Raw genomic sequence first — 100,972 nt, forward strand, 5'->3', positions numbered from 1 at the left:
CACATCAGGGCTGATTCTTACCAGTCAGATTCACAAGAGATTAAGATATAATTTGCTTTGCTAATTTATTTTTTTATACTAGGGACTATTCCAGAGTTGCAAACTCAGTTTCCTGTGGGATCAGGCAGTTAATGTAAACAATATAAAGCAGATGAACAGAAAAACAATAAGGGTGGTAGAAACTAGCTGTGAAGAAGACAGAGGAAACCCATCTAAAAGCTTTCAAATTAAAAAATAATAATTTTAAAAGATTTTAAACTGTGCAGATATTAAACCATCTGCACGTCCCGATAGGATGCCTAATTTGTGATTGCTGGTCTATTCATTCTTACTGACTAGAAAGTGCTCATGTTTTCTTCTCAAGAACCACCTCTCTTGATAAACACTATACCCAGGGCAGCCCCGGTGGCACAGCGGCTTAGCGCCGCCTGCAGCCAGGGGTGTGATCCTGGAGACCCTGGATTGAGTCCCATGTCAGGCTCTCTGCATGGAGCCTGCTTCTCCCTCTGCCTGTGTCTCTGCCTCTCTCTCTCTCTCTGCATCTCTATGAATAAATAAATAAAATCTTAAAAAAAAAAAACACCGTACCTAGAAAACCAGCAGGGAGGAGTCATAAGGCAGCATAGTGAGGGTGGAATCAGAATATGAAGCCAATAGTTTTAGGAATGTCTATTCCAGGCCAGCGTGAGACCTGATGAAGCATCTGTTCCCCACAATATGTATATATTTCTGGAAAGTCCCTACCTTGCAGATACAGAGTCTCTCAGAAATACCTCCCAATCTTGTGCTTACTGACCTTTCTTCTACGCCTTCTGCTGCCAACCCTGGGGTACCGAAAGCCCCAGTAGGGTATAATAAGTTTCCGTTTACTAACATAAAATCCCATTCCAGTCCTGCTTCCACGAGAGTACAACCAGGTCACTTAGTTTTGAATTTTGGTCATCCCCACCTTCTCTAGTGATCCAGGCTATAGATGGTCTCTTTGTACAAACGAATCACAGATTGAACCATACCATTTTACTTAACATTTAGGGTTAATTTATAAAAGCTTGGAGGAGGGTGGCCCAGTGGCTCAGCGGTTTAGTGCTGCCTTTGGCCCAGGGCCTGATCCTGGGGACCCAGGATCGAGTCCCACGTCGGGCTCCCTGCATGGAGCCTGCTTCTCCCTCTGCCTGTGTCTCTGCCTGCACCCCCCCACCCTGCCCCGTGTGTTTCTCATGAATAAATAAATAAAATAAAAGCTTGGAGGAGAGACCTCACTGTTGCCTTCCTGTGCCATAAACACAAAGTATTATTGAAGCATTTTTTATTCTGGGGAGAAATTTCTTACCTGATTTGGTAAACATAGTAACTATTTGGAGGCCTGAGATCCTGAGAAAAAGAGGAAGGGATTATGAATGAAGAACAGAGAAAAGCTTTGTTAAAGGATCAAAGTTCTCAACATGCCCTGCCCCAGTCCAATTAATCACTAAATCCTGTTGATTTTTCCTTTGAAATATTTGTTGATTCTACTCCTTTTTTCTTTTTCATTTTCACTGCTATCAGCTTAGGCTAGGACTTTATTATTTCCTGTCTGGACCCCTGCACTAATTTTTAGCTCAGCAGTCAATATCTTGTGTCGTTCCAAGGCAAGTCCAGGGAAAAATAAAAATAATTAATCCTGCTTTTTTTTCAAAACAAAATAAAATCTATGTAAAACATGTATATTCATACCACTTAGATTATGTCATTGACTAAGAGGAACTCAATGAAAAAAAATAGCACCGATTTTTAGCCAGCCTAAAGATATTATCTGAGCATATTTGAAAAACAATTACAGAAGCAGTTTGCCAAACCTTCATGCCTTACATGTGTTTGGTGCTTTAGAGTTCACAAAGTCTATTCAAAGCATTTTTTATCCAGGGAAAACAATCCTATCTTCACTCTACTACTAGGGAAACCAATTTTCTCTGAGGTTGTAAAATGTCCCCTCTGGGTAGGCCTGGGAAGTGCTGGTCAAAGCAGATAACTAATCAACTTAGAGACACTGCCTCCCTAAATCCGATTTCCATTTGGAAGGTGATTCTGGAAATTTTTTTTTTGTCCTGATACCACTGCTTTGTTTGGATAGAGAGGCTACATTTTACATAAAGTTTCATGCTGTGTATATATACTCTGTACTTGCCGTTTTTCTCCACCTCTATTGTCTAATTTATCTGCATCCTTTCTAATACACTGATTTATTTAAAGATTTTATGTATTTATTGACGAGAGATACAGAGAGACTGAGGCAGAGACATAGGCAGAGAGAGAAGCAGGCTCCCTGCAGGGAGCCCGATGTGGGACTTGATCCCAGACCCCAGGATCACACCCTGAGTCGAAGGCAGATGCTCAACCGCTGAGCCACCCAGGCGTCCCTCTAATACACTGATTTAATCACGCTATTCTATCACTCAAATTCTTTCCATTCTCTTTGTATAGTATAACTATAATGTATAACTCATTTTGAGTTAATATTTGAAAGTTCTTAAAGTAGTGCCTGGCACATATTAGGTGATATGTAACTGCCTAAGAAATGAAAATTCAGTTGAATGAAAATTGAGCACCTACTATATGCCAGGCAATGTGGTAAAGGTGGGAGATACAGTAGTAAATACAACAGACGTGGCCCCTACCCTTAGAGGTTCACAGTGACTGTGTATGGCTTAGTCATGAAAATTTATTGCTGACAGGATGTTAGGTCATCTAATCCCAAATTTTCATTTATAAATGAGGAAACTGAAATCTAAGAGGCAAATGACATCCAAAGTCATAAAGCTGGTAGGAACACAGTCAGTGGTGTGCAGGAACCAGCTTAAACTGTTTCAAAATAGCCCATTGTTAAATACTCAGGAATCTTTTTGAGACAGTTGTTTAAAACATTGGTACCTTGAAATCACATACGGTGGGAATATTTACACCATAGAAATCAGTAAATAGTACAAATCAAGCCCTTTTCTTCCCCAGGAGAACCAGTTTACCAGGACATTACAGATTTAACCAAATTGAAACCAAGGTTGCTAAAACTCCCTGCCTACTGCTTTTCACTCCCATCTACACCTCCTTTGGTAAGGTTCTGTGTCCCATAGACACAGAATTTTTTGTGGTTGGTTCATTACCTATAAATCAAGTTCAAGGGTTACCTCTTTAGGAAGCTTTTCTCTAAGAACCTCTTCCCCCACCCTTCCCATTTATTACCACCTCCAGGTAGAATGATAGCTTACTCATTTACAAGTACAAGGAGACATCAGCTTCCCAAAGGCAAGACATTTTTAAAATGTGTTTTTGAATTTCTAGTTAACAGAAAGTGTAGCATGTATAGCTACACAATATATGCTTGATGAATAAATATAGAAATAAAGAATAGACACTTTTAGTGGGTTCTACTTGTTGAATAAATGAAAAAACCAGAACATTAAAAAAAATTGGGGCCCAAATGACCAGAGTTGGTTTTTTTTTTCTGATCTTCCCTTGCATGAAATATACTCAGCAAATATCTATCCCACTCCCACTCATTTTCTACCTACTCTTCTGTTTTTTTTTCCATGATAAGTACATTCTTTATCTACCTACTATTATAGTCAACAATGTGAATAAAATTGTGATAGTCTAGCCAGGCAGGGCAGGTTTATCTTTGCACCATGATAAAGAACAGTGCTAAAACTACTGACAACTTTTTTTTTAAAACTTCTAATTTTCTTCAGGGCAGTTAAGAAAAGCTTCTTTTAAGAAAAGTTTTTTGCTGGGGCGCCTTGCTGGCTCAGTTGGTAGAGCATGCAATTCTTAAACAGGGTGGTGAGTTCAAACCCCATGTTGTGTGTAGAGATTATTTTTTTTAATATTTTATTTATTAATGAGAGGAACAGAGAGAGAGAGGCAGAGACACAGGCAGAGGGAGAAGCAGGCTCCATGCAGGGAGCCTGATGTGGGACTCGATCACGGGTGTCCAGGATCAGGCCCTGGGCTGAAGGCGGCGCTAAACCGCTGAGCCACCTGGGCTGCAGTAGAGATTACTTTAAAAAACAAACTTGTCTTGCTAAAATTAAACAAAATGTACTCCAAATCTAGAATAAGCAATTCTGCACTTGGCAGAGGAAAGAGTTAAGCGTGTATGTGTGAAGGTTTGAGGGGGAGGTAGACATTAGAAAGGAGATGGAGTGAGAGGGAAGGGGAAGGGAGGGAGGAAAGTGGAAAATGTAAGAGAAGGAACATCTCTTGGTCTGTGGGAGGCCCCAGGGGGACCAAGGGTAAGGGGTGACGGGGAAAGGAAATGGTACATCTGAACTTGTTGAGGGTGGACTACAGGAGAGGGTCTTTCTGTAACCCTGCATTAGGGAGTGGGCTTGGCTCAGCCTGTTGTCAGTCAGTGACTCACATCATCAGATGCTGGGAATGATTCTTCATCTAGGAGACTAAAGGGAGGGGGTAAGAGAAGGGGAAGAAATTGCCCTAGTCTTATCAATTTAAAAGGGTGTCATTTAAGTTTGAAACTAGTTTCCAAAGTCTTTGATTCTGCAGTACAGATAGAAGGCTTAAAATCCCAATGACTAGTTGTCACAGTTGGTTGAAACTCTTTTGGACTGAGTTTTTATGAAGTCATATATTCAACTTCACAGTATAACAACTGGTATTTATGTTTTTGATTTAAGTAATCTCTATGTCCAGCATGGGGCTTGGGCTCACTACCTGATGATCAAGAGTTGCGTGCTTTTCCGAATGAGCCAGCCAGACACCCCCGATTGGTATTTATATTAGCTCTTTGTAGATTTACAGAGGACTCAACCGGCATAATCTGAGTCTACTAAAGCCACATTAATATAATCAGCCAATCACTCAACAAGTGAAGGCTGCCAAAGGATTATTTGAAATGATGGCAATAAGACACAATATACTGCAAGGATTTTGTGAACTCAAATCCCAAGTTGTAACGGAAAAGCTGGCTAATTTTCAATGTTTTCTACATTGTGGTTTGAGAGTCCTCTAATTCAGTTTTTGTAAATCTCCTCTGGCGTTCACATTTGCAGAAACTCAACATTTAACACCATGTACCACTTTCCGGATCACACTTTATCTGGACCATGCCAGGAGCCAACTGCATACCAGAACAGAAATCTGTGGCAGAAGCGAGTCTTTTGCACTTTTCCACGGGGAGGGGGCGGTTGGGTGAGGAGTTAGAGGAGAGGCCGGGTCTTTCCTAGTGAGCAGGGCACTAGTCAGTGGTCTGCTAGGTGGAATTCATGCCAATCCTGTGCTTTTTGTTTCTGGCTTCTGTGCCTTTAGTAGGACTGTAGCAAGGGCACATCCCAAAGGAGCAGACGTATTAATTGCCTTACACCAACCAACCAACCAAAGATCTTGCCTCTATCGCTCTTCTCCAAAGCACTTTCATCTCACACTTCTAAAGCTTTAGGATCTACCTAGAGGGTTCTTGCGCTTTGATTCCACAGCAAGGATGCATTTCCAGGAATACTGTCAACGAGAAACTGGAAGGAGACGTCTCCTCTTTAAAAACAAAAGATCGAAAAAAAAAAAAAAAAGGTTGAAATGTCCATCGTGAGAACGAAGAGGGATGGTTCTAGGGGAACAAGGAGCCTTATTATCACCATACAAAAACCTCAGGTGGGTGGCTTGGCGGTTTAGCGCCTGCCTTTGGCCCAGGGCGTGGTCCTGGAGTCCCGGGATCGGTCCCGCGTCGGCCTCCCTGCGTGGAGCCTGCTTCTCTCTCTGCCTGTGTCTCTGTCTCGAATGAATGAATGAATGAATGAATGAATGAATGAATGAATGAATGAATAAGTCTTAAAACAAAAACAAAAACAAAACCACCTCAGGCGCTGCCGGCACCCGACACCTGGCCTTTTTTCCCCCACACTTGGCGCCTCTCAGACCTCTAGGTATGACCAAGGACTACAAAGCAGAGAATTCTGGGGGAAGGAAGTGACGTTGTGGCGCAAAGCACGCTGGGCTCAGGTGGGCGGGGCTCAGGTGGGCGGGGCTAGAGTGCCTCCTTCCTCTCCGCGTGGTTGCTGCGTGTTCGGCGCTGCTGGGAGTTCTACCTGGTATTTCTCTCGTTTGTGGGTTTAAACCATTAAGTAGCACCAGGTTTGAGCACCGTTCTAAGCGTCATGCAGCTGCAAGCGGGGCTACGGAATGTGCCTCGCTCTAGAGCCTTTGCTGCTGCCCCCGGGTTGGTGCATCCTCCGGACTACTAGGAAATGGTCAAATCCAGCGGAGAAACAGCTGGAGAGCGCTAGTGGGTGGGTGTCAACGTTTTCTTTCTCAGTTGTGGCTGACGGTGATGGGTGAGCTCCTTTGATCGCAGGAGAGCAGAGTTAAATTGTTTGAGCCCCTGCCGACCGGAGTTCGAAGCCGGGGTGAAGGCGATCGCGCATGGTAGTGGGGGATGGGCCAGAACGAGGAAGCCAGATGAGTTACCCGAGGCTGGGCCCCGTGGCAACCCGGGGTCTCCTTAGTTTTCAGACTGAGTTGTGAAATAGCTGATAAGCTATTTTCCTGTTAGGGACCGTGAGGCAAATCACAGATGCGCTCTATCTCTCGGATGGAGATTAGGGGTAAGGCATTGCTTGAGTGGAACATCTATGTTAACCCGAACTGGTGATGGTTTTAGATCAGCCATGAATGAATGGATGAAGAAAGGCCCCTTAGAATGGCAAGATTACACGTACAAAGAAGTCAGAGTGACAGCCAGTGAGAAGGAGTATAAAGGATGGGTTTTAACCACAGACCCCGTTTCTGCCAAGTGAGTATGGGTCCTCCTTCCCTGAAATCCTGATGACACCCCTCTGTGCGGCCGATATGTCATGTCCAATTTAAGGAAGTCGATAAATGAAAGGCTAGTTATTCACACCTAAGAACTGTATTGCCTTTGAATCCAAGTGTTGTTCTAACAATGGATTACCTTGGCAGACCAGCCAGGTTTGTAGAAGGGAAACACTTATTACTACATTTTTATTAGAAAATCTCAAACATCCATGAATGTAGAGGGAATAGTTTAACAGACACTAGCCTTACTTTCCCCTTCTAAATATCTTTAAGCCAGTTGCAGATGCATACTTCTGTTCACAAATACCTTTTTATCTTTTAGCAGATAAGGACTTTTTAACGACCACAACAACATAATACCAAGCAAAAGTAATAATAACTTTATTATTAACAGTCTGTTTTTAGGTTTGCCTGGTTGTCTCAAAATATCTCTTTAATTGGTTTATTTATTTATTTATATATTTTTTTAATTTTTATTTATTTATGATAGTCACACACACAGAGAGAGAGAGAGAGAGAGAGAGAGAGAGAGGCAGAGACATAAGCAGAGGGAGAAGCAGGCTCTATGCACCGGGAGCCCGACGTGGGATTCGATCCCGGGTCTCCAGGATTGCGCCCTGGGCCAAAGGCAGGCGCTAAACCGCTGCGCCACCCAGGGTTCCCTTATTGGTTTATTAATGCGGTTGATATGTCTAAGTATCTTAAGCTAGGACTTTGCACTTTCTCTTTTTTTAGTTTTCCGTGTCATTTATTTGTTGAAGAAATGGAATCATTTGTCTTACAGAATTGAACACATTCTGGATTTAGCTTATTGTATTATCATGGTGTAGTTTAACATGGTCTCTTAGCCTCCATATTTCCTATAAACTGGTATTCATATCTAGAGGTTTGATTAGGACCAGATTTGTTTTTTGCATGACAACTTTAAGGGTGGTGATACACAGACAACACGCTTTATTTTGGAATGATTTTAGATTTACAGAAAAGAGTGCAGAGAGGACCCATCTACCCAGCCTCCCCTAATTGTTGGCATCTTACCCAACCATGGTACATTCCTCAGAACTAAAATTACATTAACTAAACTGCAATCATTTGGCTTTTAACAGTTTTTCCACTAATTGTTTGCCTTTTTCTGTTCCAGGATCCAATGTAGGATCCCATATAACATTTAATAATTGTGTCCTTAGTCTCCTCTGAACTGTGACAATTTCTCAGTTATTCCATGTTTTTCATGACGTTGACACTTTGAAGAGTTCTGGTGAGGTATTTCGTAGAACATCTCTCAACTTGGATTTGTGTGATGCTTTCTCATAAATAGCCTGGGATTATAGACTTTGGGAAGAGGACCACACAAGTGAAATTCACATCACATCACATCATATATTTTGTTTAGTTAGGAGTTTTGCATTTGTATTGAGTGAGATTAGCTTGTAGTTTTTATATTTTAATCATCTTCTCTGCTTTTGGTATCAAGATTATATTAGCCTTATTAAACGAGTTAAGGTACAGTCCTTTTAAAGTGTCTAGAAGAATTTGGTCAGGTCAGAAATGTTTGAACCTTGGGGTGCCTGGCTGGCTTAGTCGGTGGAGCATGCAACTCTTGATTTTGGGATTGTGGGTTCTAGCTCCGATTGGGTGTGGAGATTAATTAAAAATAAAATCTTAGAAAAAATGTTTAAACTTTGAAAATTGTATATAATTTGTTGGTAAAATTGGGCCTTTTTTCCCCCCTCCACGGGAAGCAGAAATTTATATTTTCTAGGAAGTTTTCTGTTTTAGTTTTCGAGACTATTGGCATAAATTTGTTCCTGATACTTTAAACTGCCAATCTTTGCTGCCTTCTTTCTAACGTTATTTGTATGTGTCTTTTTTTTCCTATTCTAATTAATCTTGCCTGAGTTTTGTGAATTTTGCCTGTTTTAAGAACCAACATTTGGCTTTGATGATCATGTTATTAACTCTTTTGTTTTCTATTCCATCAATTTTGTGCTTTGTTATTTTCTTTGGTCTGCTTTGAAGGCGAGTTCTTCAGTTGTTAACTCTAAAACTAAGTCTGTACCCTTTCTTTCTTTGTGATACACATTTAAGACATTTATAATTCTTCAGTGCTTTAACTGTATCCCCCAATGATTGGCTTTAGGCTAGACAAAAAAGTCTAGATATGTAGGACTCTCAGTGAATACTTTTTTTTTTTTTTTAAGATTTTATTTATTTATTCATGAGAGACACAGGGAGAGAGAAAGTCAGAGATACAGGCAGAGGGAGAAGCAGGCTCCATGCAGGGAGTCTGATGTGGGACTTGATCCCAGGTCTCCAGGATCACGCCCTGGTTTGAAGGCGGCTCTAAACCACTGAGCCACCCAGGCTGCCCAGTGAATACTTATTGAATGAGTATTTATAAACGTTTGGCAGTAAGGGGATTAATTTTAAACAGGGAAGTTCTTATTTCCTATTTGTAATTGCCTGTTGGGGCTGGTGATGCCTCTCATTCCATTGCTTCTTCCATAGTTTTATGGGCCTTTGGGTTTTTCTTTTAAAAATCTGCTCTGAACTTAACTTTCCCTCTGAAGTATTGTCCTGGTGAACTTCCTGGAAGATGGCAGCATGTCTGTGACTGGAATTATGGGCCATGCTGTGCAGACTGTTGAAACTGTGAACGAAGGGGACCATGGAGTGAGAGAGAAGCTGAAACATTTGTTCATGTCTGGAGACTGCAAGGCCTACAGCCCTGAGGATCTGGAGAAGAGAAAGAACAGCCTAAAGAAATGGCTCGAGAAGAACCACATCCCCATCACTGAGCAGGGAGATTCACGAAGGACTTTGTGTGTGGCTGGGGTTCTGACTATAGAACCACCCTATGGTCCAGAAAATTGCAGCAGTCCTAATGAGATTATTCTGTCCCGTGTTCAGGATCTTATTCAAGGACATCTTGCAGCTTCCCAATGAGAGGCCAAGACCTATGGATACATCGATTGAAATAACACTTAGTTTTTATTCCTTCATAAAATGTTTTGAATGTTAAATCCATGATATTACAAGATTTCAGAGGCACACAAGTGTGTTTGTGTGTGTGTGTGTTCCATTGTTTTGGTAAAATCAAAGATGTGGATTATGAGTGCTAATAAATAAGGGAATTATGGCAGGGATAGCATCACATGAAACAATAGCACAAGAACATTAGAATTGCAAGACCCTGCACAGGTGGTAGCACACCTCGGGTTCTGTTAGGCAAGAAATGTATTTGAAAGAAATGCAACACGTTAGATTCAATATAAGATGTCTTGTTAAGTCCCTTGCACTAACTGGATGTGTCCATTTTAAAATATTATTTATTGTGTAAGGATGAAATAGCTTTTGAATCAGAATATAGCGGAATATGTGCTTTTTTGTTTGAAGCTTGAAAGTTTCAACTACTTGTAAAATCTTAACACATAAGCTATATAACTTTTAAAGCCTTTCAAAGTGAGCACTGGCTGATACCTCTAAAAAAAAAAAAAAGGTAAGTGTCACGAGTATTTTGCACTGAACTGAAACGTGGTTCCTGTGCTTGGTGGATTTGACCAAGGCTTTCGGCCCATGCTGCTTTCTGCCTGTACCGCATTCCCGGGTCAGGCTTCCCTGGAGGGAGAGATGCAGGAACACGCTTCACTACAGCTGGCCCTACCCAGTGGAAGCCAGGCAGGGGCCAGGGCTCGATATGGAGGTTTCTGGCCTAGAAACCTAGGGCGGTATCTCAGATTGTCATTTGAGGGTGTTCTCAGGGGCAGGTCTAGAGTGACCTCGGGGTTCTGACATCAGATTAGAACCCCAGGCCTCTGATTCCCGAGGACATGGGTCAGCAGACTTGGAGACCTTGGGGCGAATGCAGCCTGCTGCCTCCATTTGGTAGGCTTTACTGGCACACAGCGTACCCACCAGTTTACGTATCTTCCGTGCCTGTTTTTGAGTCATGATGGCAGATTTGAATATTGTGACAAACTATATGGCTTGTATTTACAGAAAAATAGAGCCCTTTACAGAAAGTCTGCCCTAGGAAATCCTTGAAGCAGCCTGATGTGCCAGAGCTTGGAGCAGACTTCCAAGGCAGTTTGGAACTGGATAGGCCATGTGCGCTGCTACAGGGCAGCCTCACTCGCTGCTCCCTGGTCTGTCCTCAGGGATCATCTGTGCACACAGCCCTTGAGTTCCCACGTATGCCCCTTATTCAAAAGAAAAGAGAAGCGGTACCTTTTGGAAGAAAGACTTCAAGATATTCAGGTTTTAGGGATGCCTGGGTGGCTCAGTGGTTGAGTGTCTGCCTTCCACTCAGGTTGTGATCCTGGAGTCCTGGGATCAAGTCCCACATCAGACTCTGCATGAGCCTGTTTCTCCTCCCTCTTCCGATGTCTCTCATGAGTAAATAGAATCTTAAAAAAATATATTCAGGTTTTAGGGGGTCTTTGAATGCAGCTCAGTAACAGCTATTTCTCTGCCTGGTTGTCTAATGACAGGATGTAGCCTCACACTCCTCACACTTGAGCAAGCACCAGAATCAGCCAGAGAGCTTGTTAAAACATTGCAGGGCCCTACCCCCAGCAGACTCTGGCTCAGTAGGTCCAGGTTGGGGCCCAGGCATTTGCATTTCTAACAAACTCCCAGATAATGGTGATGCTACCTGTCTTGGGCCACAATTGCAAAAGTAATTCAGGAACTTTGGGGGAAACAAAGTCCTTCCTTCACAACTTTGAAGTTCCCATGATCCTAAAGGGATTTAGTGCGTAGCCTTTCTCCTTGTGACTAAGACCTCGTTCAAGTCTTGGAATATCTTTGAAAAGCAAATAGGAGATGCAGAATAAGAAATTTAGTGTGGAAATGATTTTGGCAAAATACGGGGAGACCTCGAGATGAGGGAAGCCAAGTAGGAAATTGCGCCTTGGTCCAAGGACAGGTGCATTGGTATTGGTAGATTTGTTTGCTGTCAGGCTAGTGAGCTGGGAGAGAGACTGTTTCTTGGCAACTGAGTCCTCCGATTGTTTAAACAATGCACCTGTGAACAAAACCTGAGTGCCCAAGAGGGTAAATGATCTGGCTCTGCCATGGAAACCTCATATTCTTATCATTTTGTCAAATCTATTTGTATTTCTAATATTTACTCCCATGCAATTACACACTAATTATGTAACTACAGCATACATGCACTGCTTTTAGCTTGTTTTAATGTAATTTCAGATTTATAGGAACTTTGCAAGAACAGAACAAACAAATCTCATATATCCTTTTCTCAGCAGATGTTAACATTTTACCACATTTGTATTTTCTATGTGTGTGTGTTCATTTTATCCCCCTGAACTGTTTGAGAGTAAATCATGGACATGATGGAAAAATGACATTCTCTTAAATAACCACAGTACAGCCATCAAAATCAGAATAGTAACATTGATACAGTGCTGTGATTTAATACACACCTTATCCATATAATCTCAACGTCCTGTATTGCAAAAAAACAAAAAAAACCCACAAAATGAGTTTTAAAATTTGGACAATGTATCATGTTCAGTCATGTCCCTTCCTTTAATCTGGAATAGTTCCTTAGTCTTTCTTTGATTTAATGGGACATTGATATTTATTTTGTGGAATGATCCTCAATTTGAGTTTGTCTGATGTTTCCTTTTGTTATAATTTGGTATGATGTTTTTGGTAGGAATACCCTGGAAATGATAGTGTATTTTCAATAAATCATATTGGGAGGCACATAAAACTGGTTTGTCCCATTTCTGGTGATGTTAACTGATCATTTGGTGAAGGTGGTGTTTGTCAAGTTTCTCCACGGTGAAGTTACTATTTTTCTAAGTTTTTTTTTTTTTTTTAACTCCTTTCTACATCCAGTGTGGGGCTTGAACTCATGACCTTGAGATCAAGAGTCACATGCTCTTCTGACTGAGACAGCCAGGTGCCCCACTATATTTTTTTTAATAAAGGGATCTTAACAACAAATTTTTATTTAATTTTTATTTTTTTATTTTTTTAAATAATTATTTTTATTGGTGTTCAATTTACCAACATACAGAATAACACCCAGTGCTCATCCCGTCAAGTGTCCCCCTCAGTGCCCGTCACCCATTCACCCCCACCCCCCGCCCTCCTCCCCTTCCACCACCCCTAGTTCGTTTCCCAGAGTTAGGAGTCTTTATGTTCTGTCTCCCTTTCTGATATTTCCTACCCATTTCTTCTCCCTTCCCTTATATTCCCTTTCACTATTACTTATATTCCCCAAATGAATGAGAACATACACTGTTTGTCCTTCTCCGATTGACTTACTTCACTCAGCATAATACCCTCCAGTTCCATCCACGTTGAAGCAAATGGTGGGTATTTGTCGTTTCTAATGGCTGAGGAATATTCCATTGTATACATAAACCACATCTTCTTTATCCATTCATCTTTCGATGGACACCGAGGCTCCTTCCACAGTTTGGCTATTGTGGACATTGCTGCTAGAAACATCGGGGTGCAGGTGTCCCGGCGTTTCATTGCATCTGAATCTTTGGGGTAAATCCCCAACAGTGCAATTGCTGGGTTATTTATTTATTTTTAAAGATTTTGTGTTTAAGTACTCTACACCCAACATGGGGCTCGAATTCAACAACCTTGAGATCAAGAGTTGTGTGCTTGATTGAGCCAGCCAGGCACCACATTTTTTTTTTTTTTTAATTTTTAGAGAGAGCACATTTTATGTGCCATCAGTAATGGGGGGCAGAGGAGAGAATCTTAGGCAGGCTCTACATCCAGCACAGAGCCCTATGTCGGGCTCAATCTCACCACCCTCAGACCATGATTTGAGCTGAAACCAAGAGTCAGAGGCTTAACTGACTGAGCCACCCAGGCACCACAGGCACCCAATATATTTTTAAAAAGAACTTTATTGAGAGGTATTATTAACATACCATAAAATTCATCCACTTGAAGTATAGATATCAGTGATCTTTACTACATTTAGAGTTGTGCAGTCATCACCACAATCCTTTATTTTTTTTTTTTTAAACATTTCCATCCTCACAAGAGTCTGTATCTCATTTGCAATGAATTCCCATTCCCACTCTCAGTCCCAGGCAACCACTAATTTTTTGTATCTGTAGCTTTTACATTTCTGTACATTTCATATAAATGGAATCATACCATATGTGGTCTTGGTGTCTAGCTTCTCTCACTTAGCATTATGTTTTTGAAATTCATGCATGTTGTAGCATGTGTCACAGGTTCCTTTTTATGACTGGATAATATCCTATTGTGAATATACTCCTTTTTGTTTATTCAGTCACCATGGATATTTGGATTGTTCCCAGTTTGGAGCTATTGTGAATAATGCTGCTGTGAATATTTGTGAAAAACCTTTGTGTGGACATATATTTTCATTTCTCTTGTGAAATAACCTAGGAGTGGAGTCACTGGATTATATGATAAATTATGTTTAACTTTTTAAGAAACTCAAGCTATGTTCTAATATAGCCACACCATTTTATGTGCCATCAGTAATGTAATGAGGGCTCCAGTTTCTCTGCACCCTTATCAGTACCTGTTATGTGTGATTCTAGAGGTTATGAAGTAGTATCTCCCTGTGGTTTTCATTTGAATTTCTCTAAAGACTAATGAGGTTGAGCATCTTTTCATGTGCTTATTAACTCATTTGTATATCCTTGGTGAAATGTTTACTCAAGTATTTTGCCCATTTTAAAAACTGAGTTTTCTACTTGAGTTGTAAGAGGTCTTAAACATATATTTCTAGATATACAATTCTAGATACAAGTGCTTTATCAAAATATAATTTACCAATATTTCCTCCCAGTCTGTGGCTTGTCTTATATTTTCTCGATGTTTTTGAACTGCAGAAGTTTAAGAAATTGACTAAGTATGATTTATAATTTGTTTTATGTTACCTATCATGCTTTTTGTGTTTGTAGCTAAGAATTCTTTGCCTAACTTAAGGTCGCATAGACTTTTTAAAAAATATTTTATTTATTCATGAGAGACAGAGACAGAGAGAGAGAGAGAGAGGCAGAGACACAGGGAGAGGGAGAAGAAGGCTCCATGCAGGGAGCCCGACGTGGGACTCGATCCGGGGTCTCCAGGATCACACCCTCGGCTGAAGGCGGTGCTAAACCGCTGAGCCACCCGGGCTGCCCTCACATAGACTTTCTTTTTTTTTTTTTTTTTTTCTAATTTTAAACATTTGTTTATTTTAGAGGGAGAGCGCATATGATTGGCGGGAGGGGCAGAGGGAGAGAATCTCAAGCAGATTCCTCCCTGAGCACAGAGCCTGAGGTGGGGCTTTATCTAACAACCCATGAGATCATGACCTGAGCCAAAACCAAGAGTCAGGTGCTTAACCAAATTATTCACCCAGGCACCCTCAAATACATTTTCAAGAGGACGTAAACCATACATTTATTCCCTACAGCTACTTCTTTGGTGATATACAGAAGTTTCCTCACAATGTGTTTTTTTTTTTTTTCTCCCCTTTCTCCTTCCACCTATTTCCCCTTACAGTGTTTAAAGAAGCACACCTAGGGGTGCCTGGGTGGCTTAGTCGATTAAGCATTGCTTTAGGTCATGATCCTGGGGTCAGTCCTGGGATCAAGCCCCACAGCAGGCTCTCTGCTCAGCAGGGAGTCTGTCTCTCTCCCAATCCCACTGCTCATGCTTTCTCTCCCTCTCTCACTTGCACACTCTCTCTCAATAAATAAAATCTTAAAAAAAAAAAAAGCACACGTAATTGCTGAATGAGATGAGATCTTTCAAAAGCAGAATAAAAGACTTAAAGCCATTAGTATCCTTCCTTTAATGTCAACAAATAGGCCATCTAGTTTCTTTAGAACCTTCAAAGGCTCTTGCAGGGGGTAAATTATGCTCCTGATTGAATTTATTCAAGGAAACTTTATTTCTCCATTGTCCTATTTCTCCTTTGTTCCTGTTTATATCCTGACTTCCTAGGGTGGCTGGCACATAGCACCTGCTTAAAATGTTGGTTATATTGAAATTACGAGCATAAATGTCGGATGAATGTCTGCAACCCCAGTATGGGTCTCAAACTAGCCATGTAGTACACATTAGTTATAAACTGGACCATCAGCCTCCCTCTTAACTAATCAGATTGCATGCTTCAATTAATCTTCGCCATGCTTACTATGGAAAAGGGTGGTATAAAGATTTATGGGCCAGAAATAATGGGGACAGCTGGAGTTTAAAGGGGAAAGTGCACAGGTGAATTTCAGAGACAGAAGGGTAGCATTAACAGCAACGTCTATGATTACAGATTGTTTTGTTTTGCGTCTATAGTCAATGGATTAGTTTCCTCCTCATATGGGATAGTTCCTTGGTGCCCATGATATAGCATGGCCCCTGATTTGTAAGGACATCTGTCTTCTAAAGAGCATAATGTATCTTTGATTTTCAGTCTGGTAATCTTGCTAATAATCAAGTCCTAAAACAAACTGATTTTTTTTTTCCAGCTCAAACTGTAGAAGGGTTACTGAGCCTAGAAATTACAGTTCCCAATGAGACTTCATGTTAGATTTCAACATTTTACAGTTATCTACCTAGAGAGCTATATACTCCCATCCCCCTTCTTAAAACCCTATTTGTGTTATACCATATTGGCCAAAGTCTACTAAGTTGGACTCTGTTCAAATAACAGAAAGATAAAGTAAGGGTGTGCACATTTCAGACATCTTAATGTGGGCCTACACGGGAGAATTTCAGTTTTGCAGTGAAAAACATTAGCAATATGAGTGTCATATACAAATTGTATTTTCAAAAACCATGTTTTAACTTTTCACATTTTCAAAATAAGTGATATTTATAAAAACTAAATTTAATGGTAGAACATGTTTTTAAAATAAACATATCCCAGGGCACCTGGGTGACTCAGTTGGTTGAGCATCTCCCTTTGGCTCAGGTCATGATCCCAGGGTCCTGGGATGGAGCCTCACATCAGGCTTCCTGCTCAGCAGGGAGCCTGCTTCTCCCTTTCCCCCACTTGTGCTCTCTCTCGCTGCTCTCTCAAATAAATAAACTCAAAATATATATATATATATATATATATATATATATATCCCTACCCATCTGGGTGTGCATGGTTTTTCCCATTTGTACATATAATTTCCTCAAATTATTAAGCACTGTATTTTGGTAACAACATGATGGATTCATAAGCTCTTATGCACACAGTACATGTTTATTAGAGTTGATTTGGGCATAATTTTCAGAGACAACTATGGGCATAATTTGTATCTAATTAATAGACTTTTTAAGTAGTTACCTATCTCATTTTGTTTAGATTTTCTCCACCTTGGCACTACTGATGATTTGAACCGAATAATTTTTTGTTGAGGGGGGTGGCGGATCCTGTGCCTTGTAGGATATTTAGCAGCATCTCTGGCTTCTAACCACTAGATGCTGGGAGTATACCCCAATCCCCCATTCAGCGGTGACATCTCCAAGATACTGCCAAATGTCCCCTGGTGGGCAAAATTGCTTCCAGTTGAGAACCACTGGTTTAAAACAAGTAAAATATACATTTTCTCTTATGAGAAAACTTCTTTATAGTCTTTGTACATGATAAGATCCTGTATTGTAGTTATCAACCTCTGGACAAATACAGTCTTACTTGAAAGGTTAACACAACTTTTGTTTTAATACATTTGAAAGTTAAGGATGGAATGAGGCAAAACTTACCACAAGGGGACTCTCAGGAAGTAAATGAGTCTTTTTGGCTATGTTATCCTGTCTTGAATCATTGTAGAAGAAAATTGGCCATGGATAATCTCCCTTTCATAAAATAAGTTCATTCAACATGGAAGGAAAATAAACTCCTTTAGGCCATTTTCAGTAAAACCCAGGTTGGAGGTAGCAGTAACTGTGTTATAAGGATTATGCAGGAATCTGCATAAGGAATAATAATTTTAAAAACCTGTTTGAAATGCTTCTGTTGAAAATATTTATTAAATATATAATTGCACCATATTTAGGAATATCGTTATTTATAATGTCAGGATCATCATCCTAAACACTGATTTTCATTGTTGGTATTTATGGGAAGTTGCCCCCTACTTTTTAAAAGATTATTTGTTGAGAGAGAGAGAGAACCCATGATTGGGAGGAGGGGCAGAGGGAGAGAGAGAGAGACAATCTCAAGTGAACTTCACACTGAGCATGGAGCCCGACACGGGGCTCCATCTCCTCATCCCAAGATCATGACTAGAGCCACCCAGGCACCCCTGGGGAAATTGCCTTTTCAAACAAATCCCTCATACTGTCTTTGTTGCAATTTGTTTTTTTCCTAAAAAGTTGAAATATAGGTAGGAAATCCAGTGAATGAATCTAAGCCATTCTCCTGTAGCTATCTCACTGGGGCACTATGTCCTAGCTTATATACTCAATCAGCTGGGTTGGAACCGACTCAGGAGTAGACTCGGGGATGGCCCCACGGGCAAAGATGGGGCAGAGGCTGAACTGTCTGTGGGGACAAGTTCATGTTTAGGCTGCTGTCCTGTATCTTTCCTAAAGAGTATCAAGCGAGTGATTCTCCAACAGAACTCCTTGTCTCTGCTCTTTGACAGAACAAATTATTAAGACATCTAAGATTTTAAAGCACTTTGAAGATTAATGATTGGCTATAAATCCTATTTAAGACCAATCTCTTTGATAAATCACTTTAGGGATAATAACTTATAAATGGCAAGAAAAAGGTCTCTTCTGTTAATGACTCACTGTGGTTAATGGTTTACACAGTCATTACATAGCTTTACATGCATAAGACTAAAAAGACACGAAGAAGCCTGTCACTCTGGAACAGTCTGAAACGACTGCTGTGGCAATAGACTGAGCTGTTTCTACAGTGTTTCCACCTGAGGCACTGTCCTGTGAATACTCAAATACTGACAGTTTCAGGATCAAGATCTAACTTCTGAAAACAACAGCTCACTCTGTATTTATTAACTGGCTAAATATTTTAAGCAAGTTCTCCCCCCCCCCCCACGCCCCACTTTGGGAGAAAATAAACCCTGGGAATTATGCCTAATTCTAGCAGGACTTAGGAGGAAACCACCAGAATATACATAGGCTTACGTACAATGGCACCATGAACATAATATAATTCTGCTGCCCCCAGGGATCTTTATTTATGTGGCAATTAGGTGACACACAAAGGACAATGTCAAGAATGTGACGCCTGAGCTCCCCAGCTCAGCCCAGCAATTGAGAGAACAAGACAGAATGCAGTTTTCAAAAAGCCAGCCTGGGCTGCATCTGAAAACCACACCCTTGGTCCCAATTTGCTTACATTTGCTACATTTTAATTTTACAAAGTACTTTCACAAGGTCTTATTTTATGATAACCTCTTAGGGATATATTAAAACCATTGCCCAGAAAGGAAAAAGAACATTTACCATATATGCCTACAGATCCACAGGCTGTGTGCTTTGGCATATTATTTAAACTGCTCACTAACAGAATGGGAGGATAAAGACCAAAGTTCACTACTTGTCAGAGAGTTTGAATTGTAATATTCAGATATGGAACTCAAGTAGGAAGAAGACCAACCTAATGCTTTGCCAACCTATGACCACCTCTGCAAGAATGTTTACCTTGTTTTCATCTCCTGAGAACTCCCCACTGACACAGACTGCAACACGAGGGGACTACTTCTGTAGCAAGTACTTTACCAATATTGTTTCCTAGCTAGATTCCAGTAAAGGTAAAACAAATATGTAAGAAACATTTACAGAATTCTCCATACAATTAACATGAAGTGCTTACCATCTTTCTGGGGTTTAGACATCTGGTTTCACCTTGAAATGCTATACTACATTCTGATCTTCAATTGCGAAGAAGTAATCCCGTTTCACTTATTTCATAATTTTAATGAGGGGGCTTACGAAGTTCAGTTTTGGGGGTGGGGGAGGATTTTCTTATTCAGTGTCTTCAATCAAGGCTTCCCAATCTTTTCCAATCTTTCTGGCACATCTGTGAAATGACTTGTGCGTTTGTATGTGGCTGCAAGTAACAAGCCCAAGAATAACTTCCTCGAGGGGAACGATTTCGCAGCACTTTGAATGGAAAGTTCTGTTGTTTATCGCCCCGCTGTACGCTCTGCTGCAAACTTGTGTTGAAGCTGCAGGTCCACTTGGGCAGATGGCTCCAGCTAGGGCAGCCAGCACGAGCTCCACTATAGCACCAAGAGTCAAAACTGGTTTAAGAAATGTTTTAGAGGGTTAGTGCGGTTTTCTCCTTCATTTCTCCTGAGCGGTTCTGTAACATGAGCCTTGTTTCAATAGCAAGTCAGAACTTGAATACTGCGGGTGCTATGCATATCCATGTTTTTTTACTTAAAGTGAGGACATGAGTTAATGCCTCTTAAAAATACTACTTAGAGTCTAAACATTTCAAGCATGCCAAAGCTTCAACACACTTGACACTGGCCATTTGGGACAGTCTGAGAGGTTTTCTGAAAACTTAAACATTTGAAGTAATATGCTGAAAAGGGAACAGCCTTCACTGAATTGGTTTTGCTGACTAATTTGGATTGTATCCATAATATGAAATCTGTAGTGACTCTACCTGGGCGCCAGAGAAACACAAGAATATTTTTTCTATGCAGCTCTTCGGGATTCTTCCAGCCACACTGATAAATGTCCAGAGAAAATGTAAATGTATTCATAGTTTTCAAAAATGCTAGCTCCCCATTCTCCTAAGTGGCAGCTGAAAATAAGCAGTCTCATGGAAGATATTTTTATGGCTGTAAATCTGACACTAGTGTGGCAACCTTTTCTACTTCGACTATGCCAAGTTGGATGAGAATACCATCAAAATTCCCCTTTGGGTATCGTGAAATGTGGCCATTAGATCTGAGCATGTTCCTAAGAGAGAGCAAAGATTCCTAATTGGAAAACTGAAAACAGAACAAAGACACCTGGATTGTTCTGCTTTTCTGAACAAGAATGGTAAGTATAAAACCAGCTTGCATTTAATAACAAGAGCTCTTCAAGGTTGTTTTTTTTAGGCCGACTTTTAATGAGTAAAAATAAAAATCCCTCAGAAATTAGGTTTAAGTTTACTTTGTAGCCTAGCCTTAAAATGAAATCTTAATTTTTCTTGTTCACATGATTTTTTTTTTTTGTCCTCTGTTCTAACTTCTTTCAGATGAGCCTTTATGATAGATAAAACATTCAGTATTTCTCCCCATGCTCCTATCTTACCCCAGGAAAAAGCAAGAGAAAACAAATACGTACATTAAAACAGAATTGTATTAAACATTCACTTTTGTATTAGGAGGGGAATTTCATTTATCCCAGAATAGTCACAGAGAAAAAGACAGCAAGCTGGTTTTGAGACTGCCTCACATCGACACTCCAAATTGTGCTGGGAGTGCCCCTGAGCTGTTAACAACACTGTCTGGGAAACTCCTCTAAGGGAATGTGGTGTCTCAGCTGAGTGGGCAGTGCCTGGGCCCCTCCAGGGCAGCCCCAGCACAGAGCTTGGTTGGAGGTAGAGGTGCTGCTATTATTTCCCAGGTAAGCAAGAAGCAGGGGAGTAGCAAGCACTCTCCTAAGACTGGTCTTTATTGTGTGGTGACAAGTTTCACAATTGTGCTGATGATCCGAGATCCTCGCGGACATGTACACAGATCTATGCTTGGGTTTTTAATCTTATCCTGGAGGAGCTGGTCAAGTTCGCAACGCAGTTCCTTTACTAATTCAGCCACCTAAAATGAAAGTTGCAATGTAAGCCGTGATTGGGTCAATGAGGGAGGAAAGGTTCCTAAGGGAAACATCTCACGGATGACTGTCATTATTTTAGATTTCTGGTAGTAATTTTAACTCCATGGTGGGGGGAGGGGAGAAACTAACACATTTTTATTCTAGAAGTACTTCTAAAATTTCTTGATGCAGCTCTAAGAACGTTCACTCAATGTCAGCTCTGCAATATAATAAATGGGGTCCATTATAAAAAGTCTCCTCTATCACATCTCATTTAAAGAGAAGATTAAATCTGGAAGAATGGCTTCTATGTAGCGTTCTACATATTAAGGCTTGGTCAACTTTTACAATTTGCTCCAAGAGAAGCAGGAAAATGGAGAATTAAAAATGCTAGATATTAAAGCCAAAAAATCTGTAGCTTTGGGATACATTTGATGCTTTCATGGGAAGAAACAACTCCACCTTTTTTATGGCATTTTCTTAATGCTGATGTACAGCGGGCACTGGAGATGTCTTCCCAAAATGGTTGCTGCTCCCCCATTATTTGGTAACCATGCAGTTTGCACCTGGCCTAACTCAAAAAGGCTCATGCTATGAGCTCTGCCAGAGTGGCTCAGATCATCACGGCCTTAGAGTTTATGACATTCCTTTGGTCATTGAAGTTGGTTTAAGAGAAGAAGTTTCTTGTCTCCCTGCTGGACAGTGTGCTGCTGCACAGATGTGAGGCCTGGAGCTATGGCAGCCATCCTGCTATCATGAGGTCAACCAGGCTTTTGTTGTCCCTGGGCTGCTGAATTAAACCAACCCTTTCTGGCTTTCTTGACCTGTACTGTGCAATACAACAGCCATCTGTCACATGTGGCTAATCTAATGGCCAGTTCAAACAGATGTGCTGGTGTATGTATGTAAAATACATCCCAGATTTTAAAGATTTAATATAAAAAAAGAGTATAAAATATCTAATAAATTCTTATATTGATTACATGTTGAATATAAAACTTTTTAGGTGTATTAGGTTAAATAAAATTAAGATTAATTTCACTTATTTGTATTTTTTACACGTGACTACTAGAAAAATTGAAATACAGCCCTTAGGGGGGCTCCTTCAGAGACGGAACTGCTAGCCTTTACCTGATGGGAAGCAGCCGCAAAACGGATCCAACCATCATCCAAGGACACAACAAACTCCCCTCTCTGAAGCTGCACACTCACTTGGCCTCCTCCGAACAAGACCAGCGGGTACACGGACACCATACTGCAGTCTCGGATGAACACCCGACTGGTTTTGATCTTTTCATGGTACACCAGGTAGGGGCTGTCAAAGTGTCTGACCTGGAACAGGAAACCTCAGATGAGGGCACTGGCAGCCTGAGGGGAACTCCACCCACTCCATGGATTTAAGTACCACCTGTCCATTGACAATTCCCCAAATTATCTCCAGCCTGTACCTTTCCCTTGAGGACAGACTTCTACATGCATCGACCTCAGGACGTCTCACTTTGGATATCTAATAATCATCTCAAACTCATGTTCAAAAAGAATTCTTGATTTTCCCCAACTTACAGTACTCCCCTCCTGCTCAGTAAGTGATATTCCCGTTCACCTAGCTGCTCACGTCCCAAACTGAGAAATTTTTCTCATGTTGTCGAAATGATCACTAGGTCCTGTCAGTTCTATTTTCAAAATACATAATGAACGGACATATTCCCCGCAATGTGACAGCTACCACCTCAGTTCAGAGCATCACTGCCTCCCACAGACCACTGCCACAGCCTCCTAAGCATCTGCTTGGCTTCTGTTTTACATCTCAGTCTCCCACCTAGCAGCCACGGTTACCTTTTATTTATTTATTTTTAAAAATATTTTATTTATTTATTTGACAGAGACAGAGAACATAAGCAGGGGGAACAGTAGGCAGAGGAAGAAGCAGGCTCCCCACTGTACAGGGAGCCCAAAGTGGGGCTCTATCCTAGGACCCAGAGATCATGACCTGAGCTGAAGGCAGACACTTAACCCACTGAGCCACCCAGATACCCCTGCAATGATCTTTTAAAAACATAAATCCAATTAGGCTCAAAACCTTCCAGTGACTTCCTAAGAATAAAATCTCAGATCTATGGCCCACACAGTCCCACACAACCTGACCCTGCCCACTTGTCCCGACACATCTGCTCCTCTGGCACCTCATCATCCCATTCCACCTCTCCCAACCACTGGTCTGCATCTCCGGAAGCACACCAATATGCTTCTGTCTCATGGTCTTTGCACTTATTTCCTCTGCTGGAATGCTCTCTCCCTAGATATCTTTATGGCTCGCCCTGTACTTCATTTAGGATATGCTCAGTTGCTTTCTCCTCAGCAAGTTTTTCCCCGACCATATTTGGCAAAATGGCCTGTCTCTTATCACTCTCAATCTCTTATTCTGTTTTATTTTCCTTGATTGCATTTGTCACTAACCTGAGATGATTTGTTTACTTATTTCTTTCCTGTCTTGCTCAGCAGAACTTAAGCTCCCTGAGGGCAGAGACCTTGTCTGTCTAGTTCATCCACTGTCCTCCATGGATCAGAGTAGTGCCTGGCACAGAGAAACTGCTAGGAGATACTGAATTGGATGCCTGAATAGTTTGGAATCATTGCATGAATGTCATGGTAAACTCAGAAGAGGAGGTAGAACTAACTGTGACCGCTGGCTCCTAAGTACGTATGTAGCTGAAAGACCAGATGGCCATCTGGTCCTCAAAGTCTTCTGGGCTGAGGAGACCCTTTTAGTGCTTGGCTGACACGTTACTCAGTAGTTCCAGGGGTTGGCCAGCCCTCACACTTCAAATTCTCTTCCTCCATCCCCCTGTCCTCTTTTTCTCCATCTCCCCTCAAAGTTTTATTGAGTGTCTGCTTTCAGGGAGGCGCCCTGCTACATGTCAAGAACATAAAAATGAAAACCATACAATTCCTGTCTTTAGAAATTTCATACTTCCATGAAGATGATGTACCACAAACCATGAAATAACATGGTAAGCACAACTGTGGATAAAATGCACACCTGATGGTGGACCAAGAAACAAAGCAACTTTGAGGGAGAGTTGCTTAAATGGAAGCTCAAATTAGAGGAGCCTGCTGGGAATGAGAATGTATTCCAGGTTCCAAGAAAGCATGTTACATGTCATGGCACACAGAATGATCAAGGGAGGAGCAGTGGGAGACATGGTAAAAGAGGGGCCTGGCCTGAAAAGTCATGGGAGAGTTTGCAGGAGACTCCATATATGAAGAGTTTCAAGCAAGGGGATGATGTGACCCAATGTATGTTTTGTAAAGTTAATTCTGGCAGCAGTACTGTAAAAGGCTGGAGAGAAAGGACCAGAAGTCAGATCATTATAGCACTTTAGAGAAGAGACAGATGTTGGGGTTTGAAATGAGGAAGGGACAGTGGGAAGAAGAGGAACAAGCACATCTGAGAGTGTCAGAAGGCGGAACTGCTGGGACCTGGTGTCCACAAGGACTGGGGTAAAGAGAAAAGTGGCAGGGTCTCTACGAGCGCAGGGTTCTAGTTTGGGTGGTGCTATTCACCAAGACGGAATACAAGAAGAAAAGAATGAAGTGGAAAATACGGAATTTGAATCTTCATTATCTGGCTGATGATTTCTGGCAGGAGAGCTCAGAAAGAGCCCAGGCCCAGAGAGAGAGGAGCAGGGGCTCAGTGACAGCACACAGGCGGCAGTGAGAATCACAGAGCTATGCTCTGATGGTTCAGGAAGAAAAAGTGCACTACGGTGAGAAATGAGAACTCAGGACAGAACCGCTATTTCAGAGCAAAGGAAGAAAAACTCCTAAAAGAGGTGTCAGGGGATGATCAGAGAAAGGGAAGAAAGTGGCATTTCAGAAGCAAAACCACATGAAAGAGAGTTTCAAGAGGACAGGAGGTTAGCGGTGTCAGATACTACACAAGAGTCAAGTCTGATGAGGACCAGGGGGTGTTCACTGGGTAGGACACCAAGGAGGTGATGCATAGCTGGTGGTGAGTTCAGTGGAGCGCTGGGAACAGCCTCAGCAGCAGGCCTGGCCTCGGGAGAAAGCACCGAGGAAGTGCCATCAGCAAGCACAGGTCATTCCCTTTTAAGGCACAGATTTAGTGATCTCATTACATCCTTCTTTTTTTTTTTTTTTTTTTTTTTTTACATCCTGACTTCTTAAATCCCCACTGCAAAGAAACATCTGAAAGCAGGTTTGAACATTTTTTTTGGTATCCAGTAGAATTTTCTTGAAATGGAAATAGTCTTTCCCCAAACTGCCCAATTTCTAGTCTGTTCATACTTATTCAACCTCCCCCAAGACAGTGGTGCTGCTGGGGATGGCGAAGGATAGAAGGAGGTCTGGCTCACTTGAAGGGACTATGCTGCTCCCCACAAGACCTGCCGTATGTAAATAGAGGTGTCTCCCACCATTCCTACCTGGTAGTTCACTGAAGAAGGGTGAATGTGCACGTATCCATCATTCTTGGTGACAAACTTCAACTCATCTGATTTTGGTTGCATTCTGACTGCTCCGGTACTGGTCTTCTGAAATTTCCCTTCTGGGCTTTTCACCTAAACAACAGGTTTTTGGAAAAAAATATAATAATAAATGTATGTATGTATGTATGTATGTATTTATTTCTATGACCAGAAGCATCCCTTGGCACAAAACCAGTCTTGTCTGAATGCTTTGGCTGTTTCTTCCCTGCTTCCTTTTGAAGGTAGTATAAGCATACTTTCCCCCTTTTATTTCTTTTTTCTGACCACCAAGAAGTGTGGATGTAGGTGCAGTAGCCCTGGGAGACTCTACGGCACACCAGCCATATGGGGGTAGATGGATGTTGCTAATTGGAGGTCTGAAACCGATTCTCAGCTGCATCTAGCTGGCAGCAGTGGAGGACGAATCTGCTACTTTTGGAAGTAATCCTACTTTTCCAAATGCCTTTCTTTCCAAATGAGGGGGAAAAAATGAATAAACACATTATCTCATTTAAAAAGAAAAATTTTAGGGACGTACCTGGGTGGCTCAGCGGTTGAGCGCCTGCCTTCGGCCCAGGGCAAGATCCTAGAGTCCCGGGATCGAGTCCCACATGGGGCTCCATGCTTCTCCCTCTTCCTATGTCTCTGCCTCTCTCTCTCTCTCTGTCTCTCATGAATAAATAAACTAAAAATCTTTAAAAAAATTTAAATATATGTGCACATATATTTATATATGTATAAATGTATATGTACATACACATATATATGAATTATATATATATATGTTTTGCAAAAATAATACATGTTTACTATAGAAAATAATATATTAGGAAAAAATAAGAAAATAAAGATATCTTGTAATCACATGATTAAGAGATAACTTAATTGTATCTGATAAATATTTTCATTTTTGGTGTTAGATTTGTTTTTATACAGAAACAAATCTATAAACATAAATAAAAGTACACAGGTACTGAAATTAACATAGGATCATTTTCTATAATCTTTTTAAGCTTAATATTTTGAGAACATTTTTCCATGTTATTTTCTTAAAACATAATTCTAAATGGCTATATGGTATCTAGTTGTAAGGATCTATAATCATTTAATAAATTCCCTATTATTGGTACTTTTGATTGTTTGCAATTACAGAACTAGAATGAACATTCTTCTAGCTGTAGCTTTATGCATACATGCAATTAGTTTTTAATAAGTCCTCAGCAATTAAATTTAGAAAGGGTATATCAATTTACACTCCCACTAACAGTAAGAATGTTCATTGTGGGGGGCTTCTGATAGCAGTAGTATTACAATTTTTAAAAACTTGTGGTACATCGTAATCACCCAAAAGCCCATAGTTACCTTTAGGCTCACTCTTGGTGGTGTATATTCTATGGGTTTGGGCAAATGTATAATGACATGTATCCATTACAATGGTATCATGCAGAGTATTTTCATTGCCTTAAAATTTTTTTATTTATTCTCCCCAATCCTTTGGGGTTATTTTGTCTCCATGCTTTTGCTCCAAATGATTTTTTTAAATAAATTTCAAACGGTTTGAAAAGTATTCAAGTACCGAACAGAAAATGTGCCAGAAATTCATCAGATGTCAACTGAGCATTTAACAAAATGATAAACGAGAAACAAGTTTGTACTCTGACAAATTCAGTCTTTCTAAGTTTGACAAGGGCTGGGAAATTAAAACTCAGGTACAACAGCAATGTACAGATAGGGTTTTCCAGAAAGTTGGCCACAGGTGGTCCCATGCCAGAGCCCTAGCTTGTTTGATTTTGTTCTTATCTAACTGTAGTCCAGAGCGGAGGCCATAAGGGAAACTGTGGTAGAATCAAGCTTCTATCTAACATAGAAGGCTAGTTATGCACAAACTACTGACAGGGTCACATTTATGTACATTTAAATTTCTGGAATGTCGTAATCTGTCAGAAGGATTAAAAAGGCACTTCATTTTATACAATAAATGTATTCTTGAATGATGTATTAAACAGATTTGGGGAATTGAAGGATTGGAAATGTGTACAAAGTTTAAAAGGCTCTGTGTTTATTTGCATGCATCTCTTTAAGATAATTAATTTGTATGTCTTAACTTATGTCCCCTGGCTACAAATCAAACAAGAAGTGGTAGGACCCAGAAAAAAATGTTTTGTTACCTGCACCACATTTGGATAAAGAGCAGCACACAGCATTGCTGATATCAGCTTGGGGTTCTCAGCATTTGAGTTTGCCTATGAGAGAAAGCAAGCATTGATCTTATAAGTAATGTGGCTACTTCTGTCTGTACCCTAGAATTTATCATTAGATTACATATGATTTCTTTCTTAAAACAAAACTAAAATACCTAATTTCTATGTTTTTGCTAGAGAAATTCTTTCCTTCTAAGTAAAAAATAAGTCTACTAGACCATATGCACACAGGACCCACTCCAAGAAGCCCCAGTAACTCTGGGTCTCTGCGAAGCAATTACAAAGCCAGTGCTTCTAAGGATCAGTAGACAGAGATTCTGGTTCATGAGATGTTCATCATCTGCAGAAAGAACTAAATGCACTGAGAACAGAGTGGCATCAGGTTCCTCTTGAAGAAGCGTTCTTCCCACGGTCATATAGAAGAACTATCCTTGGTTGGAAAAAGGCTGGTGTGATTTAAGAAGACATTCTTGAAACATCTATTTCACCTCTTATAGGCTTATCAAGAACCAGTGCGGGGATGCCTGGAGGGTACAGTTGGTTAAGTAGCTTGGTTTCAGCTCAGGTCATCATTTCAGGGTTGTGAGATCAAGCCCTGCATCAGGCTCTGTGCTCAGCAAGGAGTTTGCTTGAGTTCTTCTATCCCTCTCCCTCTGCCCCTCCTGCTTATGCATGTACTCTTTTTCTCTCTCTTTCAAAGAAAGAACAAACGAATGAACGAACTGGTATGAAATTAAAAAAAAAATGTAGCAATTAACAGAAAAACCCTTCTGTTTTTAGGAGTGTTACCTGATACTTTGTGGAAAGAAAATCAAGAATGCCACTAAGCCCACTGTTCAGAGGGCTTAGGTGAAGAATTAAGGGAGTTCATATATGGTTCATGCATCAATTGAAGAGAAATAAAAGAACTAACTACGCATTCTTTACCTCTTCTCCTGTGGCGTCCAAGATACCATCTCCTCCTTGGGCCCTCTTCTCGATTTCCCTTGCTCTGAGTCCTTCCTTTACAAAGCCTATATCTGATAACAGTTCAGTGAATTGTCGTTTGAGGCTGGCCATCTCCTGAAAGAAATAGAAAAAATCTTTAAGCCCGGGCATCAGCAAATTGAAGATGCGTGCAGAGTGTTTACTTCAGTGGATAGTAGTGAGGCTCACACAGGTCCATCACACAGGTATGAAGATTATCTTGTCTGGTCATTTCCAGAAGGGCAATTTTTACTTAGATGAATTGGCAGACAGAGTGAAAGAGCTACCCAGAAATTCACCAATTTCAGAAAACCCAAGGATCATTTATTTAACTCAAAAATCACATTTTTTCTTTTTCTTTTTTTTTTTTTTAAGATTTTATTTATTTATTCATGAGAGACACACACACACAGAGAGGCAGAGACACAGGCAGAGGGAGAGCCCGACATGGGACTCGATCCTGGGTCTCCAGGATCATGCCCTGGGCCGAAGGTGGCGCTAAACTGCTGAGCCACCCGGGCTGCCCCCAAAATCACATTTTCAAAAACACACTCATTGGATTTGGGGTAGGTCTGACTTTCCTGGCCATTCTTAGGACAGCAGAACAGTTTACTTTGGGTCCCTAGCTCAAGGCACTGCAACATCACCTCACTTGCATTTCTGAGCAGATCCTCTTGGCCCCTTCCTGGAGCCTGGGTTGGTAGTGTTCTCTCTCAATGGATGTGGAATCCCCAGCTCTGAACTTACTTTCTATGACCTAATGATCCTTGGGCTCACATCTTTTCCTAGGAATAAGGATATTACTGAGTGGTTTAGATGCAGACACCCCTTTGTGTAGCCGAGCACAAGTGTGAGAAAGAAAAGAACAGACCTATTTTTCTTCTGCCACTGGTCAAATATAGGCTGTGTATCAGACAACACGGAAGGAGGTAAGGACAGTCAGGGGAACCGAGAGCCAAGCAACACTACTCTGTCTCGATGACAGCTCAACTATTTTCTCGGAATGTCTCAGGTACACGTGGATGACATGGCAAAATATAGCTAGGATTTCTCTATCATGACAAAGTTCTCATTGGTATTTTAATAAATCTTAATATCTTTAGGGAGAAGAGGGAACTTGGATGGACCTTCTAGATCACAGCAAAATGTACATACATCATGAAGAAAACGAATACATTTCATAAGAAATGTAATTTGAAAGAAATATCATTTTACACTTAAATATTAATGTCCTGAGGGCATATCTACTACTGCCCCTTACAGATAACATACCCTCCAGACCAGTGGTTCTCAACCTTGGCTGCATACTAGAATCCCTTGGTGCACCCAATGATAACAATGAATCCACCCACAGAGATCTAGATGTAACTGACCTGGGATGGAACCTAGGCAGTTTTCCTTATTATACTGTTTTTTTTTTTAAATCTTTTTTTTTTTAAATTTTTATTTATTTATGATAGAGAGAGAGAGAGAGAGAGAGAGAGAGAGGCAGACAGGCAGAGGGAGAAGCAGGCTCCATGCACTGGGAGCCCGATGTGGGATTTGATCCCGGGTCTCCAGGATCGCGCCCTGGGCCAAAGGCAGGCGCTAAACCACTGCGCCACCCAGGGATCCCTCCTTATTATACTGTTAAGCCTCCTCAGGTGAATCTAATATGCAGCCAGGATTGAAAATTATTACTTTTGATATACTTAGAACAAATGATGCTTCATTATAGTACACCCCAAGGCATAAGAGAAGGAAGGCAAACAGTGAGATGCTTTTGAAGTCTTTTATTTCATTTTAAATAACCAAATTCATTCACTTGTGCATTTCTTCAATGAGTCTTTACTCAGTATCAACTGTGTGCTAAGCACTGTTCCTCGTTGCAGTGTTGAACACAATAGTAAGGTCTATGCTCTGAAGGGGCTTCTGGGATACATGGATGGATGGATGGATGGATGGATAGATAGATAAATGTCAGGTAGTGGGAAGCACTAAGGACATTAATTTTGTGTTCTACTCCAAGACATCTTTTATTTTTAAAACAAATTTCAAGCATTTATTTATTTGAGAGAGAATGACAGAGATAGCGAGAGAGAGTATGAGTGAAGAGGAGAAGGAGACACAGACTCTTTGTTGAGCAGAGAGACCCACATGGGGCTCAATCCCAGGAACCTGAGATCATGACCCAAGCCAAAGGCAGATCTTAACTGACTGAGCCACCCAGGTGCCCCGAGACATTTTTTTTTTTAAGATTTTATTTATTTATTCATGAGAGACACAGACCACGCACGTGCAAGAGAGGCAGAGACACAGGCAGAGGGAGAAGCAGGCTCCATGCAGGGAGCCTGACATGGGACTCGATCCTGGGTCTCCAGGATCACAACCTGGGCCGAAGGCGGTGCTAAACCGCTGAGCCACCCGGGCTGCCCTGGGACATCTTTTAATAGGAAAATAAAGTCCTTTCCCTTCCCCAGCCTCAAAATCTTTGAGTAAAACAATGCTTTAAAAAGATGTGTACCACCACTATTCTGGCTTCCATACCACTTTGGAAAGGTGCCTAAAACACTGTCATAACAGAGCACAGAGCCCTCTCCCTCACACAGAAGTGGACATAAGAAAAATTAACAAAATCTGGTTCAGTACTTGTTCTCTGGTTTTGTGGAGAAGGTAAGGAGTTTGGGGATGGTCATAGACTGCTCTGAGAATATGATGAGAGCCATGGTCCCTGTCTCCAAAATAAAGCACATATGTTTAAACATATGATTTTGCATACAAATTCGGGGTTTATGGATCCAGGTTAAGAATGTCTGGTATAATTACTAAAAAACGGACTTCCAGTAAGCTGTAATTTTCACAGTGTCTGTATTCTCTGATCCTCCACACAAACACAGATTCACTGAAAAGAGGAAAAATGTATCAGTGGAAAGGTTCAGCACAGAAGGCCTCAGAGGATATAAAACAGGAGTCTGTTTTACACAGCTGGTAAAGCCAACCATATTCCAGAAATGACATTTTTAATGTCAAGGCAGGACAAGCGAGACAAAGTTGCAACACCCTCTTCTGTGTGGCTACAACAGAAAATGAATGAAAACAAACTGCCATGGGCACAACTCACCTGAAGAACTCTTCCAGACAAGAAGTTTTGTCTGCAGTAATTGTAACTTGCACGCATTCCTTCTTTCATACTTAGCTGCCACCCCTACATTTTGAAGAAAATAAAAGTGAACTTACTCTGTCGTTAGTGCCAATTCTAGTAATACATCTCAGTTATTATATGCTTACCTTATATGCTCGTAGAAGGGCCAGATAGTCACTGTTTGCAAATGCAAATTCTAGCTTTTTCTGGTTAGCTTCCTCTTTTTTATCCCAGGGAGACACCTAAATGAGGAAAACCAGGTTTGAAGGGCACATTCATTTAACCTGAGGTTTCTTTATTTTTTCTTCAAGATTTTAAGTAATCTCTACACCCAGTGTGGGGCTCGAACTTAACCCCAAGATCAAGAGTTGCATGCTTCACCAACTGAGCCAGCCAGGTGCCCCAAGATTTTTGATAAGAATGCCAAGACCATTCAATGGTGAAAGAATAGTCTTTTCAACAAATGGTACTGGGACAATTGAATCGTCATATGCAGAAGAATGAAGTTGGACTCTTACCTCATGCCAATTTGCAAAAATTAACTCAAATACACCAAAGACCATAATGTAAGAGCTAAAACTATAAAACTCTTCTGGGGCACCTGGGTGGCTCAGTCAGTTAAGTGTCTGACTTTTGATTTCAGCTCATGTCGTGATCTCTGGGTTGTGAGATCAATCCCCATCTTGGGCTCTGTGCTGAGCTTGAAAGTCTGCTTAAGATTCTCCCTCTCCCTCTGCCCCCACCCCCAAATAAAAATAAAGCTATAAAACTTAGAAAACCACATAGGGATAAATGGGATGAATCTTCATAACTGGATCTGGCAATGGATTTTTTTCTTTTTTTTTATTGAGGATTTTATTTACTTACTTAGAGAGAGAGGGAAGGAGCATGTGCACATGTACACACATGTTAGCAGGGGCAGTGGCAGGCAGAAGGAGAGGGAGAAGTAGACTCCCAGCTGAGCAGGGATTCCCATGAGGGTCTGAATTCCAGAACCCAGGGATCATGACCTGAGCTGAAGGCAGACAACCTAGAGAGCCTCCCAGGCACCCCTGGATTTTTTTTTTTCTTTTTTAGTGTAGTTGACACACGTTACATTAGTTTCAGGTATACAACACAGTGATTTGACAAGTCAATAATTTATACATTATGCCAATGCTCTCCACAAGTGTAGCTATCATCTGTCAATGGACAACACTATTACAATATGGTTAACTATACTCCTTATGCTTGCCTTTTATTCCCATGACTTATTCATTCTATATCTGGAAGCCTGTATCTTCCACTCCCCTTCAGCCATTTTGGTAATAGATTCTTTTTATTTTATTTTATTTTATTTTATTTTATTTTATTATTATTTTTTTTAAGATTCTAAACTATGACAATGGAAGGTCAAAGAACAAAAAAGGGGATAAACTGGACTTCATCAAAATTAAAAACTTTTGTGTTTCAAAGGAAATATCAAGAAAGTGAAAAAGGTAACCCACAGAATAGGAAAAAATATTTGCAGATCTTATTTCTCATAAGGGACCAGAATAAACAACTCTTACAAATCAATAATAAAAGGATGAATAACCCAATTTTAAAAATGGGCAAAGGATCTGAATTTCTTGAAAGAAGATACACAAATGGCAAATAAGCAAATGAAAAGATGTTTATTATCATTAGCCATTAGGGAAACACATATCGAAACTACAAATTCACAACCCCTAAGATGATTATAATAAAAAAATCAGATAATAACAAGTGTTGGTGAAGATAGGGAGAAATTGCAATCCTGATAAAATCCTGGTAGAATGTAATGTGAGGCTACTCTGAAAAAAAGCCTGGAAATTCCTCAGAAAGTTAAATAGAGAGTTACCATTTGATCCAATAATTTTATTCCTAGGTATATACTTAAGATAAATGAAAACCTACATCTACATAAAAACTTGTACATGAACGTTCGTAGGCAAAGATGGGAACAATCCCAATGTCCATCCAGTGCTGAATGGATAAACAAAATGTGGTAGGAACGTCCATACAAAGGAATATTATTTGGCAAAGGAATGAAGTACCGATTATGCTATAACATAGATGCACCTTAAAAGCATTATGCTAAGTGAAGAAGCCGTCACCAAAGACCGTATGTTATATTATTTCATTAATATGTAATGTATAAAAGAGGTAAATCTATGAAGACAGAGCAAATTGGTGGTTATCTAGGGCTGTGGTGGATGAGGGATTAGAGGGCGGAAGGGGTGTGACTGCTAAGGGGTTTCTTTTTCTAAAAAGATTTTATTTATTTGAGAGAGAGAGAGAGAGAGAGAGCGCGCGCACAAGCAGGGGGAGCAGCAGAGGGAGAGGGAGAAGCAGATTCCCCGCTGAGCAGGGAGCCCGATGTGGGGCTTGATCCCAGGATCCTGGGATCAGGATCTGAGTCAAAGGCAGATGCTTAACCAACTGAGTCACCCAGGCACCCCTGCTAAGGGGTTTCTTTATGAGGTAATAAAAATGTTTTAGACTTGACCATGGCGAGGACCTAAAAATTACTGAATGTACAATTTAAATGGGCAAATTATATTCCAATAAAACTGTTTAAAAAAAGTAGTCCACTTTTTGCTTGCCTGCATTTTCTGATTTTTCTTTAATGAGCAAAGATGTAGCAGATACAATAAAAAGCACATTTAGGTTATTTTGATAAGATGGATCTTTAGTTCTTAATCTTTATTTGAGGTATGGATTTGAGGATCAGACAAAAGTTATAGACATTGTGACCTAAGAATTCCCATATATCATCCTCACAAGAAAATGTGGGGGCGGGGGTCTCACATAACCCTGAAGCCCCCATGGTCCCCTTAGAGACCTATGGACTCCAGTTTAGATGAATGTTGTTTACTTACAAAAGGAGACTTAAAAGCCAAACTGGCAGCAATGGTGAGGGCAGGATCCAGACAGCGGAAGATAGACCCAAACAGCATCAGTTTGCCGATTCTCACATCCACGGGCAGAGAGGCCAAGTGATACCCTAGGGGGGTCAGCTTTTCATCTGGAGTTAATGCTCCTAAGTCTCGTAATCGTATTTTTGAGGCGCGGAGAGAGTCAGTGTGCGGCGGCTCAATGAGCCGAGAAAACACAGACTGGAGATTGTGAGTGCTAAACATCTCTAAAATTTTAATTCTACAAAAAGAAAACAAAATAATAATTTGGCCATTTTATTTCTGGAGAGATGACACAGAGAAGTAAGCTTCTTTCTTGAAAGAAAATAGTTGATAATTTCCCAGACATATGCTTTCATAAGCCAGACAATGCTAGTTTAAATACATCTTTTTTTTCTTTTTCTTTTTTTTGGTGGGGGGAGGCGGGCAGAGAGAGAGGGAGAGAGTGAATCCTAAGCAGACTCTGAGCTGAGTGCAGAGCCCGATGGAGGGTTTGATCTCCTCACCCCAAGATCTTGACTCTGAGCTGAAATCAAGAGTTGGACGCCCAACTGACTGAGCCACTCAGGTGTCCCTGAGGTGTTTTTAAACTATATGTGCTATGTAATTACATTTTCCCCTCTCTCATCTTCCCTCATGGATCATTCAACTTCCAAAGCTTTCTTAAATCCCCTAGTTCCTCTCATTTGCACTGTTACTACCTTAGATCAAGGCATCTGCTTGCCCAACTTCTTAAGACCTGACTGTGGACACTTAAAAGCAGGGCCTAGGTCTTGTATCCTATGTATCTCTAGTGCTTAGCTCAACCCTGGCAAATGGAAGGCTTTCAAAACATACCCGCTGGATAAAAAGAGAGCTGTAACATCTTTGTACAAGGAACTTTTTTTGCTTTGGGCTATTATTTTATGAGCATACTCCCTCCAAGTAGTGAATGGGTCATAGGGCATGGATAGTGTGAGTTCTAACATCACACGACCTGCATTTTCAGAAAGGCTGAACCAAAGGTTCCCTGGCATCAATAACACTGAGTTCCATCATTCGTTCATTAAACCCTATTTTATGATATTTGTTCTTGTTTGTCAGATAAATAATGGTGTTTTTCAAGTTGTTTCTGTTTAGCTGGCTCTGATAATGAGGCTGTAGATTTTCTACCTTTGATGATTTAATATTGGTGTTGCTCCTAGCAGAAATTTGAGAAGTCAGATTACTTTCCTGAGTTACAAATGTACTCTTAAGCTCTATTTTAGGGCCATTTTTTTGCAATGTAAGAGATCTTCCTGTGCAGACCGTGAAAACGAATGGTAAAGGCAACACTGAAGAGCTCTTTGCAAATGAATGAGTTCATCCATGTTCACTCTTAGCAAAATGTCTTCTACTAAGAAAAAGAAAACACAGAACTTAGGGTGAGAAACATGAAGACCTTCCAGAAGCCAGAACACAAAGATCAAGATGTACCTCAGACACAGCTGTTCTAATGGTACTCTTTGTATTTCTGGTAGCTGCTGCTTTAAAAGCTGGTGATTGAAGTGATGACTGGTGAATAAGTGGAAACAGACCCCAGAGGCAACACGGCCCGCTCGACCTTTTCTTTGAAGAGCATTGGCTTGAGAGACAAAAGTATCCTCTAGGCTCTCCATCCCTTTGCTGGCATCATATCTACAGAGAAAAAGAAAATGTAAAACGGAGTTATTTTTTAAAAACATGGCTAAGACCCTACTTTGCATGGAGAGAATAGAAGAAATACCCTGCTTCCACAGAAGAACCCAGTGTCCTCTGTGTTCTAGATAGTTCAGTCCCTGGTAGGAGCACACAGTGCTGATTTATGTGGTGTCAGATGTTGGTGGACTACATACAGTTCCTTTATGCAACCTTTCTTTTTATTTTTTTGTATTTATTTTGACAAATAAAAATTGTATATATTTAGGCTATACAATGTGATGTTTTGATATATGTGTACACCATGAATGGTTACCATAATCAAACTAATCAACACATCCATCACCACCTATATCACCTCTTTTTCATTCAAGCACATGTAAAGCATATGAAAGAAAGGAAAAATAATTACTTTCAAGGTAAAAACCTTCAACTTTGCATCTCTATTTGACTTTAAGACTATGGTCCTGGTATAGAATCACTCATATATACTCACATAGTTTTCATAAAACATTTTTTCAAATGGCAATCCATGCAGCTCAGTAGCATTAATAATTAAGATGTCACTCTAACTAAGCCATCTTTAGCCCTTCTCTTACATCGCCAAAAGAGAATACCTCTTTTCTTTCATTTTCCCAGAATCAATGACATAGACAACATCATCGATGGTTATGGATGTCTCAGCAATGTTGGTGGAAATTATAATCTTAGTAACACCCACAGGGGGTTTTACAAACACAGCCTGCTGCTCTTCACTGGATAAAGATGAATGAAGTGGGTGAACCACACATCTGAAAGGAAATAAAAAGCACATTTACTGTTCTAGCACAAAAGGCTGAAATTGGATTAATGATGGGTGAATTTCTATTAAAATTAACAACAGGACTCCAAGCATCAGCAGCCTCTCTATAACCTGCCCTCAGGGTCCAGCTCTTCCAAATGGGAAGGTTCCTTCTGAGCCTTACAAAACATTTACTCAGTTCTATGAATTAAAAATCTTGCACTAACTGGGGAAAAACTGGAGTGTAACTTAGTAGTAAATAATCAAGAGGACTAGATAGTTGATATTCTATAAAGTAACAAGCCTAGAGCACATTAACCAGTAGAGAATTATTTTTCCTCTATCTTTAAATCCAGAGAACAAGAGGCAGAGACAGTCATGTATGCTAAGAAACTTAATTCTTGTATTTCTAGGGAGTGTTCATTTCTTCAGTATTTAATATGAAAACTTAGATTGAAAGTTTGATATGAAAACACATGTCTTGCTACTGGAAAAGAAACTGTTACAAATAACTTTCTCAAATGGCAGCATTTCTTTGTTGTTACTTACACTGGCTTCTTCCATCCCCTGTACATGGCAACTGAAATTATATGTAATTTTGCTGAGTCACTACGCTAAGTAAAGAGAAATATTTTTATTTAATGGAATGGGAATGACTGATTCCCTGGAACAAATAGGTTTGTCTGCTTCCAGCTGGCATAACCAAACGTATTCTTGAGGAGTGACACCAGGGTCTAAAGAGGGTGATGGCTGTCAGACTGTTCTGGTTATTTATCTTTGCATATAACTGCAACAGACGATTAAGGATAGGGAAAGCAATTAACTTACCGATGACTGCGTCTGTTGTTGAAAAGAGAATTAGATTGTAGCTGTTCATATAGCATTTTGATTTCTGCTAGTCCCGGTAAAAATACGAGTATAGCACCTGGGTACATAAAAAGAATCAATGTGATCGATGCAAAAAAAAGAAAAACTAATATGGACTACAGAGCTATTTTAAATTTTAAAAATGTAATAAACTGAGATTTTTTTCACTGTCAGTTTCTGTTGTAAAGTCCCCAAGGATTTAATGGATAACAGTGTTTTTCATACATTTTCTGACTTAGCTCCAAAATGAATGGGGCATAATTATCTTTCTACAAGAGGAAAAACTTAAGTGTAGAAAAATATAATACCTTAAGTTATACAACAATCATTAGCCAAACTCTTTAAACATATTTCTTCAGTGCACTGAATAATTGTGGAATATTTCAGTGCCAAGAGTGGGCACTCAACAAGAGTCACCTTCTTTTGTGCTTTATTCAGAGAGGAGATTGATGCCCCTCCTTTAATCCCACAAATATTTATTGGGTGCCTATGTCAGCCCTGTGCTAGATACAACGGCATATAAACCAAAGATCTGCCCACAAGGAACTCAGGACCTATTCTTTATCACCGTTATTCTCCCCACTAAGTAAATAGGGAAACTAATGCTTTTATACTATGAAGTGTTGAAACCAATCCTCAAAGATACCTTTTGCACCCTTCAGAGTTCCATTTTTGTAATAATTTAGTTTCCTTATTTACTTAGTGGGGATTTTTTTTTAAAGACTTTATGTATTTATTTGAGACAGAGAAAGAAAGAATGAACAGGAGGGACAGAGGGAGAGGGAGAGAGAATTTCAAGCAGACTCCATGCTGAGCACAGAGCCTGATGTGGAACTGTACATCACAACCCTTGCATCACGACCTGAGCCAAAACCAAGAGTCAGTTGCTTAACTGACTGTGCCACCGAGACACCCATAAATAAATTGAACTTAAAAAGAGTGGTAAAATAATCTATATGGATGGGGAAATTTTTTTGGTCTATATTTCTATGTGCCTCCTGATCTGTTCTGCCCTCACAGCTTGGTGACCTGTATTTGAGATAACTTTTTTTAATAAAGTAAGCTCTACATCCAATATGGAGCTTGAACTCACAACCCCAATGTCAAAAGTCACATGCTCTGCCAACTGAACCAGCCAGGCGTCCCTGTATCAGGGTTATCATTAACATCCACAAACATATCAGAGTCCCCAGAGTCCCCTCACTACAGTTACTCTGCTGTGAATTCAGGTAACTTTCTAACAGTTCTTTTTGTCTGCTATGCCTGATGTTTTTCAACAATCATCTTTTCCTTTGGGATGAACAAGACATTCACCCCAGTGATAAGGCATTAGCCAACACTAACTATTTGCCAAAAGATAACAAATAAGGCACTTTAATTCTTTCATGTGGCTCATGATGGTAACAAATAAGGCACTTCAATCCTTTCATGTGGTAATAATTACCATAATAATTACTAAATTATTAAATTTATTATTAAAGTCTAAGCAGAGGAGGGAAGCCATTCCCACTTTCTAAAGCACTGTGTAGTGAGCACATGACGTAACTGTTTGATCAACTTATGGTCACCCAACAATGGCTTGCATCTATTCATGCACATGACCAATTTTTACTCTGTACCTAAATATTCCAGATATAATCCCAGAGTCTGAATAACACAGTCGTGTATGATAAATCCTTATTCTTAAGGAGTTTACATTCTATTGAAGGAAACTGTCAGCAAACAGACCTATAATTATGGATATAATGAAGTGCTAGAATGAAAATGAAGATCATTTTTGGATATCATAATAGCTTAAGGAGTAGGGGGGGTGGGAAAACAAGGTGGTCAGAGAAGACTTCTCTGAAGAGAAGATATCTGACAGAAACCTGAATGATGGGAAGGATTCAGTTATGAGATTTGGGAGATAAGGGGCTGCAAATGAGGTTAAGAAGGCCACTGGGATAGGAAGTCACTGAGTAAGGGGAAAGTAGTGATTGCTCTGGGTCATTCTAGTAGCAGTAGCAACAGTGATCATAGCAATAATGACGATATATGTTATGATTATAATGTTACCATTATTAGAGATGGTATTTACTGGGCATTAACTATATGTCTGGTACTGTGCTAAGTGCTTTACATATGGTCTCTTTTTTTTCTTTTTTTTTAAAGATTTTATTATTAAGCAATCTCTATGCCCAACATGGGGCTTGAACTCACAACCCAGAGATCGAGAGTCACATGCTCTGCTGACTGAGCCAGCCAGGCACCCTCTACATATGGTTTCTCTTAATCTTAAAAATAGCTGAATGTCAGAGGAATTATGACTGTCTTCATTTCACAAACAAGGAAACTGAGGCAGAGCAAGGATAAAGACTTTATCCAAGGCTACACAGTTCCCAAATAGCAGAGCTGGAAGTTTATCAGACTCCAAAGCCTGTTCTCTTAACCCCCCTGCCCTGTGACCTCCATATGCAGAGTCTTCATGGGATTCAAACACTTATTACCAGATTCTCATTTAGCCTGGGACTGAGGGTTTAATATATGGAGTACCCAGATCTTCTTTTTAGCTTTCCTCCTTTTGGACTTTGTATTGTTAACATCTTTTTGCTCAGTGGGAACAAGAGAATAGCAAGCAAAAAGGAGTCGGTGAACCTCAAAAAGTAAAAGGTAAAATTTCCTCCTGAAAAGCCTCATAAGCAACTTTACACACAACTAGGGGTGAAAAAGTGAGGGTGGGAGCAAGGGATCCAGGAAGGGAGGTCGGCCCCACAGTACCCACTGTCTCAGTAAGCGAGCTGCCTTCTTTTTTGCCATGTTACACACAAATGAAGACAACAAGTGGTTACCTGGAGGGTAGGAGTGCTTTCCATCTACAATCCACTCTAACAAGGCCTCTATTAATTCGAGATTAACCTTTTCAAAATCCATGATGGACATTGTTTTGATGACTGATTTGCTAACTCCTGAAAGAAAGGTAAACATCAGAAGGATAATTATCCTTATTAAAGCAATGATGCCTGTGAACTAGGTGAGTCTCTTCATTTAATAACACAGATGTTCACATTTACTCACCGAAATGAATTGTTTTCTTTCAGTCTCTCAGAAAATACGTTCTTACTAGGAGCACTTTTTGCCTGAACAATGACTTAAAGAATAGGCACCTGACCCTGCTGAAAAGGACCAGATTGGCCACTTTTTCCTTTCTTCCTTCCCCTCTTTTATCTATCACTCATTTATTGACAATTTAAATCTTAGAAACAAAATTCAAGTCAAATACAGTTTAGAAACCCTTTCCAGATTCATCAAGTCATGAGTCAGATCAGATAGAAGTCCAGGTAACAGTGATTCAAGGAATAAAAGGACAAAGACCACAGCTTTCACCAACATCCTCACAACAGTGACTCTTCACCTTTAAGTTCCTTTGAGAAAATGGCAAAAGTTCTGGATCTTCCCTGAAAAATACATATGATTTTAATGGCTTCACCATGAACCCTTGAAATCTAGTCATAGACTTTTAGGTAAGGGTCTCCAGTCTCCTCCTAATTTATCTAGGACTAGTGAAAGACAGAGTTCTTTGGGTTGTACTTTAAGCCTGAGCTCTTTTAAAAATAAATAGCTTATTCCTGGGGAGACTAACTCTCCAAAGACCACTGGCCTTTCTTTTTGGGTCTTCTTAATAGCCTATCACCCTAAATATAGTCTAACTGGAACAAAATAGTTGCAGGTGATATTAAGGAAGGGAAGCTTCCTATATTATGCTGAAAAGTTTGAAGAGTGGCAAAAGCAGTTTCTAAACAATGTTGTTCTGGCAGTATGAATCTGATGTTGGTCAAACATGAAAGAAAGGAAGATACAAGCTACATAAATATGGATGTGGCTAGGTGTGGAAGGCAGAGAAGGAATAATTTTTATATGTCAAGATTCCAAAAAGCAAACTTTTCAAAAAGGAGAAAGAATTAGCTAACAGAAAAAAAGAGAAGTGAAAATAATTTTTAAAAAATTTTAGTTTGAGGGATCCCTGGGTGGCGCGGCGGTTTGGCGCCTGCCTTTGGCTCAGGGCGCGATCCTGGAGACCCGGGATCGAATCCCATATCGGGTTCCCGGTGCATGGAGCCTGCTTCTCCCTCTGCCTGTGTCTCTGCCTCTCTCTCTCTCTGTCACTATCATAAATAAATAAAAAAAAATTAAAAAAAAAATTTTAGTTTGACAGTTTTTGCTAAACAATCATACACTTAAAAGGACTGATTATGATTATTTAACTAGAAAAGTTTTAAAAATTGAGCTCAGAAACATGTAATTTTCTGAAAAGTCAGGGAGCCTTGACATCAACTAGACCTGGTCTTTTGTTATACGGAAAGGGAGAAGCTAAGCGGTCAGCCCACTATCACGCAGAGCCAGGTTTCTTGACCCCAAATCTTCCATCCTCTTCCTTCAGAAAGGAGTTCTCAGAAGTGCTTTTTGAACTTGGTAAACTGTGTACTTGAAATTAGAAAGGTCTGGCTTAATTCAGTCATAATTTTTATTTATTTACTTTTAAAAGATTTTATTTATTTATTTTAGAGAGAGAGAGAGCGTGAATGGGAGGAGGGGCAGAGGGAGAAAGAATCTCAAGCAGACTCCACGCTGAGCATGGAGTCCTTTGTGAACCTCTAGCTCACGACCCTGAGATCATTACCTGAGCTGAAATCAAAAGCTGGATGCTTAACCCACTGAGCCACCTAGTCATCCCATCCAGTCATAATTGTTAAAGAAAATTCTGAAATTTCAAAGGAGAAATCAAGGGGGTTTTCCTGTAACAGAATTTAATAGAATAAACAAATGGGAATTATCAGCTGGTATGACGTATGGAAAGAACACAAACTTTTTGACTCAGACATATTCGGATTAGAATTACAAATGTGCACTGATTAGCTGGGCCCTGTGCTGGGAGTTTGTATTATCTCATTTAATTCCCTAAACAACTCCATTTTATGGTTAGGGAAACTGAGGTACAGAGAGGAAAGAAGGATCAACATTGTTTCTGTGGTTTTCTTTTCTTTTTTTTTTTAAGATTTTATTTATGTATTCATGAGAGACACAGAGAGAGTGGCCAAGACATAGGCAGAGAGAGAAGCAGGCTCCATTCCATGCAGGGAACCTGACATGGAACTTGATCCCGGGTCTCCAGGACCACACACTGGGCTGAAGACAGTGCTAAACTGCTGAGCCACCTGGGCTGCCCTGGCCCAAACTCTTAAAAGAAAAATATAGGCTGGGGAGTTTTTTCAGATCAAAAGAAACTAAAAACACGTAACAATGAATGCAATATGTAATTGTGGATTGGATTCTGAACCAGAAAAAAATAGAAGTAAAGAATATTTTTTTAGATAATTGGCAAAGTTAGAATATTGACTATGGATTAAATAATAGTATTATATTAGTTAAAAATCTTCATTTTGATTATATCCTGTACTTATGCTTTTAAGAAATATAATTAAAGGGGCAGCCCGGGTGGCTCAGTGGTTTAGTGCCACCTTCAGTCCAGGTCCTGATCCTGGAGACCAGGGATCGAGTCCCATGTCAGGCTCCCTGCATGGAGCCTGCTTCTCCCTCTGCCTGTGTCTCTGCCTCTCTCTCTCTCTGTGTGTGTCTCTCATGAATAAATAAATAAAATCTTAAAAAAAAAAAAAGAAAAGAAATATTAAAATATTAGGAATTAAGGGACATCATATCTGCAACTTATTCAAAAGGTTCAGGAAAGAAATATATACATGCACACAGAGCAAATGATAAAGCAAATGAAACAAAATATTAATAATTGGTGAACTGGGCGTAAAGGATATAGGAGAGTTCATTGTATAGTCCTGCCCACTTTAATTTTGAATTTACAATTGTATCAAAATAAAAAGTAATAAAATACTCAAGAATATATTTATATTTCACTATCCCATTTTCCTATAATACATCTTCTATAATCACAAAAAAAGCCTACTGGTAACTATAGTAACAATTATACCTAAAACGTGTTGGAATTGCTACTTTTCTAAGTTTAAAGTTGTTCTGATGAATTAAGACAATATATATGAAACAAGAGCCACGTTTTTCTTCCTCTGGATCACCTGGGGGTGGGGGGAACTGGTTGCCTTTCAGTATAACTGTAATATTCCCCTAGGGAACGCATTACCTTTATAGCGGGCCAGGAGCTGCTTAAAATCTAACTGTTGATCTGGCACTGCATCTTTGACAGAGTCCTGGTGCTGGAGGTGAAGAGAGAGCCTCAGGTCTTCTTCTACTTCTTCAAATGCGGTTCTGCTGCGCCTTGCTTTTAGCTTCTCCTTTGTCATCTGCTTCATGGAGCGCATATATGGGCTTCCGTCTTGTAACACATACCTGAGGAAGGAAGACAAAGGAATGGGTCTGTGTGTACCTGAGTCTGATGGTGAGAAATGAAAATTTTCACCTATTTATATGCTCATTCACCAGAATGCTACTCTGTTTCTGCCCAATTCATGTGCTACTCTTCCACCAGTCTGCTAGCTGTGCCCTATTTCTGATAGGGAACACACTGGAATGCTTTTGGTTCTGTTTCAAGATAATTCTGGAGGCAGTGAGATTGAGGCAGTGAGTCTGAAAGTGAGAGAATAAAAAAAAAAAGTGAGAGAATAAAGACAGGTAAACTAGTTGAAAGATTAATTTCCCCAGAGATTCACGTTCAATAGAAATGGGATGGGGCCCAGAGAATAACAATTTTAATAAGCTCCCTGCGTATGCTTATTGCACACCAAAGTTTGAGAGCCACTGTTTCTGGGTTTTTAGCTTGAGAATACTGTATGATTAAATCAATAGAGAATTAGGAGTGGGGCTTATTAGAAAGGGAAGGAGCAGGGAGGAGAAAAATTCTGAATTGAATTCAGGTGCCAGATATCAAGGAGCTCAGAGGTCAGGAACACGGATAATGATCTGGGAATTCTTGGCACAGAGGTAACATTTGAAATCACATGAATCTAACAGAGGTATGAAAAAGTTTAACAGTGAGAAGAAGTAGTGCAAGGATAAAACCATGGGGAATCTTCAAGGTCAAAGAATGGGAAAAGAAATCAGGGCTTTCAAAGGAGAGAAATATATTTGTATCCAATGGAAATGACCTTCTCTATCCAGTACTTAAATTACAGACATCTTAACACTATACTGCAAGCTCCCTGAGACTTGTAGAATGCTAATAGCTAACATTTATAAAGCATTTGCTATGCACCAGGCACAGTTCTAGACACTGGCAGCTATTACCTCCAAGAATTAATAAATAAATCCTCATAACAACCCTGTGAAGCAGCTATTAGTAGTATGATCACTCTACCTATGATGAAACTGAGTCACAGAGAGATTAAACTACTTATCAATGTTACAGTTAGTAAGTAGAAGGATTTTTAAAAATCATTTATTTATTTTACATAATCTCTACATCCAACATGCTTGAAATCACAACCCTAAGATCAAGAGTTGCATGTTCCTCCAACTAAGCCAGCTAGGTGCCCCTAGTAAGTATAGGGATTTAAATACTGGCAGTCTATCTGCAGAATTGGTCTTTTTTTTTTTCTTATTAAATTGTCCATGTATTTTGTCCTTCATCATTTTTTAAATAGATTCTGTTCTTCAGAGCAGTTTTAGGATCACAGCAATATTGAGCAGAAGGTATAGAGATTTCTCAATACCCCCTGTTCCCCACATATGCATAGCCTCCCTCATTATCAATATCCCCCACCAGAGTGGTGTAATTGTTATAACTGATGAACCTACAAGGTACATCATGATCACCCAAAGCCTATAGTTTACATTAGGGTTCCAGTCAGTACTAACAATATACAATATTGTCTGTGAATTGCAAATATTGTATAATATTTGCTGAAAAGGGAAAATAAAATACTCAAACAGAGAATTAGAAGAAAAACTAACACATCTATTAAAATGCTGGCTCAGTGAAGTAAAATAATAATTGTTTTCAAAGTCTTTCACCAAACCTTCGTTAATGTCTTCCTTACCTTGTCACAGCAATTGCATCTTCCAGAAAAAATTGATCAACAGGAAATGTACGACCTAGAAGAACAAAAAAATAAACGAGAAAAGCCTCAGTTTCAACTATCTTGAAATAAATAGTTTGTATATGTAAAAATAACTTGTATGTGTAAAATTCTCTTAAAACAAAGCTTGGCACAATAAGGGGCTGTTTGTTCTGTGGTCTTAAAAATATCAAAAAAGAAAGAAAGAAAGCTTTTGATGATAAAACTAATTAGAAAGGATAGATTCCAGCTCATAAAAAACTCCAGGAGTGCATAGGTGAAGATATGCTCATTTGGTAATAAGACTTTTTTTAACCTCTTTTTTTAAAACCAGTTACACACTTTTCCCACCCTCCCCCTTTCCTCCCTCTAACCAACAACTAGAAGAAATAATATCATTATCCTCAAAATTATCCCCAAATTTGGGACACCTGGGTGGCTCAGCAGTTGAGTGCCTGCCTTCGGCCCAGGGCATGATCTTGGAGTTCTGGGATTGGGTCCCACATCAGGGTCCCTGCATGTAGCCTGCTTCTTCTTCTTCTTCTTCTTCTTCTTCTTCTTCTTCTTCTTCTTCTTCTTTTTTGTAGCCTGCTTCTCTATCTGCCTATGTCTCTGCCTCTCTGAACAAATAAATAAAATCTTAAAAAAAAAAAAATGGGACGCCTGGGTGACTCAGCAGTTGAGAATCTGCCTTCAGTTCAGGGCATAATCCCGGGATCTGGGATCGAGTCCCGCATCGAGCTCCTTGCAGGGAGCTCCTGCTTCTCCCTCTGCCTATGTCTCTCTACCTGTCTCTTTCTGTGTCTTACATGAATAAATAAATTTTAAAAATCTTAAAAAAAATTATCCCCAAATTCTTCCTTTGGCAATCAACTGCAAAAGGTTAAAGCAAAGCCCATAGTGATAAATCAATCCCACAATGAGACTGAAACACCAAAAGACACAGACTATTCAATTTTACTTTCTCTCAGAGTAGACCAACCTCCAGAAAGTTAGCAGATTCTAGCAATGAATCAACATGCTATACAGATACAACTTCCCTCTTTATGACATTTTACCATTATTAACTTACACTTTGATGTTAAACACAATGGAATCCTAGAAATCCTATTAGTCTAGACTTTTTAAAAAAGCACATATAAGGCAGCCCCGGTGGCACAGCGGTTTAGTGCCACCTGCAGCTCGGAGTGTGATGCTGGGGGCCCGGGATGGAGTCCCGCGTCGGGCTCCTTGCATGGAGCCTGCTTCTCCCTCTGCCTGTGTCTCTGCCTCTCTCTCTCTCTGTCTCTCATGAATAAATAAATAAAATCTTAAAAAAAAAAAAATAAAAAGCACATATAAAACTGAAATCTCTTAGCAAATGGATATGTTACTTCTTTGTTAATTTTGTTATTTGGTCATAATTTTGTTATAAGTGAATCACTCTTCTAAAAAATAAGTATAAATACCTGTTATTTTATATCTCAAATGAACTTCAAAAATAATTACACTTGCTTATTAGAACAGTGCATATTTAAGGATGCATTTTAATCACCTGGTATAGTAATAACTGGGCAGGAACTGAAATATTCTGAAAAGAGTTCAGCATTTAAAGTTGCGCTCATTAGAATAACTTGAAGATTTGGTCTCTGCAACACAATGTCCTTCAAAACCAGTAGCAAGAAGTCACTAAAGGAAATAAAAGAAACACCTAAAGATCAAACAAATTCAATACATAAAAATGAATTAAAATTCATTCAAAAATGAATTTTGGTGAATTTTAAGCATGGAATGTGTAAGATCTATGTGAAAAAAACTACAAATCTCACAGAAAGATGTGTCATGATCCTAGATGTGAACTTAAAATTATAAAGATACCCCCTGCAATAAACTAAAATCCGTGTAGTACCAATCAAAATACCAATAGGATCTATCATTGCCTTTGATAATTCTACTTCTTGATATCTACATGTACATAATGAAGAATATACAAAGATTTTCATGATTGCATTGTTTATAATAGTATAACAATGGAAACTACTTAAATATCCATCAACCAAGAAGTCATTAACTACAGTAAAATCACCCATTCTGTGGAATAACAGGCAGATAAAAGGAATAAGGTAGAGCTTTGATACTGATATGAAAACATCTCTAAGACATAGTGAAAAAAACCCAAGTTGTAGAATAATATGCACCATAGAAAAGCAATATCCTTGCCTCAGCATCCCCTTTGTACTCTATTCTCAATAGAACAGACCAACAATTCTATTCAATGTAAATCTTACTGTGCCACTCTTCTCACAATCCTCTGATGACTTATTAAAGTCCTCACTAACAAGTTAGGTCCTACATGACATGATCTGCATCACCACCGCTCATCTCCTGTTGCTCTCCCCTTATTCACTCACTCTACCCACACTGTACTCCTTGCTGTCCTTAAGGAGTACCTCATGTACTTTGCACATGTTATTAATCTGCCTGGAATGGGCTTCTCCTGGACATTCACAGGTAGCTCCCTCACTTCCTTCAAGTCTTTACTCAAAGATACATTTTCAGCCAGGCCTTCTCTTCTCTGGCTACCCTGTTTAAAAATTCAAATGCTCCCCTTCTCTGCATTTCATATCACCCTTAGCAGTTACCCTTTCTTAGCAGTTAACATATTCTACTTATTTATCTTTCTTATTGTTGAGCTCATCCATTAGAATATAAGCTTTATTAGGACAAGGATTTTGGTCTACTTTGTTCACTAATAAAAGTAATCTAGCACAATGTCTGGAGAATAGTAAGTGCCCAATAAATATTCTTTGACTTACTAATTGAGCATATCATTTGTGTAAGACAAAAAAGGCCAGAAAATAAAAGTACCTATTTCTAACAAAGTAAACATACATGTCAATGTATAGAAGGACATATCATCAGTCTGATGCCCATAGTTATCTCTGGGGAGAGAATGGTGAGGACTTCCATTTTATCTGTACTGCCTGAAGAAAAAGAAAAATTAAAAAATATGTATAGTAGGCCCCAAGCCCAATGTGGGGCTCGAACTTTCAACCTCAAGACCAAGAGTCTCATGTTCTATCAACTGAGCCAGCAGGTGCCCCCTGTATTGCTTTTTCAATGACAGTATATTATTGTACTATTTAGTTCTCTTTAATTTCATGAGCTAATGTAATTGCATTAATGATTTTTTTTCTTTTTTAGGGAAAAGGAAATAATGTGTCAATAGGAAAAGCTTAAATAATTTATAGTATATCCATGCTTTAAAATCTCCTTATGCAATTATTAACTTCAAAGATAGCTCATGCTATTATGTTAACTATTACATCAAAAGGAGTACAGAAAACTCCAATAGTGTTTGTAGAGACACATTATCTCTCTCTATCACATCTCTCCCCTAACTCCTAATACATTCCCAGAAGAAAACAGATCAAAACTGTAACAGGAAACTATTATATAGGGTACAGAAACTATTCTTGACATTTCTTTGATACTTTCTAAATATTTAGAAAAATCAAACTTGGTTACCTCTATGACCAGGAAATTCATTTAAAATTTTAAACTAACACAACTGTAACTTTTGTATATTCAACCTTCAATTTTGTCTATATTTTTACCGATCTTAGTTCCTAGATTTTACTCTCATTTTTTCTCCTTTTCTATCTGAGCTAGCAAGTATTCCCTTGCTTTTTCTTTTTCTTTTAATCTGTATACTGCTTTCCCATAGATTGGTATGTCTGGATCTCCCTTCTACAGTAACTTATCTTTATTCAGATGTTAAAATATTTTGAATTTTTAACTGTTGATATTCCACATTAAGTTTTATGAAATCTTTTACTTTTGAGAACATGATTACCGCTAGAAACCAGATCCAGAACTATGCTTCAGTTTTCAGTTCTCTGGGTATGTGGAAATATAAATATTATGAAATCCAAAGCCATTCTTTATACTTAAAATTATACTGGATATAATTTCCCCTAAAGTTTTAAATGTATTTTCATAATATAATCATTTAAATATTATTAATCTGGTTGAATGTTATATTTGATTTCCTCCTCCAACTTATTTAATGAAAAAATTTTCTTCTTTCAAATGTTCACTTGAACATTTACATGCAAAATGAAATGACTTACCATTTATTTTTTCCCTCCTGTTTTCTGGAGTCTCTACAAAAAGATTATTTGCCCCTTAAAGATTCCCAGTGTTTTCTGTATTCCCAGAGTGTAAATGACTCTATAGAGTCATTTAAAATTTACTATTGTTGGGACCCATGGGTGGCTCAGTGCTTGAGCATCTGCCTTTGGCTCAGGTTGTGAACCTGGGGTCCTGGGATCAAGTCCTGCATCAGGCTTCCTGAGGGGAGCCTGCTTCTCCCTCTGCCTATGTCTCTGCCTCCCACTTTATTTTGATCTATTCTTTTTTTTTTTTTTAAGATTTTATTTATTTATTCATGAGAGACACACACAGAGAGAGAGAGGCAGAGACATAGACAGAGGGAGAAGCAGGCTCCATGCAGGAAGCCCAATGTGGGACTTGATCCCGGGACTGCGGGATCAGGCCCTGAGCCAAAGGCAGACGCTCAACCACTGAGCCACCCAGGCGTCCCTATTTTGATGTATTCTTTAAGTCTGCTTTTCTTTAGTGTCTAATTACTTCATATTTCTTGTTTACTAGCATATCAATGTATTTATTTCTTTGAACAAATAGTCTTCTAGCCATGTCTTCTCTATTCAGTTTGTAAAAATTTTTTATCAGCAATAGTTGGGAACTCTTCATGTTTCTTTTTTAAATTTTGCTATTAGCTATTTTCTGCTTCTCTGTCAGTCTGACAACTTTACTTAGACTTTGCTTCTTTTCTAGATAGGATATAATAGGATAATAGGATAGTCTTTTTGGGGAAGTCTCAAAATTTTATGGTCTTTTTTCTCCCCTACAATTTTTTTTGTTGTTATCGAACATGATCCACATGACAAACTATGGTTGATATCATCTATTAGCCCTTCCTTTTAAAATATTGAGGATTTTGAGTTTATGTCCCAACCCCTTAATGACTTCTAATTCCATTAAAATAAAATCTAAGGGGTGCTTGGGTGGCTCAGTCAGTTAAGCATCTGCCTTTGGCTCAGGTCATGATCCTGGGGTCCTGTGATGGGGCCCTGCTTCGGGTCTGCTTCTCCCTCTGCAGTACTGCCCCCCTCATGCTCTTGTACTTTCAACTCTCTCAAAAGAATAAATAAAAAAAATTTTTTTTAAAGATTTTATTTATTTATTCATGAGACACAGAGAGAGAGAGAGAGAGAGAGAGAGAGGCAGAGACACAGGTAGAGGGAGAAGCAGGTTCCATGCAAGGAGTCCAATGTGGGACTCAAACCCAGGAATCCGGGATCGTGCCCTGAGCCAGACAGGTGCTCAACTGCTGAGCCACTCAGGCTTCCCAAAATAAATAAAATCTTTAAAAAAAAAAAAAATCTAAATGCTTTATTGTCCATGGTATACGAGGTCCTGGAAGATCTGGCTCCTGCCTCTTCTACCCACTACTTTTCCCCTCATTTACTACAACCAGCTCTGCACAGGCCTTCCTCCAGCTTCTGGGCTCATGACACCCTTTCCCACCAGAGCCTGCAAATGCTAGCCTTGCCCCCAGCTGTCACATGGGATGCCTTCTCATACTTCCATTTTTAATTTAAACGTCATCTCTTGAGAGAGATCACCTCTGACCATCTCATGAATCTCTCCTCCCAAAAGAGAGCATCCTGTTTATTCCTTCATGGCACTTACTCCAATTTGTAACTCTTTATTTATTTGTTCATTATTTCTTTTTCCTTCCAGACCATGAGATAAAGGAGAATCACATATGCTCATTCACTCTAGTATCCCCAACAGTTAACAGTTCACTCTGCACTTAACCCAGTCTCAATAAATAAATGAATGAATGAATGTCAGGACTGAATGACAGACCAAATGAACTAAGAAGGAAGCACATATTGACCAATCTATCAACTACAGTGTATGTTACAACTGCTATTTCTACTAGGTACCAAGCCCAGCTCAGCACGAGGCCCAGGAGGGTGTAAAGTATCTCCTAGTAGAAGATGTCCCTGTAACAAGATAACTCTTCTAGTGAAGAACATGTGCCCTCCTAGCATTTCTAGTGTTCCAGACCCTGGATATCAGGGAAGCAGTTCCTCTTCTCTAACTTGGCCTTCTCTGTGGCCTTCCTCTTTTGCTCTATGAAAACTGAATTAGAAACAGAACAAAATTATTTCAGTGATGTCTTTGTTTTAAGTATGTGGCTGTTTGTTTGGAAGATCCTTGTTTTACCTTTCTTCTGTCCTCTCATGAACTTCATCAACAATGATATGGGTGACTCCTTGGAGAGATGTATCTCCTTCCAGCCTTCTCAGCAGCACGCCTGTGGTGCAGTACAACAGTCTGGTGGCTGAGGACTTACATGTAAAAGGGCACAGAAAGCATTCATGGAATTTTTGAAAAAAGGAAATACTTTCAAGGCCAATATGGCAAAGCCATTTTGAATGGATAGGGACAAAGAATCTTGAAAACCTCAGTAGTTCCATTTAATAGGAAACTGCACTGAATGCATAGTTTCTTATTGGCAACAACATTTAAAGCTTTTCTACTTCATATCAAAATTTTAAGTTTACAACTCATAAAAGCATTCAAAGTTATTATAAAACATAAAAGCAACAATGAGTGATGAACTCAATTCTGAATTTGTCCATTTCTTATTTGGTTGAATGGATTAAGTCCCAAGTTTAAGAGTAAAACAGCAATTACTAGATCATTTCTTCCAATAAAGAATAAAAGATCTTTATAGAAGAAATGAAATACATTCAAATAAGAGTTCTTATACCAAAATATTTCTTAAAGGTCTTAAGTTGTACTGAGGTACGTATCCCAACTTGCCCATGAGTCCCTAGGCCCCAAGAATTCCTGATAACAGAAACAAAATTTCTGTTATCAGGAAACCAGCAGAGTATACAAACCTTGACACTTTCCAGCCGGATCTGGTACCCCACAGTCAGACCCACTCTTTCTGTCCTTTCTTTAGCAACACGTTCAGCAACAGATATTGCTGAGATTCGTCGGGGCTGGGTACAGATGATGTTAGCCACCTTCTCAGGTGGTCCGCTCAGAGAATCATCCAGAATAAACTGAGGAATCTGTGTGGTTTTCCCACATCTGTATGTCAAAACAAATAAGTCCTAAAATGAGAGTTTTCAAGTGCTAGTTAAAAAAAAAAAAAAAAAAGCAATTATGTGCAATGAGGGAAGTGAGAAGTGAGAAAGCTAATTATAATAAAACTTGTTCAGCTTCATTTATCTTCTAAACCAACCTACTGCCTTGTTACCTACAGCCCAAAACTGCTAGGAACTTGCACTTGGATGAACAGAGCAATCATATATTAATTTAGTATCATTGTAAAATTGGGACAATTGAGTAAACAATAGATTAAGTTCTGTAAACACCTCTAGGAATATAAACTCTGTATTTGAATCCTAAAGAAGTAGGAGTATTGTCTTATGATTTTATGTATTATCTTACTGATTTGGCTACAAGTGGACTGAGGTTAAAAAATAAGAAGCCAGAAGATCTCAGATTAGTACTGTATCAGTGAGTCTGGGCACAAATGTAATTACTAGGTTGAATACCTACGAATATAGAATTAAATTAAGCCTATGACCTGTCCCTGTTAAATAAGTTTGGATAACATATGAAAAGTGTGAGACAGGAAAAGAAATATGCCTTAAGTTGTTCTTAAAAGAACAAATAAAAGCTCTAAGAAAGTCAGAATAAATTTAGAAGATGAAAGTTCCCAAGTTAAATATTCTGTAAGGGCATCTGTGTGGCTCAGTTGGTTAAGCAGCTAGCTCTTGATTTCAGCTCAGGTCATGATCTCAGGGTCCTGGGATTGAGCTCCCCATTGGGCTCTGTGCTCAATGGGAGGAGTCTGCTTGAGGATTCTCTCTCCCTCTCCCTCTGCCCCTTCCCCACCTTGCATGCATGCTCTAAAATAAATAAATCTTTTAAAATAAATAAATGTTCTGGATCTATCCTTTACATTTAAAAATAGGCCTGTTAAAAGCTTTCAGTTAGGGATGTCTGGATGGTGCATGTCCAACTCTATGCTCAGCATGGAGTCTGCTTAAGATTTTCCCTCCCTGTGCCCTTCCCCACTGTGCATTTGTGCTCTCTCTCTCTCTCTTTCTCAAATAAATCTTTAAAAAAAATGTTTTAAATGGCTGCAGACCTGCAATATTATGTTCTGTGAAATATTATTTCATATCATACCAGAAAGAGCACAAATAATAACAGCTACTAGTTTTTTACACATAGAACTGGTTATGGTAACCAGTGTACACACCATATTAATGGATTGAAAGCTACATTACAAATAAATTGCATTCTTACCCAGTCATACCACTTATAACAAGCACTTGGTGCTCACTCAACAATTTAAGAATGGTTTCTCTTTCTTCCCACGCAGGGAGTGATTGTCTTTCTTGCAGAATTGACTGGAACTGTCTGGAAGCCTAACAACATAAAAGATAAGGCATCAGTTAGGTTACTTTGAATCATCTTTCACAAACTCTGAGTGTGGAATCCCATAGCTTGACCCACCCTTTTTGCTCTTTAATAATTTGTTCAGAGATAGAAACTGCAGATTTGTTAGGATTAGGTGTTGATGACTTAAAGTCAGGAGGCTGCTCAGAGAATCAGCCAGAATAAGTTGTGAAATCTTCATGGTTTTCCTATATCTGAATAAACTGCAAGATCTTACAAGAGAAATAAACCATCCTGCTTAGCACTACATGGTGCTAGCAAGAGTCTCTGCATCAGCACTATCCAATAGAACTTTCCCTGTTAGTGGAAATGTCCTATATTAGTATTGTCCAGTATAACAACCTCTGGCTACATGTGGCTAGGGAGCACTTAAAATGTGGCCAGTGCTACTGATAAACTGAATTATAAATTTTATTTAATTTCAATTTAATTAATTTAAATTTAAATAGCCCACGTAGCTAGGGGCTACCATATTGGACAGCATTAGATTTTTACTAAAATCAGTAAGAGCACTCATGAAAGGGTTCTTTTTGGCCAGGCATCACATATATGTAATTCAGTCTGACATCCAATGGCCAATAAACACTGTAGTGCATGTTAAAACTAAAGATGTATTTTTGAATAAGAAATTCATACTAGGGATCCCTGGGTGGCGCAGTGGTTTAGCGCCTGCCTTTGGCCCAGGGCGTGATCCTGGAGACCCGGGATCGAATCCCACGTCGGGCTCCCGGTGCATGGGGCCTGCTTCTCCCTCTGCCTATGTCTCTGTCTCTGCCTCTCTCTCTGTGTGACTATCATAAATAAATAAAAATTAAAAAAAAAAAGAAATTCATACTAATATATTATTTTCTGCATATAATTTTATCATATAAACTAATCATCTCTGAACACAAACTGATCAAATTGGAATGTGCAATTTTTGGTTTCTATCACCTTACTATTTATGGTGTGAATTCCTATTTCTTTTGATGTCCTACAGGTATTGCACTGTAATATGCGATAGTGTTATACTGTGTTAAAATCAGAATTAGAGCCTCATAATTAGAAGAGCCATTAAACAGCATCTAATTCAATCCCCAAAATGGGTAAGCTTTTGTCCTACACCCAACACCCCACTGTGCCCTAAAAGTTCACTTTAGGTTCTAAGATAATCTTTGTGTGAATGGAGTAAAAACAGCATGGACTTTAGAAACAGAGAATTAACTCCAACCCATGTGTTGCCACCTACTAGCTATGTGACTTTGGGCAAGTTATTTATCCTGTGATCCTCTGAAATGGGGTAAGGGTCTCTCCTTGTCCTTCTCCTTTCTATGCTATTCTTTCTAATGTAATTTTTTTTTTTTAATTTATGATAGTCACAGAGAGAGAGAGAGAGGCAGAGACACAGGCAGAGGGAGAAGCAGGCTCCATGCACCGGGAGCCCGACATGGGACTCGATCCCGGGTCTCTAGGATCGCGCCCTGGGCCAAAGGCAGGCGCCAATCCGCTGCGCCACCCAGGGATCCCCTATTCTTTCTAATGTAAATCACAGTATTAACTTTTATTTCACTTATCAGATCTTGTATCAGAGTACCAAAGCCACGTGATTCTGAGAATATTTGGTATATATGCGTGTTTCATTGTCACCAGCCACTGGATTTTCCAAAACTATCCAGAACATGCACCCATATTTGCTGTGGCATGCAGACACTTTGACCACTCAGAGTTAGAGAAAACCAAAAGTATACTAGGGAGGGTAGCCAAGGTTTCCTAATGCCTAATCCATTCATCCACACATTAGGGAGGCAATGCTAGCCATTATCTCAGAATACTCTACCTGTTTTATTCGGAACTGCTTGCAGATTTTAGCATTTTCAGCATATACTGATTTTGCCTGCCAGTCATATCTTTTGGAAATCTTTTTCTTAAGGTTCACATAGCTTTCATTCTCCACTATAACTGGTGCAGGACCTTCATCCTCATCTGTCTCCTCCTCAGGTTCTGATTCTTTTTCAACTTGAAGGGGATAAAAGGAAACATTTTCGATATGGAGCCCTTTCTTTAGCAAAGGGGGGAAGTCACTATCTAATAAAGTAACAACAAAAAATTCAACTATTTCTACTGCTCAAGAACTTAAAATCGATCTTCAAATAAACTTTAATCAAGTACAAGTGGCTGCTAAACCAAATTTAAAACGAAGAAAAAAAATCATGACACACCTTAATTCCACAGACTTTTTACATTCAAGGAATTAACCAAAAGTTTCAACTACTTGCAAGGTATTCCTAAAATCCTCTAACATACAACAACCCAAATGTCTATTAAGTGATATATTGATAAACAAAATATGGCATGTCTATGTAATGGAATATTAGTCAGCAGTAAAATGAAGTATTGATACACCCTACAATATGAATGAACCTAAAAACATGATGCTAAGTGAAAGAAGCCACTCACAAAAGCCATATATCGTATGATTCCATTTCCGTGAAGTGTACAGAATAGGCAAATGCATAGAGACAGAATGTAAATTCATAACTGTCAGGGGTTGAGGGAAGGAAGAAATGAGGACTCACTGCTAATAAGTAAGTATGAGGTTTCTTTTAGGGTTGATAAAAATGTTCTGAAATTAGATAGTGGTCACGGTTGTACAACCCTGTGAATATACTAAAAACCCACTGAATTGTACACTTTAAAATTAAGGGTAGATTTAATGGTATGTAAATTTTATCTCAATAAAGCTGTTACTTAAAAAAAAAAGTCTATGCCACACATTTTGTCATTTCTTAAGGAATATATTTGAATCTCACATGCTAGAAGCTGCCATTTGGGAGCAAGTAACTAGTGAGTACATCTACCCACTGTCCATCATCCACATCTCAATGCAATTTCATTGTTCTTTACTTATTGATGTTTACCTAAGAAATCTTGTAAAATAATAAGAACTTGTTTCTCTCAAAGAACGATGGTAACAAGAGAGAATTCTTTGGCAGTTTAATTATAGTGTAATATAATTGTTTAATTATAGTGTAAAAATCTGTATAACAAATCTGGATTTTGATAAAGCCAGAAGCTTGCACACACATTTTTTTAAATTGAGGATTTAGGGGTTCATAAAGATAGCCCTAAGATAATGAATTTTGGGGGTCTAGTGTACTCCAGAAAGAGAAATATCTCTAAAAACTCATTTGAAAGTAATTCTGTGTAAAGCATCAGAAGTAAAACAAATGAATTAAATGAAACATTTCCTAGAAAGTTGCTTTAAGGTTCTTCCAATCCCCAACTGCTAGAATCAACTTATACATCACTACAGACTTTCAATACAAAGAGCCCAATTATGGTGACAAAATTGGGACTTACAATTAAAGTTAGGCCACAGTTCAGAGGATTCTCATTCCTTTTTGCCCATGGACCAAGAAGAATGACTTGCCTAACATCACCAAGAGATCCTAGAGCAGCCCTTGGAAACTCTGACTTCCTTAATCCACCATTCTGAATGCCCAATCCAGAAAGCCCTCCACTCAGTCAAGGCCTTACATACCTTCAGCAATTTGACTTGATGTAAAAGAATTATTTGGGATCACTGGTTTACGACAGATAGGATTGTTTATTCTTCCAGAGGATACTGGCATAAAGTTCACAGGAGGGACACTGTACTTGTGATGGGTATTTGTTAGTAAATTGAATATTTCTGATTCTTCCTCTAAAAGGGTTATCAAAGAATATACAACAGGTTCTGAAGTTTCTGCAAATGTCAAGGCCTTGCCGTAAAGGAACTCAGAAATATGTAAACGACAAGCCAGAGGTAGATTCTCATTGGTAGAATAAAATGCCACAAGGGGAGCTTGGTAAGGGTATTTGTGGTCTTTAGAAAATCGGATTTCAAGTTCATATAAAAAAGAGGCATCTTCATGAGCATTAAGATGAGAATCATCTACAATTCTTTCTGCTCTTCCGACAATTTGATTTGGGGGCACTTCATGTTTGAATTTGCATCTTGATCCAAATTTACAATTTCCTTTGAGGTAAAATTTACAGATTTCAAGAGTAGTCTCCTGTATATTTTTGGTACTTTCCTTTTGCTTGGATTTGCAGAATTTACTCGTCAAATACTCCAGTTCTAATCCAATGGTCCAGACTCGGTTCTGAATTCTTTCTATAAATTTTTCTCCACAGATTGACTTGAGAGCAAATGCCTCTTCCTGCCGCTGTTCTACACACTCTTCCACGCTTACATGGGCAACTGCCTCAGAGATCTTCATCTTCTCTCCAAATGTCTCTGAAAAACATTGTGTGAGCAGATGTTCTAGTGATGCCCCCACATCTCCATCACAAATCCTCAGGGCTGCCTGACAGCGTTCAGTGTTGAAACCATACCTAGCAAGGGTGAAACATGATAAAAAATATTAAGTAGTATCAAATCACAAAAGCAAGATTCAGTTAAATGTTTATGTGAAGTTGTAAGTTATAGGCAGGATCTGTATTTTGAAAGTTTCTGGTAATATTCCCTAATCAGTTTGTTCTAAAAGAGAGGATATTGGGACGCCTGGGTGGCTCGGTGGTTGGGCATCTGCTTTTGGCTCAGGGCGTGATCCCTGAGTCCTGGGATCAAGTCCCACATCTGGCTTCCTGCATGGAGCCTGCTTCTCCCTCTACCTATGTCTCTCCCTCTCTCTCTCTGTGTCCCTCCTAAATAAATAAATAAAATATTTTTTAAAAAAAACATGAAAGAGGATATTAGACCTATCAGGCACCACTGAAACCCACACAATAGGAAAGTATTCAAGGTGGGGGGTAGTTGGGTTTATAGTATGATTTCAGTTTCTTCAGTTCTCCCCTAACTCCTATAAATGTTGAAAGCAATCACCTGGAAAGTTTCTGCACTGCAAATGTTGAGACTGTAAATTCTGGATTATGAGGCTCCACTGGGCCTGAGCCAGCATATTCCAATGGCTCACAGTCTGGAACAAGGGAAGCTTCTCGTCCAGCAGACCAGTACTGTTCATCATCACAATCAGGCTCATCATCTTCCTCCTCCCCAGAAATGCTTCTTCTGACAAAGATAACATTTTCATTTATTAGATTAATTTCCACATATGTCAAAGAAAAATTTAGCAAGTGTCTAAGAATTTAGTTCAAGGAGCCAAAGGACATAGGATCCTAACCATTCTTCAGTCACTGATTTAAATGTTTACTGATCTCTTCATTTATATCTTGGCAATTAATATTTATCAGGCATTTATTACATGCCAAGTACTAGGTGAAGTGTTTTATATGTTCTATTTCTTTAAAAATCTTTCTACTAACCCTTAATCAGATACTATTGGAATCGCCATTTTTCCGATGACCAACTAAAACTCAGAATTAGTAACTGCCAAAGGTTATACAGTAAAGAGCAACTAGAGCTTTCCACCAAGGCAGTCTGATCCCAGAGCCTGTATTCTTAACTACAGAAGCTCTGGCTATCCTCTCTCCTCACTCATAAAAACCATCCCTAAGTTTTTGCTTTGCTGCATCACCACCTTTCCTAAATCTAAAACAGATAAAGAGATTTGTAGATAGGATGGAAATTGAGCTGTTCATGACTGATCATCCATTAATTCTGGCAAATGGAATGAATTGACTTCTTTGACTGAAATCACAAAGCAAAACAGCCAAAAGAGTAAAAGTTGTTTCTCTTAAGCAGATGGTTATGAGAAAGTATACTCCTAAGACTTCATCTGATCAACTCAATACTTGCTCCTAGAACAATACTGCTATTTGTTCACTACAAGGTTTTATTTGAAAGGCTCTCAATAAAGCAATTATGGAATCCATTTGAGCATTGTCCTCAGAAAAAAAAGATGAAAAGGGAATCTGTACTGCTCACAGATATTGCAAAACAAACTCATTCTAAAATTGCTGCTGAATAATTATTCTTGTATTTCTTTTGGCTCACCTTCAACTAATTACATTGTCACAATAGGATCAGTATTGAAAAGTGTTCCAAAGACACACAGGACCTTCCCACTGCCAATATAACTTCCTTAATATACTAATTTACTTAAATAAAATAATTTACTCAGATCCAGCATCTGCATCTTGTTCCTGCAAGTCCCGGAGAAGAGCTTTCACTTTCTCTTGATTCTCAGAAGTCATATGCAGGGTCTGAAGTGGCACTTTGGCTTCAGGCTTCCATTTGGGGCGTGCCTCTCCTTTTCTTGTGCTACTGTTGCTAGGTCTGCAAAGGACACATTTACCTGTGACCAGAACTTTGACACTCACCTCACAGCCCCCAACATATAGAACATGAACTGGACTGTCTAGTACTGGACTGTTTACTACAGTACTTACCAGACTTCATTATCTTGCAACTGCTGGAAAAAAATGCCTGTTAGATTCTTAATCATTAAATCTGGCTTCACTAACTCAAGAATCATCTAGAAAAAGTAATGCCATGATGACTCCTATTGGAATAGAGGACTTTCAAAAGAAAAACATTACACGCAAAGAATTATTTTATTCTATTTTAGGTTCCCAATCTGAAAACAATGAAGGGTCTCATCTTACTGGTGCATATTAGGCCATGCTTTTGAAATATTTACCTAAATTATCATTATTTCTTAATTACAAAATAATAAATACATGTTCACTGGCGCAAAGTAGAAAACAGAAGTCATCCTAATTCACATCAATTCTTTTCAGACACATTTTTAATAAAATTATACAGCATATATAATCTTTTATAATTTGCTTTATTTCCTTATCAAAATAAAACTGGCATTTCCCTAAGCTTATTCTCCTACAACATATTTTTAAAATGGTTACATATAGTTATAGACGCACTGGAATTTATTTCACTAATCTTTCATTATTGGATTTTAGATTTTTTAGAAACTCTTTTTAGTATTTAAAATAATAATAAATTCTGGGCAGCCCGGGTGGCTCAGCGGTTTAGCGCTGCCTTCAGCCCAGGGCCTGATCCTGAAGACCCAGGATCGAGTCCCACATTAGGCTCCCTACATGGAGCCTGCTTCTACCTCTGCCTGTGTCTCTGCCTCTCTCTCTCTGAGTCTCTCATGAATAAATAAATAAAATCTTTTAAAAATAAATAAATAAATAAATAAATAAATCTAAAGTTTAACATTGTTCATTAAATTTCTTTTCTTTTTCTTTTTTTTTTTTTTGGTTTGGCATGTTTCATTATAAATTTTCACAAAACTAGGAAAATGGAAGAAACTTTTTTTGTGTTTAAAATTGCAATCCATAATATTGAGACCTTGAAAAGAACCACACATTTATACTTGCAACATTGTGTAGCAAAGGAGAAAATATAATCGATTGTGGTTTTAGCCACTTAGTACAAATTTCTTTAAAGAAATATTGACTCAAATCTATCATTTCCTCTTTTTTTTTTTTTAATGTAGGCTTCATGCCCATGTGAAGCTTGAACTCATGACCCTGACATTAAGAGTTGCATGCTCTGTCAACTGAGCAAACCAGGCACTCCTTAATAATGGAACACAAACACACACACACAAATGGAACCCACACTTTAGAGGGTTAATTTTAGGATTTTTTTCCCCCAGTAATCTTTACACCCAACAGGGGGCTCAAACTCATAACCCCGAGATCAAGAGTTGCATGCTCTATTGACGAAGCCAGCAAGTGAAGAGATTTTTGTTTTGAAAAATTGAAATCTATAGAAATAAACATCCTTTACCTAGATTCACCAATAGTTAACATCTGCCATACATTAATGCATATATACATTTATGCAGCCTCTTCCTCTCTCTCTCTACGTATACACATATATGCCTATTATATGCCCCCTCTATTTTATATACATATTGCTGAACATCTGAACATAAGCTGCAGACACCATGAAGAGATCATGTTCACTTTTAAATATTTCAACATGTGTTTTCTTTCTCTCTCTTTTTTAAAAATATTTTATTTATTTATTTGACAGAGAGAGAGCACAAGCAGGGTAAGTAGCAGAAGAGAGGGAGAAGCAGGTTCTCTGCTGAGCAGGAAGTCTGATGCGGGGCTCGATCTCAGGACCCTGGGATCATGACTGAGCCAAAGGCAGATGCCAATCGAGTCACCCAGGTGCCCCTTTGGCATTTATTTTCTAAGAACAGAGACAAATTCTTATATAACCACAATACTATTATAACTCACAAGATACTTTATATTGACACAATATCTTCTGAAATATAATCTATATTCAAAGCCCCCAATTGTTTCAGTCATGTCCTCTATAGATTTTGATTATCTAATTAAAAATGATATTTAGCTTTTTTTTTTTTTCGAATTCCCTTAAGTTCCCTTACCTATTTCCTGACATTGTCTTTTTTGAAGAGCTCAGGTCAGTCATCTTGGAGAAATTCTCACAATTTGGATTTGTCTGATTGTTTCCTCATGATTCGCTAAAAAAAAAAGTACATGAGGGGGACTACATGCTCCTAACTCACCACTTATCTTTATACCCCTTTACTTTTTTTAAGATCTTATTTATTTATTCATGAGAGACTCAGAGAGAGAGAGAGAGAGAGAGAGAGACAGGCAGAGGGAGAAGCAGGCTCTATGCAGGGAGCCCGAAGCGGGACTCGATCCCGGATCCCGGAATCATACCCTGAGCCAAAGGCAGATGCTCAACCGCTGTGCCACCCAGGCATCCCTATACCCCTTTACTTTGCCTTCTTTCCTGTTACTAGGGAAGAATGATCCTAGATCCTAAAGGCAACCCCTCTATTTGTATACTGTATCTCAATCTCTTCAGTCTCCTCAAGGAAATTATTCTAGCATTTACCTCTCCCTCTACATCATCAGTTCTTTATTCCCCATGGAGCATTTCTATCAGCATATACACATGCTGTATAATGTCCACCATCTTAAAAAAACCAAACCAAATTCTCCCCTTGAGTGCACACCCTCTCAAACTATACTTATCTTTCTTTCTTCCTCTGCCCTTTATCATAAAACTCCTAAAAAGGGTTATCTACATCATTATTTTTGTCTCCACTTTCTTTTTCTCTTTGACAGACACTAAAATCAGGGTTTCTCCACACCAAGTATATAAAACAGCTCTTGTCAAGGTTATGTATGCTATAGATAACTCAATGAGGCCTAAAACCAAAATTATGAGAAAACTCATATACTACACTAAGAAAACCCTGCCTCATCTCACCACCCATCAGGAGTCTTGAACACTATTGTTAATGAAGCTAAGGTGCAGACATTCACCAGCTGAGGCTTTGGAATAAAGCTACATGTGAGATAAGACCAAACTGGGGCCACAGAGAAGAGATGCTGTTAGTTTATTTTTCTCTAGGCATGTAATTGTCATGCCACCCATGGAAGCAGTGTGAGATCTGGCTTTGGGATTCATAGAAAGGGGAGTTATCAGTTAAAAACTGAAATTACCTGATTCTTGGGAAACAACATGTGAGGAACATCTGGATTGTAAACTTTTCCATGTATCAGTTAATCTTAGCTTGGTGCCTGCATAATCTCAAGTCCTTCTCAATAAAACAGAAGTCTCCAATAATCCTGAATTCAAATGAATAAACACCATGTAAAAATTTCCAATTTATCCCACTGGTTCAAAAAATTCCTGGTGGCTTTCAAATGTGTTCTCCGGGAGTCTGAGAGTCATAACTAGATTATACAGCACCTTCATGGGAATGAACAAAATGCTGCATTTTCTAGTCCTATTTAGGGGAAGTGATCATTCCGATGGGGCAGAAGGGGAGCTGGGGCAAATGGGTAAAGGAAGTCAAAGAGAACAGATATAGTAACAAGAGGAGTGTGTTCTGGAGACGTAGTGTACAATATTGTTACCATAGTTAACTATAATGTTTTATATATTTGAATTTGCCAAGACAGAGTTAACTATAATGTTTTACATATTTGAATTAGCTAAGACAATAGTTCTTAAAAGTTCACCCATATATAAAATTTAAGAAATAAAACAAATAAACAAAGAAAGAAAAAGAGACAGATGGAAAAGCAGACTCCTAAACACACAGAACAAACTGGTGGTTGCCAGAGGGGAGGAGGGTGAGGAAATGTGTGAACTAGACAAAGCAGATTAAGAGTACACTTATCCTGATGAATACTGAGAAATGAATAAAACTGTTGAACAATTATACTGTACAATTGAAAATAATACAAGATTGTATATTAATTATACTTGGATAAAGAAAAAAGTTCACACCAAAAATAAATAAACTGTTAATATATAAGGCAATAGATGTGAAACCTAAAATGAAAAGTTACCTATGATATCCACATTGCCAAATTCAGGGGACAGCTGTCTCTCTTGACCTCTCACAAGTATTCCTTTACAACTGAGTGTCCCCTTTAGGTATCCAATCCTATCTGACTGGATAATTCCCTTTAAAGCAACTTTATTTCCTAAGTCCAGAAACTAAATTCTCTTAGCTTTCCTCCTACTTCACTGGCAACTACGCTATCCCCTCTGTCAGATTCTCCTAATCTTCCTCAGCTCTAAGGACCAGAGTATCCCTGTGCTCAAAGTTCAGACCTCTTCTCTATCTGTATAGTCTATCCCACCCAATCTTAGTTTTATTTTTTTTATTTATTCATTTTTTAAAGATTTTATTTATTTATTCATATGAGAGAGAGAGAGAGACAGAGACAGAGACACAGGCAGAGGGAGAAGCAGGCTCCATGCAGGGAGCCTGATGTGGAACTCGATCCCGGGACCCCAGGATCACGTCCTGGGCCGAAGGCAGGTGCTAAACCGCTGAGCCACCCAGGGATTCCCCCAATCTCATAGTTTTAAATAGCGGTTATTCAGACAACTCACACATTTACTTTTCTAGCTTAGATCTTTTCTTTGAACTCCAGACTAATATGTAAATCGTCTATGACATTTCTTCTCGGAGAGTATCTCCCAACTACTCTTCCTGCTTCCAACCCATGTTCCCCTGTAGTCTATTTTCCTTTTTTTTTTTTAAAAAAAATGATTTTATATATTTATTCATGAGAGAGGCAGAGACACAGACAGAGGGAGAAGGTTCCCGCAGGGATCCTGATGCCAGACTCGGGCCCGGGACCCTAGGATCATGATCTGAGCCGAAGGCAGACGCTCAATTACTGAGCCACCCAGACGTCCTTGTAGTCTATTTTCCACACAGAATACTGAGTCAGGGCTACTGAGCATAGTTGCACAGACTGTACGCTGTTCAAAAGTTCCTGTTGGGATGGGAAGACAATGAGGGAGGATGAGTTGGCAAGAGCTTGAATCCAATCCATGCTAGCTTATCAAGCCATGCATTCTGGGGCTATCACTGCCCCAAGAGAAAAGCATCATATTCTAACTCACACAAAGGCATATGCTGAATAGTAGCAATTCTGGCCTGAGGAACTGATGTCACACACCTTTGCCTCAAACCTGGCAATGGCTTCCAAAGGCTGACCAAAAGCTACACAGCGTGAGCCTCTTGGATCTAACCGTTACTCTCCTTCTTACTCATCCACTCTAGCCATGTCCTTTTCTGCCACTTCCTAACCCTTCCAGGCACTCTCTTAGCTGAGAGACTTTGTATTTGGTGCTCCCTCTGCCTTCAATGTTCTTCCCTCAGGTAGTTTCATAGCGCTCCCCTTCATATCCTTCTTTTCCCTGCTTAAAGGACATGTTATTAGAGAAGCCTTCCCTGATCACTCTATATAAAACAGCAACTGTTTAAAAATAACAGGAGTTTATTTTGGCATTTTTTACCTCTTTTATCTTCCTTTCTTTTTCTCCAGGGCACTTTCTACCTGGATATATATTATTTATGGTCTTTATACCTCAGACTTCCTTCTAGGAAGACAAGGACAATATTTTATTCAGTGTTACAATTCTAGTCCCCAAAACAGTGCCTGGTGCATAGTAGGCACTCAGTATATACTCGCTGTGTGAATGAACATCTAAGACTGTAAGAACCTCCAATTATGTCTATGTTTTCAAAAACAAGGGAGCTGCATCTAACTCAGAAGTTAGGTTATTAAGTCAGCAGGTAAGGTGAAAACATATCTTAAAATTACCTTGGAAGATTCTTTTAAAAAAAGATGTCAAGTTTGATATTGATATATTAGCTCTCAATATGTCCAAAATGACTGTTTTTCTTCTTGAACAACAACAAAAAAAAAATTATAGATTCTCTGGTTATCAGATGATGTATTTGATTATGTTACAGACCATGTATAAAAGCATATATTTAGGGGCACTTGGGTGGCTCAGTAGATTACATGTTTGCCTTTGACTCAGGTCATAATCCCAAGTTCCTGGGATCAAGTCCTGTATCAGGCTCCCTGCTCAGTGGGGAGTCTGCTTCTCCCTCTCCCTCTGTCCCTACCCCTGCTTGTGCTCTCTCACTTTCTCTCTCAAATAAATAAATAAAATCTTTGAAAAACAAAACCCTATATATTTAAACTCTAAAATCATATACTTAGTGCATCAAGTGGCTTCAAGTACAAAAAGTACTTGGATACTGAGGATAATGGAGGGAATTGTCCTTCTTCTTCCATATCTTGCTCACTGTGGGGCCCAGATTCATTTAGTGGCAAGTTTAAACCACTTAAATGCTATTTGCTTTTCTTTTTCTTTTCTTGAGTGCATGTAATTGTATCCATTTAAGTTAAAAGCATGTATTATGCAGTTAAACTTCCATCACTCACTTATATTCCTTTCTAACTAATATTTAGTTGAGAGTTATTCCCATAAAAGAAAGTGTACACGTAGCTTTAAAGAAATCTTTTTTGTCTCAAAGATTCCAGTACAGCCTGCGTTGCCATTTGACAATGAGAATCCTCTATCTATACTGCATAACATGCAGCAATAGAAGCTTTACTTTCATTAAATATTGATTAGAATTATCAGTATCTATTCATTATTTAAAAGTTGAATATGAAAGAAGCCTGGATATGACTCTGTCACTGGTCATCACGTGAAGCACCAGTAAAGAGTTGGCTGATGTGTCTAGAAAATAGAAAATTCATCAACTAAAAAGACAGAGTACAGCCAAGTAGCATTTTAAGTTTTTCAAACTACAGTGTGTAAGTGTGTAAGAAATACTTAAAATAACTTTTGCCAAAATGTCTTTCACTATTTCCAGTATTTACTTTCCTGGTAACATTAGTTACAATAACAGTATTATATTCAATTCATAGTGTCATGTAAGTTGAAGTTAACTTCAGATTTCCATCTTCTTAAAAAAAAGCTGTTATTTGCCATCATGTCTTTAAGAAAAGGTTACAAAGTAGAGGACTGCAAGGTTTTAAAACAAGAGGAACAATTAACTTGACCAGAGTTTCTTGGCATTTCCCCCCCTTTCTCTTAGCTCTCTGCTGTCCCACAGATTAGAGATTGATACCGTTTCTATATTGAAACATTAAAAAAGTATAATGACCTGGATAAGCGCCTTGATTCAGTGAAGATACAAAAGTCATCACCTTCATCCCAAATTCTACTTGAGGCCTTTCTATTGCCAGCACTGCCACCGCCACTGCTGCCACCCCCATGAGATTTACTAGTGTGACTTCTGCCTCCTCTTCCTCCTCTAGAAGACCCTTTTCCACCTCCTTTGCCTGGCTTGCCTTTTCTTCTTACTGAAGAACTCATTTTCACCTGCAAGAGAAAAAAAAAAACCAGACAAGTATAACAATCCTTTGTCAAAGTTACAAATATAGCCCATTATAAAGAAATAAGGAAACATACATTTTAAAAAAGGTCAGTCTAGGTGAAGCATAGGTAACTGTTTTACAAAAGCCTTACAAGCCCATCCCTCTGAGGATTAATATTTAGTGACTTTCTCGGACACAGATGTCTTAACCAAGGATATGCAACAGAAATACATGGAGAAGTTTCAAAACACACATGCTTAAGCCCCAATCTTACATTCTGACTAGGTTAGATTTGCTGTAGGGTTTAAAAAACTCTAGTTGAAAAGACACTATTTTCATGTATATATGTGATTTGATAAACAAAATTTTAATTTACATAATCACTTGCAGAGCCACAGACTTGATTCAGAGATTTTGCCTGTGTAGAGTAAAAGTACAGCGCTTTTGCATGCAGATGAAGTTGTTAACCAGTTTAAAACAGAATGATATAACTGTAAGATGTTTTATGTAAGCTTCATGGAAACTACAAAGAAAAGAAAAAAGTATATATATACAAAAGAGAAAGGAATCAAAGCATACCACCACAGAAAATCATCAAATCACAAAGACAGCAATAGAGGAAGAAAGGAACAAAGGAAGTGTAAAACACCTAAGAAACAATTAACAAAATGTCAATATTAAGCCCTTACCTATTAATAATTACTTTAAATATAAATAGATTAACTTCTCCAATCAAAAGACACAGGATGGATGAATAGATGAGAAAACAAGACCCAACTATATCCTTCCTACAACAGAAGTGCTTTGGCTTTAAAGACACAGACTGAAAGTGAAGGGATGGAAAAAGCTATTTCATGCAAATGGAAACCAAAAGAGAGCAGGGGCAACTATACTTTTATTGGGCAAAATAGACTTTATGGCAAAAGCTAACAACGGAGAAAGATGGTCATTATATAATGGTAAGGGGACTGATTCATCAAGAGGATCTAACAATTGTAAATATTTACACATCCAACATCAGTACACCTAAATATATAAAGCAAAACAATTTATAGACCAAAAAGGAAGTAAAAATGAAAATGATACATTAAAATTATAAAATATAGCTAAAGCTAGATTTAAGATATTTTCTTAGACTTACATATTCCTATGTTAGGAGAAAATAGTTTTAACTCAAGAAGTAATAAGCTGAATTAAAAAGAATACCTAGGAATAAATTTAACCAAGGAGGTAAAAGAACTGTATACTGAAAACTATAAACATTGATGAAAGAAACTAAAGAAGACACATAAATGGAAAGATAGTCTGTGTTCGTGGATTGGAAGAATTGATATTATTAGAATGTCCATACTACCCCAAGTAATCTCCAGATTCAATGCAACATCTATCAAAATTCCAATGGCATTTTTTTTTAATTTTTATTTATTTATTTATGAGAGAGAGATGAGAGAGAGAGAGAGAAGCAGGCTCCATGCACCGGGAGCCCGACGTGGGATTCGATCCCGGGTCTCCAGGATCGCGCCCTGGGCCAAAGGCAGGCGCCAAACCGCTGCGCCACCCAGGGATCCCCTCCAATGGCATTTTTCACAGAAATAGAACAAATAATCCTAAAAGTTGCATGGAGCCACAAACGACCCTGAATAGCCAAAGCAATCTTGAGAAAGAACAAAGCTGGAGGCATCAAAATCTCTGATTTCAAACTATATTACAAAGCTGTGGGAATAGAAACAGCATAGTATTGGCATAATAGCAGACACACAGATGAATGGAACAGAATAGGGACCCCAGAAACAAACCCAAACATAGGGTCAATTAATTCGCAACAAAGGAACCAAGACTATACAATGAGCAAAGAAGTTTCTTGAATAAATCGTGTTGGGAAAACTGGACAGCCACATGCAAAAGAATGAAATTAGACTATTATCTTATACCACACACAAAAATGAACTCAAATGGATTATTGACTTGAATGTAAGACTTGATGCTATACAACTCCTAGAAGAAAACACGGGTGGTAAACTCTGACATCAGTGTTGGTGATGATTTTTGTGACTTCGGCTTCAAAATCAAAGGCAACAAAAGCAAAAATAAAAAGTGGGACTACATCAAACTAAAAAGTTTCTGCACAAAAAAGGAAAACATCAAAATGAAAAGGCAACCTACTAAATTGGAGAAAACATTTGCAAATCATATATCTGATAATGCGTTAAATATCTAAAATATATAAAGAGCTCATACAACTTAACAGAAAAAAATCCAATCAAAACATTAGCAAAGAATCGGAAGAGACATTTTTCCAAAGAGAACATACAGATGGCTAACGGGTACATGAAAAAATGCTCAACATCACTAATTATCAGGGCAATACAAACCAAAACCAAAACCATAATGAAATATCACCTCACACTTCTGAGAATGGCTATTATCAAAAAGACAAGAATTAACAAGTGTTGGCAAGGATGTGGAGAAAAGGGAACTCTTGTGCACTCACTGTTGGTAGGAATGTAAATTGGTGCAGCCACTATGGAAAACAGTATGGAGGTTCTTCAAAAAATTCAAATTAGAACTAGCATACAATTTATTAATTCCACTTCTGGGTATTTATCCAAAGAAAATGAAAACACTAGTTCAAAAAGATAAATACACCACTATATTGACTGAAGCATTATTTACAATAGCCAAGATATGGAAATAACCTAAGTATCCATGATGGATGAATGGATATAGAATATGTAAGATATATAGATATATATATACACGCACAATGGGATACTACTCAGCCATAAAAGAGAATGAAAGTCTGTTATTTGTGACAAGGATGGACAGTGAGGGCATTTTGCTAAGTGAAATTAGTCAGAGACAGAAAGCAAATACTATACAATCTCATTTGTATGTGGAATTTATAAACCAAAACACAGGCTCACAGATAAGAGAACAGATTGGTGGTCACCAGAGATGGGGGTAGAGGGTGGGTAAAATGGGTAAACGGGGTCAAAAGGTACAAACTTCCAGTTGTAAAATAAATAAGTTATGGAGATATAATATACAGCATGGTGACTATAGTTAATAATACCCTATTGCATATTTGAAAGTTGCTAAGAGAGTAATCTTAAAAGTCTTCATCACAAGAAAAAAATCTTTTAACTATGTATGGGTTTGGTGCTAGACTTACTGTGGTGATTGTTTCACAATATATACAAATGACAAATCATTATGTTGTATACCTGAAACTAATATAATGCTATATGTCAGTTATACCTCAATTTAAAAAATTATCCAACTATATGCTATTTATTCATCACTTTAAATTCAAAGAAACAAATAAATGAAAAGTAAACAGATGGTAAAAGATAAATTATGCATACAGCAACCACAAGAAAGCTGGAGTGACTATGCTAATATCAGACAAAACAGACTTTAAAGGAAAAAAAAAGTTACTAGAAATAAAGGACATTTCATAATGTTAAAGGAGTTGATCTATCAGGAAGATGTAACAGTGATAAACATATATGCACCTAATAACAGCACCAAAATACACGAACCAACTGACAAATGAAGGGAGAGACAGACACTTCAAAAGTAACAGTTGGGGGACGCCTGGGTGGCTCGGCAGTTGAGCATCTGTCTTTGGTTCAGAGTGTGATCCCAGGGTTTTGGGATCGAGTCCCACATCGGGCTCCCTGCATGGAGCCTGCTTCTCTCTCTGCCTGTGTCTCTGCCTTGTTCTCTCTGTGTCTCTCATGAATAAATAAATAAAATCTTTAAAAGAAAAAAAAAGTAACAGTTGGAAACTTCAATACCCCACTTCCAATAGTGGTGGAAGAACAACTAGATAGAAGATCAATAAGGAAACATTAGATTTAAAACACAGTATACTGGGATCCCTGGGTGGCTCAGTGGTTTAATGCTGCATTCAGCCCAGGGCGTGATCCTGGAGTCCTCGGATCAAATCCCATGTCAGGCTCCCTGCATGGAGCCTGCTTCTCCCTCTGCCTGTGTCTCTGCCTCTCTCTCTGTGTCTCTCATGAATAAATAAATGAAATCTTTGAAAAAAATAAAATAAAACACAGTATACACCAACTAAGACCTAAGAGACATCTATAGGACACTCTACCCAACACCATCTATATTTTTCTTGTTTGCACAAGGAAAATTTTCTGGGACAAATCGTATCCTAGGTTATAAAGCACACCTCAATAAATTTAAAAAGATATAATGCAAAATGTGTTTTACAACCATAGAAAAAAAATGAAATTAGAAATAAAAGCAGGAAAAATTTTGGGAAACTCATTGTTATGTGGAAATTAAACTAGGCCTCTTGGTATTCCTTTCTTCAAAATCCTTCATAATAATACATATTTATACAGTGTTTATTTTATGTTTATCTGCCCTTTCCTCCTCTCAAAAAGCTCTCTGAAGGCAAGAATTCGGTCTATTTTGAGTAACACAGTACCTCTTACAGTGTCTTGTATACAGTAGGAATTCAATATATACTTGGGTAATGAATGATTGAAGGCTGAATAAATGGCTGATATGAGACTGGAGATTCATTCTTTCCACAAATATTTTTTTGAGCACTTATTATGTGCCAGATCCTAGGGATATGACAGCAAAGAAGACAAAATTCCTCATGAAGCTTACCTTCCAAAGGGAAAGAAAAACAATAAATAGATAATATCAGTTAAGTGCTATACAGAAAAAGAAAATGCCTAAGACTGTTATTTTAAATAGAGTGGTCAGGTAAGGCCTCTCTGAGATCATGTTTGAACAGACACCTGAACAAACAGAGAATGAGCCATGAAATATTTGTGAAAATAATATTCTGAGGGCAAGGTGCCAAGTCCAGTACATCTTCAATGCACTGAGCTGGACAAAAAGTAAGAAGTCTAAGGGGTCGGTACGAAAGTGAAGAACAGCAGTGAGGTCAGAGAGCAGAAAAAGCCAAGAACTCTGGAGACAGGGGGTGCCCCAGGAGGAGAGGCAAGAGAGAAGAGGCTGTGACCTCAGGAAAACCTGCAGGCCACAAAGCTAACATTGCATTGCCACGGTAAAGATCTGGTTGGGTTTAGTTTTTAAGTTGCAGTTGCTGCCAATTTAGGCTAATACCTGGCTTTGACGATTTTACACACAATATTCTTGTACATCACAACTTGGCCACCTTTGCTCCAAACAATAGGATGAATTTTCTTAAAGTAAGCTTAGTTTCTGAACTTTTTGGTGATTCACGTATGTGCATAGATTCTGTGATCCCATTTCATACTGCACCATAAACACTTTGTATGAACAAATTGCTTTTTATTTTCACATTATTAGTAATGTCATGGTTCAATTACATGCTTATTCACCTCATAAATTTGTTATTAGTCTTTGAAGAAAAAAATATGTAAATATGTACGTGTCACATGAGACTTTCTAAAGCAGGAGTTAAAGTATTTTGGAAAAGTCTGACAGTGTATCACGTGAATTTGGATTTTACCTCAATGCCAAGAATTATGTTTAGAGAGGAAAAAAGAAGCTTGTTTTGATCTCAGAAAAATAGATTGCTTTGGGTTTTATGTATCTTTAGATTCTTAAAAAGCTAGAATCTACTCTGTTTACTAAAAGTAATTTGGAAAAATTTTTTAAATTCTGAATATGATAGGAAGTCACTAAAGAGCTGAGGCAAAAGATTGTTATGACTGACTCATGTTTTAAAACAATTAGGCTAGCTGCTTTGTGAAGAATAAAAAGCCTGGGGGAGGGAGTGAGGAGAAGCCAGGAGGCCAACTAGGAGATTACTGCAGTTGTTCAGGCAGAACAAATACAGGAAAAATAAGGTGGTTTGGACTAGAGTGGGAGTAGTAGAGTTGAAAACTGGTCACAGATTGTGAATGTATTTTAAATGTAGATGAATTAGACGAAAAGTATGAGAAAGAAATGTCTAGTTTTGGCCTAGGTTAACTGGGTAAATAGTGGTGTCATGTGCTCAGAATTGGAATATTGGGGAGGAAAAGATCTGGGGAGGGCGTCACAAATGCAGATTGGATATGTTGCCTTTGAGATGCCAATTAGATACTTACATGGAGACATACTGAAGGTAATTGAATATACCAGTCTGCTTTGAGGGGAAAGGTAAGATTATTTCATGTAACCCTCTAAAAATCTAGTACAGTAAATATTATTATCTATATTTTACAGAGGAGGAGCTTAGAGGACAAGTAAATTATATGACTTGTCTAATGTCACCTAATGTGTAGAAGCAAAGTCTGGAGCCAGGGTTTGAAACAATCTGTTTGACATCAAAGCCAAAATTTTCTTTTTTTTTTTTTTTTAAAGATTTTATTTATTTATTCATGAGAAACACAGAGAGAGAGGCAGAGGCACAGGCAGAGGGAGAAGCAGGCTCCATGCAGGGAGCCCAATGCGGGACTCAATCCTGGGACTCCACGCCCTGAGCCACCTGGGCGTCCCAGCCAAAATTGTTTCTACGGTATCTCCTCCTCCTCACCATCAACATGTACCTTGTATCGTCAATGCAAAGTTCAATGATAAACCAGACTTCTTTAGATTTGTGCCTGGGTCTTAATTTATAAAAGTGACAAGGAGAGGTCAATGCCACCAAAAGAAAAGTGTAACGTTATTCCCCGTTTGGCCAGAAAGGAGAGAAGTACATCATGCCACGCCAGGCCAGGCCACAGGAGGAAGCACCAAGTGTCAGTCAGGAGGCACAAAGGAGCCAGGGGAAGGCAAAGCCATAGTCCTTCTTAGGGTTTCCACAGGAAAGGCAGGCAGAATAAACAGTTTAGGATTGGCCAGTTAAAATAATTCCAGCAGGCTTAGGGCATAGGGGCTGTCCCGGTTGCCTGTGACCTGACCCTGGGTTGATTTGGGGGTAGGGAAAAATTGGCTTGGTGGGCAAAAATTACTTAAAGCAGGTAGGTGGTTGGGGGTCGGTCTGCATATGAAAAGCATGTTCACAGGTCAAGGTCCGTTAACTATCCCTGGCAAGGGCAGTTTCTTGGCCAGCCAGGCCCCTAAGGTGTCAAAATATAATAAAATATGGAAAATAAAAAATGATTAATACACTTTTCCAATCCAAATTTAAAATCCCGTGACACCTGGGTGGCTCAGTGTTTGGGTGGCTGCCTTTGGCTCAGGTTGTGATTCTGGGATCTGGGATCTAGTCCTGCATAGGCCAGGTGGGATCCAGGCAGGCTGACTGGGCCCGGTGAGTCTGGACCAGCAGGATCCCAGGGACCAGCCTGCTGTAAAGAGCCGGCTTCTTCCCTGCCTGTGTCTCTGCCTCTCTCTCTCTCTGTGTCTCATGATTAAATAAAAAAAAAAAAAAATGTAAATCCCTTCATTGCAAGTTTCCTGACTCCAGATCTCTTAGATAAGAATATCCTAAAAAGCCCAACTACCTCAAATTCTTCTGTAAAAACAGTGGTGCTTATATGTATATATATACTCACAAAAATGTAGGGTCATTAAAAGCGTAACAAGAGGTCAAAAAAATAGGACAAACTGAATTCTGTAAAGTTGTGCATCAATAATTACTTATTATTTCTAGAACTCAGAAAAAGGGAAAGGATATACAAATCAGACAGAAAGATCAGTACTTCGGCTCAAAAAACACCCAGACCAGGTAAGTTTGTGTAAGTAAAATACATTAGGAAAAAAGCAAGAAGTTACCGTGCTCTGACTTTTAAAGAGTGCGTAGCCAACCAGAGCAAGCCCCAGCCAGCTTGGCTAACAACGATCAACAACCTGTCTCACACCCATCCAAAAAAAAAAAAAAAAAAAAAAAAAAAAAAGTCACCTTCACAACCTGATCTGCGATCTGCTCTCAAAATGTTGAAGGAAGACTTGCTGGCTGTATCCAATACGACTCATTCCAGATGTTCTCGAGGGAATGGGAATTGGGTTGTATCATCTACACGGATAAGTCTACTATTTTATTCCATTTAGCCTGGGAAGATTCCAACTACTTTTTCTTCACCGTGGACACAGGGACCTAAGTTGGGCTCAAAGAGGATCCTCTGTTTCACACCCAAAACAGGCCCCCAGGAGCAGAATCACCAAACGGGATACTTAAAACCGATCACACACCACTCCCTTCCCAGCAAACCTCTGGCCCCATAGAGCCAGCTCCACGCAGATGCCCACACCTGGTACCTTTCTTCCAGCAAACACTCAGACCCAGATGACAAGGGACAAGAAAGGAAACCCGAGCCTCTCCAATGCAACTCTTTACCCCTCCAGCCGGGACGCGGACAACCCGGGATCCTGCTGGTGCAGACCCACCGGCCCCGGGCGGCCTGCCTGGATCCCACCCGGCCGGACGCTCCTCACACCCCGACCACGCCGCGGAGGGAGGCGGGGGACGGCTCCGCACACCGACAACCACGGCGGCGAGCCGACCACGCACACAGGCACACATCCCTGGTCCGCGGAACGGGAGGCCGTGGTGGGTTCGCAGCCTGCTTCCCGGGGCGGCGGTCGGAGGCAGCGCCCAAAGGCGAGGGGTCCCGCCAGGGCTTCGCCACCCACCGCGACCTCACCTGGAGCGGCTCCGCCGCGGCCCTTCTGCAGCAGCACAACCTGCTGTCTTCTGATTGGCTCCGCTTCGGCCCCTCGCATATTCACTTCCGGGTGAGAGGTGCCTCGTCGCCCCGGCAACCAGGGCGCGCTCCGCACCCACTTAGCACTTGGTTCCCTCAATGCCGTAGAGCTGGCGGCCCAGGAGGAATCGCGGAGTCAAGAAAATCTCTGCCACACACCTCTGTCGAGTGAGTGCCCCTCCTCCCAATGCCCCGAGCGCGGAAGGGCACAGGGCTGCCCTAAGTAGAACTCACCTTACGCCACAGCGTGGCTCCTGGTAGCTCCGGTGTGGCTGTGACTTACTTCCTGATCGGCTACACTGGGGATGGCGTGGGGCACACGGAGAACCCGCCTGGCCTGGGATCAGAACACCTGGATTCTACCTCTGATTCGGCCATCGATTGGCTGTTGTGAAATCTTAGTCAAGTGCCATCATCTCTGGGTTTCAGTTTCCTCTGTGGTGCCAGATGGTCTCCACATCTCTTAGGTTCTCCCTAGCTCTAACATTACAAAGTTTCAAATGTGGAGCAATTTAAGGGCATTTGAAAACAGGTTTTTTGGGAATCCTTGGGTGGCTCAGCAGTTTAGCGCTGCCTTCAGCCCAGGGTGTGATCCTGGAGACCTGGGATCGAGTCCCACGTCGGGCTCCCTGCATGGAGCCTGCTTCTGTCTCTGCCTCCCTCTCTGTGTCTTTCATGAATAAATAAATAAAATCTTAAAAAAAAAAAACAGGTTTGTTGTTTTTTTTTTTTTTTGTATGATAAAGCACTGCTTGGTAAGCACTTAATGCCTGCTTCCCAAGTGCCATTCATTCACTAGACATTCAGTTCCTACGAACAAGTACTAAGCACCTACCACTACGTGCTAAGCTGGACACTAGAGTGAGAAAAAAAAGATTTGACTAATCCCTGATTCCTGACCTGGGCGAGCTGGGTATTGTGATTGGGGATTCCAGCACAAAAGAGTTGTTTTAACAGGGGTCTAAGTGTGTGGAGACGCCTAGATGAGTCTGGGGTGAGGGGAGATAAGAAAGGCTTTGCTCATACCTGTCTTTTTCTTTGTGCTTTTTTTCTGGGAAAAAATTGCAACTTCGTATCCCAGTTCACCAATTTACTTTTCTGTTGTATCCATTATGCTATTCAGTCATTACACCAATTATGTTATTCATTTCCAAGATTGCTAATTGGTTCTTTTTCATAACCTGTCTCAAGGATACTATACCCTCCCTCCATCCTCTCTGAGGATGTTACAGTATTCTGAGGTCTTCTACCTATTGTGTTATGTTTCCTCAAAGGGGATGAGCCTCCGGTCTTTTTCAATTAGCACCTAAATTAATTTTTATGTTTTTATATTTTTTATTTTTTTAAGATTTTATTTATTTATTAGAGACAGAGAGAGAGAGAGAGAAGCAGGTAGGCTCCATGCAGAGAGCCCGTCGCGGGACTCGATCCCAGGTCTCCAGGATCAGGCCCAGGCTGATCGCGGCGCTAAACCCCTGAACCATCGGGGCTGCCCCTAAATTAATTTTTAAATGAAAATTTAGTTCTTTTGCCCCACCCGCAGAGATTCTGATTCAGTAATATAGGAACTTGCAAGCATCCTAGGTAATTCTGATGCACGAGCCACACTTTGAGTAACATTCTGGTAGACTCTATGGTCCCAGAAGTTAGAATTTACTTATCTTCTCCATATTTATGTGTTCTTTGCTATTGGAAAAAAATAACTTCTAATGATTTAGTCCGCTAAATGTCCCAGGGCTTTGAGGCATAGATTCCCCTCAGTCCTTTCTTTTGATCTCGTCTCCATTCCAATCTCATTCTGTTTAGACAGACTCACCCCTACCTCTCCCCACTATCATATACTATCTTTCTTTATTTTCTATTCCCTCCTTGTGCCAATTCCTCACTCCACTTTACCTCTGTGAGGGCATCAACAGGTCATAGAAGCTACCCAAGAGAAATAGAAACGTATATCCACACAAAAACTTATACATGAATGTCTATAGCAAAGTTCTTCATAACAGTCCAAACTGGAGACAACCCCACTGTCCACCAATTGATAAATGGATAAACAAACTGTTATTGCTGTACAGTGGACTGTTATTTGGTAAAAAGGGATGAAGTACTGCTACATGACATGGATGAACCTTAAAAACATGCTAAGTAAAAGAAGCCAATCATAAAGGACCACATACTGTGTGACTCCATTTATATGTAACGGCCAAAATAGGCAAATCCATAGGGATAGAAAGTAGATTAGTGGTTGCCAGGGGCTGGGGCGGAGTTGAGGTGGGGCTGGGGATAGAGAAGAGATGGGAGTAGAAATTAGGGGAATGGAGACTAACTGTTAACATTCTAAAATTAGATTGTGATGATAGTTTCATACCTCTGAATATGCTAAAAAACATTAAATTGTATACTTTTAAAGGGTAAGTTTTATGGTATGTGAATTATACATTAATAAAACTATTATAATAAATAAATAAAAATAGATCATCTAGACAAAATTATTAATTTCCTCAAGACCCTACACTAGATGATGGAAATGCCAAGTAATCATGATACGTGAGCACCCCAGGTGGCTCAGCGGTTTAGCACTGCATTCAGCTCAGGGCCTGATCCTGGAGACCCGGGATTGAGTCCCACGTCGGGCTCCCTGCATGGAGTCTGCTTCTCCCTCTGCTTGTGTCTCTGCCTCTTTCTCTCTCCTTCTCTCTCTCTGTGTTTCTCATGAATAAATAAATAAACTCTTTAAAAAAAATCATGATACGTTTATGATCATATGAAGTGAGTCAGTTTGGTTAGCCCTTAAAGCACATTTGGTCTTCTAACATAAAAATATTTAAGTTTACGTGACTTTTCTTAACTCTTTTAAAACAGCTGCTGAAGTGTATAAGATAAACTTCATATTTCCAAATGGAGACAAGTATGGTAAGCACATATTTCAATTACTTTTTCTATCTCGATTTAAATTAAATAGCTTAAGAGTAAAAGAAAAAGAGACTGTAAATTTTGTAAAACTACTATTGGGATATTAATTCCATTAAATAAAATGACACAGAAATACAATAGATGGACAGATTTTAAATTTAAACTCTAATGTTAAGTCTAGGCTGTATGCCTTGAAACCTATATATGGGATCTGTCAGTCTTCCTGGCTGGTATGTTTTAATGGTTACAGGACCTAAGGGGCACCTGTCTTGCTCAGTCAGAAGAGCATACAACTCTTGATCTCAGGGTCATGAGTTCAAGACCCATGAAGGATGTAGAGATTACTTACATACATACATAAATTTAAAACAACAACAACAAACCCCAAGACCTTTTAAGTCCATAGAGCTCCTTATCTCTGGTCACATTAGTTTCAGTGCTAGAGAGCCAAAGAGACCCATAGGGGTGCAGTTGTGATTAGGCCTGAACATACTTTATCACCTAGTCAAACAAGGTTCCCATTCATAATGAGTTATAATATATTTATCTCTTGTTTAGATGGTGACTGTACAAGAACATCTTCTGGAATCTTTGAGAGAAATGGAATAGGTATTCATACCACTCCTAATGGGATTGTCTACACAGGAAGCTGGAAAGATGACAAGGTATTGTTGTTATTATAATATTGACAGTGGATAAGTAAACCTGTTGCTTAAATGATTCCTGGCATTTCACCATTAATGAAAAACACATATGAGTAGACTATACAATAAAAATAACTGATATGGACATAGGAGTGATACTAAAGTCATAAAAGGTTTATCATCTTTTTTTAAAGTTTTATTTATTTAAGTAATCTCTACACCCAATGTGAGGCTTAAACTCACAACCTCCCACCACCCACCACCCTGAGATCAAGAGTCTCATGCTCCTCTGAGCAAGCCATAGAGGCTCCCTGTCATCTTTATTATTATCTTTCTCATCTCCTATTCCCTTAGTAGTTAAACTCATTACATAATTTACTCATCTAATCCTCATAGCAACCTCATGACATAGGTGAAAATTAATGCTCCTATTTTACAAATGAGGGAAATCAGGCTCAGGTTACTTGCCCAGGGAGTAATGAAACCAAATATATACCCGGGTCTGCCTGAATACAAATTTTTGTTGCTCATAACTAATTTGTACTGTTTCCTGGGCTAATTAAACTGGTTGTCCTTTAAGATCTTTGACATATTCACGATATCTTGAGGACTCTATTATCATCATCATGGACCCCCTAGATATTCAGATGATCCAGATCAGGAACATTTGACTTGGTGGGCTTCAGAGAGAGATGCATTTGAAGGACAATGATAAATGGTAAATGTCTTATTTTATTTTTGTAGAAATAAAGGGTGATACAATGATAGATTAAATAATAACTAAGTGGATGATAGACCTATTTATGTACATTTTTGAAGTATTCTAGGTAACTGAATGTTAGTTACTGAGATCATTTCCTTTGTTATAAACAGATGAATGGTTTTGGAAGACTTGAGCATTTTTCGGGAGCAGTGTATGAAGGACACTTTAAGGACAATATGTTTCATGGACTGGGGACATATACATTTCCAACTGGGGCAAAGTATACTGGAAACTTCAATGAAAATAGGTAGGCTTAAAATAAAGTCATCGTAGTTATAAAAGATTCTTCCCAGGCATATTTGCTTAAATATTATATTTAGTTAATACTAAAATGCTAAATATTCTTTTGTAATATATTTCATTAAAATATATTTATAATATATTTATTAAGAATTACTGGATTAGAGGCACCTGGGTGGCTCGGTGGGTTAAGTGTCTGACTCTTGATTTCAGCTCAGGTCATGATCTGAGTTGTGAGATCGAGCCCTGCATTGACCTCCAAGCTGGGCGTGGAAGCTGCTTAAAATTCTCTCTGTCTCTCTCTCTCTCTCTGCCCCTCACTCTGCCCCTCTCCCTCTCTCTCTATTAAAAAAAAAAAAAAGAATCGTTGGGTTATTTGAGGGGGAAAATGTCATGAGAGGCTAAGACCATCATGAGCCTCCAAAAGAAAATATTCTTGGTACTAATCTATTAGACTTTTCATTTATTTCCTCTTACCTTTCGTATTACTATGGAACCTTTTGAAGTCAACTTGAAAATGGAAAATAGTCAGAATTATTGAGAAAATTTAGGCCAAAAATTACTTTCACTTAAAATATCCAGATAAACTTTTTTTTTTTTTTTAAGAGGGAGCGAGGGAGATGGGGGAGAAGGAGAGGAAGCAAGAGAATCTTAAGCAGACTCCACACCCAGCATGGAGCCTGATATAGGGCTCCATCTCACAACCTTGAGACCATGACCTGAGTCAAAACCAAGAGTTGGATGCTTAAACAGCTGAGCCACTCAGGCACCCCATCCTGATAAACTTTTAAAAAGGAAGTCTTGGGAGATAATTCATAACTGTTTATTGGATTTTGACCTGATATATGTATGTATTTTACTAAGATAATTTTTAAAATGTAAGCAAAATGTACCCATTGTTACCTTTCTGAACTTATGCTTGAAGGAAAAATAAAAGTGAAATGAAACAAAAGCACACTTTTATAGCTTAATAATCTTCACAATGAATATTATGCCATGTCATCCAGAGATTCATGTTTATTTATAAATATCTCTTTATTATTTCCAGAATTGAAAATGCAGACTAATTGTTATGAAGTTGTTGATATAAATACATTTTGAGGAAGGTAGAAAAGTATTCACCTTTTTTTATTCCAAGTCTGTGCTGATAACACAAACTTTTTCCACTGATGTTAATGAAGGGAAAAATTCTAACCCATGGTATTAAAGTCTATTTTATATGTGAAGTACATTTTCACTACTTCTAAGAGTCCAAGAAAACCCCCCACATAGAATACAGCACCTCACACATAGTTGATAGTCAATAAATATTTGTTGAATAAATGAATGAACTAATATGAATTTTTCATTTTTTAACTGATTATTTAAGTTTTGTATAAACTTAGTGTATGAGATCCAAAAATCTTGGACACCAACATTTGTATAATAACAAGGTTTGTTTGGGATAGTAATGGTTTTGGTAGGATATGAAAGCAGGATGCTGAATTTTATTTTATTTTATTTTATTTTATTTTTAGGGTGCTGAATTTTATTTATTTTTTATTATTTTTTTAAGATATTATTTATTTATTCATCAGAGAGAGAGAGAGAGGCAGAGACACAGGCAGAGGGAGAAGCAGGCTCCATGCAAGGGAGCAAGGGAGCCGACGTGGGACTCGACCCTGGGTCTCCAGGATCAGGCCCTGGGCCGAAGGCGGTGCCAAACCGCTGAGCCACCCAGGTTGCCCGAGGATGCTGAATTTTATTTCTTTTTCTTTTTTCTTTTTTTTTAAGATTTATTTATTTATATACTTATTTATGATAGACACAGAGAGAGAGAGAGAGAGAGAGAGAGAGAGAGAGGCAGAGACACAGGAGGAGGGAGAAGCAGGCTCCATGCCGGGAGCCCAACGTGGGACTCCATCCCAGGACTCCAGGATCGCGCCCCCTGGGCAAAAGGCAGGCGCTAAACCGCTGAGCCACCCAGGGATCCCTGGATGCTGAATTTTAAATCAAAGTTTGAAAGTGGGAAGATATAATTCTTCAGGCATAGAGTATAATATGCTAGACAATCTTATACCTAGACTGTAAATTCTTGGCTAATGAACAAATTTATTTTTTACTATTGCAGGGTGGAAGGTGAAGGACAATATACTGATATCCAAGGACTAGAATGGTGTGGTAACTTTCATTTCACTGCTGCTCCAGGCCTGAAACTAAAGCTCCACATGTAGTATATTCTGCATTAAAGTTTTAATGTGGTAACTGAAGCTTTTAGTTATAAAGAAAACTTAGTCATCTGAAATAACTTCATACACTACCTCTGTATCATAATTTTGCCAATAAAACCATCATTCAACATCTTTTTGAACTTTATTTTCATTATCTTATAATTAGTTTGAAATAAATTATGTGAGGATGGCTGGGTGGCTCAGCCAGTTGAGCATCCAATTCTTGATTTGGGCTCAGATCATAATCTCAGGGTCATGAGATCAAGCCCTGTGTCAAGCTCTGCACTGGGTGTGGAGCCTCCTTAAGATAGATTCTCCCTCTCCCTCTGGCTCTCCCCCTGCTTACATGCACACTCTCTCTTTCTTTCTCTCTAAAATAAACAAATCTTTTTTTTTTTTAACTAAAATAAATTATGTGATTCTTTTTTTTTTTTTTAAAGATTTTATTTATTTATTCATGACAGACACAGAGAGAGAGAGGCAGAGACAGGCAGAGGGAGAAGCAGGCTCGATGCAGGGAGGCCGATGTGGAACTCAATCCCCGATCTCTAGGATCATACCCCAGGCTAAAGGAAGTGCCAAACCTATGGGCCATCGGGGCTGCCCTGTGATTCATTTTAATAAACACAGCAGAACTATCTAAATCTTGGCAAAGTCAATTTCCAATCCTGTGCCTGAGTTTTGTCATCTTTAAAAAGCATATCTCTATGTTAAAGGGAACTACCAAGGAATTGAAAAGAATCCACAGAATGGGAAGAAAGTCTTCTATCTGATGCAGGTTTAGATTCCAGAGTATATAAATAACTCATATGTAAGTATATATAAATAAAATAAAAATATAACCCAATTTAAAAATGGGCAAAGGATTTGTTTTTTGTGTGTTTGGTTGGTTTTTTAAAAGATTTTATTTATTTATTCATAAGAGACACAGAGAGAGAGAGGCAAAGACACAGGCAGAGGGAGAAGCAGGCTCCACACAGGAAGCCTGACATGGGACTCGATCCCCAGTCTCCAGGATCACGCCCTGGTCTGAAGGCAGGCACCAAACCGCTAAGCCACCCAGGTTTCCCAAAGGATTTGAATAGACATGTCTTCAAAGAAGATATGCAAATGTCTAATAAGCAAATGAAATCATTACTCTTTAGGAAAGAAGTAATATAGTAATATAGTGCTATAGTAAGATAGCACTTCACAATCACTCAGCTGGCTATATTTAAAAATACAATAAGAAAGATTGGCAATGATAGGGAGAAATTGGAAACTGCCAACATTTCTGCTGCGAATATAAGATGGTACAGCTGCTATGGAAAAGTTTTTCAAAAAGTTAGGCATAGAGTTACCATATGACCCAGGAATTCCTAACTATGTTCCCCAAATAATTGACCTGTATAGGAATATTCCTGGCAGCATTATTCATAACAGTTCAATATTGGAAACAACCCAAATATCCATCAACTGTTGAATGTATAAAAAAATGTGGTATATCCATATAAAGGATTATTTTCAGCCATAAAAAGGAATGAAGTACTGACACATGCTACAACATGAATGAACCTTGAAAACATTATGCTAAGTGAAAGAAGCCAATTGCAAAAGGCCACACATTTACAGCCCTTATGTGAAACACCCAGAATAGGCAAATTCATAGAGACAGGAAGTAGATCAGTGGTTGCCATGGGAGGAAGGAACTGGGAGGCATGGGGTTTCTTTTTGGGGGTGATGGAAATATTTTAGAATTAGTGGTGATGGTTATACAACCTTTGTGAATATTAAAACCACTGAATTATTCACAATAAAAGGGCAAATGTTATGTTTGGTATGTGAATTATATTTCAATTTTTTAAAAAGTATATTTCAATTTTTTGTGTCCTCACGTATTCTGTGCCAAGGAAGCTTCTTCAAGTTCTAGATAACAGTTTTAAAATGGCCAGAAGAGTACATGACAGCTACATATTAAAAATTATAATAAAGAGCTGAGTTTGCTGAAATTGTTTTTCTGAAAATGACAAAATGCTGTAAACAATAACTTCCATATCATATTTCTTCATTCAAAATCTTGTGGAAATTTGTACTTCTCAATATATCATTGCTAAATTTTTAAAAATTTCTTATACTACCATAAATCTGGCTTGAGATGTCTTTAAAATATAAATAAAAATTATATTTTTGTTAGTTTTCCATAATCATATATTATGTATTTAATTTCAAAAGACCCCATTTTTAACAGTTCAAAGACACATTTTTAAAATTAGACACTTTTGGATTTGTTGTTTAGCATTAATTGGTATGTTTTACAATTAAATATTATTATTATACTGGAATTTATACAAATTAAGATAAAGTAAGAGGGGGATGTTTTCAGGGACCAGGACATATAATTCAATTTCAAAATTTCTGGAAAATATAGAAAAATATCTGTTTTATTGCAAACCTAATTTTTCCCAATATTTTCCTTTAAAAGTATTTAAGGTAACAAGATAAATACTTTGCTTTTAAAATCTTTAACTTTTTATTGATAGAGGAATAACTTTTTAATGCTCAAATTTCCAGTTTTCTAAGATAACAAAGTCATTTCATTTAAAGTTTTCTTTCTTTTACTTCTTGAAAGTAAATGCAGTTCAGTTGATTAGTTGATGCTAGAATTTGACCTGAAGCTTATATAATTAGAAGAGACACTAGTTTTCCTCATTTAAAAGCCTAGTTAGCATATGACAGTCTCGTTTCCAGGGAAGTCAAACCTCCCCTGCTTTTTTTTTTTTTAATAACCTTTAAATTAATTTAGACTCCAGATAAGCCTTGATCTGAGGATGATATAACCACAGCAAGCAACATGGGGTAAGTGTGTGCTTTTATAAGCTTTGAAAGATGTTGAGAGGGGAAATATTTTCATAAAGGAAGAAATCCCATATATCCTTACTAATTCAGCTTCAAGCCACGCTGACATTAATTTAAGGTAGCCATTTAAAAGAAGTAACTATTTAAAAGTTATAACAATTTGTAAAACATTCATTTATTTTCTTGCTTAATTTTTAAATTATACCATAATCTGCCTTTGCAAGTTGTCAACTAATGAAGTGTTTGGGGACTGAAGAGTGTGGGATATTTATGTATTAATTTGAAGCAGAGTTAGATTTTGAGAGTAATCTTAAAGACGACAGGATTCTCGATTTACAAGACTGATAAACCCAACATGTATATGCCTCTTTGGGATTAAGAATAAAGGATAAAAAAGATTAGGAATGTCTTTTGTGACACAGAAGAGGGACAGAGGATTCTATCAGAGTTCACACTGCTATGTACCGAATAATGTGTGCTGATTAATTACACAGGGACATTAGTGAAACTTAATTCTAAACTCTTTGTGGGGTTTGGGAACATGATAAGAAGAATTGGGCTTCACTTGAAAGCTTTCTATTCTTTACTTAAGCAAGACTAGCATTCCATTATAATTAGTATTGGAATTATATGGGCTTTTATATGCTGAAACTAGTATTCTAAAAATGTAGAATTACGTCTTTTTATTACCATTTTGTCTTTTTAAATAGCGCCTTTCAATAAAAAAATCATATTGCTGGAAATGGCATAACCATTTCATTGCAATCACTTCTGAAGGATTTAACATAAATGATCAGAAATTTATACTAGGGAAATTTTTTGACACGTGTTTATTCTAAACAGTTTCCCTGAATTTAATTAACATCTACATTTTTGTTGATACCATGGACTCTGAAAATGCAGTCTAAATCAGTTTGAAGCCTCAGAGGCTTTTGAAAGGAAAGATGATCATAATATTGTTAACTTTTAATATAATACAATATAAAAGTTAACAGATAAACACCTTGTACAGATCGCACGTTCATGTGGTTGGTTGATCTGATTTGGGACAGAATTGATGATTTGTCCTTATTCCCCCTCTTTCCCCCCTCTCTTCTCTCTATATAAGAGTGAATATCAACATAGCAGTAAACTAGTAAACTCCAAGCAATGGACACACAAAAAGTATTCCTTTCTTCCTTCCTCTCTGAAAAAAAATTTTTGTAAAATCAAACAATGGCAGGTGATTTACAGATGGTCTGAATTTTCATCTATGGACCCCAGATTCAGAATCTTCTGATTTTGAATGTAAGGACTGGAGTATGAGTTGCTCATTATTTTTGGATTTTTATAAAATGTAAGAATATTTAATTATTTCTGCTAATCTCTCAGGGACAATGTTGAAAGTACTGATTCTCCCACCATCTCCCAACACACACACACACACACACACACACACACGAAAGAAGCACAGTTTGATCAATATCCATAGTTTGACAATCACATTACTACTGCTTGTCCCCAATGACATGATTAATCACTGTGCTTTCAAGAATGCCAGAAATCATCTTGGGAATGCTGGAAGAAAAAAATTTTCATTATTTTATTTGTAAGGTGCTTTCAGTGCCCTAAATAAGATGAACTAAACCATAAATCACTAAACTTTACAGAGTATACTCTTCTGATTATTCTGTTACCTAATCCTGCCCTGACTGAGAGAAGAGAGTTTGGTAGGTATTGACACCCATTTAAGTCTTCCTAAAATAGAAAAATAAAAAAAAGTGGCAGCTGATCAGATGCTCAAATTTTTTCATTTGAGGAAGACTTTAGAATTTATCCCCTGGGAATGAGGAAGCAGCTGTTTAGGATTTTTTTGGACAGGGATTACTTATCTCAGAGCTATTTGTGAATACAATGCTCTTATATGGGTCTGTGCCAGCTCTTTCCATTTTTCCTCAGGCTATGCTGGCACAGTTTTAGTGAACAATGAAGAGGCAAATAATAGAAAATTCTAACAACCCTCCTTCTCTCAAATTTTCACTGGATTCCTTATGGAGTATGATGCTGGGTGGGGTGGGTAGAGAGAAAGGGATAATTGTGGAAAAGTGGAAGGTTAATGTTAAGTTGATACCTGTTATTTATCATCATACTCGGGTAGAGGATGAACAATGGGAAAGAAGGAATGAATGCATATCTTTGCTAAGATACTTTTCCTTTTTCTTTTCTTTTCTCTCTCTCTCTTTTTTTTAGATTTATTTATTTTAGGGAGAGAGAGAGAGCACAAGCGGGAGGGGCAGAGGGAGAGAGAATCTCAAGCGGACTCCACGCTGTGCGTGGATCTCCATATGTGGCTGGATCTCACCACCTTGAGATCACAACCTGAGTGGAAACCAAGAGTCCGTTGTTAACCCACTGCACCACCCAGGAGCCCCCTGAGATACTTTCCAATACTCTTTCCCCATCTACTGTGGACTCCCAGTTGACATCTGAGGATAATAAATGTTAAGGTTCTGCTAAAATTGTAGAACCAGTAAGTTCATTATTACAGCATATTCAACCTCCCTTTAGTTTCCCAGTTCAAATAAGTGCAATTTTAAAAACTCCTTAATGGCTATAATCTTCACTTTCTGAATCTGAGAATTACAATCCACATCTTTTTCCTGGGCAAAGTACACATTGAGCTCATGCAATAACCTCTGAAATGTTGCTTCTATCTGTGCTTCTTGTCCTTTCTAATAGTTGCTTCCCTCATTCAGATCATCATCATCTCTTGGATTGCTTACAGGGCCTGCTCTCAGGCCTCCCTGCAGCTGGTGTTCCCTTTGTAGGGCATCCTGTGAGGAGCATCTCCTTACTGAAGACATGGCATCTGGCTACTCCCGTGTTTAAAACTTTCAGTGACTCCTTGTTCTCTCTACTGCAGAGCAGGCCCCCAAGCAGGTACCACGGCCCCGTATCTTTCCCCAGTCTCCCATTCTAGCTTTTCCTCCTGCCCTACCCTTCATGCTCCCTAAAATCCCTAAGTCCACCTGTCTTGTGACTTTCTACTCTGTTCCTTTGCTGATCCTTTTTACCATTTCTACACGTTGTGCAAATCCCAGTCCAAATCCTATCTTTGCTTTTAAGATTTATTTACTTAGAAAGAGAGAGAGCATGAGTGGAGGAAAGGGCAGGGGGAGAAGCAGACTCCCTGCTGAACATGGAGCCCACCTACTCGGGGCTCTATCCCAGGATTCAGAGATCATGACCTGAGCCGAAGTCAGACGCTTAACCAATTGAACCAGCCAGGTGCCCCACAGATCCTATCTTCTTTGTGAAATTTTCTGTAATCCTCAGAACTAGAACTCATCTTTTTTCCTCTGAAAGTTTTAGGCACTTTATATTTTTCTGATTGCATTTTTTATAATCCATTATGGGCTACAGGTTACTCGTGTGTCTTCCTGAAGGAGGAATAATGTCATCTTCATATTTCTCCTAACACCTGGCACAGTGCTTTTTACATGGTATGTGCTCAGTTGAAATGAACTGTTTTTCTTTAATCCACAAAAAAAGCTAAAAACTGAATTTTAGCCAAACTTCCTTCTTTCTTCCCCAGTAGAATGGCCCCATCTTTCAAGTTCCTATCTGAAGAGCTCAAATGAGTGTATAATTCCACAATATAATTGTTGCAGGGAGGAAAGGTAAAAACAAGGATTGAAGTGATGCTCCTGAGGCTTCTGAAGAGTGGAGAATTTGTTATTCAATAAAAGGGACACACATGCTTAAGGGAGAGAAGACTTTTAAGAATTAAAAATGCTTCTTGGTTTTAGACATTTCCCTAAAAGGCCAACATATCAGTAAGTTTGGGTTCATCTGCATAAGATGGAAAAGCAAAACAACAGTGGCTTAACCAAGCTAGAAGTTTATTTCTCTCTTATATTAAAAAAAAAAAAAGCCTAGGGCTGCCTGGTTGGTTCAGTCAGTAGAGCATGTGACTCTTGATCTCAGGGATATGAGTTCAAGTCCCACATTGGACACAGAGCCTATAAAAAAAAAAAAAAAAAGCCCACAGGTTAGCAGTCCAGAGCTGTTAAGAGTGGGTCCTTGTCTGAAGGACCCTGGTTCCTTCCACCCTGCTCTCCTGCCATCCTTAGTGTATCCCTCTTGGTTCAAGAAAGTTGTTCAGACTCCACCTATCTCATTTGTGTTCAGCCAGTAGGAAGGAAGAATAGGAATAAAAAAAATGTGTCTTTTGAGACTTCCCACAGATCACTCACATTATTTCTACTTCTACCTCAGGGGTTGAATCTATTCTTGTGGTTATATCTAGCTGTGAGGGAGAAGGAGGAACATAGTTTTTAAACTGGGTTACTAAAGAAGATTCTCTTAGGATAAAGGAGTGGACCTTGACAAAATGGCAAAGGAGACTTAGTAAGCCTTCAGTGCCGCTACTGCCCACATTCCAGCCAGAATCACATTCCAGCCTTGATCTCCCTTAATCCTCACACTTACATTCTTATTATGATGCCACTTATGCAGATCAAGAAACGGATGCCCAGAAAGATTCTGTGACTTGGCCAAACTGCCAAAGAAGAAGCTTCAGATAATGAAATAATGAAAAATAAATAAAACAAGTAGCTAGGTTGAACCTGTTATATTACTCAAAAAAAAAAAAAAAAAAAACTTAAACCCCACAACCCAAAAAACCCACCATATACTCATAGAGTATTTTCCAAATGGATTTCTACTTAATTTTGACTGTGGATCACCTCAATCAGCCCCTACAGAAAAACCTATTACAAACCTGTTTCACTTGTCACTTGAAGTAGGTGACTTCATTTAATGTGGGATGTTTAGGAAAATCTCTAGATTTGTGGCTTTCATCATTTTAGGGTCTGATGAATTGCTTTGAATGTTGAAGTACTCCAGCTGATTTTAAATACATAGGAATTTGTTTTTATTAGTCACCCAAAGATAGAAATACCAAGGTGAGTGTGTCTACTGAATACCAGGTAACTTAAAAAGGAAAGGGTTAAAAGAAACAAGAACTTTAATTTTTACTTTATATATTGTTGAATGATTAGAAATTTTTAACAGCAATCTTTTGAATGTACAATAATAATCTTTCATTATAAAATTATTAAAACAAAGGATGGTATAAATTACAAGATACCTATCCTTATCATGGCCTTTTGTTTCTTGTAGAACCTCTAGAAAAATCAGAAAGACTTTACAAAACATGATGTGATGTCTACTGGTGGAGACAGGCCACGAGGTGAGTGAAAATTGCTTAGAGTTTATTTCTAGTAATGACACAGATGAGCTGAGAGCTTAGTTTAAACCAGTGTACTTAGTTTAAACTAGTACTTGTACTTCATTTATAAATTTAAACATTTATGCATTGCTTAAGAATCTTGTAATTCTCCTTTATTTGTTTTTATTTTTTAAAAGATTTTATTTATTTATTTGAGAGAAAGAGAGTGCAAGAGAGCAGGAACAAGAGGGAAGGGCAGAAGAAGAGGGAGAAGCAGATTCCCCGCTAAGCAGGGAACCTGAGGGGGTAGGGAGCTTGATCTCAGGTCCCTGGGATCATGACCTAAGCAGAAGATAGAGGCTTAACTAACTGAGTCACCCATACACCCCAACTCTTCTTTATTTAAAAACACGTAAATATATCATGAGATTCCTTCTTCATTAGCAGTCAGAGCTAAGCCACCTTATAAACTAGCCATGTTACATCAGACTTTTACCGAATGCATGAATGCTTACAGTATTGAGATAATAATGAACTATATTTTCACTGAGTTTTATTTTGAATGTCTTTGGAGATTGCAAACACAACAAAACCTTAAGGACAACAAAATTTGCATTCAACTAATATTTACTGAGTCCCTACTTCATGTTAGGCTTTGTGGCATGATAACTATGTGGGATAGGTAAGTATTATCCTCATTTTACAGATGAGGAGATGTAGGCTTATGAAGGGTAAGTAACATTCCCATGACACAAAACTAAATAAGTAGCAGGTCTGCAATTTGAAGCTAGATATCTCATGAACTTACGAAGAAAGTCCTATGGTTTAAAACATTATTTTAAAGTTTCAAAACTAAAAAGCACACATTATAAAACCAACAAACTTGATCAAGGCAGAAGAGCATAGAAGTGCCAGGGTGGCTTAGTCAGTTAAGTGGCCAATTCTTGATTTTGGCTCAATCACAATCTTAGGGTCCTGGAATCGAGCCTTGGGTTGGGCTTCATGCTCAGCAAGGAGTCTGCTTGAGGATTCTCTCTCTCCCTCCACCTCTGTACCTTCCCCAACTTGTGCACATGCATACTCTCTCAAATAAAAAAATAAATCTTAAAAAAAAAGACACAAGAGTATAAGTAAAATTTGAAAGTCCATCCCACCCCTACCCCATCCCTCTAAGAATAATCACTGTTAGTAGTAGTTTGGCATAAATGCTCCCATATCTTTCCTTTTGACCGATGTCAAAAGAAAATGTACTTTTTACTGTATCACACTTCCCATCTACTTAAAAAACATCAATGAATAGAGGAGATTGAATTTAGTATATATCTACTAATATAAATATCTAGTCTAAAAAATGAAATGTTCATTCAGCTAACATTAGGCCTCTAACTATAGAAATTCAAAGTATAGAACTCACTTTCTGTTTCACAGGGACTCATAATCTAGTGTAGCAGTTCTCAGTTTGGTTTTGAGAGGGTAAATAGGGACTCTGTTGTGAGTCTGATGTGAGCTCTGAACCTACAACATAAAATTTTACCTATAACTCAGTGGATTCATGAACACCCTGAAAGTAATATGGATCCCTGCCTCTTGTAGAAGTAAGATTCTTAAATCAATAATTTAACATAAATACTATAATAGACATATGGACAAGACACTATTGCCGCACAAAAAAAGCAAGTGCTTACCTTAAGCAAGACATGTCAAGAAAGACAAGGAAGAATGATACTTGCCCAGACTCTTGGAGGACACAAGGAGTGTGACAATTCGCCCAGTGTAAGGGAAGGAGATCCATTGAGGAACAACTCTATAAAGCCTAGAGGCTAGAAAAGACAGGGAACCAAACACAAGACTGTGTTTGGATAGTGTGTATACAAGAGTGACTAAAGATGACTTGGAGAGCTGGGGGGAGGCAGACCATGAAGGTGGAGGTCTGCTGTGTTAGGACATTTGAACTTTAGGAGTCACTGAAGGATTCTGATTCTGATTTTCATAGGTAAGTAAGAAGTCTATAATTAATGTATGACTGAATAAATGATCATGGGAATAATAATTTAGATGATAAGATAAGATAGAAAAAGGAGATAAGACCACTTGATTCAGACTTATTGGAAGATCAGTGATTAAACAATAAGCTATTAGAAAGATACATTGCTAAAAATCAGATGGAAATCATTGGAAGGTCATTCCTTTTGCAAAGGAGACTGGGAGACTAAAGCTTGGAGACTGTGTGTGCAAGATAAAACTCAAAATTTGGAAAGCAGTTCTGTCCTCTCACTGCAGTGAGTCCCACACACAAACTAGTGTGGATCACTCAGGGAGTATCATTCACATCCCCATGCCCTCTGATGTCCTCCAGTGACTCCTGATGGATGGTTTGTCTTTCCATCAACTCTTCCATCTTCAAAGAGTAGAGAAGAGAAAGACAGTAAAATTGGTCAGTTTCTCAATATTTCTACACTGAGTATATGTATTCCTTTCATAATTATTTTCCTAATTCAGGTTTCAAAGTAATGCAATTTAGAGCAAGGCTTACAAACAATGCCATATCTGGTTCATTTCTTTTTGAGTCTATTTAACCTAATATACCTAACTAAAAATCCAATTTTAGTCTCACCTCCTACTACTTGACAGTAGCTTATAATTGAGGCAAGACCATAATGTCCCAAGGATATTTACTTGATAAATATTTATTATTCATTAAAAACTTTACGTATCAGATGCTGTAGGAGCTTTGAAGACTTATCCATATATTGAATATGCAGTTTTGTGTGTATGAGATATCATAAAAATTTGTTTAAATACAAAGAAGCATTTGGTCTTTGCCAAAGGGTAGTTGCTCCAAAAGATTTCTCAGTTCCCATGTTTAAATAGTGAACTTTTGTTAAAACAATATTTAATATAATTTTAGGTGAAATAGCATTGATTTTTCCAGCTTGCCTTTTTGAGGTTATTGATTTGGAGCAAAAAAAAGCATCTCCTTGCTATTACTATGAATGAATAAAGTTCTGTGTCATTTTCTTTTCTTTTTTCCTCAGGCTTACTGAGGAATAATTGACAAATAAAATTGTAATGTTTTTAACCAGCTGATTTGTTATATGTGTATGCTATGAAAAGATTTCCCCCATCGAATTAATTAAAACATCCATCACCTCACATATTTACCTTTTTTTTTTTTTTGGTGAGAACATTAAGTTCTACTCTCTTAGAAATTTTCAATTATACAGTATTATTAACTTTAGTCACTAGGTTATACATTACACCCTTAGACCTTATTCATCTTATAACTAAAGAGTTTGTACCCTTTTACCAACCTCTCCCTATTGTTGTCTGCTTTAGGGAATAAAATATCATTAACCATCCACATACTCTGGAATTGAATTAAATTCATCTCATACTTGTGTTGAGTGCTCATCACAAAAAGTTCTCAAACTACCTCAGAGGAATGTGAACAAATAATATAAATGTATTTACCTTTAAAAGCCTAATTTTGCATGCCTCTCTATAAAATATCTCAGCATTTAAGAATATGTAATAATTTTTAAGTTGCTTATTACTAAGTAAAATTGCCATATAAGGAGATGATCTATATTTATCCTGAGGCTTAGAGTCCAGCACTCTAGTTTGGTAAGAACCAGATGCCCACCAGGCGCTATGGCTATGAATAAGAAATGGTCCCTGCTCTAGTAGAGCTGACAGTTTTTGCATGGGAAAAATATTAAATATTGCTCAGCTAAACCGCTGAGCCACCCAGGGGTCCCCGATTACAATTGAATTCTACAGATATTCCAAGAAAGGAGAAATAACTTGCTATTGGATTGAAGGAGGAAGTTCCAGAGGTAATTAATTATATTATTAACTATAGCTAATAATTCCCAGTAGGGAGAGATACTAATAGTATGGTATGAGAATGTAGTAGAAGAAGGGTTGACTAAAGATGATTTAGAGGATCAGAGCTGGCTTCGTAGAGAAGGAGGTGCTTGAATTGAACCTTGAAGGATGAGAAATACATCTTTAGGTAAGGAAAAATGCTTGAGGCATAGAGAATGGGAGGAACAAAAGTACAGAGGCAAGTGTTTGATGAAATGCATGAACTGTGATCATCTATACATGTCATGTATACTAACTACTATAAAGTTTTATTTGAAATGCTATGAAATAGAGAAACCAATCAAGTAATTTCAACTAGTTCCGGCTTAGCTGTTATAAGCAGCAATATCATATCAGCCAATTTTTCTAGCTAGCCCAGGTACATATGGGGAGCCTTACCCTGGCAGCCTCTCTGAGGTTCCAGAGAAAAGTGCCTGAGAGGATGTGATGTGATTGTGATTTGCCAATCAGTTAGTGAGAAGGGGCTCCTGAAATATAAAATTAAGGGTCGAGAGACCTGAAGCAGGCTAAAACTCTGACACTCATTCAAACAGATTTGCTTTCAATATTTAATATTTGAATAAACAACAGGCTGATCCCCTCATGGAGGAAGAGTGAAAGAGGCCCCTCAGGGGCAATATTTGGCCTCCCATCCAGGGTCAAGGCAGTTTGGCTCCAGCCTCACACCACATCACTCAGCTGAACAAACATTTTACAAGGAAACTGAACTCACCTTTCTTAGTAGGTTTTTTATTGCCACTCAAGACTGTACCTAGGGAGTGCCCAGCTGGCTCAGTTGGTATAACATGTGACTCTTAATCTCAGGTTGTGAGTTCAAGCCCCATGCTGGGTGTGTAGCCTATTTTGAAAGAAAGAAAGAAAGAAAGAAAGAAAGAAGGAAGGAAGGAAGGAAGGAAGGAAGGAAGGAAGGAAGGAAAGAAAGAAAGAAAGAAAGAAAGAAAGAAAGAAAGAAAGAAAGAAAGAAAAATTGCACCCAGGACAGCCTATCACCCCCACCCCCAAACACACCCACCCACCCACATAGCCTCATCATGTTTATCGAAGCATTTATTTTAATCACACAAGATGCTTTTCTTGAGAGAAGTCCTAACAAATACAGTTTTCTCCCACTCCCATTTCCAGGGCTCTTATAGTGCCTCTGACACATTGGTGCATGCATAGCTCCTTAATCCAGCTCTAAATCCATTTTTAGGCCTGAGAGTGTCAAGCAGTTGATTGGTGGGGGCTCCCCTGTCACATAGCTGGGCTAAGGCTGCAGCTGAAAATGCAACTTCCAGATTCTGGCTCCTGCAATGGTAACCAGGGTTTCTGAGTGAGCCATTTTATTATTTCCATTCAAACAGGAGCTTAAGACTTAGTCAAGTCACTCAACCTCTTGACCTCATTTTCTTTATTCGTGAAGCAACAGGGTTTGGCTGGCTGATCTCTATGTAATCCTTCAGTTCTGATTTTCTTCACCACTATATGCTTCATCTTTAGTTTAAAGATTGCAAGTAATTCTGGTTTGGTTTGGCTTGGTCTCTCCAAACTATGATATTGGTTCATTCATTTATTCAACACCTATTTATTTGAACCTATTCTGTGCTAGATCTTTCTGTGCCTCAGAAAATGTAGAGTGAATAAAAATGCCCACGCCCTGGTGAAGTGGAGGTGGCGGGCCAAGATGGCAAATAGTGAACAAATAAATAGATAGTATTGTCATTTACTGGTTAGTGCTACAGATAAAAACAAAGCAGTGAAAGGCAGGTGGACAATGGAAGTTGGGTCCTGCTTTTACACATGTGGTCAGGGAAGACCTTTCTAATAAAGTGATATTTAAGCAGCAACCAAAAGTCTTGGAACTTTTTTATCCTTGATGTATGAATATGGGATATTGTAAATTTGAGAAGACCTGGAAGTTCAAGAGATGGGAATGAAATCGGCCCTGGTAGAGGTACATAAAAGTCTGGGTTTCAACCTAGCTTTTCTCTGTCACGTCCTTCACATCCCAAGATTTTCACAAATGAACTTAGTTCACTTCTAGGATTCTAAACATTCTATTTTAACACTTTAATAATAACTTTTCAAATGTACTGCATCTACTTGCTTCTTTCACTTTTGTCAATGGGAATTATGCCTATAAGTATGTTAATTATGAATTAACAATAAATTCAAAAAGCTTTGATAATTGAATTTACAGAATTTACCAAGCTGGGATTTGTTTGGCATGTGAATTTTGCATCCTGATTTTCAGTACTTTCCTCTTCAGCTCCACAAACCACAGCCCAGAGGAAGGACACAACCTAAAGAATGTGTGAGAAGGAGTTAAAGAATAAAGGACTAGATTGGAAATATTCTTTTCAAAGGGGTGGATCTCTCTCCATCCTCATTCATCTTGCCTCCACTGGCTCATTCAGGAACTGCCTATCATGTGATTTGTTTTGGAGCAGGCCAGAAGCACGGGTCCCCAAGCAGATGAATGGCAGACACTGCAGGCTAAAGGCAGGTTCTGTGGTTATGATAAGAAAAGAAAGAAAGAAAGAAAAAAAAGGAAAGAAAAAAGAAAAGAAAAGAAGAGAAAAGAAAAGAAGTGGGCAAACCCCAGGTAGTGAATTTGCCAAGGTGCATTCCAAAATGGGCTAAAAATGAAAAGGATTCATTTTGCTTCCAAAACACTAGCATTTTATATATATATAGGCTAAGCCATTGACGATTATCCTACTTTTTTTAACTAACTTTTTTTTTTTTTTTTTTTTTTTTTTTTTTTTTTTTTAGAGAGAGAGAACCAGCAGGATGAGGAAGGAGTAGAGGGAGAAAGAGAGGGTGGGGGTGGGGAGAATGAGAATCTCGTAGGCTCCAAGCCTGATGCAGGGTCCAGCATGGGACTTGACATAGGGCTCAATCCCATGACCCTGAGACTATGACCTGAGCCGAAATCAAGAGTCAGTCACTTAACCGACTAAGCCACTCAGGTGCCCTGTAGGTTATCCTACTTTCTACCCTATAGCTCTGAGAACGCCTTTTAGGGCTGAAATAGAGCCTTAAATCCTTTCATTCTTTCTCCTTAGCATTTCCAGCCAAATTCTTCCTCCCTCAGTCTCTACATTCATGACTACCGATTATTAGATTTTTAGGTAAGAGAACATTAAACCACTTAATTATTAATAATTAATTACACCTAATTAGCACATTAGATTATGTGCTAAATAGTTGCCACTTGCAGTGTTAAGCAGGTTTATCATCTTACTCAACAAGCTTTTTTTGAGCTTCTTCTCTATGTAAGAACATAGAGTCAGCACCAAGGATAGTAAGAGGTAGAAAAAAAATAGCCTCTTTTCTCAAGATGTTTATAATGGAACCCGCGGCAGCAATCCCAGGACTCTGGGATCATAACTGCAGCCAAAGGCCGACACTTAACTGACTGAGACACCCAGGCGCCCTAGAAAATGAGATTATTTATGTAAGATAAATAACAGTAGAAACTCATGGTTTAGGTTCCAACTGAATTCTTTTTTTTTTTTTTTTTTAGATTTTATTTATTTATTCATGAGCGAGAGAGAGAGGCAGAGACACAGGCAGAGGGAGAAGCAGGCTCCATACAGGGAGCCCAATGCAGGACTCAATCCTGGGACTCCAGGATCACACTATGGGCCCAAGGCAGGCGCTAAACAACTGAGCCACCCAGGGATCCCCGATTCCAACTGAATTCTACAGATATTCCAAGAAAGGAGAAATAACTTGCTATTGGATTGAAGGAGGAAGTTCCAGAGGTAAAGAGCCTGAGTTGGACCTCAGGGAAGGAATAAGGATTTGACAATTGGGGGAGGGGGAGGAGGGCCGACCCAGGCAGCAGAGAAAGGAAGAAACAATGCAGGAATGAAGATTAATTAACTCAGGAGGCTGGAATACTTCCTACATATTGGAAACAAGGTTGGAGAGGAAGGTCAGAGACATTGTGGAGGACCCAGAAAAAATAATTGATGTATTATACTTTATAACTCGAGTCTTTGAGCAGAAGTAAGAAATGATCAAAGGAAAATAATCTAGGGGCACCTGGGTGGCTCAGTCCATTCTGCCTTTGGCTCAGGTTTGATCCCAGAGTCCTAAGATTGAGCCCCACTTGTGGGCTCCCTGCTCATCAAGGAGTCTACTTATCCCTCTCCCTCTGCCCTTCCCCTCAACTCATGTGCATGCTCTCTCTCTATATATCAAATAAATAAATAAAAGCTTTAAAATAATAAAGGAATATAATCTAGTAGCAGTGTAGAGCATTGGATAAACTACTTAGGAAGCTCCTACAGATGTTTAGGCACATAGCAGTCAGGGTTGAAACAGAGAGAATGAAAAGAGAGAGGGGGAATTTAAGAAATACGACAAAGAAAGACTCGGAAGGATTTCAGTGCTGGATAGGAGGAGGAGAGGAAGTTCATTCGGAGGTCTTGAGCCGGTGACGGGGCTAGGGAACTCCCAAGGGGGAGCCTGGAATAGGCTAAAGATGACCTGCAAGATTTAAACAGCTTGAGTTTGAGGTGACCATGGAACAGTCAAGTGAAAATATTCTTTAGAGAGGAATATAACAACCAGGGATGCTCATTTAGCAGGAAAAAAATAGCAAAAGTTCTGAAGAATAGCTGATTTTCTTTCCTTCCCTCCAAATAAAGACCTAAGTACAAAAAAAAACAGCTAAAACTGCATAGTGGAAGAATTCAGGATTGGGAAATTGTGAACTGTTTACCATAAATCCAGTTTGGGGTACAGTGGCTTTTTGTTTTTTTGTCTCCATTTTTGTTTTTAAGACTGAATAAAACAATTATGGAAGGCTGAGGGGACTGAGTGGGCTGAGAAAGGGAGGCTGTGGGTTGTTATGTCCCCATGTTGCCGAGTAATATTTGGAGACAGCCTGCTAGAGTCTAGTCTCTAGTCTCAGCATTTTAGAGTTGAGGGCCTATTTCTATTACAGATGAAAATATGGAAGGCCAGAAAGAGGTCG

General features: G+C 38.8%; 3 protein-coding genes across 10 annotated transcripts; 2 read left to right on the forward strand and 1 right to left on the reverse strand.

The window, feature by feature from the left end:
- The first annotated feature begins 6,017 nt into the window (after positions 1-6,017).
- GEMIN6 (gem nuclear organelle associated protein 6) lies at positions 6,018-9,854 on the forward strand. Of its 2 annotated transcripts, none has more exons than XM_055327031.1 (3): positions 6,018-6,074; positions 6,644-6,775; positions 9,369-9,854. In XM_055327031.1, exons 2-3 carry the CDS (start codon positions 6,651-6,653, stop codon positions 9,742-9,744), a joined length of 501 nt encoding a protein of 166 aa, XP_055183006.1. In that variant the 5' UTR covers positions 6,018-6,074; positions 6,644-6,650; the 3' UTR covers positions 9,745-9,854. The 2 variants fall into 2 exon arrangements, with proteins under 2 accessions (XP_055183006.1, XP_055183005.1); XM_055327030.1 differs by having other exon boundaries at positions 6,025-6,272.
- Positions 9,855-13,679: 3,825 nt separating this feature from the next.
- DHX57 (DExH-box helicase 57) lies at positions 13,680-77,399 on the reverse strand. 7 transcript variants are annotated; one of them, XM_055327029.1, is made up of 25 exons: positions 68,488-68,619; positions 64,493-64,618; positions 63,400-63,495; positions 61,146-61,304; positions 59,952-60,137; positions 58,626-59,461; positions 56,922-57,100; positions 54,953-55,074; positions 53,527-53,722; positions 52,844-52,968; positions 48,078-48,211; positions 46,526-46,580; positions 44,674-44,879; positions 41,357-41,473; positions 38,490-38,586; positions 37,498-37,671; positions 36,680-36,880; positions 35,189-35,465; positions 32,453-32,548; positions 32,286-32,369; positions 29,147-29,281; positions 28,187-28,261; positions 25,977-26,111; positions 22,663-22,863; positions 13,680-21,536 (listed from the first exon to the last, which is right to left on the reverse strand). In XM_055327029.1, exons 3-25 carry the CDS (start codon positions 63,441-63,443, stop codon positions 21,393-21,395), a joined length of 3,978 nt encoding a protein of 1,325 aa, XP_055183004.1. In that variant the 5' UTR covers positions 63,444-63,495; positions 64,493-64,618; positions 68,488-68,619; the 3' UTR covers positions 13,680-21,392. The 7 variants fall into 7 exon arrangements, with proteins under 7 accessions (XP_055183004.1, XP_055183000.1, XP_055182999.1 ...); XM_055327025.1 differs by lacking the exons at positions 63,400-63,495; positions 64,493-64,618 and adding an exon at positions 77,242-77,399 and having other exon boundaries at positions 68,488-68,705; XM_055327024.1 differs by lacking the exons at positions 63,400-63,495; positions 64,493-64,618 and adding an exon at positions 76,935-77,231 and having other exon boundaries at positions 13,680-20,021; positions 68,488-68,705.
- MORN2 (MORN repeat containing 2) lies at positions 77,337-84,209 on the forward strand (the record flags this gene model as incomplete). Its single annotated transcript, XM_055327147.1, has 5 exons — positions 77,337-77,469; positions 80,161-80,211; positions 80,770-80,876; positions 81,729-81,865; positions 83,969-84,209. Coding segments are annotated over 5 exons (531 nt in total), but the record flags the coding sequence as incomplete, so codon positions are not given.
- Between the last annotated feature and the right edge of the window lie 16,763 nt (positions 84,210-100,972).

This window comes from Nyctereutes procyonoides, unplaced genomic scaffold (genome assembly GCF_905146905.1).
Source record: "Nyctereutes procyonoides isolate TBG_1078 unplaced genomic scaffold, NYPRO_anot_genome, whole genome shotgun sequence".
Classification (NCBI taxonomy): Eukaryota; Metazoa; Chordata; class Mammalia; order Carnivora; family Canidae; genus Nyctereutes; species Nyctereutes procyonoides.

What these genes read in the sequence shown, in the direction of transcription:
- GEMIN6 (XM_055327030.1), top strand. Translation starts at nt 6,166, where the DNA reads ATGTGCCTCGCTCTAGAGCCTTTGCTGCTGCCCCCGGGTTGGTGCATC. An exon ending in CAGCTGGAGAGCGCTAGTGG is followed by an intron (nt 6,273 to 6,643) that starts GTGGGTGTCAAC and finishes TGATGGTTTTAG; the next exon opens with ATCAGCCATGAATGAATGGA. An exon ending in ACAGACCCCGTTTCTGCCAA is followed by an intron (nt 6,776 to 9,368) that starts GTGAGTATGGGT and finishes TTCCCTCTGAAG; the next exon opens with TATTGTCCTGGTGAACTTCC.
- DHX57 (XM_055327023.1), bottom strand. Translation starts at nt 77,120, where the DNA reads ATGTGTGCCTGTGTGCGTGGTCGGCTCGCCGCCGTGGTTGTCGGTGTG. An exon ending in GCTCCTGGCCCGCTATAAAG is followed by an intron (nt 41,474 to 44,673) that starts GTAATGCGTTCC and finishes CCTTTCTTTCAG; the next exon opens with GAGTTAGCAAATCAGTCATC. An exon ending in TTTATCCAAATGTGGTGCAG is followed by an intron (nt 26,112 to 28,186) that starts GTAACAAAACAT and finishes CCTGTTGTTTAG; the next exon opens with GTGAAAAGCCCAGAAGGGAA.